The sequence below is a fragment of the Amia ocellicauda genome, chromosome 23, assembly GCF_036373705.1.
Source record: "Amia ocellicauda isolate fAmiCal2 chromosome 23, fAmiCal2.hap1, whole genome shotgun sequence".
NCBI classification, from domain to species: domain Eukaryota; kingdom Metazoa; phylum Chordata; class Actinopteri; order Amiiformes; family Amiidae; genus Amia; species Amia ocellicauda.
In genome coordinates, this window is record NC_089872.1 from 14693279 (window position 1) to 14837457 (window position 144179).

The window sequence follows — 144179 nt, forward strand, 5'->3', positions numbered from 1 at the left end:
AATCTAGTTTATTCTGATACCCCATGTCTCAATGCACAGTTATTGGTCATAATTGAAAGCACACGTAATCTGCTTTTTTGAAATTGATCAACACAACATGAACCGCAGGGACACAAACAGCACCGAAGAACTCAAGGGCCCGGATTGTGGCTCACCGACCGTGTGTGACGTGAAAGGCGGTTCGGGAGATTCCCAATTTGCTCGTCTTATCCGGGGATACACTCAGATGACCAACTCTGTCCTCGTGCTCATGAGAAAGCCACGGTGAGGTGAAGATGTCCTCCAAACTAGGGAGAGAAAAATTGAGCGTTACATCAATCTGAAAAGCTGATCTGACGGGATCATTGTTCAAATAACGTTCAGGCTCTTATCTAGGCATTACCAAAATAATTAAACCACATTAATGGAGTCTATGAAACACATTTTGTTTGTTTCGATGGGTGCATGGAGTGCAATAATCCCAGCTGAGTGATTCATAGTCAAACCCAGTGCAAAATCCTCCAAATATATTCTTGTCATTACAGAATCATTACCAAGGTCTTTTACTGGAATCAGGTAGTTAAAGATCGTCAAGTTAAATTGCACGCACTCAGAAAAGTCACGGATGCCTTACTTTGATAGATGTTAAAACCTCTTCTGGAAGTCCATTAACCTGAAACACACTTCTGCAGAATGCATGTATGGCACAACCTTTAAGCATTGCGTGAGTCCAGACATATTCTCCAATAACCTCAGTCATAAAAATACTTAGGAAATTATATGGCCATCGGCATCAAGGGGAAAGGAAATGAATAATGAGTCTTAAAATTTTGGTAATAGATTCATTTGAGAAGGAGTTCTGGTCTTGGTCTGCTTTTTAGCATATTTGCACGAATGGGCATAAATCAGTTTTCATATGTAGAGATTTTTCACAGCTGCTGTGCAGTATCTCGCCTGATACAAAGCAGGAGCTCTGAACACCTTGACAAGAAAGTAGGTAAATGGGGAACACGTTGCACGGCTATTTCTCTGACCATATTAAATGGCTTTGATTTGTGTAAAGGACTATTGGGACTCATTTGGAGGCTTCAGAGCATACATCTCATGCAGACTCCCTTTGATTCAATAGATGGAGAAGCCTATATTAAAAACATACCTTAAATACACTGGGCTGATTGGTGCTTAAGTAATCTAAATCATTTTAATGTCAGCCTTTTCAATTCCCACATAAATGTTTCTGGATGTATACAGTGACAGGATACTTTTAGCAGTTTTCCAAAGCACAGATAAGTTAATGTCAAGCAAAACCAGAAAGGTAAGTCATCATCTGACAGAAATCAGTGGCAGCTGAACGTTGTTCACTCTTTACAGTTGTAACTTTTGTAGTTATCGGAGAAAAATGATGAACTAGTAGATGTAGGGTTGAAACAAATCAAACACATCTATGGAAACGGGTATGTTTAAAATGCATCATCAGTAAAAACAGTCTAAAATGATTACAAATACAATGAGACGAAGATGCTGCAGTTTAAACAACAGCGTGGAGCTTATATGGGAACACGTGTTGACAAATGACGTCACTCGTAAACAAAAGGAAATCGATACTGTGTAGACAAATACAAATAGATAAGACTATAGTGTGATATTAAGTGCTTATATAGAAGTTTGATTTTCCTATACACAACTACTATCTAATAAACTGAGTATACAAAACATTGACTTTGAACCAATCTTGATGCCGGGAAGCAACCATTCGCCTGCAATGTTAAAACGCTGCACACTGAAGAAACGTGAAAAGCGTATTTACAGGTGAGGCTGTTGTCATGTACCTGCTGACGGGGGCGTCTTGTTGAATCTTTAGTTTTCATTATGAAGCCCGAACATGTTCAGCTACCTGCCCGTCTCCCGCCATGTCTCAGCCCAGGTGTCTCCATCAGGGTCGCGTTGGTGATGCGCAGCTGTGTGCAGTTCTGCGCAGCTCCACCAATGGGATCGGGGGGATTGTGCAGATCTGCGCAAAACCGCCGAAATCGAACCAGGGACTTCTGGTGTTGTACTGCAAGGTCAGCCGCTAGAGGGCAGCACATGCTGTCTATATTGCAATTCCTGCTTCGGCAAAGCAACTTGCAATGATATCTTGGGCATCATCACTAGAAGTGTATTGACATAAATACCCCCCCACGAAACAAATCATAATTTTCTTTCTTTCTTTCTTTCAGTTCTGTGAAAGTGTGTGAGATTATATTGGTTGCAGTGATGGACAGACTACTATTCCTTTCACAGTTACCAGCAAGAAATATACTTTAAAACAAATAGGCTTACATTTACACATCTACGCTTTGGCATTTCTATGCTTCCATTAATTTTGTAGCTATATTAAGCTATTGAAAATTTATCAAAAACATATATATATATTGCCTATTTCACACAAGAACAAAAGTCATATCTCCCCTGCATTGTAACTTTAGGGAGTGATATAATAGGCATAGGCACAACATTATAAGGCTATTTGAAGGCATTACTTCTCCACAATGATACATTTTAAATCCAAATGGTTATTTAATTGTGTTTTTTGTTTGCTGGTCATGCCGTTTCCTTGCTATAAATCAAAAATTGATTCCTCCTTCCTGAGAGATGCAGATAAGCATCTTCGAACAACATGTGCAGTTTCCTACTCCTAACAAATTCAATATTGTGTCTCCTGTACAGGCCAAAACCAGTAGCTGGATTAAATAGGTTGTGAGAGAGTGCTTTGATAGCTGCATATCCTTCAAAAAGGAGAGGGGAGTAAATCAGGCAGATATTTATACACACATATATGTCTACTGAAAACAAACACAGTTGTTCTTATTATTATTTACCCCCTCTCTCAAGATAATGATCCACAGAAAGAGGATTTGTGTGTTTAGAGGTTTCTAAGAGTGATCTGAAAACTTCCTGGTGTCATTAATATGCGTCTGATTGAACCGATACCAATAATACAAAGAGGTTAATGGATAAAATTGTCATTATATACATTACTTTTTATGTTTTTCAGGAAAAGTCATATCTTTAATGCCTATGTAAAGAGGTCAGTACATTTCAAAAACAAAGTATGGATATTACTATCTATTGCATATTACTATTTATAAATTATATTGTAAAAGTCATAAGTTGTATTCATGTGATAATTCAAATAGGTCAAGTTCAGCTTTAACAATAATATTTCTCTGTCTAAAACAATGAGAACCAGCATTTGCGAACCCAATCCAAATGAATCTTCTGGAAAATTGCAGGGGGAGAAAAAAAAACATTTCTCACGCTTACTATTACACTAATCACATGAGATCCCCCATCTCTCCTCCAGTAATGTTTATTTGTTTCTCTCAATTACACACGTACAATCTGTGCCCGAGCACGGCTGCTGAACAATGCTGTTGTGATGCCACAGTTGCACGTGGCCTCAAACCTCATTCCCATCACAGTTTACACTCTCTGCCACCATGTTGACCCCAAGCTAAACTCTGACCTGTGCCACTGAATGCATCAAAGAACATTTAAATGCAATCAATGCAATTCAATATTAACATCTATATATTGATTTCAGAATTTGGTAGAATTCCTTTATCCAAGGCAACGTCGATGCCGTGACATGTTCTACATATATTCAACATTAAATGGGTAAAACATTACCTTAGGTGTGAGACAAGTTTAGAATGGTCTACAGGTGTAGCTTCGACACGTGTCAGAAGGCATCCAAAAATGCTATGTCATTTTGCAGTGCTAATGCTCACAATATGGCCCAAGAATCTAGACTGAATGGTGTGTAACCCCTGATGTAAATTATCTGCAAAGTAGATCACATGCCCTGTTCTCACAGTTTCACAATGCAGAACATTATCTGAGTAAACATTTCTTTCCCAATGGCACTGAAAAGTGCGGTCTGCGTTGTAAATGACCTTTTCATTTCAATTTCGACCACAAATGACTAAATAGCAATGGGAAGATAAGACAAAACAACAACATTATGATAAAGGACTCATTTCATTCCACTCACTTGTGGAATCCACCAATTTGTGGGTCTTGTGGTTCAGTTTGGACCCATATTTATCCTCTTACAAGACACAGAGTAGAACTTCCAGTACTTTGTGTATTTCTAAAGTATTCCATAGAGCATAGCAACTATTATACAATCGCATGCTGGTTTATTATTATATATTTCTTAGCAGAAGTCCGTATCTAGGGCGACTTACAATTCACCACATTATTATTTACATACAATTACCCATTTATACAGCCGTTTATTGTTGTTGTTGTTTTACTGGAGCAATCTAGGTAAAGTACCTTGCTCAAGTGTACAACGGCACTGTCCTCCACCTGGGATTGAACCTGCGACCCAAAGTCCTGACCACAAGCATATCTTGACAAAAACTGAAGTCTTTTATACCTTCTTTTCATTTGTATTTTTCAGTACACACTCTGAAACACTTGCTTCAGCCTTTAATTTAATATAAAACAACCCACTACACCAAAATGTTCCTTTTCACACATCATTTCTGCAAACAAACACAATTAAATTGCATTTACATGGAAATGCAATCGAAAGAAAAATAAATGGTGGGAATTGTGGCATTCTTCATTTTGAAAGCAATTATTGTTCCAGTGCAATGGGGGAAATTACTGCAATTTTTTTTTTTTTTTTATTAAAATGTTTTCTCTTGTCCTTTAATATGTTGTGATTCAACTGAAAATATATTTTGAATTCTTGTTAGAGAGTGTTAATATTGTTTTTGATTTTCTTGCGCCTTTGGATACATTTAAAGACAGGTCAAGTGGTAATAATATGCAATTGGACCCAGCTAGGGAACATCTGTTGTGTTTTTGGGACTGGCATCCTATCCTTTTACACATAACACTTTTAAATCAAATACACTGGCAAGCATGTGCTAAAAACATTACTTTAAAACTGACATCAAAGCTAATAACAAAATTATTGCCACTGTTGTCATCTCAAAGTATGTATTTTTTCAAATACAGGCAAGAAGCATTGTACACCATCTGTCAACAAAATATTTTGATTGTTCTTTTATACTCCTTTATTACCATAAATAGAACCAATGCCATTTTCATTAAATATTGTTATGAAGAACAAATCAAAACTTTGACTTACCAGCCAATAGCAAACTATAATTACAATAGTTAATGGCAGAGTATTCTTTCTTCCACCTAATGCACACCAATCTAGTAAAATCAAGTACAGTTTTTTTATTTGTGATTGTAGTGATTTGTGCGTAAGGTTTGCCAGCTCTTTGGGAATGTCCTGGAGTCTGCAGGAATTTGAAAGTATTCTCCAGGACAGTGTTGGAAGCATCCCAGGACAAGAACAATTCAGAGGAGTAATCTGCAGTTTCATACATTGGTGTTTGCAATGCTAATCGAACATCATGATGATATTTCCAGCAAACTGATTTGAAAGTGATCTATTTATCGATCTATAAAATAGTTACAACTTCTATTTCTACTACCACAATAATAATTAATGAAGATGATTTAAATACACATGTACAGCATTCACAGTCTCATTCTTCAGTTCAGCAGCACGGACATCCCTTGAAAGCATTCTCACAATAAATTGCAGTGTCGAGGTCACATGACTGATCTTAACTGAACCAAAGTCTTGTGGACATCCCACAGTATCCTGTCTCAAACACAAGACAAATAACTTCCTTTCATGTTGATGCAAGATGCAATCAGTAGGGTCAGATATATCAGGATGGGTAAGTGGATAAAAATGTCCAAACAAATTTGGCAAAAATTTGGTCTCAGTGAAGTATTGATTTACTGTCTTATCTACACTCACATGATATTAAGTTTCAATTCCAAACTAAAGAAGCAAAACACTGGGACCAGGAGACAGATTTATATGGTGGAGGGGAAAAGTACCTTTATTACAGCCCTTACCTGAAATGCCACTCAGCTGGACTTGGTTTGGAGTCATATGATTTAACTAAGTAGTCAAAGGGACCACATGCCTATAAAACATTTGTATTTTATTTGATAAACATATACCAGGTGAGCCGAGCCAATTTACAGACTTCTCCAGGGCAAATAGCTAGCAGGCTCCTTTGATTTTCCTGTGGTTTTTTACTCTTACACATTTTCATCTTATTTTAGGAAAGGCAATCATTTCAAGGGAGCCATTACTACTGCATTGGCATATCAAAACCGGGCCTTGCAATATGACATTTAGTAAGCACCAAGATTAAAGAGTGTATTACTAGACTGCATAAAGTAGAACATATTATCATTCGAACATAAAATACCTAATAAAAGTGTTTCACAAAGATCGAAGACAGCAGCAGCAGCGAGGAAAGCAATTCTGTTCAGATGCATCAGTTTTATGGTAAAAAGGTGCCACGTATAATAATAATAATGAATATAATAATAATAATTTAAAAGTATACAACCTAGGACAATCACTTAAACAGGACATGTTCACTGAATTTCAAACACACTGACTAGTCACTGCAGTCTGGTGATTTAAATAAAATATGTAACTTTTTCAAACTCAATCTACATGATTTTTTCTTTTCTTTCACTATTATAATTATTTTTCCTCTAAACAACAGGGAGTTGAAGCCCAGGCCTCTATTAGGCCAGGATTTGCAGAATCGCATACGTCCAGTACAGAAGGTCTCTAAAGCAACACAAAGCAAACAAATTATAATGACTTACCCATCTGATCGCAGACCTGAATATAACAAAAACATTTAAAAAAAGTTTACAAATTGGTGCAAAGGCATGCAAACTAAACAGGATCCCTGGCCCTTGTAATGCAGTGTATCTGAATGGTTTTACTGTTAGTCAAACATACTGTAAATCATATTTTATTGATGTGATAAATATTGTGAAGGCATTCTATTGCAATCTCTTTTCCAATCCATCACATCCTTCCTTCAGCGAAACGTGCTGTGCCTCGACCTACTGCTGTCTGGTGTTTATGGATCATAATTCACAGAGGTCATCTCTGGGATTATCTCTTTGATCATTCTAAATATGTGTGTTTCCTTCCCACTCAATTGAAGGTTTCTGTGAATAAAAAATGTATATTACAACAATAATAATAGACAGCTACTCATGATACATTTGAGTCTAATCTTAAGTATCAATGGAATAAATTAACATCAGCATAAAGTAACAATTACATTTTATTTCATTTACATAGATGTACTCGTATGTATTCATACCCTACAAACTGTATTTGTCATCCCTTTAGTTTAATAGATATTGTTAATTAAACTATATGTTTTTATTAAGAAAAAATACAGGGAGTGCTTAAACCTTTGATTGTGACTCAACAGACGAAATCTGTCAACGTACTTGTGCTTAGGATTCAGTTTGCCTTTGACTATATATGCTGTCTTTGGGGGGCTGCATCTCGTCGATTAGTTTGTGCATCAATCTGTGAAAAGATGATACAAGGGGTAAGGTTTTAGCGTGAGGAAGGCACTTCCCAGCACCGAGTAGCAGAATAAAACAGACCCCAAATTATTGAGAATACTAGGAGCTACAGTAGAATGACATTGTAGAAAAGAAAAATAAACTTATAGAAGTTGCAGAAAATTAATTTTCTTCCACACAATCTTTATTTGTAAATAATAAAAATTAATTTTTTATATAAAACATACACGAGTCATTTCAGCCACATCTCTAATACAAACAAGAAATGCTGCGGTGAATACTTTGAGCTTCCTTTGTTTCAATGGAACAGATACTTGTAAACAATCAGCATTTTTATTTTTCAATAATACTGACAAAGTAAACCAATCAGCCTTACTTGACATGAAAAGTAAACTTTATTAAACATGTTTACATGACATGAGTTGGAAGTTCATTTAAAAGCACAGGGGAGTGTTCAGACAACTGCTTTGAATATAAAGAAAGCATCCAATTACCAGGAATTAAGTTTGGCCATTGTTCAACTAAAACAATAAAATCTAATAGCGCACCAATGCTACAGTTCCTCCTACTCAGCAGGTCCAGCAGTGATAAACCTTGATTGCCCTGTAGAAATATCGGCACATTTGTTCTGGCCTGTTTGTTAATAACAGACAATCACATGGTGCAGGCAGTACAATTTTATATATATATATATATATATATATATATATATATATATATATATATATATATATATATAGTTTGTGTGTGTCAGTGTGCGTGTGTGTGTGTGTGTGTGTGTGTATATATATATATTATATATAGAGAAAGAGAGAGCTATAGATATGTATGTGTGTGTGTGTGTGTGTGTGTGTGTGTGTAAATATATATATATATATATATACACACACACACATACATACACATATATATGTAGATAGATGTAGAGAGATAGATAGAAAGATAGAATAGATAAATTAAAATCTTGTTTGTACACAGTTTCTACATCTGTTACAGCCCCACAGTAGGAATCTACACCAAAATATTTATTAAGAAGGGGTTTGGTCAGTACTACATCACTTTTCCCATAGGGTAAAAAAAAAAAAAAAACAGATCTTTCTATAGACATTTAGCACCAGAATGAAGGACACAATCTGGATTGAAGTGTGCAAAATGTCTATAAGTGAAATGAATGGCTTCGGTTTCTTGCTTATCTCTTTATAATAAGTACGAGCAAACTGTACAAGTACATGCAACATACAAGCTGGCCTATGTGGAACTAACACACATTTATTTAAATAACTTTTTCTCATTTTGTTTTACAAAATATGCATGCAGCTTTGAACAGTTCCAGAGTCATGCTGCTCTACTTGATCATAAAATAAAATGGCCTGTTTAAGGATGAGAAGAAATGGTATCCTTGCACCTGCACAGTCTGCAGTCTTTTTGTCACATTTACAGAAATGCACAAAGGGATTTTATTTGATTAATTTATTTTTGAAAATCAAGGCAAAGAGGAAATGAAATGGACTTTTTTTTTTTCAAAAAGTTAAACTTTTTGCAGTAAAAAAATCAAGCTTTTGTGCTTGCATTAATTTCAAAATAATGTAAACTAAAATCTGATAAAAACACTAACATGTGCAGGGAGTCTCACCGAAACAGTCCGTGAAACCAAACAAATTGTACCATGCTCTAACCAGGGCAAACAGAGGTGTCTAAAGTGACACATATTCGAACAGCCTGGGTACAGCTCAAAGTGTCATATGCTAAACCCCTTTTATTGGTCAACATCCTGGGAAGTCAAATATACATTTATACACATAAGATCAACTTGTTTATGATTCGAGGAAGAAAACTGCATTACAAGTTAACATTTAACTGTAAAAATTAAGACTGAAGCTGCTTTTTTAACAGTCCCCAGAAATGTTTGAAGAGAGATTGCTTTAGAACTTTTTTTCCATGCAAAACAACAGAAAACATAAAAACCTTTATTCATAATGCAAACGTGTGTGCCTGTATACAAAAGAAAAAACGACGAAAGGAGCAGCGTGCGATTGCTGCCATAAAAACCGAGATTCAAAGGCTTTCAAGGGATACAAGAACCAGAACTGGGAACCAGGGGTGTCCAGACACTGGGGGGAGGTTTTGCTGACAGACTGAACGTCTGGGAATGTTCCTGTAGACTACGGCCCTTTTGAAGGGCTTCTGTCAGGAGTGTTAAAGAAGTGCAGGATAGGGGAGCGACTGCAGTGAAATAACACTGATTATAGCTTCAGTGGAATCATGGAAACATTTATTTTCTCTTTTGATAGGACTCAGAGATGTTCCAGTTTGATATTTTTTAGTATTAACTGTTTTTTTTTTTGATTGTTACAAATTAAAAGGGACTCACACTGGCCTACTAGCATCTACTTGGTGCTTTGTTCTGCCAATTAAAAGCAGCATTGTCATTTTGTTTTAATTGTGTTTTTGCAACAGCCCTCTTTCATAAAAAATTTACTATTGGCAAAAAACAAACAGGAGTGATTGTCTGGCTCCAACAAAGCTTTGATCATGTTCGTCTGGTTCTGATTGTTGTCCTGGTTTTTTGTTTCTTTTAGTTGTATGTCGGCTTGAGTCTCCTAAAAGTTCACTAGGATCTGATGCATGGGGGTCCGCTGGAACTTTCGAGAGATGACTGGGAAGCCCGTCGAGTTAGGGGTGCTAATGTTGGATCCACCAATGAAGAGGGTGGAAACAGTTTGTACCAGCCAATCACTGTGATGGAAAGGTCCAGCTCCTCCAATAGAATCTGTGCAACTCCCATGAAACACTTGTGGTCCATACGCCCATAATCTCCCCAAACTATTACCTGGAGATGAAGACAAAACATGACATGGGAATGATGCAAAGGTTAAGGGACATACACCATTAAACTCATTTAAATCCTTAATAGGCAACTTTGAACTTAAGTTTTTACACAACGAATTATATGGATGTACACCGATCAGCCATAACATTATGACGACCTGCCTAATATTGTGTAGGTCCCCCTTTTGCCACCAAAACAGCCCTGACCCGTCGAGGCATGGACTCCACTAGACCTCTGAAGGTGTGCTGTGGTATCTGGCACCAAGACGTTAACAGCAGATCCTTTAAGTCCTGTAAGTTGCGAGGTGGGGCCTCGATGGATCGGACTTGTTTGGCCAGCACATCCCACAGATGCTCGATTGGATTGACAGGGGTCAGCATGGGCACCCTGACTGGTCTGCAGCTACGCAGCCCCATACGCCACAAACTGCGATGCACTGTGTGTTCTGACACCTTTCTATCAGAACCAGCATTCACTTTTTCAGCAATTTGAGCTACAGTAGCTCGTCTGTTGGATCGGACCACACGGGCCAGCCTTCGCTCCCCACGTGCATCAATGAGCCTTGGCCGCCCATGACCCTGTCGTCGGTTCACCGCTTTTCCTTCCTTGGACCACTTTTGATAGGTACTGACCACTGCAGACCGGGAACACCCCACAAGAGCTGCAGTCGTCTAGCCATCACAATGTGGCCCTTGTCAAAGTCACTCAGATCCTTACGCATGCCCATTTTTCCTGCTTCTAATACATCAACTTTTAGGACAAAATGTTCACTTGCTGCCTAATATATCCCACCCACTGACAGGTGCCATGATAACGAGATTATCAGTGTTATTCACTTCACCCGTCAGTGGTCATAATGTTATGGCTGATCGGTGTATATATTGAATTATTATTCATGTATTAATTGCTATTTAATTGGTAAAATATTATACATTTAGTAGCTCTTTAAAAATAGAAACATTACAAAACACTGACACTGAACTGCACAAAGCACTGACCTGTAGGACTTTACCCTGTGGGCTCTCTTCGAAAAGCAGTGATTGCTGGTATAATGGATCAAGTGTTTTCCGTGCAATCTTTGTTTTTTTTTTGGCTATACATGCTCCATTCTCCAGAAGATAGACCTTAACATAGGGAGCTGGAAGAGAGCAACACAAATCACATTCACATCACACTACTGTCCTGGTGGTCCCAGCTGTTTCCATGACAAAATCAAGAAGAAAGGAAACACTTCTTTTGTTTAAGACTTCAATTGTATTTATTATGCCACAATGTGCCAGAAGCACTTTCAATACACAAATCATTAATAGTAATAATAATAATTTTACTTCATCAACAATTCAGGCATGCAGTGTTTCCAACAGAAATATTCACTTCATGTAAAACACTGTGCGTAACATCTGATCTGATTGCCAATCCAGAGCTTGATTCACAGAAAAATACCAGTTCTGAGTAAATCATATTCTTTCAGCACACATTCTCATAATTGATGTTGGTATAATGTCTTCATAACCCTGACGTGCAGCCAAGAGGATAAAAAGATAGTCTGCTGTCAGCCGACAAAGGTTCTCATGGCAACTGAAACCAATTACAAAAATCACCAACAAGAAATAAATTATACTAATAATTTGGCTGAAGAATTAGGTTTGAATGCATCTTATTTACTTAAAATGTCCCAATATAGATATCAGTCTCATCGGTCCATGGTACGTATCGGTGGTTTGTTCGGTGACTTACCGGGAAGAGATTTGGAACCTGGTTTTGGTGTTAGGCCACGTGCTCTGATGACTTCCACTTCTAACTGCCCCTTCTTGTCCATCATCCCAATCTGAATATCTCCTGAAGGACACAGAGGGCAACACAAGCGGGTTAACATGAGGTAGTGAACTTGCAGTGAGGGCTCAGGGGTGGGGGAGGTTAACAATAATATATTTCAGCTCAAGTTTTTAAAAGTAATTATGACTTCCCTCTGCCAATAAAGTAAAACGCTGCCAATACTTTTACAGAATTGGCAACACAAAGTACCAAGGAGAAACTCAAACACTTATATCACTCTCTTCATAGACAAGACTGAACTGAGAGTCAGGTGTGTGCTACCCATCTCCCTGTCGAACACCAGCTTTGCTACTTCTCTTCAGTCTGTCCCGATTGACTTGAGCTCATCCCCCGAGTATTCGGTGTTGAGGATGTGCCGCTGACGGCGTGAGCGGCCAGGCGGGGGGCGATGACTCTTACCCATGGCAGGCGTGGCAAGAGTCTGTCGACCGACCAGCTGTGCGGGACCCAATCCATCAAGGAAGTCACTGAACTGGCTGTCAGCTCCTAATCTCACCCCTGAGAATATCAAACTAGACATGGAAACATGGATTAATATCTTAAAACCTCAGCACAGAACACTGAAGATAACATCTGCTGTGAATCTATTTCATTTTAGCCCTGTAGCTCTCCATTCAAACTAAGTTTACAGTAGTGCATTGATATTTTTGTTGATTTCAGGGAATGCAATCTACCGGGGGTTTGTATCTACCATGTCCACCCAAGTTAAAAGGGTTAAAACCACTTGCATAAGTATATTAATCCATTTCACATTAAAGTACTTTGTTTTTTAATATCTTTATCATTGGTTCATTGGCATCACCTTATGTTTAAATTTACTGGTTACAGTTTTAGGCTTTCTGATAAACGTCTAGGTCTTCTGTTGTACCTTAGCTATCCAAAACGACTCATTGTGAAGTGTTTGGGCTGGTAGTCATTAGGGTGACTGATAAAACAAGCCAAACACATCTTCAAACTTTACAATATAAACTATGAAAAAACAGGAGAGCACTGGATATGTTTTCAGTATTTATGTCTTTTGTAAAACTCTTTGGAGCAATACATACTTTCCATGACCTAATCCCTTCAGGAATGCCAGATGGGGATGCCAACCATTTCAACAATTCAATACGAGAGTCCTTTTCTATTAATCAACCTGTAATTAGCTGAAATATTTATACAGTCCAGACCTTCTTTGCCATATATCATAAAAATAAATGTTGACTGACAAGGCTAATGTCAGCTTTGAGCAATTCTTTGATTAAAAACATTGATACTATTTCTGGATTGCTGCAGATTTTCTGAAAGTGCTGCATAGCTGTCGGCTGTAGCAAAGAAGGATGTTTTAATTATGTGGAGATAGGCGAGATTAGCTGGAATAAGGATTGTACCGACAATTGTATGAAACACCCTCAAAGCAGCAGTGTGGTGGGTCTTTGATTTTGTTGCTTTTAATAATAAAAACAGCATTTGAATGAATTAATAATCACAACTCTCAAACCCACAGGACAACAAACACCTGCAATATTTATTTTAGCCTTTCGAAAGACACTAGGTTTGAATGTTTACTTTCAATTTTGCTTAAAAAGGGGAGTCATTAATAAACCATATTATGGTACTGTGAAATCCCAGCTTTAAAGTTACATAAGCATACTTCAAAGGATTATTCTACTGTATAGTGGGTAATTAATTGCTGGCAATGCACAACTAAACTACTGACCGTTCATTTAAAAAGGTATCCATCAGGTTATTTTACCCTTCATCTCGCTGTACCTTGTCTAGGTGATGGTGAAACAGAATAAGAATATTTGACTGGATTTGTCCAAGATTTGTTAGAGATGTTTAACTATCTTAATAACTTAAATATGCAGCTTTTGTTAAATCAACTGATTGATGCAAAACCTCCAAGGCATAACTATATAGTGCATCTATAAACATAAAACATACTAAACCAATTGCTGTGTGAAAATGTTTAACCAGCAAAAGATCACTTTGGCTTTTGTTAAGTGCTAATGTAAGAAAAGCCAAAAAAAGGAACACTGCTATTTAAACACTTAGCATAATGATTCTGAACTTCTTAAAAGCAAATAGTAGAGAAACTGCCAAGAGACTATGGCTTCTTCAGTCTGTAATGGTGTGAGTGGGGGTGCAGAGGGGAACGTTTATACTCACTTCCCCTCTGAGCTGTAGCTGTTCATGCTGCCGTCTGTGGACTCCCGGCTGGGCTGGCGTGCCATGGCGTTCCTGGGGTACTCCACTGCCATGCCCGTCTCTTGGCTTCGTTGGATCTGACTTTTCAACTTCTTGTTGGCAGCTTCTGAAAACAGAGGCGTCTCAGAAAATAACCCAAGCTTGTATTCAGGAAGTAAATAAACGTGTGTGTGTGTGTGCGTGTGTGTGTGTGTCTACTCCACTTAAGACTCCATCCTTAAGAGATGTCTTTTACACAGAATTAATACAATAATAACTACAACAAAAACACTGATAGCCGCACTAGTGTAAACGTATCTTTGTTCATTGGGCAATTGTCACAGATTCAGCCGGGCTTCGTTCATTCAGAGCCCACCCCTCTGGTTTTGTTTCGATCACGCTCCCCACAGTTACAAAAATATTAGATGAGCCAGTATTCACGTGCGGCTCCCCTGGGTTCTCTCTCTATCAACCCATCTGCTTCTGCTGGATATATTACTGTGTTTACCCCAAGCCTCTCGGCTCGGAGCAATAAAACTATGAGGTTTTCTTTTGAACAGAGGATGGTATGTTCTTACAGTTCACGGCAATTTAACACTGCACAGTTATTTAAAAAGGCCCATGCAGGGATACGGATCAGGGTGCTAAAATGCCAGAGCGTTTAGGGCCAAAACGTAAAAGTCCAATCATCCAGTCAGTAACCGGGTAGTTCTGAAGAGGATGGGTGCAATATTCTCGCAGGACTACTGAGAATCAAGTCCAATGACAACATGAACAATATATACCCTCAAGTATCTGAAAGCATGAATACAAACTTTACTTTGAATATCATAGCATTGTATTGTCATTAAGACAAAGATGCCTGTATTGAGTATATAGTCAAATGGAAAGAAAAAGGTATTGAAGAGGAACGTTTGAGCTCACTAAAGCTCCCAACAGAAAGTATATTGGCACCAGAATGCCATGTTAAGAGGGCTACAAACATTATGAATAGTTATTTATCTTATGTATATCTATAAAGGAAATCTTCTCCCATAGTGATGTCCCTTGTGCTGACCGCACACACAGCTCAAAAGACTGCTTTGTTTGAAAACCACATATTTCCAATAAACCATGGCAAGATAATAATTTTTTCCATGACTCTACAAAGAGAACGCAAAAGTTGTGTTGGGTGCTTTCCACGTTAACATCTCTTTGATAACCTTGCAGCGGTTATAAACTGACTTGACAAAAAAAAAAAAAAAATGCTTATTAGCACGCCTTTTCGAGAGGAAAAGAGAACACTGCCGGAAGACCTTCCCTCTAAAAAAAAAAAAAAAAAAAAAAAAAAAAAACAGGAGGTTGAGCGGCAGTGGGAAATGTGTAGTCATGAGAAAGCATCATTTGTTATTTGGTCTCTGCGTTAATAAGACCATGTGAAGAACTGTTTAGTCATTATGTGGCGTACATCAAAGTTACAGGACTGACAGTTTTGAACCCCACCCCCCCCACCCCACCCCCAACTAGTTTATAGAGCCTCATCTGCACACAGCATAAAAAGACCACCTGCTAGGGAGCGCGGAGCTTTTGAGAAGGTGATTTATAGCAAAACACAGCTGTAGTCCCAGTTTGATTTATCACACGCTCACATTGAAAATATTATCCAGGGGCTTGGCTGGAAACGATGTATTTTTTTTCTAAAGTCAATTTATTAAAACATAAATAGGCTGAGCTTAAATATATGGTCCATTAAAGGGTACCAGGTACAACTTCAAAGGCTTTCGTTCACATTACATCTGATGCTGTCGAGAAGGTGATCACTATCTGACAGACTTGAGGTTCTCTCTTGCCAAGCAGATAATGGTTTCCCATCTTCTCGTTATTTTGCATCAGCAGACAATGCTTTAAAGTTAGTTTTATTTAATGTTTTAATGGAGCCAAGATAACATTTGTTCTGTTCAAATCATTCAAAAGTAAAAAAAATTGAAACCACAGCACCTATTAAACGATTAACACTTTTACTGCATTATTATTCTCTTATTTGTTGTTGTTTATTAACACTAAAGTATGTAATACAGGTAGCACTGAAGAATGAATTAAAAGTACTGGGAATTATAAGCACTGTCTTAATGATACCTAGATATTCTGAACGATCACCTTGCAGGTATTATTTGAAACAGATCAAAACTTAACTGCACAATCAGATTTATTGTGCCACTTCAAATCTACAACAAAAACACTACCACCATAAACAGCAGCAGCAACAACAACATTAATAAGAATAATAGTATCAGTAGACATATTTAAAAGAAAATCCATATAATACATATCATAAAGTCATTGCTAAGTGAAACCAACTAAACCTGTATGCATACAGTCCGATGTCAATGTATAGCAGTAGAAACTGGACATCCATCAATGTATTTCGTTGAATAATGTTTTCTTCTGGGCCATTAATCTATGTAATACTCCTGAAAGCAATGTTATTTATGGTCAATGATGCATTTCATTTTTCAGTTGAATATGATGATGCTTCATGACAGCTCTGTCAATAAGGCACATTACAGATAGAGCTCGGCAAACAACATTAGCACCACACCAGATCGGACTCTACGAGAGATGGATTCTTACCGTGGGGTCGTCCATTAAGAGTCTGAATGCTCTTCACTTAAATCAGATGTGAACAATTAACAACATACAGCTTCCTATTGTTCCTACCGTAATAATAATAACAAACGTTAACAGGATAGAGTACCTTTTCAGCAATTAAAAGTGTAGAAAATGTGCTTTATTTTGCCTGTGGGTAGAATATCCACTCTTAAGTAAAAATGCTCATACATACAATTCCCCGCCTTTTTTTTGTTTTTTTTTTTGTTTAATTTAAATAATGTACAAGCACTTGGCAATAGAAATGTATTGAGTTATTTTAATATCCTCTCTCTTCCTCCCCCACACTTGTTTATGGGATTTGTATGTATTCAAATATATTCATTAATTGCGAAAGTGTTTTGCTGGTCAAGGGTGCGCATGGAAACTGTGAGATTCAGTTTGAGATGAGAAGGAAAATACCTGAGGGCCACAAGATATCTTTTAAATATCTATTTGGATTAAGATTTTATAGTCAGACATTAACAAAATAAACACATTCTTAAATAATAGGTCTCCCACCATTAAAAAACAAAAACGTTTTATTTACCAAAGTCTTGAAAACCAAAGAGACAGATGTACGAGGGACTGGCGATTCATTCATATCTGTCTTTCATACAAACTGATCATGTTTTCTCCATAAATGTTTGATGGATCTCAACTACAACACTTCTTAGTTGCTCTGATTATATACAACACTAACATATTTGTATAACAAGACACGAGCTGTTTTACAATCACACCTATTATCATGTCAAAGCAGTTTTCCTTGACATTCTCCTTGATGTTTTCGTCACTTGTTAAAGCAGTGAAAATTATATTTCTTAGCTGACGCCCTTATCCAGGGTGACTTACAACTTTTTTTTTTATATATAACAATTACCCATTTATACAGCTGTTTTTCTATTGGAGCAATCTAGGTACAGAACCTTGCTCAAGGGTACAACAGCAGTGTCCCCCATCTGGGATTAGACCCATGTCCCTCCGCTCAGGAGTCCAGAGCCCTAATCAATAAGCTGTGTAAATTAATCAATTGATTTCAGAAATGTACACTGTACGCATTCTGAGATTTCAATAATATAGTCATATATAACCAGGAAGTACAAGACACCCAAAATGGCTTTCAGGATTCAGGATATTCTCTCTATATATTTTGAAATATATAATGAAATGATATATCCAACACATGCAAGTGTACATCCCTATTAAATAAACAATGAACACAATCTTTAGAGTTTGCTACTTACACCTCAGAAAATGTCCATGTTGATCTTCAAACCCCTTTTAAAGCAGAAGACAAAGCTGTCTCTTCACAGTTCTAGCAAGTTAGTTAATTTAGAACAAATATTTGAAGAAGTCCAAATGGAAGGAGATGTCAGGCAAAGGATTTTATTGGGTAAAAAAATGACCCCATATAAGGTATCTCTTATAAGAGAACAGTACTGGCATTTTAGTAACTGCTTATAGTAAATTCCTACTCTCAGCAGCTGTAGTAAATAAAAGAAAGCTTGCTTACATTAAATCTGGGAAATCATAACAGGGGGCCTCGTTTTATTAATAACCAGCTGTAAGCCAAGATATGTTTTGTTCAATTTTACCGAACCAGAACAGACCAGACATTTTGTGATTATTTGCTGAAGCTATACATTTGCATAGTACTTGACCAGCACTGAAGTGATCATCTTTCCGAGTTTTCATCTGCTAACTGATTTAGCCTCTAATCTTTACTCAATAAAAAGGTAATGAAGAAATTGGCAGATTAAGTCTGTTAGTTTGTTTACAACTGGATATTTCTTTGTCCTTAAAACCAACCAAATTATGTCTTTAAATATTACATCATAAAGTACCGCATAAGAAATAAAGTGCCAAATAAGAGAGAAAGTCCCAGAAAAGATAAGAAAGAAAATACACCATGACACATGACTGTGCCTATTCTTTTAAATATAAATCACACATGGAAAACAAGAGAAATATGATGAACACCAGCATCACAATGAAGAGGGGAACAATAGAAACTCAAGAGGAGAAAGGGCATTACCAAAACAAGACTTTCTTAAGCAGTTAGATAACATGCACTCTAAAAATACCACCTCTGGCTGGATTTCTTGACAGTTACCAAGCTCTGGGCAGCTCATTGGGAGCAGAGTAGAAGCAAAATGATTATTTTAAAATATTTAAACCATATGGGGTCCATATATCTCTATGAAACATAAAACCATTTCTTTTTGGGATCAATTTCCTCACTATTGATTAGAACATATAGCACTGTACAGTATACCCTTAACATAACAGTGACTGCTCTGGTAGAGAGAAAACACCTCTAGTTTCAGTAAATCCTTCTGCACAGCTCATCCTGTGAAGCTCCACACTCAATAAAGGCCAAAAGTGAATTTGCAAAAACAAATGTCTCCTTTAAATTATATGCTCAAGGGAGAAAATGTTTTTCTAAAAAGTTTTAAATCTTATTTGTTTTAAACTCAACAAGTTTCAATAACTAGACACATCCCACATACTGTGTCATATATTTATCTTTATACACAACCATTAATGCACAGGCATGGTTTGTTAGGAATGGACAATATATTTCTTATGACCTCATTATGTACGATAATGACACAAATGCAATTCCTAGCACTTCCCTGATAGAACATTGCTTATTTTGTCTCCAGTTAGATGTCCCATACATAAAAACCAATACAAATTATTAATGTGCATACCAGTTGACATTTAAACAATACACTGTAGATCACAAATATATATTCCCTTTCTTACTAATCATATTTAATAATAAAACATTGTTCTACTACATCAATTTATGCATGTATCATTAAACATGTACAGCTAAATTACATTCAAAAGCAGCAAAATCAATGACAGCGTTTGCTTACCTTTAATTCTCTAGTTGTCAGATTGCTTTTGATACCAAACAGAGTACAGAGTATGTTTTAATGTGAACTTCTTGCAAGCCTGAGCTCCTTGCACCTTCTTTTATCAAATCCGTACAAAGGAGAGTGTCCCTTTAGGCCCGGCACATCTAATAGGCTTTTATGTTGAATACAAAGAAAACCACAAGTCTGAGTGGAACAAGGATGTCTTTCTAACAGACTGCATTCCTGCTCCCAGTAATCTCTGAACCCTCCCCCATTTATTACCTTACAGAACAATATTCCTCTCCCCTGACGAATGAGGAAAGCAAGGTTAAGATTAGCATGTATATCTTGCTGGATGTTTGATAGTTTGCACTGCTATTCAAAGGAAGTGTCATTCTCTTTATTTGTCAGGGAACTTAATTCAGTAATTCAGATAAAACACAATGATGAGTTCCCCAATCCAACCCACGCCTTAACAGGGAGGTTTACCTGTTTGGCTGAGCTGTGATGTGCTTCTACTCCTCCGCGACGGCAGGCCCACGATGGCCACCACTCGGGCACTCAAACTGGAGCGCCGCTTCTTCCCCCCTGTCCCCACCGTCCCGATGGCCGTGTCCGACTGGCTGCCGTCGTTCCTCTCCAGGTTGTAGATCTCCCCGCTCACGCTTGTGCTCTTCAACATGCTCCTCCCTGACGACCGCATCTGTCTGCTGCACATTGTAGAAGTAAATGCACTGTTTTGCGTCAAAGTAAACAGAGATGAAGACGGACACAAAGACGCACACACACACGAGAAAAGACGAGACAATTTCAAAGCATTAATGGACTGAAGGCCTGGTTTGCTCCTTGGTGTGGTTATCAAGACTGATACCTTCCAGGGGTATCAGGGAAGTCAGGCTTCAGAGGGAGAAACAGCATGCACCTTGTATACTGAAGCAGGGAACACCATGGCCAGTCACACACTACTACTACACACTAAGGTTGTGGATCGTTCTTGGAGCACTTGCTGTCAGCAAGCACTGACTGAACACTGTCTTAAAGGTTAGTAGACAAATCACCAGAGAAAGAGAGAAAACAATCTAAATCCGCAAACAGCATACTTCCACACTACCAACAGCCATGCTGCCCACAGATGTAGTTTAGAACTGTCAAGCATCATGTTTCACAAGAAATATATGATTATTGTTTTTATTATTGATAAGATTTTGTCCTCAAAGACATGTAACTGCAACGTCTTTCTTTTATATCTATTAAACAACATCATTTCTAATTGAAATAGGTTTTCAGTACGTGTGTAACATGGTTGCTATGGCTCTATATTACATTATATACATCAATCTACTACATTGAAACCCAACTCAATTGTGTGAAACTGCTCATATCAGCATTCTGTCGAACAGAAACAGTTACGTGAAAAGACTGAAAAGAAAACTCACATCAAGATAATGTTCAGTATTTGGAACATTCCATGAACTAAAATTATAATCAGTAGAAACTGTGTTGATCTATTTAGCAGATACAATTAATTAATTTAAAGCAATCCCAAAAAAGGATGAATACATTGTGTAAATGAATAGCATGAACAGAGCAGACCACTACATAAACATTAAAAAAAATACAAAACCAAACTAAAACAAAACAAAAATTATAATCATAGATAATAAAAAGAAGGGAAATGTATGTATTGACCTTTTTAGCATATACTGTTACTGATGTCAGTGTCTGTGTAAGTAAAGAAAAAATCAACTTATGGAAATACTTTAATATTCCCTTCCTTAAAAGTCACACACTACTTTACTGAAAGCCATCCAGAGCCCCAATTTCCAACTGATGATGCTTTAAGTAATCTCCTTGCAATTAAATATTTCCATCCACCAAATGTATCGAAGAACAAAGCCTGAAAAAACTAACTTTATAAAATAGCAACCCTTAGACACGTGTGTGAATAGAAAATACAACACTGGCCGTTTTGGCATTTTTCCGCTAGATCCTCCGTGTCTGGAGTGGAGAAGCTCATTAACGCATAACAGCGGTTAAGAAAAAAACAACCTTTACTAGAGCAGAACCTTAAGACCTTGTTATCGATTCGGAAGCTGCACTGGGGGCTATTAAAAGGCTCGAACAAACCCGACGTTCAATAATCTGACACAGAAGATACCCATTTAGCAGAATACCTAGTTCACAGTAGAGATGCATTCTCTTTGAGTTCTATAATTGTATATTTTCATCAAAGAAGAATCTGTTTTCATGTTGATTTTTGTTTTTTGTTTGTTTCACGAATATACACAATTAAAAGCATTCATCAGCACTTTAAAAGAAAAGCATTTGATGTAAACAGCAGGAAGACTAAAAAAAAGGGATAATATACATACAATGTAGATTCCAACAATGAAGGTTGAAAATGAAATGTGGATGATGAATAAACCGTAGCGACTGCACACAGTGTAAAGCACGGGAGGCGCTGTCTATCAGCACCCCCACACAAAGCCAGACGGAGCCACACTGTAACCAATACAGCAACACGGCTTCCTCAATCTCAACAATGGATCAGAAAACACTTTTTTGGTAGTTTTTAAAGAATTAAATTAAATGACACCAACAGTCATTACAAGTAAACAACTTTTATATTTAATGAAAAATGCAATGAACACAAACAAATGAAGTGGATTACATAATAATCAGAATGGTTGATAGATTTAAAGACACATCATTAAAGTAAGATCTTAGAGTGGAAATACAAATAAAGTTTGTTGAAAAAAATGAGGCATGAGACACACACTTGGGGGGGAGGGGGAAGACCACTCACCAATTATGTTTCTGTATCCAAACCATCCACCGCAGTGAAAAAGAAGTCCAAATTGTATCTAATATATTATTTTCATTGACACATGAAACACCACAAGCAAGAGCGCTTCAAACCTGCTTTTCTCAGCAGGAGGGTCCCCGGTATCCTCGCGTTTCTCTCTCTTTCAGTGTAAACGGTGCTGTATGCTACAGTCACTGTGAGTTAGCATCTGCACAAAGACTTGGGCACCTAAAGCCTCTCATCACACAGCCACCGGCCTTTAGCTGCACTGTAGCTGTAACTGGTTAGGATGCCTTTCTCTGCTGGTGCTGCATGCAGAATCATGTCGTAGTTCTCAGCCCCTGTGGCACTCTGTTTTAACAAGGTATCTCATGAATACTAATCACTTGCAATGTAGTTTACACTTGTGCGGGAAGACAGTATCACAACTCTCCCTTTGTAGTGATTCAAACAGGAAATTGGGGTGTTGTTTAAAAGAGCAGCAACAACAAAAGAGGGTAAGATCATTTTCTAAAATCAAACATCCCAACAACAGCTATTTATCTGTTTATGGTCCACCATATTGTGCTTCCATATCACGGTTGATACTTTTCCTTTTTGGGAAGCAATGCCCTGTAAAAACATGGAAAGGGCACAATCTCCTCAATCGTGTAGATTCCCTCGCTGTGTGGATTAATTGTCGTGTGTCTTTTCTTTCAGAAAGCGTATGGGTGGTAGTGGATGTGCTGGAAACGCTGGCCGTGTCTGTTCTTCCAACTCGTTCCCAAGGAAGCCCTGTGACTTCAACATCATCCCAGCTGTGGCCACTGGCTGCCACTAGGCTAGGTTTGGGCAGCGCTCTCTGCTCTCTCACTACACCCTGCCGATCGTAGAGAATGTGAGTTCTCACAGATACAGCTGTGCGCCTGGAGTCCTCCACATTCTCTGGATCCGCACAGCAGGCACAGAGAAGGGATCGAATGAGGGATGAACTGTGACACACACACACACACACCAAAAAGGCAAAGGGAGGGAGACAAATAAATGAAAGCACACATGAAAACAGATAGGACATGCATTCAAATTAAGAGGTGATATTAAAAAGTGAAATAAACATCATGCAAGACCTGTTAAGCATGAATGAGGACTTTATTTACTAATTAGTAATATAAAAACAAGTTAGTAAGGTAATATTGTTAAAATGTATAAGAAATGGATTATGAATAACATTGATTATGCAGTGCTATTTCAAGACAAAATAGCTACATGTAACAAATTAAGTTGAAATATCTGTGCACAAAGTGAAAAGGCAATTTATAGATTAAAAGCTGTTTTTATCCACATTCTTGAGTTCTGAAACATCTATATCAAAGTGCAATCTGTTTATGATAGATCCTTATTCTTCACGCATTTCTGCGGGCAAATAGTATCACAATTTCAATAAAGGCGTCACTTAAATCCATTTCTGATGCATTACAACAAGTAAAACAACAACATAAGCAAAACTAAATGGGACAAAGGAAACAAATGTAGACCATCATGCATTGACTCTGTATGAGTTGCGTTAGTGAATACACAATTAAGTGAAAGTTTACTCTGCATTGAAACAGAAACTCATGTCTGACTCATGAGCCCAAATTGGATCATGACTGTGGCTAAATAATTGTTTTGCACACAAATTATGGACAATACATACCGAATTATGTAATGCGGCCTATTATAAAGAACAAAATAGGTCTAAAAATACACTTCCTGATATATCACATCACAATATATATGTGAAAATACTAAATAGAGTGCTGAGAAATGCCGTTACAACACCACTTCTTGCATTTCCAATAAGCTGCTTAATGTAGTGACCTAGAGATGCTATTATGTTCAGCACTTGTATATAATTACTGCTACATCAGAAACAAATGTGTAAAACAGATAGAGATAATACATTGTACACCACAGAGCCTATTTAATATGAACCGAGTGTCAGAACTGGGATGTGACATCGTATCTGTGGCAATACATTAACCTTGGAGTGTGCTGCTACAATGAATAATATTTTCAAAGGATTATGGTATATTTTCCTATTGTACTTCAACAAGATTGATATTTTTCTTTACAAAAAGCCACATAAGGCCGTTTGTTGCATGTCAAAACAACTAGCTTATGACAACCATGCGGGAAGATAAATTACATTCTGCCTTCTAATCCCAGCTAATTAATCACATTCTGTCACTTCGAACCTTTAAACAAGAGTTCGTAATGCAATAGCACTGAGACGCAAGCACCCAAACTGAAATGCAATGTTTCAATTACAGCTTGTAATAATAGTAGTAATCCTGTGTGTAAAGATTTCTTTTGTTTAAACTTGGCCGAAAAGGAAGATACAAAACAAAACCAGAAAACTGCACTGCAGGAAAAATAGCTTAACATGCAGTTTCTTAGATGAGATGGAAAGAAAGAAGGGAACTTTGCCAAAAAAACCTTGGCAGATACTTCCAGAAATATTCATGTTTGTAAAACAGTCAGATGCAATATAATTTAATTTAAGGTCTTCATCATCTGCACCCTAACAAGTTTAATACATTGATTTAAATTTTAATATAGATTTGACAAAGTATATTTGCCAGTGAGTTTTTATTCTCCACACAAATAACTTTACTAGATGTTACAAAATATTGAAACTGTAAATAAAATAGATACACCTATTCCTTAATTTAGAACATTGTTGTTTCATCAGTGAAAAACAAAATATAATAAAGACAACTATGCTTGTCAGAGCAATTAAGTCTGTACTAGAGAATTCACAGTATTTTTCTAAATATTAAAAAAAAAAAACAGACCCTTATCACTTGAGCAGTTTGGCAAAATATTTTAGATTAAAATGTAAAATCTGTCAATCAATACAAAATATAATCTGATTGGAATCTACAAATGAACCTGTCAGATACACAGTACAGGAATATGATTGCACCAGAACACATTACACAAATCTGTTTAAAATATCCATGTCCAGCTATAGCGCCTGAAGGGTTAATGATACACAAATATTTGATGCAGGCAGTTGCAACTACAAAAGCTGTCAATTCAAATTAAATTCAGTAAACTACCACTTGACATACAGTGTAGGCACAGGGTATATACTGTCATGACGCTTCAGTCAAGAAAACCTGTCAGAAACTCAATGCATTTGGTTTCTTGAAAACCTCTGCAAAGCCACTATAAATTAATGTAGATGTAAAAATACATCCAACATTGAAATTCTGCAGACACCAGGGGTGTAACTTACAAATATGTCTGTGGTGCATTCTAACTTTAAAAAACAAAAACAAAAGCTGACTCAGTCCATTAACTTTATTTGGCATGTCTTCCAAAGATGAGAAAGACATGATAAACAGTTGCCACTCTAGTTAAACTTATTCAAAATTTGTATACCATCTGCAGGATATCCAACAGTTAATTTTTAAAACAAATGGGGGGCTTTGTACTTAGACCCTGCATTAACAGACACCTACGATAAGAAAACAGGCTGAAACACATCTCTTACACTTCAGCTTTACATAAACATCTTCATATTTTTGCCAGATGTATGAAAGGCTCTGTGACTCACAATTATTATGAGTCTCTGCATTACAGAATTGTAAACTAAATGAATACCAGTAGAACAGCTGCTTTCAAAACAAAAATATGAGAAACAAACTTTATAGTTTCAACCTCCTTGAAGTCATTCTACCTACAAAAACTTAAAGGGACCACCAAAGCCTGTGCATCTCCACCAAAACAAATGTTTAATCTACAAAACTACACCTATAATGTATTGTAAGTTGCCTTTCTGTTACCAAAGTGTTCAGGAATAAAAAGAACATCCAGGATTAATATAGTTCAAGAGAAAATACAGTAAGTCACGAGTATATCAATGAGACCAGTGTACAGTCAAAAAAGAGGAGGATATACACGAGGCTACAGGACAGCAGGCCACACTTTCGTTAAATACAGGGAGGAAGACACTGGGGATGAAGGGACGGAAGATTCAGTACACATTTGAACCAAAGAACCTCATTAAGCACCTTGAAATTATTGCTTTGCAGATAAAAGGCTGACATTTGGTGAGAACTGCAATCATTTTCCATTCCTATCTTGACAGAACCCAAGTCAAGCTGCTCTCCACCACCTTGGGGCTGTTCTTGTCAAGCTGTAAATGGAAAGCAGCTAAAAGGGGCTCTGAAGTATTTCTAAATGTGGGGCGCTGAGAGCTGCTGCATTTCTGACAGCTAATAAGCACAAGGCGCTAATTAAAGGTCTTGGACAAACGCCCATCCTGAATCCGACCTCGGGAGGGGCTGACCTTTACCTCATGTCACCTGCCACCGTGTGCCGCCGTCTCCTCAGGTCTTCAGCACAGTGACTCCTCTCAGTGTGTTCAGCATTTTCCTCTCTGTCATTTAATTCCCATGATATCCTCCTCTCTCTTTTCTCCTCACCTTTGCAGCTTTCTAAGGACTTTGACCTTTTCACAGTACGGTGTACAGGCACGCAATGTTTAAGTAAAATCATTCACATGGAAAAAAATGAGTAAAATAAAGTAAACAGGTACTGGAGACTGGTTTATTCATACACTATAAACAATATTACCAGCTGATATAATGTTTTACTTGTGTTTATCACTTCCTGTTAAAGTAAGACAGCTAAAGCGACAAAAAGGTTACATACAGCTGTCACTGGTGTGAAAACTGTGAGGCCTATAGCATCTTATAATTATTGCATACTGCATACTGATATGTTTGTGAAGATTAATTGTGTGTATGGATATTCAGACATATACAGGTAATCTGACAACTTCCACAATCACACATAAACACTCTGTGATAGTCGATCTTCATTCCTCTGGTCTCTAGCACAAAGCCGCACAGCCAGTCTTACCTGATTCTGCCCCTGGGACGCTCGGATTGTATCGACATGTAGCTTGTGCTACTGAGGCGAGAGGCACTGCTGGTACGAGAAATGGCTGACACATCACTGATGTCACTGTCCGATGACCTGGTGGACACGTTGTCACAGCTTCGGTGCTGTTCTTTGTAAAGCTGGAACAGAAAGAAAAACAAACCAACTCAAATAGAAAGTCTTCACCCAAGTTAAAGTTGAAAAAAATTAGCACTCTTTTCATTTTCAGAGGATGGGAGAAAAAGATGCATCATGAATGTGATATCCATATACATCCCCACGTTACAGATGTTTCACTAACAATCCTGTGATAATGCTGACTTATATATTTGTACTGGGGTGTGTCTTCAAAGTGAATGCGTTTCTGAAGTCACTGCAGCTGCTTGAGATTCTCTACTGCAATACTGTGAGAGCAGCTATAGGTCCTGTGATCCTAGATTATTTATTAATAATAATATTTATTTATTGGTCGAGGCCCTTAAGTCAGAACAATGCGCTTTAAATGTTAACATATGTTTACCTCACGCTTTGTCTTCAGTTCTCGCTCCAGTTCTTGACTGGAGCTGGACATCGTGGATGTTTTGTAGGATTGTACTTTCATCTGCAGCTGTCGGGCACGATCTTCTACTGCAAGAGCTAAGATATAAGGACGAAGAGTTTCTGATATTTCCCTAATTTAATGTACATCTGAAGATGCGCACACACACACACACACACACACATACGTCAGGGGAAGAAGGGTGGGGGTGAAAATAAAATGAAAAAAATTGAAACAGATATTCGACTATGGTGCAGTCTATATTTAAACAGCATTAATGTAACATCGTTTTAAATACAGTGCTTATGCACATTTCTCATGCATGAACATGCATGAAGATAGACAATTGTAATGTTTAAAGATCTGTATTAGTTTGCTATCTTTAGGTAAAACATTATTCTGGATATCGAGATGGGGAAGTACAGTGTTCTGCTCAGCGTTTCTTGGTAAACAAAAGTATAAAACACAGACAATTAATCAAGACAATCAAGACAATTAATTAAGAGTGAGAGAAACAACTTTTGGTTTCAAACACAAATTTAACTGGGGAGAAGTTAGTATTACCTTGTTGATCAGACTGGCTATTTACTGGTCCTTCAATGAGATGGAATTGAGAGAATGAGGAATGCAATCAAAAGACAGAGAAGAAGAGCGATGAATGTCAAACACAGATGCCACTGTAAAGGAATAATGAATCTGCCTGGCAACTGCAGTCTGCCATGACTACTGTACATTTACAATGATTTACAATGAAGGAAAGCTATTCATGGGAATGTAGGGAATTGCCATAAATGCAAAGAATGTAATGCCACCTTCAAGCTAGACATGAATAACCCACATTCCCTGAGGTTGTTTCATTTTGTAACCTTTTCACAAGATCGGGCAACATGATATAAACATATTTTTAGCATAGGCAAGTATGTGCATAATTGTTTCCAAAATTAAAAAGAATAGTAAGGAGATGATATATGAGTTTGGGTTTGTATTTATGGTTTGACAGGACCAAGAAACTTAAACAAATGGTGAAGTGTAATAATATATATATATATATATATATATTATTACAGCGGAAAGTAACACTCTATACTCCATAAAAGAAAGCCTGAGGAATAATTGGCTGATGCTATTCACTATATTCCTAATTCCTGTCCAGTTGCATTGTTTGCATACTGTATTAACAACACATGTAATCAACCATAACCCTCTACAAAATACAGATAATATCACAACAATATGCATTTCTCAAAGATATGTCTCTAAATAATTGAAGAATCAAATTGGGCTGCTTTTTAACAGACAGAGAAACAGCTGGGGAATTTGTGGAAGGGAGTATTCCTAATAATGACACACAATAAGCATATTTCTCACAAAAAAGTAATTACATTTCAGGTTGGTTAAAACAAACAAAAACATAAAAGCATATGATCCTGGTTTATAATAGAGTCATCTTCAGCCACAATTTGAAAAATGGGAATGCCTAAAATTAGACACTGTAGACCATGGTGAATATCACAAAAATGTTAATTATGTAAAATATGCATCTCCACACAAACAAGCACAAACACAGAGACTACTGCATAATTTTTATAGCATTTTCATTTTTTCCCACTTCATCAACAAACCTAAGGCTGAAGCAAAACACATATTGACAGGTTCATAAACTTACTTTATACCAAGCTGGAAAACGTACATCTTTTTCCAGTGCTAAATATACTGATTCATTGGAAGAAATTAAAGATGATACAGTACCTTGCTCTATACTACTACTCTTCACTGGGACCTGCGGAAGCTGCCTCCCTCTGCGTCCTGACAAGGGCGTCCCAGTCGGGGATGATTGTGATGGGCTGCCGTGTTGATGTGCTCTGTGAATGATGGCGACGACAAAGACAAAAACACAACAACACTGGTAAGGAGCTGGTGACAGAATTCAACAGTACACAGGACTAAATGTCAACTACAAAAACTGCTTAAACCAGAACTGGTAAAACGTTCACGGTAGTGTACGTCTCTTATCGTGGTTATTATCATTGCTCTTCGCCGTAGATGTTTAAGAATTGTTCCAATATAAATAAGAGTGTTCCTATTTCTCTTCCCTTAGCAAATAAAGGATTTTGTTGTGGCTTTCCTTTCACTAATAGTGACTCAAGTTATGGTCAAAGCATTCTTTGTTTTAAAATGTTAAAAATAACATTTTTTTTGTGTCCAATGTCATCAGTACAGTTTTGTTTTGTGCCTTTTTTCCCCAGTAACAGCACACAAAGAAAAAAAACTAATTGGTTGTAGTGCTGCTTACAGTAACATCTACTGTAGCAGCAAAATGCTAAGGCCAAACTATAGAACAGTCAACAATAGTGAACAAAACCCTGAGGGGAGTCTACTGTACGTATCAGAAAGGAAATCACTGAACACTTGGAAATGAGGAGGTGGGGGTGAAGTTTCCAAAAGTTGTAATGGTCAAGATGGGGGATAGTTAGCAGGAAAGCAGGTGGCGGTGAAGGGTCTACACACAGTAAAGTGCACTCAGATGTCAGTGAGGCACAAGACCAAACAAGGGAGTCAGACACCAGTGCACAAGGAATACCACCTTTGCAGCAGGGGGGAGGCTGGCGCCGAGCCGCCAGGGCTGATCTGATAAACAGATCGAAACATTCGGACACTAGGCCGCTCGCTCGAATGGGAGCAACTGGGCTTCATCTCATTAATGCTAAGATGATCAGATGATCTCAAGGCGGAAGAGATCCCCCTTCTAATAGACGTTTGCAGCAGTCTACGAACAGAGTTGGGAAAGAACAAAAGAAAGGAAAAATAAAAGGGCAGTAATTCAACTTCAACAAAAACAGAACTGTATCTCATCCAGCCTTTTTTATGCCACCTTTCCAATTAAATAATGTGGGAAAAGATGCTGTGGCCCAGCGGAAGCCAGGAGGTTGAGTCTTTCCAAGCAGACCCAGCTGAATGACAATCCCACAAAACCCTTTCTTTCAATTTAGCAAGAAAATATTTTTCAACATGTCTACCATTTACACTCCCTCTAACTATTCATGGGCAGTTATTTACGGATAATATGTCTAACATTTCCACAATTGTGTCAGAAAAGATTCATACCTTCACAAACACCATTTAGAAAACAAAGGTTGAATCAATTAACAAATTGAAACTTTCAGCAACATCAATTTTGTAATTAACTGATTTGAATTCAGTTCTAGCTCTTGTGTGAGAGTAAAAGGCCAAAATATAGCCTTTGGATCATCCACCAATCTTCTGTTGCAACTTTTTTTTCCGCTCTAATGCCTATTTTATTTACACAACTTTTTTTGCCCCTTTAATGCTTTATTTATCAGTTTCTTCAAACATCAAACTATTTATTGGTCAGTAAAACACATAGTCAGATAAGGTTTATTCATCATTATTTAGTTCTACCAGCTCTCTCTTCACTGAAATAATACAAAGAGAAACAAACATTCTTTAAAAGCTCATTATGACATCAAAACAGGTGAGGAAAGATCAGCATATGGTTCCAACAGTTCAGGCAAATATACTGAGCAGACCAGAAAATACGACCAAAAGTAAAAATAATCCACATTTGTTTTCATAAATAATAAAAAGCCGTCTCAAAGTAGTAATCATACATTACCATAACGAACAGATAGTAATTTCAAACAGACATTAGGTAATTGTGTGTTTCTTGGTCAGACAATGATTCAGAGATGCAGTGGGCGATATACAGAAGGCCTTGAGAACGAAACTCCTGCACTCATAGCATGCTTATGCATTTGTGTCAAAATGAAATAATATTTGGAAATTTAATAAAATAAAGTGACGACCTGTCACTATTTTTCAAATACAGATGTGTTCTGAAGACTTCATATCTTCACAACACAGTCAACAGGATGGAGAGGTTTTGACTTTACTCTAGGAAACAGACATCAACCTATCTTACACAAACAAAATAAAAATTAAAAAATGGGACTTTACAAGTGGATACAGGATGCCCATGCGTCTGTTCACCTAGATATGATCTGGCCAGATTTTCTATCATACACTCCATTACGAATGTGTCCTGGCAGGCTGAGCAAATACAGTAAACAAGAACTGATTTAATATCCATCCGTTAGCCTGTATCCGCATTGCTAATGCTCATCTTAAACTGCAGATCATTCAGGGAGTGAAATCTGGTATTTGTATGTAAAGTATCTTGGTTTCAGTTCATAAGAGAGTAAATTCCAGGTACTTTGGATGAAATGAATCCACAATCTCAAAGCTACAAATCTGCTTAAAGGAAAACCCATTTCATTCCATGAACTTCTCATTTTCCCTCTGATCGTGACACGTGCTTTGCCATTCTGGAGAAGTTTGCTCTAAATCGTAAAAATAAAGGGATGAAGTGAACAATAAAGGTAATTCAAACTCAATGACCCTTCCACATATTGTAGTAATCCTCAAGTAAAACCAGCCGAACAATGAATTAAGCAACAAGATCTGCTTGTTTATCACTGAACTCAAACTGTTATTAATTGCCACACCAACCACACCGCACACACTTGGAACATATTGTGGAAAAGAAAAAAGCTGCAAAGAACGACCTCAATGAAGGTTAACCATTGGTTTTAATTCATGATAATAACTTCCACCATATGAAACTCTAATCCTGTCTCTGCTCCCCCAAAAGTGCAGAGGCTGTAGTTGGTAAGCATCCTACCTTTCATTGTCAGATGTAGCGTTTTTTCTACCATGTTTTTGACTGCTTTCCAGAGTCCTTGACTGCCTGTAACATGGGAAGTGAAATAAAAAAAGGAAAAACAAACACATGAAGAATGAGGAAATGGTTAAATGGAAAACAGCCATTATGCAAAACGAGAAATGGAGGGTAAATCAAAGAATGTTCATTTAAATCCACTTTTTTATGTTGTTGTTGATGCTTTTTGCCATTATTTACCTTTTTGCAATGAATGTAGTAAATGCACAGTCAAATGTTATGGATCTAAACAATGATGATTGTAAGCCAAAATAAATATCTAATTAATACCGGTTTCTTAACACAGGTGTAATCGGACATTTGAACTCTTGGACCCGTTTGTCTCGGGGGAATCACTTTGTGAAGCCTCTTCCCATCATGAACATCTGTCAATCCACCAGGCATCAGAAACTAAAGGCTTTTGCAAGAACACCCCATTCTGCAGACATCTTGCAATATTGAGGTTTTGTTTGTTGGAGAGCTGTTACAATATTTTCTCTACATTTACATTGTCAAGTGAAAAGATAAAAAAAAAAGGCTCTACAAATACTGGTTTCCAAAACACCAATATGTTTCTATACGTGAAAGCAATGAGACTCAACCTGTAGGTATAGCCTACCTTCAATTACAAATATCAACATCCTCTAGGAACTGTGGGGATTTCAAATTTCTATAGACACAATTTGATAAGCTCCTAGGTGAGCTAAGTTTATCAGTTTACCTGAATAACAAATAGAAAAACAAAAAAGGTTGGATAATTTTATACGCCATTTAAGAGCTATCTGTGTAGAAGCATACTAGGAGGTGTGTGTTTCTGCATGTTTCGGTCATTCACCCAGCAGTGGGTATGAAGGTACCTCTGGACTGGCCCTGGCTTAGCACTGAGGTGGTTTAGAGTCTCCTGTTGGGGAACAATAGGCTCCAACATCCAGCTTCGCCGTTTAAAAAGTAGAAACACAGAAGTGAATGGGAAAAGGGTGGAGAAAACAAAACAGACACAAGGATGGTTACACTTAATGGAGATGGAACTGTATGTCAATAGCACAACATCATAGCTTTCTAGCTTTGTGTTTATCTGTCGGGTGTATGCCAGGTTACGTGTGCTGCCATTCTGCAGCGTACAATGAAATATCTTTCTTGCTGTCATGCAGGAATGTAGTCTTAAAACTGGCTATGGCAATTTGCTACCATTATCAACCACACCCTTACTCCATTACAGGATTTAATTATTTTTATGATGGACATATCTGTCTCTTTTAATCTGGGCAAATTAAATGTTTTACTTGGTAATTATTAACTTTTTAACAATAAAGAATAAACATATTAATCAATATGTTTGGTCCTTCCATTTTGTATATACTTTAGGCTTAATCCAATATCCCTGTTGCATGAAGCAAGACAATTGGCCTTGGCTAACCCTGATCGTACTGCTGTACTATTAAAATACATTCATGAGAAACACATCTACCAACACAACAATACATTTTAACTAACAACGACTAAGACAATGGACCCCATGGAAATGACAAGACAAATGGTGGATTCTTATGTTGTACATAACCAGGGGAGGGTGGTTTCTAATATCTACATTGCTCTACTGCTAAGGAGCTCGGCCAGGGCTCTAGCTGACACCAGGGAGGACGGGAGGACTGGAGCGGTACCTGTCGTCCTCGGGGGAGGCATGCTGGATTAAAATCCGGGGACTTGTTGGCCGCCTCCTAGGCAGTGACTGAGAGAATCTATCCACGATTGCCCCATCGACAAGACAGGAAAGACAGAATGAGTTAGGCTGCAGAGGTCCACCGCACACAGAGTGGGACTGAAGGCGTGGAAATCTGCAGCAACAATCACTTCAAATGTCGAACTGCGCTCTCTTTTTTTTCAGGACTCAACAGTCAGAGAGCTTCAAAATCACTTTTCCTCCACATTGGCATGTTTGTACATGGCAGTGGCAGCCAGAGAGATGCTGAATGTCAGGATCTCCCCAATGCTGAAGCAGCTGAAGCAGTCTGTCAGCCAAGCAGAGACCACAGGCTCACTCAAAACTGAATCAGCATGTTTCATAAGAATCACATAAATCAAACATAAAGCCATCCAAATTGGATGGAATTTCATGAGGAAAATATTTAGGGTATCGACACTGTAAGCATCAAAGTAAGGAGAAAAGTATATATGTATATACACAGACACCATTTTCCCCTTACTCTAATACGATTACATATATATATATATATATATATATATATACATATATACATATACATACATATACATATATATATATATATATTATACATATACATATACATATACAATATATATATATATATATATACACACACACACAACTTAATGACTGGACATGTACACACTGATTTTTAGTTGTGTTTTATTTATGAATTTTTTTTACCTTAGAACCATAGGAAATAAATCAGATTGTGTGTTCAATATGTGTTCATATAGAACACAGTGCAGAAACACTCCCTCCCTCTTGACTTTTCCAAATTAGTGATGCATTTGGGGCAGAAACTTAATGGCGTTTTATAGGGACTGTGAATTGTGGATTACATCACTATACTACTGAAAAATACCTTTTCAAAATCAATTCACCAAGGGGGAAAAAAGGTTTAGTGGTTAATTGACAACGGTAATCCATTTTATAAATACAGTAATCAAAAATAAAAACATGCATTTATAATAAAATCAAAAGTAATTGAGAGCAACACCACAGTGAGCTTTCAAAATCTTATTCTAAAATCTAAAAGTAAAAATCAAAATTAAGAAGTGCTTTGACACTAATTTTAACCATTCAATGATACATCTAGAAAAATTACACACAACCAAGACAATAACATTACTTGTCGCTACATAGTATGTTAAGCTTTAATACCTTCATCATACCTTCTCAGCATAGATAACGTGTTTGTTTTCAATGTGGGAAATAGATTTAATTCTTACTATAAAATCATCATAATAAATATATTTTAAAAAGCACCTACAGACATCCTACAGCAACCTTCACAAAACACAGGCGGATTACAGCCCTCTCTACTCAAGTGGTTTGAGGATTTAATGGAAACCAAGGATATTATTTCTCAAACTAGTTCTCAAGTCTAACCCAATCCATGTGCAATGGACTTCTACTACAATAACTGATAAGATTATGGTTAATACTATGACTATACTTAGCAAATCTCCTGGCACAAATAGAATGTATGTTAACTTGTTTAGGGATTGATTTAGCTGGCAAAAAGTGTTTATTACAGTTATTACTGAATGTATTTATTTACGTACTTATTTTACATTTAGATCAGCCAGGTCATATTTCATTACTGTACACACACTAGTCTTAAGTTACCCAGTAACTACATAGGATCACAAAGAAAAAGACCAAAATCTGAGCAAGTTTATGACAAAAGTCTACAATAATCCTGCATCACACTCCATTCCTCCCTCTGTATTAAAATGGGGACTATTTTAAAACAAAAACATGCCTACAACTAGTTCACAGCTACTCCTCTTAAAGTATTATAAACAAAGAAATTAAGAAATTAAAATCACCAGCACAAATAAAAAATAAAATAAAAAGTCTTTTCTGTATACCTTTCTCGTTCTGGTGAATGGAAACTAGTATCTGGTCTCAAACAGTTGGTACTAGCACTTCTAACCCTGTCAAGAGAGGGCTGGAGATCACTAGCGCCAGTACATTGCATCCAAAGGTGGTAGAGAAAGAGGAAAAGAAAACAAAAAGGAAAACCATGTTAGATACGAAATCATAAAGGACATGTAATCTTAACACATGAGCAGAAGAAACAATCATGAGACCATTTAAGATGTTAAATGAAGCTGACATGAGAGTGTAAAGCTGTAAATAGGATTCTTTGTAACTCAAAATATGGAGTAGCAATACAAGCTCATGATATGGCATTTGAGAGAATTCAACCTATCTTTTAGATCCTCCCTGTGTTGTCCAAAATAATCTGAAAGTCATGTTACTCTCTCATAATAGAGAGACAATTCATTTGGGCATCGTTTGGGCAGAATATTTAATTTGAAGTGTATATTTTAGTAAGGTGCAGATAAACTCTAAACTATACTGCAAACTATCATTTCTTTAAATTGACAAACTACCCAAAGATACTGGGTGTCTCCCAAACTTTGCAGGGTCCAATCCAATGAGATCATTGGGATCTCTGGAAGGTAAAGTTCCAGTGCAAACGTTTCCTCAGACAGATACAGATAGATGAAGAAAATGTCCATCACCTCGGGACGGGACAATCAGAGTTCATTTTGTTTTAGTTTCTTACCTAATCATGATTTCATCTGTGAATCTTAGAACTCTTGGACTAAGAGATGTTCGAGGTTGGGGTGGATCCTGTCTTAGCAGGGACTTAGTCTTTAAACATGCAGGCAGAGTGGAGCTTAATAAATAAAATACAAAGCAACAACGGCCATGCAGAAGTGACAACATGTAAAAATAAAAACAATTTATATCGTACTGTTTCTTTAAAAAGGGGGGAGCATACAGCTTAAACGGTTTGTCTGTGGACAGACCTGGAGTCCAGAAATTAGGTCAATTGCAATTTTTTACCAATGAGCCAACAGAATTAATCTAATATGTTTGACTGTTAAATGGTGGAACTTTGTTGGTGTCTTGAAATACTATTTTTCAAATCCACAGAGAAACCATTTAAAAAATAGGAGGGATACATCTGCTTATAGCACCAAGCACACATTAGAAATAGTGCCTTTATCTACTGTACCTGACCAGGTTTATACAAAAGACCAAATTATAATAATATGCAAAATAAAACAGGAACAACTCCCCTTGGATGACACTGAAGCTTTTTGGAATCCCTGCAAATGTTGCTTTTCTCCTACAGTTTATTTTCCAGGACTAGTGCAAAAATATAATAACAGCATAAAGTAGCTACATGCTCAAACTTTGGATTCAATTTAACTTAACAATTTAATCTGCACAAAGTTCATTCTAAATTATCTTAAGACACCCTTGTTTTCTTAGTTCCTGTCTCATGAGTATCTCTGCTTTAATCACTTTTTTTCAATGACATATCTAGGATACAAGTCTGTGAAGCATTTTGTTCATTGTAGGTTTTCTGTTACGTTGCAGGTAGGAAACTTTAAGCGCATTAAACTCATATCTGCAAACTAAAGAATTAAAATAAAGACCACCACCAAATCATACCTCAGAGGCTTGAATTAATAACACTAAAGCAAAATAATAATCACTAAAATGTATCCAATGCAGCCACTCAATAATACTTCTCACAAGCAGTGCCTGGTCTAATTGCAAGAACCATTCTCTAATTATGGAAGCCATACAGATGAGGTGATTCATAAAATCCAAAAATTAAGAGGATATCCCAAACATGCTTAGGATATTTTCAAAGCCTTCACCTAAAATATTCTACGCATTTTCAGAAAAAAACAAATAAATCAGTGAAGAAACAAATTAGGTACATACAAAATATATAAACATTCAATCTTTTTTTAGGTTTTTGAGATATCCATCTGATTTGGTAACAAGCAGACAAAGGCTTGCACTGGAGCAAAAACTTTGAAAGTCATCTGGTATGTCTTATTATGAGCGTTATTTTAAAGTTTCTGTTGACCTCACTCTCCAATGTAATACAGAAGGCAAATGCCTTGATATGGCCCCTGAGGTACACTTCTGCTGGAAAGATCGTACATTTGTAAAGTGCTTCACAAAGCTTTTATCTGACATAAAAGGCTAGGTTGCAGGTTTACGTGATGGAGGGGCAGCTTTTGCCTCCATGAGGGATGTAATTTTGAAAGGTCTGCTCGGCCGCAGAATAAAAAAGTTATGAACATCAGTGAAACATCTGTAAAGTGTGGCGATTTCCTCGTCTGCATTGTTAGGAGATAAGAGTCAGGTAAACAATGCATTCATATAATTACCTAAATGGGTAGAAGAATACAGAGCCTTTATTATATTAATACCTATGAATAAAGGAATGATTTCCTCTTGATTAAAAATGCTCTATTATTACAGGAAATAACACATTTGTTCCCTGAAACAACTGATTCGAGATGGATTAGTTTGATCTCTACAACACAAATGCTGTTGTATGTTCCAGGACTAAGAAGTGTTCACTATCTGATGGGTACCTGGTGCCACAGCAAGATGAACAGTAAAAAAAAAAGCTTAAAAAAAGACAAACTGCAATTGTTGAATATCAGACCATACAAACAAGCTACATAAAGGAGTCAATGACAACAAGTGAACAACGAAGCAATGCAGAACAGATGTGTTGTGTAGGACAGAAAATAGGAATACTGTGGTGGGCAGGTCTTAGGAATCAAAACGCAACCAATAAAAACAAACACAATGACAACAGAATAATGTCAATGTACAAGGTAAAACAAGGAAGGCTTGTCAGGGGTGGACAACTCTTCTCCCACTATCTCATGGTGTACCTTACCTGTATATGTTCTTATGTATACCATTCACTAACAAAGGCATCTTGGGAGGTAACGTTTTACTGTACTTAACCGAACTCCTGATGTTGGTCAGGAAAACACACACATGCAATACAAAAATGAACAAAAAAGCATGCAAAATAAAACAGTCACCATGTCAAATGTAATTACATTTTCTTCGGGAATTGGACCTTTGACCAAAGCTATATTAGTTTGATACTGTGTATAGGATACAGAGAAGTTTGTGTTTTAACTCGATAAATATGTATTGGTAGTTATGTAAGTGTACTCTCTCATTCATGTTACTTAAATGGGACACATTATTTAAAAATGAATGGCATGAACAGCAGTAGTTAGCAGAACAGTAGTAGTTAAATAGTATTCCCACCCCTCAGCTGAAACAACATAATACAAATATTCATTAAACTATTTATTATCAATTATATTTTTTTCTGAGATTGCCGAACTGATTCAGAAGTATAGTTTAATGAAAATTATGTAACATTGTTCCAAATGAAGGGTGTAAATCGTTTAACTGCAGCTGTTTATTAGAAACAAATCACTAGAGAGTACAAATGAATTGAACAAGGCACAACTGAAATATCAGCACTGCACATCTGATGTGTCAAGGCCTTTCCCAAGCTACAATCTGCACCATGTTCTGTGAAAAGAAAATACACTACAATACAATAACTCAAAAGTTTGGTGAAAAAATAATATTCCCATTTCATTAACATGGTGCAAATTATATAGAAGGGGATATTTAATCATATGTGACATAATACTGACTTATTTAACATTGTATATTAAATGATACTGGGGCTGGGATTAAACCTAAAATTTGACCCACCTGCTAATAGAAAACTACAGAAATGTACTCAGTTGCGGGTTCATTTTTAGTAAAATGCCACTGTCTTCTAATCATGAGTGTAACCACTATGATGTACAGGTTTGTAGTTTTCTATTAGCAGGTGGGTTAAAGTTTAGATTTAATCCAGCCCTGGATCTGGATATCAAAAAGCACATTACATTTTTCAATTCAATTTGCAAGAATTGGCACTATTGTGTTGTCCATAATATGTATGTATAGATTTACGGTAGAAAAGAAAGGGTTAAATGTGCTTGCTAACCCTATAAAGTAAGAAAAGCGAATGAATAACAGGTACCACAAGAGCATTATAGGAAGAACAGAAGAATGTCTCGATGTCTCAGCCTCATGTGTACATCAATAGATCAGAAGCGGATTGGAAATATGTGCGTGAAATTCAAAAGGTACCATATGGACCAGAAGCAAGAAGAAAAAATAAAAACACTATTTAAAAAAGTGTTCTATTCCAGTTCACAAATATTAAGTACCATGTTTAATTCTGCTTTATAAATCAATCATTTTAATGGATTAATATGGTCTTAAATAAGCATGGCATTTCAAAACAAAAGGAAAGAAATCAAATAAAAAGACACGAGTTCTGAGACTCTCATTTACCTTTTGGTATGCAGGTTCTCTGCACTCCTTCCTCGCTTTGCTCTTGGCAGAATGAGGAACTCGCTGCGTTAATAATACGGATGGGTAACAAAGGAAAAAAACACATGATGTAATTTATAAAAAAAGAAAGAAGATGTATATTGGTGAGCAAGCGAAAATGAAAACAGAAAGCGCTAAATAAAAAATAAGCTAATGCATTTTTGTTAAGACAGTAAAAAAATATATACTACCTCAATCAGGCTAACTAACACATTAAATCAAATCACAAGGATTTGCATTTGACCTTCGACTGCACCGGACTTATTAATTTTTTTTTTTTGCAACAACCAGAAAACTACCAGGAAAACTACCAAGCTTTTTCCTTTGTCAGGCCTCTATTATACATTTCCAGATATGAGACTTCCTGTTCATCTATGTTAATAAGAGATCGTTTTTTTTTGCTTTTAAACCTTTCAAAATATTATTCATGGATAGACAAGGCATAAAGAACAACAGCACCTTCTAGTGGAGCAAAATGTATTTACAAAATACACGGTCAAAGCTAAAGCAAGCTCACATTATCTGCTATCTACAATCTCCCTTCCTTACACAGTACAAATAACTAAACAGCAGTGGAGTCTAATATAATAATATATATAAGATGAATGCAAGGTATTTTTTCAAAAATGTGAATTTATACGTAACAGTGAGTACTGAAAATAAAAAAGTATACTGTATACTTTTACAGCAACACTTGTGTATGAAGGCCTAAAATCAGTTTGTTGTTGCACAGCTCACAAAGAGAAAAACAAAATGAAAATGATCCCCAAACAAACGTTGCTGTGTGAGTTTCTATCTCAGAAAATCCCAAACTTAGCTCAGAAATGTAATAATAATAAAAGAAGAAGAATTACAGAATAGACAGATTTTAATTGTTTTACTGAGTGGCTTTTAACCACTGGACTGCTGTTATTGGTCAAATTCTATCTGTGGTCAAACTAACATATGAGGGAAGCAGGGAAACGGAGACAGATTAAGAGGACAATTATATAAAATACTGTATTAGCTTGTGTTGTCTATCAGAATCTTAGTTATAGTGGGTGTACTGCCATTATATTATTCCTTTATCATAGCATAAGTGATCTATTTTATATTTATAGCTTTTAATTCACGTTTATCAATGTTACAAATATTTTTTTTTTAATATTTACCTGAACAAGACACACACACATTTTAACTCTTGGGTGGATAACATCGAAACACTCAGGGGATAATGCACCCCACTCACAGACAGTAAAGGAGTAAATACAAGTACAACAATTATGTAAGGTTTATGTAACTGTTTTATGTTATGTAACAATCCTGACTAATGACGGTCCGGCATTTCCCAATACCTTTTAAGAAAATACATCAGAGAGGCGGGATTATTGACTGTGCAGAACTAGAGACAATATATATATATTTTTTTTTTTATTATTATTTTTTTTTTTTTTTGGGCACAAAATGTGAGAGATAAGAAGAGAGAATAAATAAGACACCACAACTGTAGACCTCTACCTGTAGAGTTGAGGGAGAACACAACTATGCATCTACACAATACAATCATTTAACTTGACATTAAGTTCCTATGTAAGTAATATAAAGTCCTATGGCACCTGACCTGTGCAGAAACGAGATGGTCAGATACTCGGTCCACCAGCATGTGGCCCTTTTTTTCTTTGTGAGGGAACAGGTTGGAATACATGTTTATCTTATCCCATAAAAATAGGTGTTTCACATCCTTTAAAATGTTGCAAAATCACCGTAAGTGTCCAGTTCCCCCTGCGGCACACAGTGGCTGGAAACCTAGTCTCCTGAAACAGAGTTACCAGCTCCGAGTGTTACCCAGGCCTTAAACACTACAGTCCTAATTAGTTACCTAAATGAATATATCAGAAACAGCATTTTTAAATATACTGATCACAAACTATGATATCATATTTCCTAATTACAGCACATGAGGATGGACCTGGAATAATGCAGTCTTAAGTTAGAGGGAAGAAGGCAAGACCATTGTAAAATAATCAAATTATATATTGCAGGGGAATGGCTGAAATGAAAAATAAAGAAATCATCTGCAAAGCACTGGAGTCAATTCTTTACCTTTCCTCTGAGAAATACTGACTGTCCATATCTCTAGACCTGCGATCATCCTGACCTCTGGAGGCATCGTGGGATCTTGTCGGAGAACGGGACTGCCTCGTGTGATGAATTTCATCTAAACTCCTGGAGAGAAAAAACAAAATCGATAAAGTGACACGAACATGCAGATATTCAAGAAAGAAAACGTCTACAGGGATTGGGCCCAAGGGAGGTTTTATGTAAAAAATATTGTCTAGGCAACCCTCTCATGATTGGTGTCTCACCTCTGTAGTGGCACACTTGGTATTCTGGACCGGGGCCTGCCCTGGTCGTCTCCGCGGTGAGGAGACACGGATCGTGAGCGGTGAGGTGCCATCCTCTGTTGTTCTGGTACGGTAAGGGTCGTGGATTTACTGTCTTTACTGTTAGACCTACATTCTGCGGCTACATGCCCACGAAAACAAAACACAAAACAGAAGAGAGACCAATGATCATTTCAAATCTGTTGTAGATCACAGCAGTAACAGCTGAATGATGCATCTTCAACTTTATCAGTTGAAGACTAGGCGACATTCACTGCAATGAGAGTACATTTCGTCATGCTGAAACTGTGTCGATCTAGGATTGGGGGAAAACACGTTGTAACATGCCAAATAAAAACTCATGTTAAGATGTTGTCCTTTCTACCAGATGCATGCAACTAAAACAAAGTAGATTAGTTATTTCGAATGGAGGTGGTCTCCTTCTAGATTTCATGCAAGAGCACATTTCCTACTTTTCTTATTTGGTTGTTTTGAGGGCTGAAGCAGGAAGGCAGAGAGGCTGAGAAAATAGTTATCGGTTTAGTCATTTTTCCAGTCTTGGTTAGGGACTGAAAAATAGGTTATTGAAATTAGATTAACCTGTCATGTGATTAAGGCCGTGAGTTTGTAATTTTACCTCAAGATGCGCACAATTTATTAGCGTGTTACATTTAATTCAGTCCCTCCCAGTGTGGCAACTTTATAGCATGTGCTCATGTACAGAAGAACATGTAAAGAAGGAAAGCAGACAACAAAATCTTAATAGGCATGCATACAGAAGTAAAATTGCCTTTTCCCAGCCTCTGATCTGTATTTATTTGTTTGTTTGTTTGTTTATTTACCATAACCAGGAAAAACAGAGTTTAATGCTTTAACAATAACAATTCCTTCAACTACATCCAGTGGCTACATCGTTTTTACCTCTGACCTCCTGCTCGAGTCCTATAAAGCAGTGTAAAATAACTGAATCATGCTCTACCACCCCACCCACCTGTTGAAACTACTCCAATACCATCATCAACATCATAATCTGAGATGTCACTATCAGTGATTCGCTGAGATCCTGTATAATGGTGGGACAAACACACAGCTGCAGGTTTGGGAGATCCAGCACACATTTCAAAAGCAAGACTTTCAAGCGGTCCAAACTTGTAGCCTTCAAAACCTAGACACCCAGGAAGCACTGTTTTACCTCTGTTGCCAACAGAACCCAGTCGCTGAGTCAAAAGAACAATTTTCTAAGGAGTGGCTTAGTTATTATTCAATTTGAAAACCTTAATTCACACTTTTCGTCTTCAACTTCACTTCTTTTATGTGAGCAAACAGACAGACAGCAGATTAACTGTGCAGCAAATCTTGCACACAGCTATATACTATACTATATGGAAGCACAATTACAAAATTAGTCCTTAAACCACAACAAGCATCCTACATGTGACAGAAGTTATTTACATATTTTTACATCAGGTGGGAGGGTGGGTTAATTAACCAATTAATTATATGTCAGAAAATTATATGGCTGATTTTCTTCAAACTTCTTTTAAAACATTTTTCGTGTTAAGCTTCTTTTCCTGTTGAAAAGTGAATTATTTAAACTTCTGGCGCAAATCACCTCAGAGTGGATATTGCCTCTGGAATCTAGAAAATGAAGTTTTCATTTCTCTGCTGCCTCTTCCTTACACACAAAGGCATCCTAGGGGAATACATTTAACTTGTTTCTTCATTGTACCCACATTTAACACCTTTTAACGTTACAGATTTTTTTATATATATATATATATATATATACACTCACCTAAAGGATTATTAGGAACACCATACTAATACTGTGTTTGACCCCCTTTCGCCTTCAGAACTGCCTTAATTCTACGTGGCATTGATTCAACAAGGTGCTGAAAGCATTCTTTAGAAATGTTGGCCCATATTGATAGGATAGCATCTTGCAGTTGATGGAGATTTGTGGGATGCACATCCAGGGCACGAAGCTCCCGTTCCACCACATCCCAAAGATGCTCTATTGGGTTGAGATCTGGTGACTGTGGGGGCCAGTTTAGTACAGTGAACTCATTGTCATGTTCAAGAAACCAATTTGAAATGATTCGACCTTTGTGACATGGTGCATTATCCTGCTGGAAGTAGCCATCAGAGGATGGGTACATGGTGGTCATAAAGGGATGGACATGGTCAGAAACAATGCTCAGGTAGGCCGTGGCATTTAAACGATGCCCAATTGGCACTAAGGGGCCTAAAGTGTGCCAAGAAAACATCCCTCACACCATTACACCACCACCACCAGCCTGCACAGTGGTAACAAGGCATGATGGATCCATGTTCTCATTCTGTTTACGCCAAATTCTGACTCTACCATCTGAATGTCTCAACAGAAATCGAGACTCATCAGACCAGGCAACATTTTTCCAGTCTTCAACTGTCCAATTTTGGTGAGCTTGTGCAAATTGTAGCCTCTTTTTCCTATTTGTAGTGGAGATGAGTGGTACCCGGTGGGGTCTTCTGCTGTTGTAGCCCATCCGCCTCAAGGTTGTACGTGTTGTGGCTTCACAAATGCTTTGCTGCATACCTCGGTTGTAACGAGTGGTTATTTCAGTCAAAGTTGCTCTTCTATCAGCTTGAATCAGTCGGCCCATTCTCCTCTGACCTCTAGCATCAACAAGGCATTTTGGCCCACAGGACTGCCGCATACTGGATGTTTTTCCCTTTTCACACCATTCTTTGTAAACCCTAGAAATGGTTGTGTGTGAAAATCCCAGTAACTGAGCAGATTGTGAAATACTCAGACCGGCCCGTCTGGCACCAACAACCATGCCACGCTCAAAATTGCTTAAATCACCTTTCTTTCCCATTCAGACATTCAGTTTGGAGTTCAGGAGATTGTCTTGACCAGGACCACACCCCTAAATGCATTGAAGCAACTGCCATGTGATTGGTTGGTTAGATAATTGCATTAATGAGAAATTGAACAGGTGTTCCTAATAATCCTTTAGGTGAGTGTATATATATAATGTTGACAACAGTTCAATAGGGATGGAGTGGAGCTTGATAAAGTTATTTCTTTTGAAACATACACATAAAATCACTTCTGAGGGACAATGTTTTGAGTATATTTGAAATGAAATACAGTGCGCTCGCATATTTACCACACCTCTATGCATCTGCTATTGTCTGAAACACAAAACAGTTTTCTATGGGTCACTTTGAATGTAACTGTGCTTCAAGAACCATGACAGGCACAACACGGCTCGCCAAACAATTGTCTTTTTCTTGCGCTCAAAATTGGCTGTGTGCAGGGGTTACCTTCCATGGTCAAATTTAAAGGGCAAGGGATTTTAAGCAACAGTAACCTACCTTACCTCTGTATCAACGGGCCTATAGGTGCCTGCTGCCACTTAAACTCGGTAAAATAACAGCCGCCAATGGAATATATTGAGAACGAGAGTCAACGAACACATGGAAGACTTACTTTGCAATTTTTTGCAGGGGCTTTCCCCATGCACATGTCTCCGTGGCATGTATGGAGATGGCTTTGGCAGAGGTAGTGAAGATACATCATGTGTCTGGAGTTTATACCAGTGCGGTTCATCATCCAAAAGAGCTGTCTCCAACTCTATTAGGATCTAAATCGAAAAAAGGATCAACTCATTACAGCAACATCAGTAGGGCCCGACACCACAGAGAGCTCACTATAGCAGTGTCACTCTGTCCAAGAATAGAGATGTACTTTCTGCTGTTGATTTTCCTAAGAGGTTTTAATTTAGACGTACATACATTCATACACAGACTATATAACAGTGCATTTTAATTAATAAATATGGTGAATAGAATAAGAGTGTTCATTTCAAGATGGGATCCCAGCCCAGTGTTGTTAGTGATGTAAATAAAATAAAAACAAATATGTCAAAACCACTCTTATGAAAGGAGTGAACCCTGAACTTTCAAAATACTTAAAACTTTGGGTGAATATCTCATTGGTACCTCGCCCAGGAATTCACTTTCTTCTTCTTGTACTCTAGGTTGGTCCCAGACAGTGATTTCCAGCATTCGCTCTCGGAAGTCCCTCCGGTGAACATGGGAATAGAGAAATGTTTGGTTCCACTTTGGCTCCAAGCTTTTCTTAACTGTTTTCGTCCTTCTTTTACTCTTGTCACTGAAAAAGCAAGGCACCGATTTACTGCATTCAGAGGTTTTCATCCTTTTCAGGTAGAACACTGCCACCTACTGCAGTTTGAAATAATAATTACTGGAATTGTGTAACAGAGTACACGGTACATAAATACTTCATAAGAGTAACCACTGAAGAGACTTATTTCAAGATCTTGACTTGTGTTTATAACATTAAATATAATATATACAAACACTTTAATACAAACAGGTATAACATTTTATATAAGACAATTATTACAGCGTACCTTCTGTCAGGGAGGAAATACATTTTAACATATGGGTTCCTTGGTCTCCCATCCATTCTTGCAGGCAGGTCAGTTGCTTGAAGCACATTAACGATTAGCTGGTGTCCCACTTTGTCGTACCACAACTTCACCTACAAAATATTTTCTTTTAATTAATGATATGGAAAAACAGATAAACAGAGCTGAAAATGCTTATTTTACAAAATGAAAGATATAACTGGAACAGTGTATATTTTAAACCACAAATTGTACAGAAATAAACACAATGGTTACTTCATATATCATATTTGTGTTATCTATACACTACTGGTCAAAAGTTTTAGGACACCTCAATCTTTCCAGTTTTAATTGAAATGTACGCAGTTTTATGTCTCAATGTACTCTGCAATTAAAGCACAGAACAAATAACAAATTGGAGATAAAAAATTAATCATGGAATCATTTTGTTTAACAAAATATAACCCCTTAAGCTGACAAACCCCTCTGGTACCCTTAAAAGGGCACCAAATCCGTGTGCTTCTCTATGTGTAGTCTTCATTGTTGTGTTGTTTGCCAAGTGTTTGGAGACTCTCAGCTTTCTAACGACTTGAAGCATTCTCTGATGTAAAAAATGTGGTATTTACGCCCCCACCTTTGCACTCTGAAATGGGGTGGTGGGGGGATACTTGGAAGCAGACAATCTACTGATAAAAACAAGACCATCCACGTTTTAGTAGAAGCAACACATACCCGTAGAGAGCTAAAAATGTCAAGATGGAAAACTGTTTACAGTGAACTAATACACACTGATTTTTACATAATTGGATCTGAACTTTTCCGTGTTTGATACAACATGAAATAATATATACTAAATCATTAGGTTGTTCTGAACAAAACAAGCCTATTTGCAAAGAAATCCGATTGAAACTGAGTGATCTGTGACCATCTGAATGAGAATCCCCCCCCCCCCGGAGCAGACTGCACATTTACCCCCTGGGCTCGGAAAATGACGGCGGGCAACGCGGAAACTGTGAATCAGATGCATTTGAGAATGAAACGCACTGGTAGCCAAGAGAAAAAGCTTTCAAACGATGTGTGCATTGTAGGAATACAGTGTAATTTCTATGCACAGGAGCTGCGTGTAACACTGACAAATAATGCTTAAGAGGGTGTAGTAACACAGTATATAACTCTGAAACGTACATTATTTTTCAGTTTTTGGTAAGCTAAACTTTTTTTGTTAACCTCTGGCAGTTTACTGCTTACCTTTGTACCTTTGTACCATATTCACTGGACTTAACTGCTTAAATTAAATAACAACTGGAAAAATGGGGGTGTTCTAAAACTTTTGACCAGTAGTGTATGTAGGAGCTCAATATGCTGGGGGGAATGAAAGAGATTGAATCTGATCTAAAAGTTATTCTTTACTTTCTGCAGCTCATTAGAAAATGAAAAGGTCAAAGTCAAATATACTTGGCTTGCTGAAATAAAATGAAAAACTAGCAAACTTTCTGACTTATGAAGCCATCCCTGAAGATGAAACATTTCTTCAGAGAATCTCTTACAGAAGGCACTCTTGAGTACCTAGTATAAACTGTCAAACAGAACAAAATAATAATGAATGCATTCAAAGAAAAACTGAAAGTCTGTCTGCTGCCTCCAGCTGTAGCAACACATTACAAAGCAAACTTCCGCATTTTCATCAACAAGTAAGGAGTCAGAACAAGACAGGAGAAACAGACTATCCACATCCATCTGATTGACACTTCAATGAGAACAGTTCATTCAGAGAGGCAGAGATTTTAAACTTGTTATTGTTCCGTGAGCCACCATAGCTAGAAGCATTACACAACAAGGCATAAAGGATTTCTTTGTGAAGAAAATGACACTTAAAAACAATTAAAAGAATGCAATAATTTTACAGAAGGCAAGAAGTTTTATTAAAAATAGCCTCTTAACACAGGTCATGCCAATTTCTGAGAACACGTTAAGTACACCAGCAGTAAACTACACTTTTAGGCCTCAGCTCTTAATCAGTATATACAATTTATAAGGCCACTACTGCGGAAAATGAGAATGACCCAGAACTCCCACTAGCTTAAAAGCATTTTGACCAGCCTAGCCAACAGCTAAAGAGGTGCATAGTGGTGCAAGGCTATAATATATCTTAATGAATATACTTACAGAGAGTTGTCCTGGTAGTACTTGGGGTGCGTCTCTAAGTGTACCTGGACTTGTTGGTGATATAACTGAAATAGAAGGTCTCTCCATTTTCTGAGACTCAAAAGAACTTGAACCTGGTCACAGAAAGGACAGTCAAACTAAAGTAATAGGACTTTGAACTGAATGCTTTCTTATAAACATTATACACATTCTACAAGAAGCATTTGAGGAGAGGTCACTCTTTATTGTGCAATGATCAGCAGATCACCAGAGCAAAACTTACTAGATTCTAGTGGAGGGTGTGACGTTTCTGGAATTCTTGGAATGTCTCTAAAAATAAAAATAAAAAGTTTGAAATATACCTACAACATCGAGTAACTGAAAATCAAGGAGGTTTAGACAGAACACTTTGAACACTTAAAGGGGATGTTGAGGATATTTAGTGAAGTCCAACACAGGTCATGTTAACCAGGGAGTGCAAGAAGGAGCCAACACATTGATCAGCACTCACAATGCATTGATGATTTCAGATCAATGCATTCAACGTTTTTCTCATACACGTATTATCAAACACAAGAGCAAACCTACAAATTGGTAACATGTTCATGAAAGGGATAATCATGAAAGGCAATGACCACATCAAACCAGAGGAGCTTTTCCAGATCAGCAGGGACACACGGACACAAATGGAAATTGGGCTTCAAGGCATTCAAGACAGAAAACAGGAGACACTTCTTCACACAGAGAGGCATCACAATCTGAACAAACTCCACAGCGATGTGGTTGAAGCGACAATTTGTGAACATTCAAAAACTGACTTAGTTATTAATGGACACCAAACAAGCACAATGGGTGGAATGGCCTCCTCTCGTTTGTAAACTTTCTTATGTTCTTATCTTACAAACACCAAATAGATTACAACAAGACTTGTAATGGGGCTGTATCTTTAAAGCCACATCTGAAGCTATACATAAAGCACTGTTCAACATTTCAAGAGTCACTGAACATCAAGACATCCTCACTGAGGAAGATCACAAAACCTTTGCTAGATGCTAATCCATCTTTCTTGGTTTAATGAACACACAACATCAAGACAAGTTGGGTCTGGTGTCAAGGAATAAAAAACAATGTTGACCTAACAAAGTTGATCTAAGCTTGTTAATACATGAAAGGATTCAAATTGGGTCTAGAGTGTGTCCTTCTCAACACTGTGAGGAAGGACTGCACAGTCGTGTCAAAGCAGTTTACTTAGAAGGGGGATAGGTTGAGGTTGAAGGGAGACCACAGCTATGCATTTTACTTACTGGTATGCTTTATACACCTTTCTCAAGAAGTTTTTGGAAAGAAATCGATGAATACATCTTATAACAAAAGAGGAAGACAAATCAGATATGAAAAAAGAAACGTTAAAGAGATCAAACTAATAATCAAATCATGTATAGAAAAGGAACATGATAATGATAGAAAACTTAGAACAAGGGGGAATTAACTAAAAGCACAGAAATATGATTAAAAGGCACGATTAAAAGCAGAGATCTTTCAAAATAAAAGAATGTTTAGATCAAAAAACTAGTCACGCTTTAGAACCCAATCAAGGGACAGGAGGGCATTTCACACGGATCTAAAATAGCAACATATTATCTTGAGACTGTTTGCAGTCTACTAAAAGGCAGATAATTATTTATGTTTTAACTATACTGCATTGCACTGCATCACTAAGAACCAACTTTTCCCATCATGAACATGTCTTATTGATGCAAAAAAAAAATGGAGAGTATATGTATATACACTCACCTAAAGGATTATTAGGAACACCATACTAATACTGTGTTTGACCCCCTTTCGCCTTCAGAACTGCCTTAATTCTACGTGGCATTGATTCAACAAGGTGCTGAAAGCATTCTTTAGAAATCTTGGCCATATTGATAGGATAGCATCTTGCAGTTGATGGAGATTTGTGGGATGCACATCCAGGGCACGAAGCTCCCTTTCCACCACATCCCAAAGATGCTCTATTGGGTTGAGATCTGGGGACTGTGGGGGCCAGTTTAGTACAGTGAACTCATTGTCATGTTCAAGATACCAATTTGAAATGATTCGACCTTTGTGACATGGTGCATTATCCTGCTGGAATTAGCCATCAGAGGATGGGTACATGGTGGTCATAAAGGGATGGACATGGTCAGAAACAATGCTCAGGTAGGCCGTGGCATTTAAACGATGCCCAATTGGCACTAAGGGGCCTAAAGTGTGCCAAGAAAACATCCCCCACACCATTACACCACCACCAGCAGCCTGCACAGTGGTAACAAGGCATGATGGATCCATGTTCTCATTCTGTTTACGCCAAATTCTGACTCTACCATCTGAATGTCTCAACAGAAATCGAGACTCATCAGACCAGGCAACATTTTTCCAGTCTTCAACTGTCCAATTTTGGTGAGCTTGTGCAAATTGTAGCCTCTTTTTCCTATTTGTAGTGGAGATGAGTGGTACCCGGTGGGATCTTCTGCTGTTGTAGCCCATCCGCCTCAAGGTTGTACGTGTAGTGGCTTCACAAATGCTTTGCTGCATACCTCGGTTGTAACGAGTGGTTATTTCAGTCAAAGTTGCTCTTCTATCAGCTTGAATCAGTCGGCCCATTCTCCTCTGACCTCTAGCATCAACAAGGCATTTTCTCCCACAGGACTGCCGCATACTGGATGTTTTTCCCTTTTCACACCATTCTTTGTAAACCCTAGAAATGGTTGTGCGTGAAAATCCCAGTAACTGAGCAGATTGTGAAATACTGAGACCGGCCCGTCTGGCACCAACAACCATGCCACGCTCAAAATTGCTTAAATCACCTTTCTTTCCCATTCAGACATTCAGTTTGGAGTTCAGGAGATTGTCTTGACCAGGACCACACCCCTAAATGCATTGAAGCAACTGCCATGTGATTGGTTGGTTAGATAATTGCATTAATGAGAAATTGAACAGGTGTTCCTAATAATCCTTTAGGTGAGTGTATATAAAATAATGTGATAGTCCATCTTCATATATTTTCAGTCTCAAATTATAAATGTTTTAAATTTATTAATTTTTAACAACAGCAAAAATACCTAAAATAATCCACCCACAAAAGCATCCACGTACTACCAGACCAGCTTCACTATGATACAATGTCCTGACCTAGTTTTCAACAGAACGCTCACTGCAACAGGCCGTCTCTATGGAAATCATAATACATGGTATGATTCTCTATCCAGTATAAATATTGTGAAAACTATGCACACATGGTATGTTGCACAAATACTGGTGTTTATACCAAATCTGCGCGATTGCAGGAGCAATGCTGGGATGTTTGGAAGGCCAGGCTGAGATGAAGGGCTCAGTTTCCCCCCTGACGGCAGCCTCTGTGCGGCTGTGGAGGCTGCTCGGCCATCTGTTAGATGTGTTTCTCAAACGGAGCATTAACACTGCAGATTAGCTTTTTGGCAGCTTCAGCTAATGCTATTTTACAAAATGTCCACATCTGAATGAGCAGCGTTGTTGTATCTCCCCCTTTTCCTCTAAAAGACTCAAATTCTGACAAACAATCGTACATCAACGGCAGCAAATTGAAAGGTCAGGTCAGCTCAATAATCAATACTGTCTTCCCAGAAGCCAAACCACTAGTATAATGGTTGGCATCTCTTGCAGCTTGAGAAGAATTAACTGCATGACTGATTCGTCAATGCAAATTGCATTACATGTCCCATCCAAGATGTATTTACCGCTGCATTATCACAGCAAAAGGTATTTTTAGGCCTAATATTCCAGCTGTTCTAGATATAAGAAAGAGACTTACCCAATTGGCCTTGAGACAACTATTTCTACTTGAGGTTCAGATTTGGATTCCAAAATAATATTATAAACTTCTTTCTTTGTAGCTCCAGGTAATGACTTTCCATTCCATTGCAACACCTCATCACCTTTCAAGACAAAAAGCCCAGTTAGGTGCTGTCACTAAATATAATCAATTTAAACAAGCAAGGGTAGAAAACATACAAGGGGACATTTAATTATGCCATAATATATATAATCATTCCAAGCATACATAAAACAAAATAGAAAAAATATAGAAAAAAAGATTAATGGAATCGAGAAAGAATGAAAATAAGTGACATAATTGAAAGAGTGAAAACGTTCCAATGGCAATGGGCTGGATCCCAAGAGATGGATCCCAAGAGATGAAAAAAGACCTAGAAGAGGACCACATAAAAGGTGAGCTGCAGATTGAAGCAATTAAAATATCTTGGGGAGGCCTTCGTCCAACAATGCATTAAAAAAACATAAGCTGGTTAATTGCAATGGCCATCAACACATTTAATCTAAAATTTTAGGAAAAATACAATACAGTTTTCCACTAGACATATGAATTCATACCTGCTCTTAAGTGACCCACAACGTCAGCTAAGCTCCCTTTCTTTACTTTGGTGATGAAGGCACCAAGTCTTCCCGTTTCTGTGATCTTTCCCCCGACAACCTAGATCAACCAATGAATACCATTCATTTAACAACATGGGTGACACTACATCAGAAAAAACATTGCACAAACCCACACTCTATTGTTGATTGAACTATTATTTGTCATATGCATTGCAACCTTGCTTAGATTTCTGGTAGCCTCTCATAAACCAACAGCACATTCATGGAATTGTTTAAATGTTGAATAGGTGTAAACTTTAACAATGCACACAATCATTGGAATAACTCTTCTAGCTAATTAGAAATCAATTGTTTTAACTGAGGACTAAAGGAAACTACAATCAGTGTTACTTTCACCGATTGCCTGGGCGATGAAACTAGAGCATAAGCTAGCATGAGCTTAGCATACTTACTTTTAACCCTAGTAATGCACCTGACTCTTTTGGCATAGTTGTTCTCTTGCTTAGAATAATGCGTCCAATTAAATGATCACCTTCCTTGGACGGCTGCCATGTAACAGGATGCTGTAAATAAGAAGGCATTGATTTAATCCTATTAAAGCAAGTCCGCTCCATCATTCACACAAGATGGCAAATACCTCTCCTCCCCCGGACAATGAATTACAGATCCGATAAGAGCGGAGCGATTGCGTCGACAAGTTTACTTTGCTCGGGTCCCTCTCTTCGCAGAGCTATTGTTTAATGTGCAGTTTTCGGCTAGACTGGTAAAGTAAGCAAGACTTTCCTCTGCCCTCGCTTCTCAGCTTGTCATCAGTGCCCGAGGTCGATGCTTGATGTACTATAAACTCAGTGATAATACCATTTATCAAGCTATGTGTATTTCATCTGCCTGGCAAGTCTGTACACTTTATGATGTTTAGTGGAACAATTCATAAAACAGTAACTTTAAAATCTAGACCCAGGATACGCTTAGAAAACACAGTTTACATCACATTTGACACACTGCATGACAGTTACCCCAAACAGGTAATATTTAGCATGTGCACACACACACATACACATTTTGGATTTGGATTTGGATTTTACAGCACACTATCTTTGAAGAAATCAATCTTCCTAAGATCCTGATAAGTTAAATAAACAAATTAATTTTAAAATTTGGACTTTTTGTTTATTGTTGCCCATATACATGTGTGCCTATGCCAAAATCACATTTAAAACCAGGAAATGTACAACAAAGTGGCTTTCTGTTCTTGCTAGTCATGACTGCCCAGGATACAGAGCAGCCATGAAGGTAGGCACCTGTAAATCCGTAAAGGGAAATATGAAAGCTCCAGGTTCTGTATCTTGTTAATAAGCAGGTGTCTTACCGAACTAATTGGGGAAGTCTCACTTACATGCCAGACGGCAGGGTCCAATGGAAAGCAGTCCCAGTCACCTGCGAATGAAGTGGAGAAAACTGAGCAACAGAACTGGAATCCACATCAATGGAAAAGGATTAAGTCAAGGGTACACAGCGCATAGTTTCTTTACAGTTTACATTAAATACAATTGTGAACACCCTGTCAGCAGCATTGTTTATAGCAAGAGTCCAAGGTTTATTGAACATTTTAAAATAACTTGCATTACAACTTGTTGGCCCTGCCTAGAGTGCTTTGAACTTTAAAAGAGACCTTTTTATCCTATTTAACTGTGTGTGTGTATATATGTAAAGAGACACACACACACACACACACAAAATCAAGGGTTATTCTGCAAATTCAGAATGTATGTAGGGGGTACATATCAATGTTGATCCCTAAACTAAGGATTATAATTATATTAGCAGTACAATGTCACATGTGAATAATAGCATCAGAGATTAGGCACCACCACAACATATTGATTTTTGGAGAGCAGCATTGATTATCACAACATAAATTACACGGACTCTAATTATCACTCTGACCCTCCTTCATTGACTCTCATTAGTAAACATCGAAACAGTTATTTGAAGCACAATCACTCTCGGACAAAAGCAGCCGCTACGTCGCCGCATGGAGAGATTGAGGAGGGCGTTTGTAGCCTTCTTGTTTCATTACTGCCGAGCATGACGGGATTAACTCTGCTGGAATAGGAAAAGGGAACGAGAAAAGCCTTCATTCCAACGTTTACAGTAAACCTATCACCTAAGAGGTCAAGGTTAATTCTATTTTTGACAAAGTTTTATTGCTCTCAGTCAGTTTTATAATCTGCTCCCAGATGCAATCGCTCTTTGAAAATGCTACATGAATAAGCCAGTACATTTTACCAGTTAAACAAGTCCGACAGCCAACAAATATGGTAGAAATGCACACGATATGTGCATTTCATAACATTAACTGACTTGCTTGATGGCATCTGCAATATTCTCAGTCATAATAGCATATTGCCGTAATATTATATGATCCAGTACAAGTCAACCTACAGCAGCCACGTTGAATGTTTTTTCAAACAGAACTAAAAAAGGTAACAGTTTTGCGCAGTGTTTGGGACCGCAGCGGCTCAGATTGGAGTTTGACAATGCACTGCTAAATCTCACCCTATTTGTCTTTTCAGCATCGTCAACAGAACAGCTTAATCTTGGCTTTAAACAGAAATGGAATTGAGAAGACAGATGAGTTTATGAACTCACAACTGCTATGAAGGCTTTATGGCTTACTTGCAATGAATAAAACAACTCTAATATTCTAACCTTAAATTAACACACTGCACATTCTTAAACCAGTTCCCAGATTGCAGTTCCAAAAAGTAACATTACAGATTACATTACAGACCTATTTCTGATGTATGGTGCATCTAAAAAAGAACCTTCCAGAAAGATGCATACACCACCAAGCAGTAGCATCAGCAATGAATTCAACAGAACACTAGCTTCAGAAGGCTGACATCAAATGCCAAGCGTATCCGGATTCCTTTGAATTCTGCAATTTGCAATCTATCAACAGTTTTTTGTTCCATTCTATAGCTGAAGGATGTTCATTTCAAAGCCATGGTAACAGTAACCTCAGATTAATTTCATAAAAGAAATAAAAAACAGAAACACCATAATTCTTATTACATAAACTGTTCCCCACATTAATAATCCATTTTAATTGTTAACATGAGAGAGGTGACAATACAGTTATTCTTAAGCAACTTTAAATCACCAATAAGTAAACCACAAAAAATATTATATATACTATTAAAGATTTACTGTAGCAGCTGTTGCAAAATCTTAGTTGATATGTGTGCACTAAATACATATACATGTTTGATAAATACAAAGAGCAAACAAATGCAGATTCTTGATTGTACTAACCACAGCATTGATCGGGAACAGAGCACCCCAACTGTCTTCTGCCAAAGACAGCAGCTGAAAACACCAGACAAAATAGGAACATTTTACCATCTTCCACTTCTAACAAATAACTTGCACTTCCAGAAGTGAAATACATTATTTGAAATGTTCTTCATTTGGTAATAAAACAGGAAAACATTTTAAAACTTGTTTTAAAATTACTGTTACATGTAATCCTTCACCTAAGCAAAGACTTTTGAAATTCTGTGCTATGCAATTCATGCTTCGGATTTTCTGAAGGAACAACTTAAAACTAGAAAGAAATCTCAAGACGGAACAAATAGAAGCAACAATTTTCCAGTCAAAAACACACAAGCGTTGCCAACAAAATCAGCCTAAAAGTCGCACTTGATTTACCTGTCCCTGAATGCAACGTGTTAAAGAGAAAATGAAGAAAGCCTGCAAACATTGTGGAAAAAGTTGAGGACTTCCACTGCCAAAACAGAACTGCAATCTCAGTATACTTAACCAACAGGGGCAGGACCGCAATGCCTTGTGAAGTCACACAAAATTCCCTTCTGTGCTTCTCCTCTATTTCACAGACAGTGTCAGCAATGTGCACAATTCACACACACACAAAAATATATATAACAAATTGCAGGGTTCACACCAGACAACAAGGTAGGAAATGGAACTGTCATCAAAACAAATCTCTGCAGATTAGAGCAGTCATTGATTAGTATAGTAATCCATAGGCACAGTCTGAGCTGCTAAACAGGTTTTCCATCAGGATATATAGTAGTATATCCACGAGTCCAACACAGAATGCTCAGCTAGATGTAAATTCTCACTTCTCTCCGCAGCTTAAGAGTCAATGAATTCAGTATACTGTTGGTGCAGAATGAGGAAAGTACAAACCCTAGGCATCAAAGCAATCAATACCTTTGCAGCAGCTAGTATTACCATTTAATATTGCCTTTCCCAATGGAGCAGGAATAAATCAGACTTCCCCTTACAGTAGCAAAATATCAGACCTTACTTTGGCAAAGTTTGCACGTTTTCTTTGTATACAAAAAGAAAAAGAAACTGTGCAGATCAGAAGCAATGAAGACCATGGCAAATGCAGTCCAATGTGGATTTTTAATGCACGGTTGAGTTTAGAAACCTTAAAATACCGTACTTGATATTCATTGCCAAAATCTACATTATTAACATGAAATGTTCCTGCTCTCGTTTAATACATAACTAAAATCTCAGAAAAGACATGTTCTTAAACTGTCTACCATTTTTTGTAGGTAACAGAGAAGGTAAATAATGTAGGTCACAAATACGTTAGGATCAAGTAGCTAATATACCCCTTTGTTAAAATAAATAGAGAAAACATTTCTGTCAAGGAAAACCACACCTATCTGTTAAAACATGTAGATGCCCATAACATTTACTTTAGTTATTATTGGCCTTAATTGTTACATCTAGATTAAACAGTTGAATTTCAATTACTCATAAGTTACTGCTATTATGTGAGACTTACCTATTTCTGAAATAAAACATTCACCCAGGTTCCACTTCCCAGCACTGCACTGTACTGAGACAATCAGTGCACCTCCTCTGCAGACCGTGGCCAAATATTTTACTAAGTTTACCAAGTTAAATATCTGCTGTTCTGCTTGACGTCCTACAGTACTGGTATTTACATTTAATGTCTAACACTGTTTAAATAATTTGCCCTTTTAAGTCCGTCTCTTTTTGTGTTGTGTTATTGCACTAAACAGGAACCATAGCAAGTATGACTGCCTGGTTAAATACCTTCAATGAATTTGGCGGTTTGTCATGGTATTTCTTTTATTTTATTGTATTTTTATTTTTTCAGCAAGAAGACTGGACAGAGAATGCACATTAATACAAAAAGAATATTATTATTATTATTATTATTATTATTATTATTATTATTATTATTATTATTATTATTAATTATTACTATTCTATTGCAGATTGGAATAACTCAACATATAAAATACAATAAAACATTATTCAAGACATGTTTCACGATACATTTGCAGGTTAATTTGCATAAATGACAATTCAAAGTTTTGCTTCAGGGATAGACCAAAGTAAGGATGGAAAAAATGATGCTCAAAATGAGGAAACTGTGACATAAGTGATGGTATTTAATATTCTGGGGGTGGGAGTGTTAGCTGTGGACATATTTGAGTTGTTACTCAACCTAGACCCTAATCCTGCTTTCTCAAACCAACAGAGGCACACAAAACTATGCTACCAATAAAATGTATCATACCATTTTTATAATATACAGAGCATGCATTATTAATTACTGTAGGATAAACAGCTTAAAGGACAGAGTAATTATAATGTACAAATAATGCTAAATACATGGTGAGTAACTTTCTTTCCAGATATACATAATTGAATTAATCTTTTTAATACCATGACACAAGAAGAAGAAGGAATGGATCCCTTTTTTAAAAGCACCCAAAAGAAAATTGGGTTTAAACAGCACAATTTCACACATCAGGGCGAACGCAGCTCAAAGCTCTTAAGCAAAGGAATTAAGAGTGCAAGTGCATTCCCTGTTAGTGCTATAAAAATCTCTGCTCTGTGCTGCAATTATTAGCATGCTCCTAGGATTTCATTCCTGAGAGTGTTAACTGATGTGTTTGCACTTATCTGACACTCTGCATACAGTAGCGCAGACAGCAAACTGAGTACCTGCAAATAACTTGGATGTTAAAACAATATTAATTCCTTGGTTATCTCAAGGACTTCATAAGTATGAAATTCCATGTGAACTTAGAAGCAAAGCATTAGTCAACAATGTGAAAAAGTCAAAACACTTACCTTTTTCACTGACACTTTCGCTTTCAATCTCGACGTCTTCACAGCTTGTGTACTCCGGCGTCGAGCCTCCTTCTTCTTCTGAACTGCTCACAGACATTTGTCTTTTGTTACCTCCTCGTTTTGGTTTGTAGGGTTTCGGAGGGGGCGGCCTAAGGGACTCCGACTGGTCCGAGCTGAGCGAGTCATTCCTCAACATGGATTCCATTTTCTCCCGCTTGGTTTTGCGAATAAGCGCTGCAGAACTAGGGTCTAGGTGGCACGGTTTCTTGCCCCAGTCTTGGTCCTTGAATTCCAAGTGTGGAGCAGGAACTGGACTGTGTCGTGCTGTGGGAGGGCTGTGATTTGCGATTTGTTTCGAAACAGCAATTTGTACATTTCCAGTTCTTTCCATGGAGTACGACCTGTGGTTCTCCATTGGCGACTTACGGTCCTCAGCCCCGGGAGGCAGCGATCGCCTTCCCAGACGGTTCTCTGGTACCTCTGACCCCTCCACCTCTGTGTTGGCCAAGGCCACATCGCTGTGCCTCCTTTCGTGACGCACTTTGGACACCTTCGCATGGATGCGCATCTCCTGTTCTTCCGGTTGAGGTTTGATGGGATACCTGGCTAGGTTAGGATCGCTCCGGTACCGCGTCTGGAACTCCTCCTCTTTCCTTTGCTTCTCCTCATCAGCTTTTTTGCTCTCCTCATCGGTGTAGTCCTGGGACCGGCCCTTCTCCAGGCGCCGGATGTCTCGCCGATCCTTGTGCTCTCTGTCCTCGGCTGGCCGCTCGCCGTGCTGAGTCGTGGACTTTGGTGTCCGCTTTCTCTCGTTTTTCACGCCAGCTTTTCCATTCTGCTCTGGAATTGGTGTGGGCTTTTTCCTGGGTGTCGGAGAAACAAAAGCATTGGAAATTATATTTGATCATATTAAAACACTGTGAGACCAAGGCTGGCACAGAGAGCTACAGAAAGCGTGCCAACAGGCCAAACTTACATTATTAAAGTAATGACTTTCTTAACTGAAGTAAGACTTACCCAAGGTTTAAGAAATTAATAAAACATTAAAAAAGCAAGAAGCACTATACATACAAATTGCCTGTGGTAAGTAAAACATCTACTACATCTACTAGACTACTAGAAAATAAAAATAATTGGTTTAGAATTTTTATTAAGTACAACATTAATCAGCACATGTATAATTACTGTTATTCTTTTTATCCAAGAGTAATTTGTTAAATGTACTGAAATTGTTCCATTTAAAAACAAACAATAATGCATTTGTACGGATAAAACATTTGACCCAGCTCCTGCCTCACGTAACCTAGAATAATAAGACACTTACCAAACAGGATCACGGGGGAAATAAAAAATCTAGAGCAGCAATTCACATAAAATGAAAAGTATCTCCACTAAAGAGGATTTTCATCCTCGGTGGAAACCATTTTACACACACACGCACATGCAAGAGAAAAAAAAATCTAAACACATAAACCATTATCAGCAGGATAAAATATTTTGTACAAGAAACAGAGAAACAAAAAAAAAATGAATTTGCAAAGCTGTGCAGTGGGTTTGTCATTTAAAGCACACAACCTTGATCTCAGAGAAGTCTAGTTGATGGGAGCACCCTGGGGACCAATGATTTAAACAGTAGTGATTTCTGCTGGAGATCGAGTTGGAGCAAGTTTCACAGTTCATTCACCATTTTATATGCGTTTTACAAAAGCAGCAAGGGTCTTGAATTGTTCTGGCAGTTAGAAGCAGTTTACAGACTCCAAAGATCATTGAAGAAGCCTGGATAATCTATGACAGCTCCAATATGTCAAATATTAGATCTGTTCCAAATGTTTAAACATTACGACAAACACACAAGATACTTATAATTAATATTAACCATCTAGCATATCTTTAGAAACACTGGAACAAACTAGGGTGTGACCAAAAGATAATTTTTTATGTATCGAGCATTATAATTCAGCTCTACTGCTTTATTTCTTTAAACAAAATCCTAAAATACGGACTAACAGCTGAGAGATGGCAGGCCTTCAAAGCAGGCATTATCTTCTGACATCACAATTCAGAAAGATGTTTTAGATACTTGTGTGATGACTCTGAGCTCGACCACAAACGTTGGGCGGGGAAGGTGTCACTGAAGATGCAAACCACCACACCACCTCCATGACGTACTGTAACTGAACACTAAACACATGACGAGAAAATGACTAAACATTTCATTCATGTCCTATACTTTATGAACTAAAAGATGATTCTGACCAACCACAACTAATAACAGCATGACGTTTACTTATTAATTAGTAGGCTCGGCAACTAAAGTGACTTCATCGGGAATCTGAACTTATTCTGGAGGAGACTGTTAATTAAACTGTGTCGTGTGTGTGACAATGAATATAATCAAATGGCACATGGTGGTGGAGGTACCTGTATTTGACGTGCTGTGGCTTGAATCTGACTGAGCAACGGAATATGACAAGCTGTGCGAGTTCAGAGCGACTGCCTTACCTGTCCCTTGGCGGTTCGCTTCTGGAGCGTGATGAAGGCATTGTTTGCTGTGCGGATTCTGGTCCCTTGCTCCTCTCGGAGACAAGAGTGGGCTCGGGGGCCTCCTGAGAGCCTGCGGCCGTACTTAGGGGAATCTGGGATCTCGAGCGCACTTTCTTTTCTCTGGGCACATCACCACACATGGCAGTGTCACTGAGAGCCCCATCCAAGCTGGATGCCTGAGGACCTCTTCCAAAAAACCATTCTCCCGATTTTGTTAGAATTTCCTGTTGCTTACGACATAGATTGCATACCCACATTACCTAGTTCAGAAACAAACACATAAAAGAGAAACAGTTTAAATGCTCTCTGCTTGTATATATTTACATTTAAAGACTGAATTAAAGTGTTTTCAGTGAATAACTCAAGAATAATACATTGTATTCAGTATATCAGGTTTTAAGGAAGATTCCATTTAAATGGCAAAGACTTGTTTTGCCATTTATCTTAAGCTATACGATATTCGTATTTTCTACAATAAATGAAATGGGGTTGTATTTGTTTCAATACATTCCTTTTTAAAATGTGTTTTAGACTATGTGGCTACAAATGAAAATTATCAATTATTTTGTCATTTCAAAGTTTGATAACATGAAATTGTACACTTAAATTATTTTTATTTCAAACATTACTGTGTATATACAATGTTATTCTGTGATCTATACATTTCTACAGGACAAACATGCAGATAGTTATTTAACTTTCAAATATTATTCAAAATATTATTTAAAACAGATTTATTTTTAAAATGGGAAAGACATCCACTGTTTTATACTTATATATATTTATATAAGTTACATTTTCACGTTTCACTCTGTTACTGGGTAGACACTTTTTAAGACAAATCTGACAGATACTTCTCTTATTCAATTATTTTGAAATATTTGCTTGAATGAAATATGAGACATTTTGCCAAGGCCAGAGAGAATTTGCTTGGGAAGGAAAGACCTGCCACCAGAGATCACAAAGTTACTTCAGCTCAAGTGTTGAAGCGTTTCCAAACATCAGAATTCTGCATTTTCTGTGCAATGTTTCCTTCCGTAATATCATAAATAGGGACAATAAATCCATATTTGTAGATTAATTACTTTGCAGCCGCAATACTGAATGTGTTCTAGGGCAGCATGAAAGCTCTGTCTGAACCCTGGTACAGACAGGTGTGGATCTATGCCAAGAGGCTGGCGGCACTTGGGGAATCAGGAAAAATGGTCACTAAGGAATTAGTGTCATTATTTTTCAATGTGATCTCTACTTCTGTCAGTATTTTTTCATTACTGTAATAGAAACCCTAATGGTTCATTTAACAGAAGCCGGAGAGTTTCCAAAAATACCCTCCTCTTTTCTCTCCTTTTTTTCCTCGTCTCACAGATCACTTTTGATTAAAAATGAAAACCCATGAACAGAACAGGGGAACGAGGCTCCATCAATGTTTCTATATTTAGCAGGGCAGTATGAGCACATTAAGAGCCTTAACTAATTCTTCTACCTCTGTTCCTCGCAGCCTCGCAGAGGTCTAGAGTGCAAGAGAGCCAACTAACATTGCATTGCACTCCTTCTGGTCCAATCGCAAAGATTGGCAAACGTTTTTGCTTGATTAACTTTCAGTGCATTAGCACTGCATATAGTGTTCTTGTGTACCAGATTGTACATTTATAGAAAAAATACATATGGTTGAATCAAAGGTTCTGAAGGAATCATAGACCTTAACAATATTTGTGAAGTCACATCTGGGGTTTGGGCGTTGCCAGGAAACGGTCTATTATTTAGATGAGGAGATTTTAGGTAGGCCATAATATAAAAGTTTTTTATTAGACCCTGAAATCAGGATTAATACCACTTGCTCTAAGATAAAAAAGCTTTGATTTTTAAAAATCTGATTTAGATGAATAGCATTCTTGTCAGTTAAAAAACAAAAGCATGAGAATGCAATGCAAAATACAGCTTTTGGTTTTGATGTTGGTAAAGAGTCAGTCAGCCTTAATTTACAAATATTAATATTATGATTACTATATTAATCATAGCAATCTCACTTTACTGTGTCTTGAGTTTGATTTGCTGAGTTTCTTTTCTGGGACCTTTCTATCTACACTACTTCCATGTCAAGCCCCCTCAATGTCCTCAACCCAAAAAAGCTTGAAAAAATAAATGGAAATGGACATTTGGAATGGAAATGTTAGCAACACTACTAATTAGCCATTCAAATAATCTGACAGCTAAAGCTAGGCTTTAAAAACAGAGCAGAAGAAAGAAGCAGTCTCCTCTGTCTATGTAATGAATCATGCAGAAGAAAGAATTTATTGTCATAGCTTTTTCAAACTAATCATAACACAGTCAATGGTTTCCTCAAAATTACAAACCTGATAACAAAAATTGCATTTTATGTACATATAAGGCTTTTCAGTGGATATTTTTAACATTCCCTCCTCTATATTAAAACAATGTCTCTAGAATGTAATATAAGTAGAAAATAATTAATAATAAGTACAATACTTACAGGTAGCCATCTCTACTCATAATTGATTCCCTCGCAGGAAAAGCTGCCTTTTTTCTTTTCCCCAATGAAGTTAGAATAAAAAGCCAAATTAATGAGTTTATAATGAAGCTTAAAGTGCAAAACCTTTGTAGTTATCTTGGCAATTCCAACAATGCAGCCTGCATTTTAAGCGACTACTGTGCAGAGTCTCAGCATAGCTACCACTCTGACAGAAAACAAGCATTATGCCCTGATTGAATGTACTTGGACTCTTTCCAAACTAATCTAAACTAAAGCAGGCCTGAGTAATGATTCAGCTTAACAATCCACAGATGTCAGGCAACCAACTAAACACTCTGATGAGGGATTAGTGGTCCCTAATTCGACTTCTTCACCATTATTTAATACACCAGGCAAATGCTGGATAATGGATGGTAACATTTTTCCAAAACAATAATCTATAGTTATTAATAACTGCACAACATATTTCAGGAATCTCTTTTGTGTACTTGCAGTACATCAGCAACATAAAAAGAAAAATGTATGACATTTAGGACTCTATATGCAAAAATAATATATATATAAATAAACTTCAGACTTCCAAAGAAAATCTTAAAACACATAGCTTTTGTGTTTAAACATAGTGGGCACAGTAAGTCTCTTATTTCCACAGACTGGTCCAGGAGGAACATGACTATACAACAAAATAAATCACCTTGAATAAGATCATTATAGGATGGCATTAAAACACATTCACTTATCATAAAGCTACTTCCATCATATCAATAGTAGGGACATACTAAAAGTGATGAGTCATGACAAAATAATTAAATGTCTGTTAATCTAAAGACAAATTATAAAATGTAGCACAAAAACCAAATGTGTATTATCATGAAAAAATAATCTAGGTAAAAAAATGAGCTGTTTATTTATTGTAATATTTATTCCTGGACAGGGGTTCAGAGTGTAAGAGCATCGGACCTAAAAACTCAATCATTCTGGAGCTAGTTCCAAATGGCAGGGATATTAAACAGAGCACCCTGTAACAACTTTAGCTGGGAAGTATAAAAGCACACGTATCTTACAAATAATCAGATATGAAGCCATTTAGAGCTTTGTGTGCACTTTTAAAGAGGATGCTTGGTTAGGCCTGAGCAAATATAGCTGCATGAGGAAGTTGGAAGTTGGGAATGGACTGATGAAACGATTCAGGACTTTGTCATCGATGTTTCATTAAAATCAATTCTAATGTGCAGAAGTGTCCATTAATCATTAATCATCTGTTTCTTTAACATGGTAAATACCTCAGTCAATTTTCATACATTTTTAAAATGTTTTTGTAAATGTATGTAGTATTTTGATATTTTCAAACCGACAGACTCCCTGAGCTTGAGTTGATTCCTCGATTTGTGGTTATATCGCAAACACGCTATTATACGATCTACATATTATTCTGTGTGTGTTGTTTATCCGATTACATGCGTTCTATATAAATGTGTAATAGGGTCTGTGTTGAATTATAAAGCTATCAAATTCTTTGTATATTTGTGCAAATGTATTTCTTAAAACATTAATTTTAGGGGAATAATTCACTTCTTAAATTAACATCTTAAAATCTGAACAAATTGAGTAGCCATCAGGAAGAGATCATTAAAAGTAATTAGAATCTGAAGGAAGATTAATAGATCACATATTGAGATATTAAGAATGTATGAGAAAAGATTAGCTGTTATAAGGCTGATTTTACATTGAAACAGTTCTGGATGAAGGCTTGCGCAAGATGTTTCTACTTGCTTCAACCTACAGCTTCTGTTTTCCATGTCTCACCTGCAAAGTTTATGATTTCATCTTCCCATTATCTTTGTGGTCGTCTTCTAGCTTTTTTTAATCTATTGATGTTAATCTCTGATCTGTTCTTCTTGCAGTGTGTCTGGCCCATTGCCATTTCTATTTCAATGATGTCACATATTTTGGTTTCATTCTTTTCATTTTCTCTCTCTTCTTGTTTTTCCAAAAATACAACTTCCCATGCTCATCTGTGTCTTCCTCAGTTTCTGTACCATTTTCATATTAAGTGACCAGGTTTCACAGCTGTAAGTGAGCACTGGTAGTATGCATTGATCAAATACTTTTCTCTTCAGGCAAATGGGTAGGTTTCTTACTTGCATCTGAGCATTCCTGAATTTGAAGCTGCAGGTCTTCAGGTGTTTTTGCAAATAGGACGATGTCATCCACAAATCGTAAGTTGTTCAAATAACATCCGTATAACTTGATTCCTTGATTCCAAAGTCTTGAACACTTCAACAGTTGCCATGAGGAGTTTTGGAGAGATTGAGTTCCTTTACAAATCTTTACAAAACATTGCAGGCTTGACATGGAAAAGAGAAGCTATATGTCGAAGAAAGTGGAAACATCACCCGTTTGGTGAGTGTCTGTTTAGCTAGGACAAACAGGTGTCACTCAGGATGTACTGGTGTACTGACTAAGGTAATATACCTTTCATGGGAGTCATCTCATCCAGATTTGTGCATTTTCCCCTGCAGCAGCTGTGTGAGCCGATTTAGTATTTTTTTTTTTAATTGTAGGCAAGCCAGTAATGCTGTTATCTTATCTGCAGTATCAGATGACGCACAGCATGCAGCCAGGTTTAGGCAATTAGTACGAGCTGATTACCCTCGTGTTGAACTTGAACTGTGAACACTATCAGGCAGCGCTGTGTTCTTGCTCGGGAGAATTGCGTTCTAAAGAATCTCCGTATTTTCACAATAGCAATCTTTGGTGAAACAGAAATGTCTATCGATCACGCCTGGTCTCCAAACTGACCTACTTTACAGATGCGGCAACATAGCCTTTTCATATAAATTGCAGCAGCGAGCAAAGGCATCCGAAAGATGTCACACTGTCGCGCTGTCGTTCATCATTTGGGATTTTTCACTTCATCTTTATAATCTGTTGCGTCTCTTGCCTGAAAAGACCAGCATTTAACATAAATATCGCTGATTTCAGTTTTCACAAACAGGTAAAATAAATTAAATACCAGAAAGGCACTCTAGGCGGCCATTACATAAGGCATGTTTTACTGCCAGTTTGATATATAGGGCAAAGCACTACCAATAATTCACTGAATTATAAATCCTGGATAAGGATTAAAGACTGTCATAAAACAGATTATAGTCCATTCCTTATAATGAGCTTGTATATCAACTCTTCAAGAATATAGTTGTTCATGGTATTTATAAAAACAGATTCACATTTTCTAATATTTTATAGAAAACTATAGGATCAGTATTATTAAAAATCTATTATGGATCCTTGCTGATATTACAAGATTCATACTTCAGTCATAAGGTGTTCTAATGTCAAATGCCAAGACAGACACATTTACCTTGGCCGAGGAATATAATGATCAATAACATTAAATATGACAAAATATCTTGTTTTTTCCTACAGGTGGAAGTTGTGTCTGAAGAACATTAATCCCTAATGAAAATATGAGATGCAAATGCTGCAAGAAGGCCATCACAGATTGAAAAAGAACCTACATATATGTTTATTTTTATATATGTCACCTAAGTGAGATAGCAAACAAAAGAAGACATGCTTTTCTCTTAGATAGTTAAATAATGGAAATATATATATATATATTTAAAAATCACTGAAAACTGTGTGTTTCTATTACCTATAAAAGGACACTTATTATTTAGCTTTAGTAGGAGACTGCACCAGAGTATCAAGTGTTACGCTCTTTACATTTTTACATTTTTTATAACGTATCCGTCAAGCAATTCCTTCAGTTTATCTTAAGAGAGTAACAGGGGTTGACTCCTTCCTAGAATAAACCAAAATATGGGCACACACTGAGGTCTGGGGTGTATTTCTGCAGGAGAACTCGTTACTGAAACCCACAATGAATTTGACTTCATCATGAAAATATTTTCAGGAATTTCCACTGGGTGGCATCAAAACTAAGCTTCTATCTAAACACAGAGACTACACTACACCCCGTATCTAACACCATGTTATCTTTAAGGATGTATCCTGCTGGAAAGTCCATTTGTGCATCAGAGGGGCGTGGCTTCAATCCCAGGTGGGGGGCACTGCTGTTGTACCCTTCAGCAAGCTTTACATAGACTGCTCCAGAAAAAAAAAGCTATTGTATGTAAAAAATAATGTGATATATTTTAACAATTATATGGATAAGGGCGTCTGCTAACAACAACAACTAGGACACCAGAAACCAATGAAATTAAACAGATCTGATATTTTTGTGAAAAAACCTGGTAAAGATGACAGTACAATAACGATCATAAGCACAAAATCTATGACCAAATGGTTTAGGGAGAACAAAATCAACTAATTGGCCAATCCCAATTGGCCACCCTCCTGCTAAAGAGCTTCTTTCTTCAATCAAGCTGTTTAAAAAATAAAATAATATAATGAACTCCGTGTGGAATCAATTGTTATAATGACTGTTTGTTACTTTGGTTCCCATATGGTTTATGTTCCTTTAAAAATATGTTTTTATGATTAATATTAATATTGAAGTACTGTGGTATACCAAATGTCCAAAAGCACTGTTAATATTGGTAAAGCACAGCCAAGCAGGAACATGTAGTAACATGGTAAGCATAACAAAGCGCCATAAAAGCATATTGTATAGGAATGATTATAGCTTGATAAAGGATGTGAAATTAACACCGGGAAGCATGCAGATATACCACAGTAGCCATGATAATAGTAACATCTTATTCAGAATACAAAATATATTTTTATCATTTTAAATGCCCACTTAAAAGGGGGGAAAAGACCTCTTCAAAAATAACTGCCATGGAGAGAAAATAAATGTGGTGCCAGGATGAGAAGCACATTGAATCAGCACTTGGTGTAACTCTTTATATCTGTATATTTTTCAGCAATTCATATTTAAAATATGTAACATTCATCCATTACTCAAACATTAAATCTGCAAAAAACTAAACAAAAACTAAGCTCCACTCGTGAAAAGCAGCAGCAAATATATGCAGTGCTGCCAGCTTTCAATCAAGGTGATTTTCTCTCGATATTGAAGAAATTCAGAGCTATCAAAGCAAAAGGATGAATCTGCCACATCCTTGCCAAAAAAATTAAATAATAATTTTTGCAAGCTTCCTACATTACATTTACACCCAACTTTTGTTAGTAGAACATAAAGTGAATTAAACATAAAGGCAACAAGCCATGTACACCATTTGTAGAAAAGGAAATGTCTTGTATATCTGGCCACACTGCAAACCAGATGTCATGCAGAATTTAACCATTGTAAGAGTTTTAATGGAGCATAATCCATTAAATGCAGCCAAAGATTAGAGGAATTTCAGTTTCGGAAATGTATTTTTAGATCCCAGGTATGGTAAAATACCAATAATCAAGTGTCAACTAAGTGACGATGTCTTGTTCCTGTGATGGAAAACTTTTCAATTCTTAGGTGACATCTGTCTTTATATCAGGGACTGTATAACAACAATGCACTCCCTGTAAATTGACTAGTATAAACAATAAATATATAGCATCCATTCAGTAGATTTGCGGTGGGGTGGCAGCCCCAGGGTGGGGGTGGAAATGAGAAAAAAATGAGAAAAAAAAAGAAAAGAAAAGAAAGGCCTTTTGGACATGTTTATTTTTTCCTTTCAATTTCAGGAGGTCTTTCAATGTGAGAGCAGTTATTCAGAGGTTGTTAAAGCTGAATATTATTTGGAATTTGCATCAAGTCAAAACTGAAACAACCAAAATTCTCAGGAACAGTAGCGTCATTCCTCTCCCAAGCAATATCTTGGCTCACATGCCTTTCATGGTTCTAGACATCAACAGGAGCATGCACTGAAACACATTACCATTAGGACATAAGATAAGGTTAGCCGTTTTGCATTGGAACCCTTGCATCGAGTGGTGCCACTAGCTTTTGAATAGACCTACTGAGGTACATGCCACAGAAGGCCTTCCCATGCCCATCGACGGACATTGCACACTAAAGACATTCTAGGCAGGTTTTATTTTGCAAAGAGTGATCATGCTTTTGGGAGGAGGAGATAAGATGGCTGCCACTCAAAAGTGAAAGTGCTTGGGTGAGAACACTAACTGTGATTCATGCAGAATCGTTTCATTGTCTCTTACCCTGTCTTTCAATATGTGAAACTTAACAGAAAGAATAAACATGTATGCATGTTACAATCATTGTTCCAGAAAAAATAAAAAGTCTATGTGCTCGTAGTTGAGCATGTCTGAGCTCTAGGATATCTGATCTCTTGAGGAAGTAATCAAAGCGTAATAGATTAAATGTCACAGAACAGATTTATTATTATTCAGATTTCTGGAAGTTCATTTTTAAACCTTCTTGTGGCCATTTTGAGTCATTTCTTTTTTTATCCACATTTGCAGTCATTTCAGTGGAGAGGTTGTCAAAATCATTGGTCAAAATCATGGGCGGTATGTTTATAACTTCGAACTGAGACAATCACCTAAGGTTTAAGTTACAATGATCAAGGCATACAAAGAATATGCAGAAGGGTTGTACAATTAGAATTCTACAAATACAAAAAACAAAGTCATTATTATCACGTTTGAGTAAAGCTCAACCAGATGATCAAAAAGACAAAACAACTGAGCATGTGGATACAAAAAGAGAGATTTCAGTTATATAAACCCTACAGGGTGCCACACTATTTATGTACCACCTAATCATATTTGAGACCAAACACCAAGTTAAAAAAAAAAAAAGATGCTAACCACTTTGTCCTCCTTGTGCAGTGCAGTCCAGGTAGCAGTGAAAACAAACAAATAAACACAAAGAGAGAAGTGGGGTCAGTGAGAATCAACAGAACAGACACAGTGGGGGTAGCAGCGTTCTAGCTTTCCATCTTTTACCAAAAGTGATATTATAGGATTAAAACAAGGTACAGACATGTATTAAAAAGGTGTATGCTATTTAACCATGTATGAGACAAGTGCAATTACACCCTGAAGTGTAACTGCTATGTGAATTTACTGTGACATACACCATACAATAGTTCCATACCAGCTAGGTGAACTCAAGTAAGAAATACATCTTACTTGCAAAAGCCAAGACAATATGAAGTTTACAGTCTTAAAAAAAAAAAAAAATCATTTTGCAAGAAAGGATACATGTTGGATAATGTTCTCATGTGATAGTAGGTGACATTAAAATTGTTCAAACATTGCCACCCTAAGGACATGACTGTGCACTGCGGGCCTGTGCGTTCTGCACAATATCAATATAGGTCAATGAGAACTACAAGGATTGGACATTGTATCATAGTTTAGAATTGTATTTCCCAATACAGACATTTAATTATTCATTAGCTGATATGAAATTTTCATTACATACAAATCACTCAATCAAAGGAACTAAAACTGAAATGTCAGTTAAATCACAACACAAAGGCATTCATAGGTCATTTATTTATATCCTAAACCTAGACAAGAAACACTGTCAGCACCTAGTGTCTTTCTTTAAAGAAAGTTACAGTATCCAAAGTAAAAAGAGAAAAATAATATCTGTTATATAACTGTAAAAGAGAATATCTGGGCATTGGAGTAGCAGAGTGGGCGAACAATATACATATATATATATATATACATACATACATATACATATATATATATATATATATATATATACATACACATACACACACACAAATACATATACACATACACAAACACACATATATAATGAGATATATATATATACATCTCTCTCAATTGAACTGCACACATTCTAATCCAATTATTACTCTTCCCACCAGCATTACTACAAGGATTTTCACTTCTAGAACCCAAATGGAAGACAGTCAACACATATTTCAGAAACCGATTGAAAATAGCACAATTTACAAACTAATTATACAAAAAATATGATACTTTGTTGTTGTTGTGGGATTGCACAAACCTCCACCCCCCAACTTAATCCTTTTACCACTCCAAATCTAAATGCTTAACAAGGAAAAGCTTCTTTCGGTGAATCACTGCTTTTTGAGCCCCCACTGCAGAGCGCTCTCCCCTGAATGTGCATCCGTGTATGCAGTGGTCTTTTACTTTTTTTAATGGGTGGACATTTGTGGTTTTCTCTTCTTTTTTAAATGATTTGTTCCATCATGAATGTGGTGTGTGGTGTCAAAGCACCCATTGCGGGGCTCCGGCTGCCCCACGGTTCAGAAATGGGCACGGCTGGGCGCAACGGAACTGGAGCAGCTTGCGGAACAGCATGCAGGGGCTGCGCCAGCGCGGGACAACTCCAGAGCCTGTTAAACTCTCCCGGGGGGGCGAGGCTGCTGCCCAGGGAGCAAGAAAGACAACCTCGGGAGCAGAGCAGCCCAGGCCTGGCCTCTGCTCTCTCATTACGACCCAGCAGGGAGACCGGCTCACCGCATGGAAGCGCTGCTCACTGTGCCGAACAGCTGCCAACCTCTGCATTTCACACACCGAGATTACAGTGTGGCAGACCCTCCTTAAGGAACAGGGAAGTCCAAATTGTAGAAGGCTGCACAGAAAGGCCATTTGCCATCTCTTTATATGTAGGAATACAGGAGAAAGGGAAATATAACCCTTGATTACAGGTGAGAAGATTTTAGCATTCCGCAGTTTAGGTTGAACTCATTCATTGAAAGTGACCGGATTGTGTTTACTAATTTCACTGTCCAAATAGCTGAAATGTTTACCCATTTAGTGAATTAATACCCAGACATTCTTTGATGGGGAGTGGCCTGGCATTGTCTCACACTTATGTATGTTTCTGTATGTATTTTATTATTTCACACCAAAATGTACAACAATGTTCCATAGTCATCAAAAGACTGAAGTGCTAAATTCAAAATAATAATAATAACAAATAGAAGTATGTGGGAAAGTGTAAAGAAAAAAAAAAATATTATCACAAAATGCATGTGCCAAACATTCTGTTCAAAATGATTAATAGGTTGATGTATTTTTCATTACGTAAGCGTTTGACCATTCAAGTACTGTATTCTATTGCATAAGGCCATGCTTAATAAAAAAGTTCAATTGACAGTTCATTTTCCCCCTTTGATGTCTCTTACCCTTTTCAATAATGAACACTTCAATGGTTTTCAGGCTGTTGACTTTACCTTTCTAGACTCATTACGAATAAATACTAATTAAACCAACAGGTTCCACAGCAGCAATCTCCGAGGGGAGCAATTAAATATTGAGCACGAAGTGGGGGTCAACTTTTGAGGTATTTACCTACATGACATGTATGCTGCACTGTTTAAAAAAGTTACCCTCAACACAGGGATGTGTTTTGCTCTCATAATTCCTCATTACCCTTTGCTAATCAAGGATTGATTCTAATCAGTAATTCTAAATATATATATATAGGTCTAGTAATATATATATATATATATATATATATATATATATATATATATATCTGTCACCTATATGTGAATATGTGCTTTATAAATGTTAACTTGGTGACAGCATCTAAGAACTTACTTTAAGGATGTTTATTTCTTTTCCATGAAGAAAATCTCCTTTTAAGTGAAGTTTGCATTTGCAGGGAAGCGAGGACAAAATGAGGCTTTTACTGAAATCTATTTTGGCAGCAGTATTTCAGACAACTAAGCAAGCAAGCAGGGCATAAAAAAAATCCCAAACTGTCATGATTGTCTAGCTAAAGTGTATTGTACACAGGACATTAAAAAAAAGTTAGTTGAATTTAAAATCGCTTGGCACAAACAACAAAAGACAGTAATTGTTGGTTGCAAATCCGATTTTGTTCATGTTTTCAATCAGAATTAAATGTTACAGAAGATGACAATGGGAAAACTGAAGAAGGATATTTGCGACATCTTATTAAAAACAGGTTTCTTCTGTGACACACCTACAGTACTGTATCCTGTATCGCCATCAAATCCATGTTCTTGTATTATTTGTATGTCATGATTTTAAAGTTAACACACGATAGGATAAAAATTGCATGTCTGCAAACTATCTTTACATGCCCTACTTTTAATATATCTACCACCTAAAGCTGTACAATTAGTGCTTGGACTGTAACAATGTGTAACACACACACACACACACACACACACACACACACACATATATAAACATATACATATATATACACATACATATATATACACATATACATATACATATATATATATGTATATATATATACACATACACACACACACACACCACTCATGATGTGCAACGATAGATATAATGTGACAGCATTGGTCTTAACAGCCAACTCCCTGGAGACGTGCCTTGTCTTTATCAAACACTTTTTAAATACCCTCGATTAGCACCAACTATATCCTTCTTTTCTTCTCAAGCTCCCTGTCACATCCCTTTGGCCTGCCATGACCTCCCCATCACACCACGAGCTGACTACCCCAATTACCACCACTCGTACTCCCACAGAACAGCCCTGTCTTGACATTAGGCACCCGGCACCGCGGCCCAGCGCCCTCTATCAATTATCTCTTGAAAAGAAAACGTTAGCCTGGGAGGCCCAGCTTCCCTGTGAAGTCTCCCGTAAACAATCCGAAATTACACGTGGCAAATAAATAAATAAATAAATAAATACATTAAAATGCAGGTCCACTTTTTTCCCAAAAGTGAAATATGCAGAAGCATTCTTCAGAGCGAGACAGACTTTGGGAAAATCAGGTGATGTTTAAGAAATTATGTTTTTTTTCTAGTCAACCAATTTAATGGAGTCAGAGGACGTCTGCCTGTTCTGGTTTACTTTAGCAGATACCTTGCATCCATTCTGCTCAGCTATCTCAGCTATGTTCTGAATATGTTTTCCAATGCTGTTAAGAGCATTTTGTCATGGACCTATGCAGCTGATGAAAACCTGCAGGAAACCAAAGGAGGGAGGGACCAGTACACTGTCACATCATATCATTTACAAATCATTACACCTGTAGGTTGTGTAATGTGACCTAATAACAACTAAGTTGTTGAAAGTTATTAATGTTTACTGTATACACCCCATTTTATAACTACATCCAAGAATACATTGTAACATGTTATGAGGCACTTTTTCCCCACTGTACAGCAAACACGCAGAGAAAATCACGCAACATAACTCATTACACATGGGTCTGAGAAACAAGAAGAGTGAATTAGGCGCTGAAGTAGCAGAGATACTCACGTTGTTGGAGCGCAGGGAGACACGGCCTCCACAGCGGGCACAGAATTTGGTCTGGCAGTAGGAGCATATGTGGCCGCAGCCGTCGGCAAACTTGGTTTTGCGGCAGATTCCACAGGTGGGAGCATCATCCTTGTGCTCTCCTTGGTACCTCCGGGCATCTTCTCCAATCTTGCGCACTTGTTCTTTATAGCTTTCAAATTGTTGGTGCAATCTTCTAATAGGAAGTGGGAGAGATTTGCTTGTAAGTGATCAGTTGTGGTATTCCTCAACACACACACACACATCTTTTAATCAGTCACACCTGTTAGTTTAATCATATTTCAAGTTCAAATTATCATCTTATAACACTTTCAGATACACTAAATGGCCACTTGTATAACCAACAAAGTATTATAACCATAAAAGCATTACAACATTACTCAAGGCGATTGTTATACCCCTCAAAAGATGCATCTTAGTTAATAAAATACTTTTGAAATGAAAAATGGAGTAGCAAGGGTGGGGAGAACAATAAGATAAATTAGGCTAATTAAATTATTATGACAATTCCCTTCCAAAAAGTATACATGATACATGGTAAGGTGGTGTAACTGAGCTGTTTGTTCCATCTCCTGACAAAAAACAATCATAAAAACAGGCCAGAGCCAATTTCTTCACTAATTTACTTATCTGCTGCTGACAGTGACATAATCTAATTTAAAGTTGATACAGTGTTAACAGGTGCTCCATTCAAAGTAATATCAGTTAGCTATCATTGTGTAATAGAGGTCCACCGTAAAAACAGATGTTATTTGGAAAAGTGTTAAAGCTGAAAAAAATAATTAGGCTTGGTGGTTAACCTCCACCAACAGAAATAAAAGATTTGTACGCAGTCTGCAGACATGGGGGAAAGAAAATTTTTAAGACACTGAGAAGAATCATTATTACCCCTGTAGGTTTTCCTTGTGTAAAAATAACCTTTTGTGAAATGCAAATTAACTGCAGTGTCTACTCAAACTGGCATCTGATCATTTCGAATGAAGACGAAACATTCACAAAGGAATAAAGCATTAGCATAAAATTTCTCACAATTAAGGTAGGCTGCAGTTTTAATTACCACTGGAAGGAGGATATCGAAAATGTCTTACAAACAGACTACCGTCTGTGTATGCACACCATGCCCTCCACTGTTCAATGTGCTTCAAAAAGGTCTGGTACCCAAAGAAAACTAACACTTTGTTATGATAGCAGGTACTTGTTTAAGAGGTGTCCATTTTAGACTGTTAAGAAGCTAGACATACGCTTGTAAGTTTCTGAATTCCTATGCAACTGAAAAGAGAATTAACAGTATAATACTCTATAATCTACGAGCTGTATCAATTACCGTCATGATTTTCAAGTATAAAAGGAAATGACCGCAGATGAAAACTACATTTGAGGCATAACTGAGAACCTAGTACTGAAAGAGGGGGAAACTGGAGCTCAAAAACAGTTTAGCAGATATACTGTACAAGAAGAAAATGTTCATGCTATATTTTCCTCAGTACTAAAAGCAGTATTGTCATGCAGTTCCGAAAGGAAAGGGTGCACATGCTGCTGATAAAATATAGTCCATCTGGATGTAAATTCTCAAATGGATTTATTAATGTTCTGCCTTCATAAACGCAAGAGGGTAATTTAACCTGGAAATGTCAGAATTCATTATTATCTAAGCGAGCCTAAGTAAACTAGTCTCACAACACATTCAAAAAAAGTATTTTCCAAGTTAAAAGCCCACTCAACGATACCTGCCAAGTTTCTGTGATAAAAAAGCCCATTAGCAAATAATTCTAACAGTCAAGTTCCTTTAAAGCTGTGGACACAGTTCCTGCCCTTACTTGGAGAGGTGACACTGCCTTGGGAATGTTCAACAGCAATAATATATTCTCAACAAAAGCAATGAAATATAACAAGCCACATGACCAATTATTAAGAGGAAACTAGATATACTGTCATATATATATTTGTTTGGTGTGACACTAAGCTGTTGACGCGTCGACCATTTCCTGTTTAATGTGAGCATTGAAAAGTGATCCTGAAGTTTACATTACAAAAATTGATGGATCAATATAATTTACACAACAATACATAAAATAAACTATGTAAATTAACAGCTGCTGCAAATTTAAGATGCACATAGTACTAGTTTAATGTAAAATCTGGAATAATTAACCGAGTTATAGTGTTATTTATTACATTCATAAACATTATTTTAATTGCCATTTGGAATTCCAAATATTTTAATATCAGGGGAAAAAAGGAGATGCAAAACAAATATAAACATGGTACAGTTGAAGAGCCTTCGGTGCATAATTAAAAACTAGCCGACTGTCTATTTAAAAGAAATCAAGAAGCACTTTCATGTAACCATTAAGAGTTCTGCATTTTTTTTTTTCTTATTTGGTGTTCCTCAACCTGCCTTTAAAATGTTTATGGGCCAATGTGGTATCATAATTAAATGTACAACAAAGCTATTAATTGTAGTCAAGTTCAATAGTTTTTTCTCCATAGCTTAATGAGTCTTTTACTGATAATGATGCCCACAAAAAGGCATCCAAATCAGGTGTTGAGAAGGAAATTATGCCTTGTGTTTTAAACAAAGCCATTCCTGCTCAGATTTTACCAGTATGTAATCTCCCATGTTTTAAACTGATAAACCTGCCAATCACAGCTTCAAATACAGGTATACCAGCAAGAATTAAAATCAGGACATTTTAAAACTACATATAAAGCACATAAGGATAATGAATACTGCAATTAAATGGTCTTAAGAGACCGCACAAGGGTCTTAAAATGTAACCAACTCCATTCTTCAACAGATGTGTTAAAGGAAATTATTAAAAAATAATAACTGGGAAATAAAAATAAAACATGAGCATTTCTTCATTGTGTATTTATTTAAACTATCAGATAGATGGAGAGAAAGCTCTCTTGCACATATGCACATGTTCAACAACTACTTAGAAAGCAATGTCTAGGAAATGTATTAGCACAGCATCAATGCATCAACCAATGTCCTTCATTCACAAGCCAACAAAAATTAAAAAGGCCAAACCTTGATAAACAAGTCATCTTCAGAACTCAATTAACCTCTGATATCTGCACGATTGACTCTATTCATCAATTCTAATTCGCCATTAAGGACCTCCCTGTTTAAATCTTCCTAGGTTGACATTTATGAACCTGTTTCAGACTATTCATATTTCTTGTTTAGTTGTTGTTAAGTGCTTCTGTTTAATGAGATTCACTCCATAAATTCACATAATAAAATATAATCTATGCTATCATACACACCATTAGTTAATAGAGTACAGTAAACCCTCCGTTTAACAGACCACCTATTCAATGGATCTCAGAGTTAACGGACTGAATGTATCAATTTATTATTAATGTACAGGTATTAATCACTATTATTATTATGGTTTGACTTTTTATTATGAAAAGCTTGACAATATTTTATAGTTATCATTATTGAATCAGAAGGGTAGTTGGCATGTGGTAACTGTTGTCAATGGCTCTGGTATAGGCCTACATTGTTCTTGCTGCACCTGTCTTGTTCTATACACACACATGCATACAAAGTGTATTTTACGTGACAAGTTTAATGACAGGAGATGGTAAAAAGTTGTCCAAGCCCTTGCGGGGTTGGATGGGTTGCAGTTGACTAAGCCAATCAGTTGTCAGCTGCCTGCAACGCCTGGCTTTTATCAGTAATGACTGTCAGTCCTCCATCTGACATGAAAGCAATGCTCTCTGCAAAAAGAAAAGATTTGCTTGACAATGCGCATTTCAGAGCACATGTGTATATTGTCTTAATCTCTCCCAGGCGGATGTGGGGATTGTAGCAGTGAATTAGGTAGCACATTAATTACCTATTGTACTTTGATGGGTAAAAAATGGGAGCGATAATTGGCCAAGTCGAAATGCAACAGAACAAAAAAGAGAAAATTGAGATTTTTCCCAGAATTTTAAAATTGAAGTCAGAAACAGTTAAAGAAGTGTCACTTAAGTGCTTCGCTGAAAGATCAAAATAATAGACAAATGGAAAAGATGCCAGGAGTATCTTTTGCATGCAATAAAGTGATACCAACAAAAGCAGAGAATGCCATATGGTACCCTTGATATCAGCTGTGAAGATATTTTCTCTTAGCATTGTTATTGAACCCCTGTATATAATATTTACAGCACCTAAAGGAAATGCAGCAAATTTTTGCTCAATCATTTACTTTTCCAGTCATGGTGAATTTAACGATATAGAAAATACTTCAAGGTACATCGGTTTCAACTGTAGATTTATCATGTGCAATGCAAACCTAAAACAACTAGTATGCAATCTAGCTGCTGAAAATGGAAGTATGGCATTGTAACTCTGTGGCATTGAGCTTATAGCCTATATGTTAAACTGTCGCTGTCACAATACAATTACAAGCCCACTTTTTGTTAAAATTGAGGATCTATAGAATGATAGCATGATAATCTAAAATTTGATGTCCTAATGACTAAACCCCTTGATTGGATTTCATCGTGACCCCAATAACTTACGCACTGACATCAGTCCACTTGTATGGTTTCTTCTAATTAACTTTCAGCTGAATACCACCACATTCTGTATAATCACATTTTTCTTATTAGATATGTTTTTTAAAGGGTTCCAGTCTGGTATGCTCAGATGTGCTCATTGCAGTAATTAAAAAGATTTGCCCTGTACTCATACTAAATGTCTGGGAAAGCTTTGATGATCAACAACCAAACTTATCTAGGTAAACACGATCTGGAACTGTTTGCAAGAGAATTTATCACCGTAAAGCACATGACATCAGTTATAACAGCTGTGGCCTTCCCACTCCAAGTTTATATTTTTTCCTTTAAGCTATATAAAAATGCATCCTAAACCACAGTACTCCTAATGGGAAATGTAAAGAATGTTATCATTTTTTTTGCATTAACCTCACAATCTCATACAGAGAATTGCATCAGGTCAGACAAATTAATTGTCCTAAAATATAAACCATTTCACTAACAAATAAATTGTGAGCCATATGGGTCTTCATTGGCCAAGCCAGATAAACTGCAATGCAGCGATGTGTAGCCAGGTGAGTCAGGTGTCTCGGAGACTGTTGATTCAAGCCCAGATCTACAGAAAAGGCAAGATCTCAGCCAAACCACGTTTCCTCAGGTTGTCTGCCTGCTAGCAGTCACTGGAATGATTGCACACAGTTTAAAAACTAAAAGCTTTTGCAGTTTACGTGCCAGGCACAATGGATCCAGATGCCAGTTTCTATATTTTTAATTTTACTTTCTTCACTGGTCTTTTGTTCTGCACAGCAGCAGTTTAATAAAGATAACTATACTGTCAGTAGCTGCGGGGAAATAAATAAATAAATTGTCAAGCAATGTCACAATCTTAATATTTTAGTGTACCGAGTTCAATTTGAAAAATAAGTCTAATTTGTTTTACATTCCCGCCTGCCAACATCGGCCAGCCGCTCCAGAATATAATGAACTACAGCGTCAAACTGGAGGTTTACGGTCCTCCTTGTATCCCTTCCACTAAATACACCAGTAGCACTGCCCTAAAATGAACAATTCTGTCCAGAAGGGCTCTAGGTCAAGGGATAAACACATTCCCGGTCCTTACTATCAGCGCCATGCTTGTCCAACCTGGTCTGCTTTGGAGGCTTCTTCCACTTACATAAGCACTTCCCTTCTCTCGGCCTCTGTTCATACTGTGTGGTGGCATATGGTAGCAGCAGCAGTCTGAAAACTGAGCCTCTCTTGGCTACTAACTGCTGGCAAGCCCTGTGCCTTTCCTTCAGTAGGAATTTAGCCTCACTGAGATCACCTCCTGATATCCCTCCTCTGTGCCCAAGCATGTGGTAATGCTCTGACACTCAATAGCTGTCACAAGCCTTGTTCATTCTGTACACTAAAGACACAGCAGCCACCTTAGAGAATCAGTTCATCAAGACCGCGTTACACAACACAGCATAGTGCTGATACAGGCTTAAAGCATTAGAAAGGATCATGTACATTAATAAAGTATTATGTAAATAAAATAGTAATTATTTGTAAAAGGATGCACCAATTCCAGTAAGGAGTTGCAAAATGAATCAGCAAAATTATAGCTGTGCTCGTTTGCTAACAATGATCAGGGAAGGCCATCACGAAGTGGTGGGACAGCAGGCAGTCACATTTGAAAACAAAACACCCTTCGTGAGAATGGGTGACTACATTGGGGCCCACATATGTTTCCCACATTCTCTATTGACTGCTAATACATAGGGAGATGAAACTCTAGTTACTTGGAGTGTAATGGAACAGGCTCTCTGAGGGAGGGGTGTCCTACAAAATGTTTACATCTCATCAGAAAAACATTTATTAGGAGTCTGCCAGGACAGTCCCCAATTATAGCTGTCCTTTTGGGATATCTCCAAAAACCTAATACTGCTTCCTGTTTGAAAAAATGGCAGCTCATTAATCACGTTTCAAAACAAGCCGTCTGAACTCAGCCACGAGACTGCAGACTTCTACTGAAGACCAATGATTTTAGTCTCTAGATGATTTTAATCCAAAATCGCAAAGGAACATTACAGCCCAGTTTTAAATGGACAGGACTATACATATCTTTAACCTGATTATGAAACTATAATGTCTAAACAGTTGGTTGCGGTCACTATTCAGACTGTTGTCATAAGATTATGAAAATGAATTGCTTTGCTGGTCAGATGTGCACACATTCTGCACAACGTGAACACACCCATGTATTAATGTATCAGAAGTAGTCAAATGTATTAGACTGTATGTAGTAACGTTATTGCCGTCATTATTATTTATTTATTGGCAGACGCCCTAATCCAGGGCAATTTACAAATAAGAGCAATACAAAGTGCAAAACAGTACAGTTCAAAGCATAATGCAATTTACAATTTACACACATGTATAGGAAATATACAGTAAACAATACAATGTAGTCATATGTATTTGTTATTGTTCGCATTATGCTACCATTTCTTATATGCATTAATCATGAAAAATGTAAATATCTGGTGTTTTATTAATACAAAAGGAACCAAGCTCACTTGATTATTGCAATATGATCCGAGTCCTGAGAAAACACAGAGTGAATCACAAAAACAAACCCGAGTTACGAACTGAGCACACAAGGCAAATGTGAATGGCGAGTACACTGATACATTGTTTCCAAGAAAACAAACTGAACTGATTTAATTTGAAACAAACCCAGTGTGAGGGAGTAACACGTTTCCCAGTATAGAGATAATTTTGTATTATTTATTGGTACATAACTTCTGACGTGTGACAATAGTTAGCATTACATACAACAATCTGTTGAATCAATCAATAACACTGCTGCGACTAAATTATTTTCAACCTCCACCATTTCTAACAACCCGGTCCCTTTCTCGTTACGGTCACAAGTTCTTGTTCAAAGGTGGCTTAATCTTGTCGTGCTGTGGTCGCACAAATGCGCCCCTATTCTGATTGGTTACGGCAGTTAGCTGACGCACTGCGTCGACACGCAAGGACTTGACGCTGAATTTGCCGGCAATAATTTTCCTGCTCCATTCATACAGACACGTTGACGGCAAATTGACAGCAATTAGACTAGGACCCTTGCCTTGACCCATTCAAACAGACCTTGCCGGCAACAAAATGCCGGCAAAATGCTGGCAATAGTTTCAGTGTGAATGGGGTTTATGTGAAGTAGCTCCTGAAATTATCTTCATTTTGTCCTTAGGTGAGAATTTAGTGTCTTGGAAAAAGACCCACAGACATCACATTTTTATAAGGCCCTTCTTATGATGTCATAAAATCACAGCACCAGATTCATTTAAATAAATTAAAGGATGCTATGCTTCTAAATTCTCAGGCTGTGCTTCATATCCAAGAATTAAAAACCCAATTGAAAACAAAAATAACACAATCACTCCCATCCCCTGCCCAAAATAAAAGATTGTAAAATTAGATTAAGGAAAAACTTCCTTCTGTCAAAACGTCTTACACTGTCCTTGACAGCCATAGCCCTAATTAATGCATTGGCATCTCTGAATGAAATGGGAGAAGCACGTGTACCAAGCAAAATCACAAAATTTAAAGCTATTTAGAAGTGAAAATTGGAGTCTAAATATGTTTTTCTGCAGTGAACACGACGCTAGATCTAAAATTGCATCGTGTTCCTGTTACTTTTTAAATGTTGTTTTTTTTTTGGTTCACGACATCCGAAGATGATCCTCCAGTGAAACGCGTCTCATAGGAGAATACCTTATTAAGATGTTGCTTCAGAAATCCCAGAAAACTCTTTGGAATTCAACACTAAGTACGTCATGCGACACCCACATCCTTCCCACGGGACAGGTACAGAATACAGAATACCAAGAAATGCCCCTATTATGCCACGAACAAAAACCCTACATGAGAATGCGGCTGGCTTTTACCATCAGTCTCAGGGGCTCATTATAAACAGGATTACACTAACCCAACATCATCTTTGACGCCATTTGAGATTCAATTAGACCAAACATGCGTGTTGAATGTGTGTGACTGTCTAGCAGAGATCCATGAGAATTGAAAAACACAAATACCTCTGTAAACTACACCCTCCTGTGCACCGAGATGACATTTACAATACAGCACCGTGGGTGCCATTGGTGACTTTTCGTAAAAGTAGAGGGTTATTCTAAGTTATGGATAGAAAAAAAAAGAACTTTAATTAAAATTCTCTCAGATCTTTAATGTACAGTATCTACATGAGAAATCCCAGCTCCTGATGTACACACCTCGCTGCAGCTCGATTCAGAACTGTCAGAAGACACGGTGCAACCCTGCATAGTGTGTGCTTTTAATTAACACCTCCATAAATATGCCACAATGAGGGATTACTATTTCTGTTCATCAGCTGACTTCCCGTTACCACAATTCTGTGCAGCAGTGTAAGAATGCATACAAAACTTTTATTTTAACCTTCAAATATCCATCTGCAGGAACAAAGACACACCACTGCGTCCCTAGCGCCCTGCACACAAGGGATGGTCAATGCAGTCCAGCCTAATTCACATAAGGTAACAAACAAGGAATGCTTACATTGTTTCAAATGTACATTAACCTGAATTTTGGTGCAGTAGTTGCACATTTTTTACTTCTTGGTTATCTTCAAACACCATCTTGGAAGGATTGCCACTTTTGCAAAAATCCAGATCCCATTGCTGTAATTTGGAAGCAGTGACATTTTCAAAGAAGCTACTGACCTGTTTTTTTTAAAAGCTTCCAGATTTCTACAAAAGCATAAGAAACAATTCAAATTAAGACAGCAATTTATTTATTTATTTGTGAAGGTTTTTTTTTTTTAGAAAAGTTTATCGAGATTCAAAACACAACTTTTGCAAAGCAGTTCTTTCATGTGGCTCGATAGAGAACAGTGTGATTTCACCAGTGACATCCACTGATCTCAGACTAGTTATTGAAGTAGCAATGCAAAACCACCGAATTCTGAAAGCAAGCATGAACAACAGAGAGAGGGAGAGAGAGAGGAACAATTCCATAACCAAAACAAGCTCTATATTATGCTAATTGTGTCAAGAGCTCTTGGTGGCTTTCCAGTGTAATGTCTGAATTAGAGTAGGCAAGTGAACAACTAGTTTGTGACTTTATATAATATAACTTTATAAATAATTTCAAAAACACTGTAAACAACTAGCCACCTATTAAGTATCGCATTAAGGATGGAAAGTTTGCTCTCAACAGACACTGCCTAATGCATTCTTCCATTCTTGTTCTTCATTAGCATCACTGCTTTTAAATTCTGCCAGAAAAATAATACAAAAACTGACAAATCCTAGCAGGGAAAAACAATTACTCTCAGTTGGGATATGAGAGATAGGTCCATAAGAGTTGTGTAGTATTTCTTATCTTTAAACTGTGAATCCACTGTAAAAGGAAGACTGAAGGGAAACTGCTACTGGATAGCTGCAGATTAAAGTAGATTAGAGAAGAAGAGACCTACTTTATCCTCTGAGGAATAACAGTAGTGAACACAATTTCTAGGTCACCAAGACTCAGGGCAGTGGCCAAGCTCTGAAGTTGTAAACAAAGCATTGTGTGGATGAACAAGTGTACGAAGTGTCTTTTAAAAACAACTAATGTATAATTCAGGCCAATATTCATGTATTTAAATGAAATGAATCCTCAGTCCTAGTAAGATGCATGCAAGCTCTTTCCATTGAGAAATACTTGTTTCTTTTATCATAACTCGCTTTAAATGAAAACACCTAATCTATTAATAATGAAACTGATACACAGCCGAAATTGTTGACTCAATGTTTTGAATATTTTTAATGAAACACTGTCTCTTTCCCTATTTCTACCAGTGATGGATGAGGCAAGTTGTTTGTTCTTTTTACAGACATGTTACGTAAAACTGCTGTGGCCTCGATTTGCTGATAGCAGGAGAAAATAAAGACATTAGAATATGTAAGGTTAATAAAAGATTGAGATCGGCATCTTTAAGTAAGAGCAACTCAATTTCCACAGGAAAAAGTGTTCAAGACGTCTTGGTGCAGTGATAAATATGACAAACTACAACTACAGTCGCATTTCACAGAAACACTCTACAATCTGTGACAGATAAAAATGAATGATGTTCAACTTTAAATCAGTGAGAGATACTGCAGACAGGTAAATAGCTACAAGTTCCAGTGGTTTTAAGACCTGAAAGGCCCTATACCTCATGAAAAATTACTCCTCTATTCAAACAGTGATGCTTAAAGGTCTAATTTATAGATTTGTCAGAAATAAAAGTGCTTTTATTTCCATTATGTTTGAATATACATGTACACTTCATACTTAAAGTTTGTGTGAAATCCTCAGCACAACAGAAATATTCATAATACAATGAAACACTCCTTAGAATGATATATATGCTATAAAATCAGTGCCGAAAAAAGTAAAATCGTGACATTAGTTAAAAATAATTCCCCGGTGTTGTCAGTACTTGCAAAAAAAGAAAAAAGTCAGATGAACACAACGTGTTACACTGGAAAAAATGTGTGAATGACAGTTCCACATTTCGAGATAAAATCAAGTTCAGTCATCTGTAGTGACCAGTTGGAATACAGCAGATACATACTGTGCTGTTGCTGAGAGCAACCAAAGGTCTGTAAAATTCCTATTTATTATCTTTTACTATCAGTCTGTTTCTTGGTCTCTCTGTCCCCTTATAGGTTTCTATAGAATTTTAGATATTTACTTTCTATCTATATTTATTCCAAATACGCATTGCATAATCTTATTAAATATTATCCGTCCAAAACCAGGATACCAATGACAGCTGCCATGCAAAGCTATCCCGTGGCAAAAAAAAGAAATATGCATAATGATTCTGATGATGATTGCTCACCCTGGGTAGGACTTGACTTCATACACATTTATACATGGAATAAGAGTGTATTGACATATATAAATGTGATGGTTATTATTATTATTCGTTTTGCAAGGTGCAAGCTCTAACTATTCTTGGAATATATCGGGGGTATCCGTGGCAACACAGACACTGTGTTGGGATAGCAAATGTGATGCTCAAACCCTAAAACATTTATTAAATATGGCATCAAAAACTGAGCAAACAGGGAAAAAAAAAACTTACACGTCCACAGAAACTAACTGTGACATCATAACTCAGAATCAAATCAGAATCAAAGGGTAAAAAGGCTACATGCGGGCTAGACAGCGTGTGTTTGTTGGCTCAAATAAATCAGATAGTGTTATTCTGAACAGCACCATTTCTCCTACAAAGGAAATATGACACAAATACATTTTGTAAATCAATCAATCGATCAAGAAATAATGTGTGCGTGTATACACTGTCAGAATCCAGGATATGGCTTGCAGCTATTTATTTTTTTACATACTACTGGGTGCATGAGTTATATGTGTGAATTAATATTTGAACTGTCACCTTCATGTTGTCATTATCAATACAAACAGTCAATTCTGTTCATGTGACAAAAATTAAAACAAAGTATACACTCACCTAAAGGATTATTAGGAACACCATACTAATGCTGTGTTTGACCCCCTTTTGCCTTCAGAACTGCCTTAATTCTACGTGGCATTGATTCAACAAGGTGCTGAAAGCATTCTTTAGAAATGTTGGCCCATATTGATAGGATAGCATCTTGCAGTTGATGGAGATTTGTGGGATGCACATCCAGGGCACGAAGCTCCCGTTCCACCACTTCCCAAAGATGCTCTATTGGGTTGAGATCTGGTGACTGTGGGGGCCAGTTTAGTACAGTGAACTCATTGTCATGTTCAAGAAACCAATTTGAAATGATTGGACCTTTGTGACATGGTGCATTATCCTGCTGGAAGTAGCCATCAGAGGATGGGTACATGGTGGTCATAAAGGGATGGACATGGTCAGAAACAATGCTCAGGTAGGCCGTGGCATTTAAACGATGCCCAATTGGCACTAAGGGGCCTAAAGTGTGCCAAGAAAACATCCCCCACACCATTACACCACCACCACCAGCCTGCACAGTGGTAACAAGGCATGATGGATCCATGTTCTCATTCTGTTTACGCCAAGTTCTGACTCAACAGAAATTGAGACTCATCAGACCAGGCAACATTTTTCCAGTCTTCAACTGTCCAATTTTGGTGAGCTTGTGCAAATTGTAGCCTCTTTTTCCTATTTGTAGTGGAGATGAGTGGTACCCGGTGGGGTCTTCTGCTGTTGTAGCCCATCCGCCTCAAGGTTGTACGTGTTGTGGCTTCACAAATGCTTTGCTGCATACCTCGGTTGTAACGAGTGGTTATTTCAGTCAAAGTTGCTCTTCTATCAGCTTGAATCAGTCGGCCCATTCTCCTCTGACCTCTAGCATCAACAAGGCATTTTCGCCCACAGGACTGCCGCATACTGGATGTTTTTCCCTTTTCACACCATTCTTTGTAAACCCTAGAAATGGTTGTGCATGAAAATCCCAGTAACTGAGCAGATTGTGAAATACTCAGACCGGCCCGTCTGGCACCAACAACCATGCCACGCTCAAAATTGCTTAAATCACCTTTCTTTCCCATTCAGACATTCAGTTTGGAGTTCAGGAGATTGTCTTGACCAGGACCTAAATGCATTGAAGCAACTGCCATGTGATTGGTTGGTTAGATAATTGCATTCATGAGAAATTGAACAGGTGTTCCTAATAATCCTTTAGGTGAGTGTATATCCAAACAGATAACGTGGAGGATCTCCTCAAAGAGCTTAATTCGAAACGAGAATCCTAAGGGTTGTTTTTCTGAGCCGAGAATGTTACAGCTGTGAGATGTCAAGTTTCAGATTCATCCAATATTACATAATTCAAGAGCCATTCAAAATAGCGACATATGTGTTTGTACATCCATTACTTAAGTTTTCTATCTCTATATTCATATAAATATATATATACACGATTCAGAAACTGCGGACGACACAAAGGAGCATGTAAAGATGTCTGCGTGGACTAACAGATAGAAAAATAAATGAATGGATCCAAGAACAAACCAAAATCTGTGACATTATTGAAAGAGTGAAAATGATAAAATGGCAAATGGACACACTACAAGCAGAACAGATCAAAGATGGACAAAGGAAGCTATTGAATGGATACCAAGAGATGAAAAAATACCTAGAAGACGAGCACATAAAATATGGGAAGATGAAATCATATTCGAGAAAATCATTTTATTTGCAGGCGTGACATGGAAAAGAGAAGCTTAGATCGAAGCAAGTGGGAACATGTTGGGGAGGTCTTCATCCAGCAGTGGATCAATACAGACTGATGGTGATATATATATATATATATATATATATATATATATATATATATATATATATATATACACACACACTCACACACACTACCCATCTATCTATCTATATATAGATATAGAACCCTGAACCCAAACTGTAGGTTATTGAACTATACCTTTTAGACAGTGGATAAGCAAACACCACCCGACAGGAGAAGATGGTTAGAGTCTGGTTTAAACAAAACATGTCACTAATAATAATAATTTCACACAGAAAATTAGTATCACATTAAAAAAAGCTGTTAAAAAAGCTGTTCATGAGACAGGACTCTTTTTCCAATTTGATATGAAAAAGGCGGACAGATGGAAAGTCAGCTCAAGCCCAGAGATTGATGAAGTGCCAGCAGGCCAAACGCAGGGAATCTGAAATTCCCTCACCGCCTGCTTCCATATGGCTGTACAGTAGACTGGTGTTTTTCTTTACATTAAAAAAAATAATAATTATCTCTCTTTGTTTTTTGATTAAAGAGCAGAACTGTCTTCAACCCGACTTGCTTTTTAAACTTGAAGGGCAGTCATGAATCAAAAATAAAAATAAAATGCCCTGAAAATACTCAACACTTACTAATAAGAGTGGGCAGAACAAAAGGCTAAACTGAGCCCGAGGGTAGAACACTCATTTTAAGACTTTATGTAACTACCATGCCCACCTATATAAAAAAGCTGATAGTCACTATTTTTTGTTTTTAGTTCTATACTTCAGTCTCTATCTTTAGTCTCCCAGCCATAACTGCAGAAACTGTGAATTTGCTGCTTTCTTCCTCTCATTTATAGTTTCATAACCAGTGCATAATTAAAATTCACGTCTCGGCCTGACACAACGTCTACCCTTTAGGAGTCTCAGCTCCTTTGTAGGTGAATCTTTTCCAGAATCTCTCCATCTTCCAGCAATCTATAGAATCGGAGCCTGTGACAATATTATGGCATTTAAAAGCTTCACTTCCGGATCCCTTGATCCCCAGAGAGACGGTATTACAACAAAGACAAAAAGGAATTGAAAAAAAATATTAGATATAAAATAGACCCAGGTTTATAATATAAGGGATGTGTTTTTGACAGCTGAAATCATTCAAGGTTATATGCAGAAATTGGATCCATTACAGCTGCTTATTAGATTTTTCTGCAAATATAAAATGAATTTGGTTTTGCATCATAACCATCTACAAGAGTAAATAAATACATTTCGGTACACATTTATTAGGGCTACTAGTACAAACTCATAAAAAGTCCAGCACAACTTTACATTTTTAAGGAGTTTCTATAGTGTCTCAGGTATTCAGCAGAGAATTAATAAATATACAAAATTAAATGGCATAGGTTTCCAGAGCCGGACCCGTCCAGTCAGAGGATAAAGTTCAGGGCAGGAAACCAGTAGTGTGCTGTACCCAGAACAGAGTGCATCATAACATGTGGATACGGCACTGCATATAATACTTAAATCTCACCCTTAACAGTGACTTACACCGGCACCTTAACAACTGAATAACTAGTTGATGATCGGCCAATAAGTACTAAAGTGCACGTACTTCTGTTCTTCAGAGCCAGGAAACAGAATGTCAAGTGCAAAAGGTTGATAACATATCAATGTTCATTAACATTTAGCACAATTCGCTCAATTGCTTTTTATTCATGGGCAACTCTGTAAATGTATTACTTTAAAAAAAACTCCTGTTCTGAAGCACAATAACCTTCAGCTGGGAATCCTCCATGTAAGATCTTCAGGGTCACAGTCAAGGTATTGGACGGTACTTTGCTCATCCACATACCGATTGAGAATTCTCAAAAAAAAAAAAAAAAGGGTTTCTTCTTGCATCCAGTGTGAACACCCTGTTGGGTTGCTTTTAGCTTATTTTACATCAGTGTTTGATGTATACATGTAAAAAACTACATAAATTAAAAAATACATTTGAAAAGCTGAAGTTAAGAATGGCATTATGGTTAAATAGATTTATGATTCATAATTCTCTTGGTGCTGTCCTCAGTTCTCCCCCACCCCCAAACTGGATCTATCTTTTTGTCAAAGTTAGAGCTAATTATGTAGCTTGTTGTCCTATTTTCCAATGTCTTCATTAATACTGTGTCCTTTCCCTTCACACTCCCCTCTACCGGTCTCTTACCAGCAAAACAGGGTGCAGGACAGCCAAACTGTGAACCTCACGGATGCTTAGTGGTAGGGTTATCTCCTGCCACCCCATCACAATCTCACATGGCACACAGGCACAAGACTTCAGTGCTGCTGTTTTAAGGACCCTTAGAGAGACTACACAGTTAATATACATATGTTTATATCTATCTAGCATCCAACAAACATTGTCTAACTGCTTATGTTATTTGATTAAATCAGACAAGAGAAAATGTTTGTGGTTACATAATATTAAGCAAAACAATAAATAATTTATCTGACTAAATAAATACCTCACTGTACACTGGTGTCTTTAATATGTGATAACAATAAATATATATATATATATATATATATATATATATATATATATATATATATATATATATATATAATATTATAAAATGGTTTTGCTATATTGTTAATTGTTAATGTTAATGGACTCCCACTTTTGCAGCAGAAAAGTTTAATTAAAATCCATCACCCTAATTAGGGTGTTTGCCACAGGTTCTCCTGTCAGCATATTGCCAGCTAAAATTATTTAGCTTTTAGATACATCTGGAATTGGTCATTCTGGAAATATCATTATTGGTATAATATTTGTAGTTATACAAGAACTTCAGTCCTAACTCCAGACTGGGCTTGAGCTCAGTTACTCACTAAAATTACTGTAAAGGGCTCGAGCAAGCAGACAGCTCATAAATCTGCCCATTGCCTATCATTACCAACATATGAATTAAAAATAAAACAAGTAGCTTCAACCATCAAATCCTATTCTTACCCTTTGGAAAGATCTGTTTAAATCAATATGATTCAATAAACACATTAATGAGCATCTCCCTGGAATGTGGAATTCCCTCACATCCGCGACTGGAGCCGCCGTTGCCAAATTTAAATCCCGCAACTATTTGCGAATGGCTTACGGTTCACAATCACCTCAGGTAAAAAAAAAAAAAAAAAAAAAAAAGCCCCATCACAAACACTTGGCACAGAGACCTCCACAGAAATGTGCAGAGGCATTGTTTGGACAAGACAGGCGGTGTAGGTTTGAACCCCACATGCTCAACTACCAAGAGGCTTTTATTTGGCAATGAATGTGCAGAGGCAAGTCCTGTAGGATGTAAAGCCAACAGAAAGCAAGAGGATTCTCTGCAGTTCTTTTGTCTGCGCGTGGATCGGGAGAAGGTGCCTGCAGGAAGTGCCGCCTCTGCTTGCATGGATCTCTGTGAAGAGCAGTCAGCTTCAACTGGAAGGTACACTGCTAACCAGAGCTCATCTGACTCTGGTCAATCTCTCAGAGTCGGAGGTTTGTTCATGACAATTTGATGCACTGTTCCCATACACACACATTTTTTCAGAACCTGAGAATCTTAAAACAAAGCAACTTACTATCTTTGTTTTGTTAGTAAAGGTCGATGCTTATACAGACTTTCTCGTTATATAAAAGGGGTCCATGTAGTCGATGTTGCTATACGATTCTCCGGTGTACAACAAGGAGGATGGGAGGGGAGGAAAAACAACAAAATGATCATCAAAATACAGGATAAGATCGTCCTACCTCACCCCCTCAACCCTCGGCTGCACTTAAAATAAATCAGTAGGCTGCTGGGCTTCCTTTTTTCCCGAGCAGAGTGCTTCCATCACTCATGTCTTACGCATGGGATGCACCGCCATTAGCGGCTGCATATAAAAACGTTGTTGGCTTTCCCAAAGGGCCTGGCTCTCCTCGTAATCACAGCACTTGAGAAAACTGCACAAGACGGGCAGCTGGCAGACTACATTGCTTGGAAGGAGAGACGGAGACACAGATTGATATACAGCCTCCCCCGTACCCACCCACCCGCTCTCTGCCACCTCCTTGCCACCCCTAGAATAGCAGCATCATGTATTTTAAGAACAGCATTGTTACTCGCTCTGTGACATGTATCCACTGTTCTGTATAATATTTTAAAAAGAAAAAGAATTCACCATTCCAAATTTGGTTCTATAGCTCTGCAGTATATTACACTACATAGAGCAACACATATTCAGTTTGAGAAACCATTGAATAATTAGCAGACAACTGAATGGCATCCTGAGCAGAAGCTACACTGCCTTTCCTCTTCCCATGCTAAGCATCAATGAATTACTTTTCAGGGTTACACTGAAGGGCGAAGCCATGGATTAAAGCATGCAATGGAGAAATCATGCAATCTAATAGGCCCGGTCTTCGTAGTCCACTGTTTAAAGTTCAACTATCGCAGTTTCCCCCCCCTCTGTGTTTCTCTATCTAGGAATCTCGCCAACCCGAATATCGCACTCCCACACACAGCAGCAGTTTTTGGGTGAGGTTTAAACTTTGAAGTTGCTAGTGTTACAGAATTGAACAGAAACCAATCATTGCATCGATACAAACAACACATGGATGTATATTTTTAGAGACTGCAATAGGTGTCTTTAAAGTGCTGATATATGAATCAGCCATGTTTCTATTTACATTATTTATTTTTAAAATATTTCTTGGTAACCGTGGACCAATCAAAAAGTAAAAAAAAAAAAAAAAAAAAATCCAAGCCGAGGGGTTGAGAGCTCTGACATTAAACTTTCATGCTGTTCCGGTCTCAAAGTGCTTCACAATTCTCTCTGTACAGTGCTACCAATGCTGACAGACTATCATTTTTCTCATATAGATGCTTTCCTCATTAATATACTGCCTGACTGCTCATCTTTCAAGATTGTTTTATAACCTCCCCTTCTCCTCAACCTCTGCTTTGTAGCTCATTCTGTTTTATTGCATTATTTAAGTTAAAAACAAAAAACAAATAAACAATGCATTTGTAGTCATTAATATCCCCGTGTTTGGATATATAAATATGAAGAACCAGATACTGTCCACCTCTCAGCCAGTGATGGATGCCTCCTGCCTTATAGAGGTTATAGTGATAGTACCTTTAAATAAGCAACTAATTAATCAGTTGCAGGAACATGGTTAAAATGACCTGGTCAATTAAGTAATAAAGATCTAAGATGGAAAGGAAAGTAGGGGACTGTGTCTGGAAGACTGGAGCTTTCCGTCCCTGCTTGGCATCCCTGTTTTTCCGTGTCTGAGTTTCTGTAGATCTGGGAGTTTAGAACGACACCACATGGTCTGATCTTTCCTCTCTCCCCTCCAGGCATATAAATTATACACGCAACTGCTTGACCAGCAGGATGATTACGGCATCAAATGGCAGCATGAATAATAAGATGGTTTGAAGGTTTTCTGCCACAACTGACTGAATAACAATGGCTCTGAACAGATAGCTCAATGTGAATATGCCATACACACATTGCCTAAAGAAATTCAATGTTAAGCAGGGTGTCTACAATTTGTGAGAACAATCTACACACAAGACCCCTTTTGTAGTTTAAAAAAATAGGTTTCCACCATTTTATAATTGTGCCTCCACATCAAAACTATTCAAATCAAATTCAAATTATATACATCACCACATTAGTTTAGTTTACTCTAGGTATCCGGACAAATCCTACTCTCAGGGCAACATTTTTTCTGAATCACTTCTGATCAATGACAATCAATGAACTCCACTTTCCCTCTTAATTATTTATTTTCTGAACGATTAATGCCACAGACAACTAATTAACGTCAGGAAAAATACATCAATTTTCCATTACATGAACGCTCTCTCATTTTAAATATCCCATACCATTTGATTCACTGCAAACTCATAATGTAGCTATTGCTTATCTTTACTTCTAAAAAGATGGTTATTTTTTAATATTCATTGTAAAGATGAGAAATACTGTTCCTCAGAGAGAGTGACCTAGTTATCTCCCTCTTCTTAAAAGGGTTATTTTTAGGTGATGCAAGTTAGATACAGAATTGAGAGAGATTGGATTTGATGGTGTGAATTCACTCCCTTGCATTACCATTTTGTTTATGAAGTTCTGTTTATGTTAACCGTAGTGATATGTTAAGGCAAACTTTACAAAATCCATGGCTATATAATGAAGGAAGAAAGAAAGAACATTCGCTTAATTTGGTATAAAAAAAATGTAATTGGCTAAATAAACAATAAGATCCTTTCTTCTCGATCCAGACAGAGAAGTCATCATTGTGGAGTACAGACTTAAAATAATTAAGCTGTGTTTTCATTTCCCAGGACATCCATTTACCGGAATGCAATAATTGTTTGCAGATATTCTTAACTAGTGAGGCATTAAGTCACCTTTAGCAGAAGGATAGGGCCTCATAAAACCCATCATAAATTACTGAATGTATATGCTATGATTGTTAATTAGATTAGTTAGCCCTTAACCGATGTTCTTAGTGTATACTTCATGGGCAGCATAGTTTTCAATTTCATCAGTTAAATTGTGATCAAGACTAATGTGACTTGGGTCACTGAATTGATTAAATCAAAGGTGTGCCATATGTTATTAATATATACTTTTTTACCAGAGTTAGAATAGACATATTTTATAGAATAACTGCACTGCAACAATTATTTTGCAGTATTCAAATAAACGAATAATAAGAATAGTTGAGTGTAAAATATATTAGTTGAGTATTTGCTGGATTGTCAAAATGGCGGATGGCGAACAAGCAACAAGTTGTAGAACAAGTCTAGAATTACTTCAAAAAGGATCAAATAGAAGAAATAATCAATCTGACCATTTTAAAAGTTGCAGCACTATAACATTACTGTGTAACTGCTATGCTTTTGGAGTTACCTTAGTTCTGATGTTCACTCATAAGTCACAACTCAGTCTAGTTACACTCTACAACATTAAAACAACATACTTAGCTTTTGATAACTATACAGCAGGTGAGAACTACAGATGTTAACTGATGTTGTCTGTTTTTGCACCACTGCATTAACGGGCACTGTCACCAACAATAAATCTTTTAAATAAGATTGGAAAAAACAGTTTGTATGAAGTGGACTGTATGTACACCAAGTGTTAAGAAAAATCTGTTATTTTACACAACCCATATTCAGCCCTTATGTCCATCTGTCAGGGGCAACACTTGTTACACGGCTTAACTTCATATGAAATAACAGCTGAATGTTAATATTTTTAGATTTTTCCTAATTCTCTTCCATTAAGCGATTTCAAAATCTGCGCTGATTAGATGTGACTACTGGCTCACCAGATGTGGAATGACCCATATTGAACATGCTTTCTTATAAAGAAGATTGTGTAATGATACTGAAATATATCGTTTATTTAGAATATACTTTTACATAAAATTGGTACAACTAAACATAAGGAATGTAGTTTTTCAAAACTTAATTATTATCCATGTTGTATTGGACTTGGCCAGTGAGATTTGATTTCTCATTCATAATAAGAACAAAGGTAAATTGGTGTAACTAGACATAATAAAATAATAATATAATGGCAATCAGTAGTAACTGATTAAAGAATAAGGATTAAAGGTTAAAAAGATGTCTTCCAATTTTAAAGAAAAAAATTACAGGTTTCTAAATAACAAAAATAACATGCTGTACAGATAAGGAATGATTCCACTAAGACTAGATAGTTGCTTAAAATAAGAGAAACTGAACTTGCTAACAACGTGAACTTTTAAATACTAAATCTAAACCTTATATGTAAATTGTAGTAGGTAAGATAGGCAAGGGTTTCACAGAAAGGACACCGGGGAATAATTAACTACAATTCAAGGTAGTCTGGGCACAACTTCACATCAGCTCCAAGCTGCAGATGCCCACTTTCCCACAAGTAGGCTATATAAAAAAATATTCAACAAAAACAAATGTCCCCAAATACCTTTTGTGCTAAGCTTGGATTCTCAGAAATACACCTGTTCTAAAGAATTGCAGGGAAAGAAAACAAAGCTTCTACTGCACTGCAAAAATATTTCGAATATAGCACATTGTGACATATTTAGAACTTGTTTAATGCTGCTTGCAGTATGACACCTTGCAGTAAAAAGTGATTGATTTACATGAAAAGAAATAAAGTAAATCATAAAAGGTAAAGGGATGAGATTGGTTGAATAGTATCAAAACCATGAGACAAGACCACCAAAAAATGTGATTATGAATGACTGACTAAAAAAAAAAAAAAAAAAAAGAATGAGAGTGCTTAACCAAAGAAAAACTCTGAACAACTGTCCTGGCATCACAGTGACACAAAAAGCTACGTTATAGAATTGTACAAAAGTCACACACTGATCCAAAAAGTAAACTGTAGTAATTAACAATGAAACACATATAGAGCTCTCATATTCATCACATTTTTGAGCACCAGTCTAGGCCTCACATACTGAAAATGGAAAAATGGTCTCACTAGGTGTGTATCATCAACAGCTTGAATAGTTTCACAAAACAAAAACATAGATACAGAAGAACCTACCAGACCAAATACTCCCTGTCCCCAACATCTAATATGCACATTACCCTCATAGGATTGGAGAGGATGGGGGAAGGTGGGGGGTTGGTGTTTGTTTCTATAACATTTTTAGCTATGTAGCACATTTATAAGAAACAACATCTTCATCTGAATGTTTTGGTTTTTTCTCCAAGACAGTGCTCTAAGGAAGAGCCACAATCCAAATACAATCCAAATCAGATGCAGCACTCATTAGCAGATTGCACCTCCTTAAAAGAAAAAACTAAATGGAGCATCAACAGAAGCCAGCAAACAGAATATTTAAATATTTCACAAGCCGCTCCAAGTGAGATGCTATTTTCAGCGTTGATCTATAATTCAGCGTTACCTTCTTCTGAAACCTTGAAACCTTTGGCTCAGTTTGAACATTTTATTAGTGAAATATGATCCTTGCAAATATTTAGATATGCACTGAGTTATCTATCTGAAAATGATCACATTTCAATCCTCTCATCGCTACAATAACAGTTAAACACAAACAGCGAACAAAAAGCCCCTGTCACAAATGGGTGGTTAGCAACGCAAAGGTCTCTTTTGAGAATTATTTATCAAAAATATCAAAGTACTCAAGATTAGGAATTATTCTAATGATAATATTTCTGAGAAGGATAACAAATTGCGGTATTGATGCACTCAACGTCCCAAATGTAAATTATTAAAAAGCTTTTCCACAGTTTCTTTTGCAAATCTTCAGACCAGACCACAATCCGCAAATATTAAATAATTTATATATATTTTTTGTATCTTCAGATATCACCAAGGGGGATATCAAAAGTTACTCAAAAGTTGACCAAAATATTTGTTTGCTTTCTTGTCCGCTTCATTCACCTATAGCTGTCTTTGTCAAAGCAGAAACTAATTCTGCAAGTATTGAGTAAAAATGGCAAGACATGGGTTACCGTCACTGTTGAACTAAAGGAACAGTTTTGTTGATTTTAGTCTTCGGATTGTATATTTTCAGTCGAGTTTGATTCCCCTGCCCTTCATGACTTTGCTATGACTCTCTACAGCTGAGCAGTGGTTAGAACCAGAGCCAACTGTGATTTATTTTCCCCAGTTTTGTTTTTCTTTTTAAATGAACCTTCAGGAAGATGCAGATATGTCCAAACTGGCTTTAATTTACAATTCTTCAGTGATCTGGATTCTGCCTACAGTGAAATTCATGTAATAGATCTAATTGCTCTAAATCAAAGTAACCAGCCAGAAACATGTAAATATATATCCAGGTCCTTAGGACGACTAGTTACCAGAAATGTGGATACAGAACATTTTCCAGTTTGGGTATTCTCTGCTTTGTGGATCCTCCATGTTATTTAATCTTTATGGCATGCGTTTTAACCACTAATCGTTCCCCTGCAGCCAAAGACACTGATGCCAAACTGCTGCTTTGCGCATGGTAAACAACCACATATGTTGTATACATTGATTGACCGAATCAAAATGACAATGTCTGCTAATTTGAGATGACATGCCGAGTACAGTGCGTTTGGGTTGGCTGCAAAAACCCAGAAGTCATAAAGTGTCAGCTTCTGGAAATCTGTGCTCTTGCAGGGGAGTGACAGCTGCATTGGGGTTTTCTCTTTTCTTTTTTGTTTGTAGGCATGCTCCAAGTTCATAAGCTAACAGTGCGTAATATTTGACTGTCATATTAACCCAGATACCCACTTTTTAAAATACCCAGTGGCACTGACTAGATCATGGTAAAAGAGCACTGTATGCTTCACCGACCACACTGCGGCTTTATACCTTGTTGTGGGGAAAAGCTCATGGAATGGATTGGGGGGTAAAGGGTAACCGGCAGATGTTTTTCTCGAGACTAAAATAAAAAAAGCAATACAGAAGGTGCTCAGAACAGACCCCAACCCCCAAAAAGAAAATACTCACATTTTTATCTTCTTTCCCTACAAAAACTTGACTTCCCCTTCTTTGAAGTACGTACATTAAGGTCCAGTCACCACGGGGAGAGTTTCCGAGTGTGTTTTACTCTTCCCAAGACAATTAGCGCGAGTCGAGCAAAAATGGGCCTACAGTACATCTTTTCAGATTGCCATTGAAAGAGTTTATTGTACTCTGATTGATGGCAGTAGAAGTGTGGCATTTACTTTGGGACAATTATCCACTGCATATTACACGTCCCTTCTCTTGCTAATCCAAAGGCTTAAGAAAGAACCCCTTGGAGGGACTGAGTAAAAGCCAGAACAAGACTAAACTTGCTGGACGAGACACAAAAACAGCTTGATTAGCATAAAAATACCAAAATGTCACTCCTGCTCCATTGCTTATATAACAACAAGAACTATTATTAAAGTACTTTGCAAAAAAAAACTTGGACAGGACACAAAACTAGCTCGGGTTTCAAGTTTTTTTTTTAGCACCATATGTCCCAGAGTTTTTTTTTCTACCTTGGTCTGATGCAAGCATTTTAGTTAATTAAAGAAAACTGCAAAGTGCTAAAATAACTTTTCTTGTCCTTATGTAAAGTATAGAGTTTGCCAATGGAGAAAAGCGGGCTGATGTCACTCTGTCAGCTGGCATCCACAGCCAAGCACAAGGCACTTGGCAAGGTATCCAGGGTGCATAAAACAACGTCTCATCAATACAAGTTTTTGTCAACTTACTTGGTCAAAACATATCGAACCATGCCAGAAAGCAAGAAAATGTACTCTGATTCTTCAAGGTCTCGGTTGCTCTTTGCATTTCACTTATATAGCCGTAGCTCAATGCAAATTAGTTTTTATATATTTTTAATTGTTAATACGGACCCAGCCTTTACATTACAATGTGCAGCATGTCATGGGTATTGAGAAAGTGCAGGACTGACACGCACCAGCATTTAAAAAATAAGCCGACGGCATTATCATTACAATACAGCACGCCACTGTCAACCATTAAACCGCCCCTCAGCCACTTATTTTCTCTCATTGTGGAGTTCATAGTAAGGAGTCTATTCGGTCTTCCCGAATTTGCATGGGCATCTCCTAACAAAAAGCACATCAAAACTCCCCATTTGTACACCTTGCTGAGGCAGCTACAATGCAGTCATTGTCCTGCTTAGAATGATGAAATTCAGAGTAATAGCTGCTTCATTAAATGTCTAATAAAAAAAACATGAACCACCTATACATTTCAATATATTTATATGAAATCTGCTGCATGGATGCATAGAGCTCTGAACAAAAGCACCATGACACTTTACCACAACATCGATGGACAAGCATGAGTAACAACCAATTTTAAAGATTTCAACTAGTTTAGAAGAGAATAGAGACAGATTTTTTTAAAGACAAAAACAGGTTGACAAATCAACTTGAACTTCAGTATTTATATAACACATCCCACTGCCAAAAGATACAGTTGTCTCATACATCAAAAAAACCTATATCACGCATAGTTACACTTGTGGCAACGTTACAGCAGGTCTTGCCAAAGTGTACCTCACAATGACAACCAAATACTCCACGGCTCTCCCTCCAACACAGCTTAGACGTAATACAATGCCAAGAAAGAGTAATTCCAGCAAAGGCTGAATAAATATTTTCATATTTAAAATTTTTCATGTTTTAAAAATGATACTTATACCTACAAACATAAATGCATACATAGGTATTACATTTTATCCATATACATGTTCAATTTTAATTGGACACTGACTTGCTGCACAATTTTGTTAAGCAATGTCATCTGCCTATGCTTTTTAAACTCTCTGCAGCACAGAGGGACCGGTTTATATAAGATCTGCTCTGACACGCTAGGTGTGTCTGCTGTGGAAGTTACACTGACAGTGGTTACTGATGGATTTTCTAAAGTGCCAGAGATCAATATGGTAGTTCTTCTAATTTTTGACACGTTGCTTGCCAGACTGAACAAATCTGTGGCCTATTTATTTATTTTGTAAGAATTTTAAATGTCAGATCTCATTTTAGGTCTTCACACTTACACTCACCTAAAGGATTATTAGGAACACCATACTAATACTGTGTTTGACCCCCTTTCGCCTTCAGAACTGCCTTAATTCTACGTGGCATTGATTCAACAAGGTGCTGAAAGCATTCTTTAGAAATGTTGGCCCATATTGATAGGATAGCATCTTGCAGTTGATGGAGATTTGTGGGATGCACATCCAGGGCACGAAGCTCCCGTTCCACCACATCCCAAAGATGCTCTATTGGGTTGAGATCTGGTGACTGTGGGGGCCAGTTTAGTACAGTGAACTCATTGTCATGTTCAAGAAACCAATTTGAAATGATTCGACCTTTGTGACATGGTGCATTATCCTGCTGGAAGTAGCCATCAGAGGATGGGTACATGGTGGTCATAAAGGGATGGACATGGTCAGAAACAATGCTCAGGTAGGCCGTGGCATTTAAACGATGCCCAATTGGCACTAAGGGGCCTAAAGTGTGCCAAGAAAACATCCCCCACACCATTACACCACCACCACCAGCCTGCACAGTGGTAACAAGGCATGATGGATCCATGTTCTCATTCTGTTTACGCCAAATTCTGACTCCATCTGACTCTACCATCTGAATGTCTCAACAGAAATCGAGACTCATCAGACCAGGCAACATTTTTCCAGTCTTCAACTGTCCAATTTTGGTGAGCTTGTGCAAATTGTAGCCTCTTTTTCCTATTTGTAGTGGAGATGAGTGGTACCCGGTGGGGTCTTCTGCTGTTGTAGCACATCCGCCTCAAGGTTGTACGTGTTGTGGCTTCACAAATGCTTTGGTGCATACCTCGGTTGTAACGAGTGGTTATTTCAGTCAAAGTTGCTCTTCTATCAGCTTGAATCAGTCGGCCCATTCTCCTCTGACCTCTAGCATCAACAAGGCATTTTTGCCCACAGGACTGCCGCATACTGGATGTTTTTCCCTTTTCACACCATTCTTTGTAAACCCTAGAAATGGTTGTGCGTGAAAATCCCAGTAACTGAGCAGATTGTGAAATACTGAGACCGGCCCGTCTGGCACCAACAACCATGCCACGCTCAAAATTGCTTAAATCACCTTTCTTTCCCATTCAGACATTCAGTTTGGAGTTCAGGAGATTGTCTTGACCAAGACCACACCCCTAGATGCATTGAAGCAACTGCCATGTGATTGGTTGGTTAGATAATTGCATTAATGAGAAATTGAACATGTGTTCCTAATAATCCTTTAGGTGAGTGTATTTCAGTCAATAACACCATTGAGGAAGCATGGTGAAAGCATGGATGAAGTCGACCCAAACTTGGTCTCAAGCCAGGTTTCATTGCGAATAAAAACTCTTAAAAATCTGCATAAATAAATACATCACTTTTTCTACTTTTGTGCGTTTATCTGTAAAATGCTCTGTGGCTACCCTGCGAGCGGCGCTATACTAAATTAAAACTGATTCACTGATTGACTGAACAGTATTTTTTAAATAATATTCTGACATTTATATATGAAAATAACTGAATCCACTGAAATAATTAAGTAAATTTGGAGATATTTTGGTAAATTTGGTAAATTATCCAGGGTGACTTACAAAATATAAGTGCAATTCAAAGTGCAAAAATACAGTTGACCTATGACAGTGTACATTAACTCCTTGGACAACCAGATGTTCTATAATCCTAAAAAAATGTAGAATCCAAGCTCATCTCTTATTAGAAAAAAAATTACATTTCTCTGTATGTTACATAGTTCATTTAATTGTCATATGTCAATCTCAAGCACATACATCTTATTAACATTTTCAGAAATCTCAAAGCATTACAAGATATACATAATCTAATTTATAAAGCTGTGAATTGGTTCTCAGTGGTTCAACATTGGGCCCGGAGATCAGAATATACATATTTTAAAATAACATCTTTACAGCCATCAAAGCTATATAAAAGCATTTCAATTGACCTTAGTCCGTTGGTCACAAGGTTGAAGATTTCACTGATGATACACTTGAATACTAAAAGCACAGAGTAAACCACAGCTGGAGTCGGAAGCCATGGATACTGAGACAAACCCAGGTCAGATATAGACAGATGCTCCTCACGTTGGAAGGGGCAAATTTCCACAAACCTTCAAAGAGAATGAAACCCAGGCTGAGTCATTTGTCTTCTCTTTACTATAAACCCCCTACTACACTTAATTACCGGGACACACTGTGAAAAGAATGACCCCTATGGAATTGTCCTCTATGTGGTACAGACCAAACAAACACGTACAGAAAAAATATTAAATATAACACCTGTCTGATATTCATTCACAGCACTGGAACTAAAAGACAGCTAGCAGCTAAACCTCAGACTGGGAACTCAGAGGGAAAGCAGGAATTGCCTTGTTGGCTAACAGGAAGTCTCCCTAGCAGCCAAAATGCAACTACTCCAAGGCCACAAGGCACAGCTGGGTTGCAGGAAATGCTGTGATGCTGCCCTGCTGATAAGCTGCAAACACACAATGCACATATGTGTATTATCTATGTCTATATTATCTCTCTCTCTATATATATATATATATATATATATATATATTCAAAGAGCTTTATGTCGCACTGTGTCACACTCATGTATGAAAAAACAAGAAGCATGATCCTTAAAATGCAGCTAGTAAATACCAGTTCATGTAAACTTTTTAAATACATCATAGCTCAAAAGGCTGAGGTTAAAATCCTTACGGGAGAGAAAATATGACCACCAATATGAAAATATGAAAACATTATGAAATTCACTTATTTTTAGATACAGATAAAAGCTAACACTCACAAAATAACAAACAGCAAATCAGTTTGAAACTCAATTTGTTTAAAGCCTTCAATAAACCAATTAACCAAAATAATTATGCAATCCGATACTATGATCTCAGCAGCATTCAAAAAAAAAAAAACATTTCTTAAACTACACGAAAATTCGACTGACAGCAGCAGCAGCAGCAATGAAGTAGCAGAATCCATACACATGGGTAAGTGCACTATGAATGTGTTATTGTTAATCCAAATGCAAGAAACTCACTTATTAAAGCACTAGAGTATACTGTTTTGTAGAAGAACAAATGTTTTTCATGAATGATTATTATTGTTATAATTTGACTGTTTTTTTATGTCTAAAGATTAAGTGAATTTTGCTATTCTTTTACAGGGTGTTCCTGCAATAAGATAAGACAATAAGACTATGTAAAAAAAGACAGAGAAAGGCAGGACAAAACAACATACTAAGAAGCACATCGGCCACTGACTGACACTTTCACAAACCAAACAGCACATTGCATTTTTGCTTCCAAGCCCGCAAAAAAAAATTATGTTCTCTCTATACACAGGCCAGCCCAACCCATGGATATTTCTTCTGATGCTGGGAAGTGTACAAAGATTATTTTTTTTATGAATATTATTGCTTTTTTAATTCCCACACAAGATTAAAATCAAAAGCAGAAATTACAAGCAGTTACCTGATTTCATTTTGTTCAGGAAGTTTCTTCCCAATAAGGTGTACAGTTCTTGCTTCTATTGGATTTTCATCTCTATAATACATGGCAGAGCATTATAACAGAGAACTACATTTAAAAATTCTTATTTAAATTAAGATAACTTTCAAGACCTTAAACTATAATAATACATGATGTATTCTTTAAAGGAGTCCCTGTTCAGGAAATGTATGACTGCACACTTAAAATGTACTCTACACAGTTTTTATAGAGATAAGGTGTGTTGGTGTTAAGGTGGATAGTGCTTATTTAGAGCTGAGACTGCCGTTTGTGAACCGCCCTTTTCTTGATATTAAACTGATGTCATGTTATGTAAGAATGATATAATCAAAGATTTCGTTTTTCGGCATGGGTATTCATCCTGCAACAGGCAATATTGTTTTTTAGGAAACAATGTTCAAATGTGTTGTTCTGCAGTCTGTTAAAAGTATACTCCATTATATGTTTATGTTATTATTGATACCAAGATGTGAAAATGATATAGCCTGCTTAAGTAATAAAGGCACAGACTACTTCGTCCTGAGTGTTAATGCTTTGAATGGAAGAATACCAGTGCTTTCTTTTAACAGCATGGCATTGTTCTCCAGGTTTAACAAAGAAATGGAAGAAACGGAAGGAGTGGCCTGCTTTTTCAATACATTTTCAATACACATTGCACTTTGCTTTACTTTTGCGGTTGATGATTCAGCATTTTTTACCATTCTGAAGAAAAAGATTCACATATCCTCAGTTTCATACTACTGCTCGTCTCTGGCTTTATGCTCCAATTTTCAACTGTCCTTCTTTGCAATGTCTTAAGCGACATCTAAAAATTTAAAATAAACATTTGAGATTATGTTATGTATGCACACACATACAGTAGCCTCCAATTTGTTCAAGACCCTTAAGAGAGTTTATCTAAAAGTTGAGTAAAAGTCACGAATGAGTCACAAGTAGACTGTCTAGCGCAATGACAATCCAACGCACACACATCCGAGTTTACAACCCAATGGTTAAGTGAGCACAAAATCAATGTTCTTCAATGGCCATCACAATCTCAAGGCCTCAGTCCAACAGCAACGTTTTGTTATGAACTGAAAAAAGCAGTCCATAAGCAAACCAGTTTTTCCAGCTCGTTTTACAGGCACAGGGAAATCCTGCAACGATTCAAACTTACTCATCTTGTGTATTGTTAGTCCAATGGGAATCAACCAAGTCAATGTTATGTTAGAATTAATATCAGTATTTCTGGGTAATAGTGCTTGACTCGTTTAAAAATGGATGCTTTCGGTGTGGCAGACAAAAGCTTTTGTGGGTGTGAATCAAGAGGACAAACATTTGTTCAACAAACAATTTAGAAAAGAAGAAAAATTAAGACAAAAGGATTGATAATATCAATAATAATCTTGGTAAGTTTTGATTGTTTATTTGCAATTATATTTTTTCATAGTCTCGTAAAGGAAAAATAGGGAAAAAGTACCTATAAAAAAGTAAAATCGAGCCTGACATTACATTACATTTTGAGACTGCTGTATATACATACACAATATCATGCCAGACAATTAAGCAGAGTAAAAAAAGAAAGAAAAAAAAGGCCATCTGTTCCAGTATTCCAACATGCGAACCCTTACATAATACAGGACTTGTACACACAAATGGGCATTTCTGTATAGACAGTGATGGAAACATCTGGCTTAGTATAACCTTTACTAGTCTGCTCTGAACCAGATTAATATGCCTCTAATTCTCTGGTTAACTCACCTAACAAGCAGAAGACACGCATGTATTTATACACCCTACATCAAGGAAACAGCTGACTCCTCAGAGCAGCGCTGTACAATCAAGGCCACTGATTAAAAGTGTGTCTTGGGAATTTCATTCCTCATGGGCACATGCAAACTTTGAACTTGTGATATTTAACTAGGAGATTAAACACACATATTGAGCACTGGCACCTGACCATTTGTCTGCTTCCTTTCATGTGTGTACATTAGAGAGTTATCAACAACAACAGAAATCACTCAATATATAATGTGTACATTTACTGTATTTTTCAACATGAAGGTTAAATCAAGCAATTTCAGAATTAACCACATAAAAGGACTACCCAATTATTCTGTTATGATATAATGTGGTATATTTATGTGATTTGTAAATGTATAGGTATCCTTGTATCATTTCCTCAAATCCATAAATGGCTTCAAATTAATCTGTGCACGATTTCTCCTGAAGCTCATTTCTAAGTGTGTTTAAGCGATGGCTTCAGACAGTACATCAGACTTCATCAGATCTCTGTTGTACGCTGGACGATGCAGTAATGATATCTCTATGATGCAACAGAGTTCAGCAGATAATAAATCTCTTCGTTCTCAGAGCGGCCTGGACTCCAGGTAAAGAACGGCCGTGATTGGCATTCATCACCACGAAAAACATACGTTGTCTCCCATGGGGCCATAAAGACAGTCTCTGCTCTCCTAAAATCCTGTGTTTCTAAAACAAGTGTTTACAAAAAAGCAGCATTATCTGAAGCCCTTTCCGTTGGACTTTATTCCTAACCTCATTGATGGACGTTCAAGTATAACTCAAACACTACACTCAGAGCGCTTGTGAGAGCTGCTTCACCTGCTCAACTCGAACGGCTGCTATTCCTCACACAATTGGCCTCAACTCAGTGGTTTAGCAGCCGATGCTGTCTTGAGGTATATACAATGTGCTTACAACATCTCTAGACATCTCAGCTATTAATTAATGTTAAATTAATTTTGTGCACCTTTCAAATGATCCACATCAGCAACAGAATTATGTAATTCACGATCAACAGCTACGAAGACAGCCGCAATGAGACAAAGCACTGACAAGATGAGGAAATAAATGATCAGAACATTAGCTGATCTCTGAATACCAGCCACACCCCTGGCCGAATCATAGAATATGGATTAAAAATACATTTATAGAACAGATGTCATAATGTTGAAATTACATGAATTTCTACCCAATGTACTCTCATGAGTAAGACTGGCATTGCTATACTTCAGTGAAACTGGTTTGTATGCATTTAATGACTACGTTAAATTAAAATAAAAGTATATATGGGGCATGAGTGAAACTGCATTTTGAGCATGTATTTCAAGCTACTGTGTCATCAATTTGCTCTTAAAACTGAATCATATGCTTTTTTATCATTTAAACAAGCAGAAAAAGGCTTGGCAATACTTTAACTGGTCCGATGTCTAATTAAAATTAAAAATTAAAAATGTATATGAGGTAAAAATCATAGAAATGTTATATATTTTTAGGTAAAATATAATTAAAGCGTTTTCAGAAAACAGTTTTAAAAACAAAAAAAGTGTTTTCACAAAGTATTTGTTTTTTTATCTGGCACTAAGAAATATAAAATACATTTATTATCAGGAGGCTTCAGCAGTTTGATATAATTGGTTACTGAAGTCATTGAGGAAAGTATTAGCAAACCAGCTACAGTAAAATATGCCTTTTAATCTTTCTTTGCCACACAGTAAATTATAATCATTAAACAATTCAAAATGAAAGCATAATTTAAAACACAAATTAAGAAAAATACATGATTTGGGGGGGAGTTTTACTACACTATCAGATATTTAAATTCATTATTTCTACAATTATATTAGTATTCAATTTAAAAAGAAAAGTGCAAATTTTGACAATATTCATGCTTTTATGTCTTTTCCAGGTTTTGCCAACATTGTTTGGTATTCTTGTGTTAATTTCTTATTTTTTTCTGCATGTATAATTATTTTCCTTTTTGTTCATTTTGTAGACATCCGAGAGCTCTGCATTCATTCACTACCCAATATTTACAGTAGGCAATTAATGTGGAACTGTTGTGTAAATCAAATTTGTTTTACTCACCAACATCTCTAACCAAGTTAATCATTAATATGAGTTCCTAAGCCAAAAGGAGACTGCTAACTATTAAGATATATAAAGATTAAAGAACATGTGAAGTCTGAAACTTTTAAAGTGCCTTTTTTAAATAAAACAACATATGAGTGTTGATTGTTCTGTTCCAATTTTCATTGAAGGCTTATAATTTAATGAATCCTAAACACAAAAAGAGACCATTCTACTCAATGAACCTGCATAATTCCGTTAAGTTCACAAACTCTTATTTAGTGGAGAAACAAAAAGATCCAGGGAGTCAAATTTGAGTCCAATAATTCACATAATGAAAAATAAAAGATTCCCTAATGGTAAGAAAAAAAATGAATAAAGTACGCATCTGACACACATAATACATCTGACAGATAAAACAAGTCACCTAAGAAATTCACAAAAACTATGAATTTTAGAACCAAAACGATTGAATAGATACTATAAATATGAGTGTTACATTACACATATATTTAGGCTACTAAATCTAATTTTAAAGATAAATTCTTCTTTAAGTATTTTATCATGCAGGATAATTGCATGTACGGAACACATAAACATTGGAGAACAGTTAGCAAGTTATTCAATGGAGCACTGCTAAACAGAGCTAAATAATTGTATTTTTATTTAATTTCAACAAGACTCTAGGTCCATGAAAAGTAACATTTGAACAACAGGATGTCGATATTAGATGCCAATAGTGACCAGATTTTAGTGTCTCTTCATAACTTTGAAACCTGAATTACAAACGTAGAGCTAACTAAAAAGAAAACGGGTATCTTTAGAACAAAGTTGAAGTTGGAAAAGTAAGAGTGAAACCAAAATGTTGGCTTACCGGTCACTGAAACAAAAATGGAAGCCACTAGTAATATGGCCAGCACTTTGGATTTTGCTTAAGAGTTTCAAGTTTAAGGAGATTAGTGGATTAATTAATTGGTCTTCATCTCCAAGTGTATTCCAGACATCCAGTAAAGCACCATTAATGTCCAATGACCATGCAGATTATAAAGTACACTATGTGTATGTAATCTTTTTAATAGAGAAATCCCTGATTATTTTTTTTTAAATCTGGTTTAAATGTATTGTTGTTGTAGTGGTGGTTGTTATTGTTGTTAACACGGGTTAACCAGTTTAAAATATTCTACATAATACAGCTGTTGTACACTATGGGGGAGCTTTTATAACACTGGGAAATTACAGAATTGTTTTTTGAATTCCTTACCTATTTTAATGTATAAAGGTCTATCCTGTCATGAAACAAATAATTGAATTCAATCTGCTCAAGTAAAAAAACATAACTCCATAATAAGAAGCAAATGTGTCAACAAATGTGTAACAAATTTGTTACATCAGAAAACAGGTGAACAGCAAAGAATAGCAAATTTGAGAATTTAAAGAATAAAAAGAGAAGGCAACTTCAAGACGAACAAAACTGCACAATTGCAAATACATACAATTCAAATTTTAGTATAATATAAATTGAAATGAAAGAAGAATGAAATATTGGAGAATTTTATTATATATATATATATGTGTGCGTGGGGGGGAGAGAATACTGGGAAGAGATACAATAAAAAATCTTAAATTGAAGAAGGATTTTTTTTTTTAAGTTTACTTCAAGGTGGTCTTACTAAACAGGTAGCATTCTTGACAATATGAACTTTTATAAATTAACAATTCACGTTTCTAACAGTAAGGTAATCTTTATAACTATATTTGATAGAAGTGCAACATTATTGTGAAATAAACTTAATTTATTTGAAGGAAAGTGTTCCTCCATGTGTACATACACTATTGGCGTGATTATTAAATTAACCTCAAAAGAATAATGAATAAACACAAAACAAATAAATAAACCATCAAATAGTACTGCTGCCAGCTCTACCGTTTTCTATATTGTACATTGTATAACGTAATTTAAACCCATTTTGTTCTCAGCGCTCATTTATAACAGTTTTGTGCTGCATTGATCCAAAAACAATGGGATTGTAAAATTCAGTCAGGGTGACTATATTATTTAAATATATTTTCATGTTAATAGAGACACTAGGGATTTGCTCACACCAGAAGGAAAACCGTGCACTGTGTACAACATCCTATAAAACAGGAAACGACATGAGCTGCAAGTCAATCTAAAACGAGATTAAATATACTGACATGTATTTGTCACACACAAATCAAAAGTCTATTGTCTCATAGCATTGTCTTTTAACCGTTAGCTTTGCATGTACAGGTCCAAGAAATGTATTGAAAAAGTGCTGGCCTACACCAATGTCTAAAATTGTTAACCACACCCCGCATGCTGAAAAACGAATATGGAATCCACTCCGGGAGAAATTGTTGGCCATAGAAATACGAGAATACATAGTAACGATTCAGACATTTGTTTCTCCTGATGGATCAAAGCTTCCCTGTCGGAGGTGATGCATTTGTTGCAAGACAGCATTTACGATAGATTGTGTGTGTATTGAATGCTATTCACATGTATGACCTGCTGATTTGCAAACAACTAAAATGCAATGAGGTGTGCAGTAGCAAACTGGTCAGCGCCCCATTTCTAAGAGGGTAAAGGGGTGAAGCTAATATATATAGGGAGGGAAATATGGTATGGCTGAAATAATTATGTTGTATGTGTTTTTTTGTTTTGTTTTGTATGTTTTTTGTTATTTGTGATTGTTTTTTTTTTCTTAGCTGATCACACCCCCTCTATCACCCAAAACACCTGTAATAAGGTTCATCCCTTTCTTTCCTGATGACTATTTTCCAGCATGTTTTTTAATGTCCACGGGGTTTCCTAATTAACATGCTTAACCATTCTTTTTTAGCAAAAAAAAAAAAAAACAAAAAGGTCATTTGTGAACACCTAATACCTACCTTGGTAGCAATGCATTTCCTTCACATAATCCTGAACACTACATTGACATGTATAAGACACACACACAATACGGCTCTCATATTTCGTGTTATTTCATTGTAACCAGTGTAAGAAGTACATTCATTAGTTACAACAAACAGAGCTGCTACCAAAGGTATGCTTCTCCTCGCCTTTGCACATACAAACACAAATACTGACATGTAGCCTGCTCACTAATGTGATGCATCTGACCATCAATGGAGAGAATCAGGTAATTGATCATGTGTATTAAATACCAAATGATGGCGGACTGGAATCCAGTATCTCAGTACATCTCCGCTGACCACAACCACCTGACGTGAATGGGAGTGCAACGCGAAAGCAAGAAAGGAGGGGGGGGGGAAGCACACAATCTCGCTTACTTTAGCATGGCTTCTTCTTTTTCCTCCTCTTCCTTCTGTCTGACCATCACAGCCATGATAATGGTCCTCTCCTCCTCCGTCAGATGGCTCAGGTCCGGCAGGTCTTCCATGGAAGGAGGCGCGGTGGGTGGGCGAGGGCCGCGGGGCCCCAGAGAAGCAGACATGTTTTCCCCCTCCTCGGCGTGCCGGTTGTTGTTTTTTCCTCTCAAGACAACCCGAGTGAAAGCCCACCTCTCACAGGACAGCCCCCGGGCAGAGCAGCGGCTCCCGCGGACAGTGCAAGCCTGGCATGGTGGCGTGCGGACGGGCACCCACGGTTGTGCTTTTTGTTCCTCGCTTTCCCCCCACCTCCCCGTTATTGGTTCCCCATCGCGGACCGGGGGGGAACACGTCCAGTGATGCTCGGGCTGGGCTGCTGTGAGATGTGCCCGCCGCTAGGCTGGGGTCTGCCGGCTGGCTGGGCGAGGCGGAGTCCGGGCGGCTGCGCTCGGCTGCTGATGCTGCTGTCAGGGAGACGGAGCAGTCAATGGGACCGCAGCCCCCGCCTGTGCGCCTGCGCCGACCCTCCGCCTGCCTCGCGCTTGTGCGTGCGATCCATCCCTGCTATAAAAGAGGCGCGCGCGTGCAGCGCCTGCATGCTCCGCTTCGTCACCCCAGTCCGGCCTATGCTGAACCCATGTCCGTAACCTGCGGAAGAATCAAGTCGAGTTTGCAAAGTGTCATATGGTGTAGCCACACAGGCCCGTGCAATACTCTTGACTCTTTTTTTCCTTCTTTTTTTTAGCACCACAAAACGAGAATAGGCATCACGTCTGTTTCACATCCTGGCAGAAGAACGTGTTGCTTCGCACACGCCTACCTCCTCCACCTCCACCCTGTCTGCGAAAAGAGCGAGAGATATTGAATCTGATCGGGAGCAAATCTACGGCTAATAGGATCATTCATCGATTAAGCATCAGCATTGCCTCCGACAGAAAGCGTTGGGGGGGTGGGGGGGGGGGGGGAATCAGTCGAGGTAAATGACGAATGTAAATCAAGAGAGAGAAATCGTCTGGCAGGGGACGTGATTTTTCCTTCATTACAACATAAGTTGCATACAGTGATGCTGCTATCTTAAAATAGATCTGTCATAAAGAGAGCCCTGTTATATATATATATATATATATATAAAAGCTTAATAATATATAGACTACACCCAAGTAAGTAGACATCCACGTTGTAAGATGGTCTGTTTATTCTGCAAACATAGACCTTGAAAAATATGATCACGTTAATAGGCTATTCTGCTGCACTCTGTATTGTATGGACAAGACCGGTAATCTTGGTCTGTGTTAGTGTAGACAAATTCACAGATCAATAGGGCTCATTTCCTGTGATTGACTAGGCCTTGGCAGAGCTGTGAAATCCTCTCCTACTTGGAAAGGAGTGGGGGGACCACTGGACTGTGACAGCTGGTGGTGCCGTGGAGTCTTGTGAAGTCTCCCCGGTACATCAAGGTTCTTCGAAAGGGATTTCAAGCTGTGTATACCAATGGCCATCTGTCCAGAGCACAATATTTGTGTTGAATAGGGCCGCTTCAACTCTCACGAGAAGGATAATCGTGACGCCGCCATGTTCTGCCTGTGCAGTTCCAGAAATGAACCCCATTGAGAATTTGTGGACAAGCGTCGACCAATCCAGACGTCATTTCTATTTAGAATCTGTGTATTTAGGCTACTGTTTAATCACACTGGATTGACTGGCTGAACTAAAGCCTTTTTATACAACAGATTTTTTTTAAATGCCAATATTAGTTGCTATCCTAGTTTCTAAGCAGATAAGATCAATCAAGAGAATAATGTTTTAATTGTATAAGAGTTTTGAAATGTACAAACTCAGTACAAATTAATTAATTAATTAAGTAACTCCCAGTATAGACTGATGCAAGATTACATGTATGCATCCCTTTTTTCTCTCACAGAGTTGCAGCTTGGACTAGATAATTGGTAGTATGTCGTCATCGGATGCAGAAATCATCACCTTTGACCCCCTACCTCAGGGCTGCTTTAACTTTTTTTGTCTGCCCTTCCATAAACTCCCTGCTTATGCAATTTCCTGCTGCACACGCCTATGGCCAAGGTACAGCAGGGTTCTGTCAGCTCCAATATATGTGCTATACTGGCAGGATCTGTCAGAGTTGTGGATTGCCCCTGGCAAATACTACAAATACCCTCTACATAGTACCTGGCCTTTCTGTACAATCCATTACTGTTACAGAGATTTAACCTGCCTTCGTATAATTTCCTTAGACTCCATCTTATTTATATAATATTAAACCTTTTAGGGGTTTTATCACACATATTTAGCAATTGACAATGTTGTATATGAGGATTCTGTTACGACATAATTTGCTTTAATAAAACAGCATCTCTCTTCACTCCCTCGTTAAATAATACACGATTCATCCAAAAGTCCTGCAAATCCTAATTTTGTTGAGGCATAACCTGTATTGCTTCCTAAAGGAATTCTACAGGTTAGTCCTGAAGGATTTTCTGTGTTGGAGCCTTGCAGGACAGTTATCTAGGCTTGCTCAAAACCACTTGCCAGTCAAAGTAATAATACAAATAATAATACCAATATATCAATACATATTTTATCAGTGGTTATAATACATGATGAAATAGTACCACCTATAATATCTTTAGCACTACAGTCTTTCTAGGCAGCTACCTTTCAGTGCCTGTACTATATTTCTTAATTTCACAGACTAAGTTAGACACCACAGTCTAGGCTGTAGTTCATAACATCGATAATAATACTAATAATAACTAATTATTCAAGCTATTTCTGTCTTCCTGGAGCAATGCGAGCGGGACGTTCGGTAGATGGCACTCAAAGCTCCAGTGACGTCACTCAGCGCTGCTTAAGGCCTCAACTGTTGCGCAGATGTCCGCAGTTCTGCGAGGATCTGCGCTGCTCCGCCAATGGATCGCTGGGATTCTGCAGCTCAGCGGAAATCTGCGCAACAAAAAACGCGTTCACGACACGCATACTCTGCGACGAAACTGTCCAGGTTACCCGTCTGCATGAACTCACCCGGAAAACACGTCACAATGCGACGCATCTACAGGCTGCAAAGTCTGCACAGCCGCGCAGCTGCTCAAGAGGGACTGCGCTGGTGCAGCCGCGGCTTCAAAACAACAAACGAGTGAGAAAGACATGTGTATGAGCCAGAGACAGACTCGCTCCATGTGCAGCGCCACCTAGTCAGGGGGTGTGAATCACCCTTGAGTCAAGTCAGGAAGGATCTAATTAATTTCATGCTAGATATGGGTAAGTACAACAGAAATAATATATTTTAAAGATTGACAGTTCAACAATAAAACAATATGCATGTGTAGTGGTGTACGTATACATTATAACCAAATTTCCACGTATTATGTGAATTTGTAAGGAAATCCATAATAATACATACAAAATATTGTACATGTGTATTTCTCTGAATGCACAGGTTTAATGTAGACTCGAAAGCAGTATTTATATAATATTGTACACACACAAACAAAATCTGTTCTAATTAATTTGATCAGTATGTGAGTATGTAACCCTTAAGTGTCCCAACAATGAGTACGAATAAAGATTTCTACTAATTAAAGATTATTAACGGATCGTAAAGCTACTTAATCTGATATGAACTGATTAAATGGCCCATTTTCTGATTACACTGTAAAGTATGAAGCTGGTGGAGCACGAAGGCAACTTTGATTGCATTAACTTCTGTGACCAGGACTGATTTCTCTCAACAGCGACTCCATGTTTGCTCTGCTGAGTCTGCAGCTCCAGGGCCAAAGCTGTCCACGCTGCGTCTGCACAGACCGTGACGTCACACGCAGACTCCCGTCTGCAATCTAGCGGCAGTGAAGTGTCGTGGACGCCGCCTGCGTGTTATGGTTCCGTACATCGATGAGCACCGTGCTAGTATTTAATGTTTAAAGCTGAATCCCCTGATAAACGAGGAGCCGTTTTTGTTAAGTAAAGTCACACGTAAGACCAGAGATGAGCCGATTACTTGTCATTTGCTTCAATACAAGAACCTCTTGTCTGCTATTGCTACACTTAACTTGAGAGTAAATTGAAAGAAAATGTCAATACTACACTATAGTAGGAGATTTTATTTGCATTGTCTTAATGTCATGTTGTTCTTTTCTTTTTGTGTATTAAAGCCATCAGTAGTTTGAAGATCTTTATAAGGGGGATATTTTAATTATTAGTTTCTTGGAGATGTCTATAGCTTTTGTCTGAGTTCTTTCAGTCGGCACAAACAGTATAAAGGTTGTGTGTTTTGGGGCTTGTAAACAGGATTTTGGCTAAGGGCTTAAACAAGCTTTAATGATAACATTTGCTGCCTGGAGTATGCTCACCAGCAGTAAAGGCTGATATCCTTTTGACCGGTGCCACATTTAATTTTCACTTCAACACATCACACTACAACAGTAATACATAATCTCAGGCATGTTAATTATTATGCATATGGTAAACTATTGGTACAATTGGATAATAAGGTGTAATCTAGTCTTATGCAAATCTTCAAAGATACAAAAAGTCTTCTCCAACTCATGTCCTTAGTTCTTTTCTCCACTTCACATGAGAGAAGAGCTCCCGGTTAACCTGGTAATAAATGTTTTACTTTTGACATGCATCTGCTGAGAATTCCTGAAACCTCTTCAACACACACCCAAGTGTAGACCGACCGACGGGAGGAACAGATTTTTATTCCTGCTGTAACGTAGACGTGTAAAGCTCTAGTGGACTGTACGCGTCGTATTTATAACTCAAATCTTCCAATCTGCATTCTTTTACCAGGCTAACTGAAGACATGTTGCCAGTTATTGTGGCTCACGGTGGTGCCGGGTACATTCTCCCAGATAGGGAAGCGTCGGCCATCGCTGGAGTGCGTGAAGCTGTTCTTCATGGGTACAGCATCCTTCAACGTGGTGGGACCGCGCTGGACGCTGTGGAAGAGACCGTAGTGCTTTTAGAGAATAACCCAAAGTTTAATGCTGGTAATGTCTGGTCTGTATTTGGTGTTTTTTTTTAATCATTGCCTTTTTAATTTGTATTTCCTTCCTTGTATTATCCATAGGTGTATCAATTTGGTCTGTTTAAAACGATAATCAAAGCACTGCTAAACAATGTTAAGGTGGGCAAGATTAGTGAGGAATGTGCACATTTTTGACTTCCTAATGATTTGGGGGCCAGGGGTTTAAGTGTTTTTGTTCTCATGGTTGCATTTTGGGTTCAAAGGCTGTGGATCTGTCCTGAATGAATTGGGAGAGGTTGAAATGGATGCTATCATCATGGATGGAAAAACTCTGAATAGTGGAGCAGTGTCTGCTATCAGAAGAATTGCAAACCCGATTAAACTATCGAGACTTGTTATGGAAAAGGTATGGGAATACATCAGTTGTGCCTTGTTTGACAAGTGAAATTAAATGTTTGAGCATGTTTGAAAGGCTTTTTTAGTCAAACAGAACGATTTACTCTATATTCAAGCTTCTATTAATCAGAAGGGAAATACTTTGTGTCGAGTCATAAATCCACCAACAAAAATGAAGTTTTAAGTAACGATGTATGCTGTAAAACCCTGAATCTCATGGAAGAGTGTGAAACAAGGAAACTAGTTTAGGGAAAACTGATCCAAACACAGCTGTTACGGCAATTGCCTGTAATTTCCCATTCAAGTGATGATCTATGTGCAAGGACTTGCTAGGACTGTCTGGTCTTATTAGAGTTACAAATCCAAGGTTCTACGACTTACATCTCTAGAAAGAATGCAGCTGCTTTCTGTGGTGCAAAAAAATCACAGAAGCAAGTAACACTTGCCTTCTTTACATTTCCATGTTAAACTACAACTGCCACTGAATGAAAGTTATTGATTTTCCTGTGAGTAGTTTCCCAATTACATACTTAGCACTTCTGCACCCTGGGACCACCTGGAAAAGCTCTGGTTTGACTATAAAACTCAAGTAAAGGCTGCAGGGGGAGTAATGCATTATAGTGAAGGTGTATGCCTTTGTTTTTCAGACGAGTCATCTATGTCTGACTGACCAAGGTGCTTCTAGGTTCGCCAAAGAAATGGGCATCCCTGAAGTGCCAGAGGAGTCCTTGATAACAGAGTACTCCCGGATGAGGTGGCAAAAGCTCAAGGAGTCTGGATTGGACCCAGTGGAAACTCAGATGTATGCAGCATCCTTTGACCTGACCTGTCCTGTCCTGTTAGTGAACTGTAGGTGAACATTTATTGTGTTGATGACAGTAATTGAGCATCAGTTTTTCAGGACTGTGTGGCTTCATTTAGGGGGAAAACGGGCACAGTTGGTGCTGTGGCGATCGACTCTGAAGGGAACATAGCCAGCGCTACTTCTACTGGAGGAATGTTGAATAAGATGGTGGGACGGGTTGGTGATACACCTTGTATTGGTGAGTAAACAGACAGTTGAGTTATATGAAATTCAATACTGTAAATACACTTACGCAGTTTTAGAATGAGCATTTGCAGCTTTGATACACTGTTAAGATGTTTTTATTTCAGTTTCAGTGTTTGTATACCCCGTGTCTGTCATGGAAAATATTGTGTTCAAGGTCAGTGCCAGACTAGAACTGCCAAATTGGCGCTTGCTGACAGGCTAGAGCAGATGTATTCCAGGTCACTTAAGGTTGCACATTTAGGTACAAGAAATGGTACATGCATACACAAGTCAACAAATTATAGAAAAAACATGGAATTTAAAATGTATTTACATAAACTTTCCATAGGGTAACCACTTGATAGTACTGGCTTTTCCTCTTTCTGCCCGAAGACTCGGCGTTAACCCATTTAAAAACAATATTGCATTATTTGCCTTCCGGAACACTCGGATTACACCTCAAGACATTCTGCACAATAATACAGATGAGTTTAACTCTTGACATTGCTGTAGATATCCAACGTTCATTGCAACTTTTACAGTAGGGGTATACGTGCTTATTGCATTCTCAGAAATGGCTGAAGCAGGTCGACCTTTGACTTCTAGCCGAGAGCACAGTAGAGAGAGAAAAAGCTAATGTTCAGTCAGCTCTGGGAAATCATTAGCTTCCTGGATAATATTTAGACTTTAGGTTCTAATTAAGTGATTTGAGTTTCTCATCAACCCCAATCCACGTGATTGCAGAATTACCACTGGGCACGTACACAGCAGGACAGTTTTTGTGAATTAATGCAGCCATGGGATAGTTACTGAAAATGCCACGATTAGACTCATAAACGGACTGAGAGTCAATGAGTGATTTTCAAACCCAGTTCATTAGTTTAACAAGGTCTGTATACTAGTGCCTTTAAAAAGCAACATTTAGCCCGAAGTTGTGCAAGGCCACCTCAAACCAACAGGTGGAGCTGAGTTTATAGGTTATTTAAAATGTAAAATGTTTCCTTACTGGTGACGTTTTAATAGGTGAGAGTCCAACCAACAAAAGACAAAATCCTTAAATGAATGAAATTATATAAACAACAAAACTAGTTCTTTAACCTGCATGTTTGAACACAGATGCAGACATATCTACTGAAATACACATAAGAAGCATAGATTTCAAGGTGTTACAGTGACTCAGTGGACATTATTCATATTCTATATTTATTTGCACAAATCTTCAGATGTGTGCTAGAAAAATGTGAACGTTCACGTCCCATAAACCACTGCCCAGCATTACTGTTAGGATTGCCATCAAAATTCCCTGGTATCTATAGAAATCATTATCTGCCCTGAAGGTCAGTATACATTCCAAACACGCGTCAGCACAAACCATCGCTGTCTTCATGACTGGAAACTCTCGTGTCCGTTTTCATCGTCTCACTTTAAAGGGCACATTAACCAGGGTGGTTATCTGAGGTTAAGCCACTGACCTTTTGAAAGCCTTTCCCCTCAACCTCAACTGCAATGTGTCCCAGACTTTCAGCATGGTGGCAGGTGTCAGTGGACTTGTGCGTGCATGCATGAAAAGAGGAGGGAAACCAAAAGGAAAAGCATTTAGCCCGAATTTGGTTCCCTGATGTGTCACACGAATGAAGATCAGGGGGATGGGGGACACGTTTTGACCATAGGTTCTGTTCTTCTGTCTCTTTTTGGGAGCAGTGCATGTGTAAGTGCGCATATTTTTTGAGAATCACTGAAAGAAAGAAAGAAACCATTCATCTACTTAAGTGCTTCTTGCACCACCTAGTGGCTTAAAAACATGTTAGTTAACAATTCTTCTGCAGTTTTCATGGTTCTCTGCTATCCTAATTTCGGTGCACCTGTACATGTTGGCCTTTATGGAGGCCCAAGTCACAGTTGTTTGGCAAGTTCTCCGCCTTTACTTAGCTATTTTTGAGCTGGCATTCGCTCTGGACACCATGCCAGAGCCCTCAGTCCACGTGCTGAAAGACTGCGTGTTTGTTTTCCAAAGGGTGTGGTGCTTATGCAGATAACCAGGTGGGTGCAGTATCCCCGACTGGGCACGGCGAGGCCATCATGAAGGTGACATTGAGCAGACTCATCCTGTTTCACATGGAGCAAGGTAAACCGACAACAAGTTTGTTTGTTGTGTATATACTTTGGAAACCGCAGGATGCCACAGCAGCAGTGCTGGAGGGTGCATGGCCCGAAAAGAGCAAGTGTTTTGTGCAAATAAGGCTAACCTCTCGAGAAGCCCCCTCAGGCAATGGTGTGTTAGGTGTTATGCTGTGACCTTTTCCTTTCTGATGCTGAATAAGTTAAGAGCTTCATAAACCCCCTTGTGTTTTACGTTGCCTTCGAAAAAGGCGACAAAGAGGATCGATATGGGGAAGGGGAAATGAGCAGCTGTTCTGAGATGGTTTTAGAAGTTAGCTTTGGAAAATGAGAGGCTCTTGATTCTTACATCAAAACTCAAAGATTGTAAACAATTATCAACCGTTCATATAATTGGTCAGATGCTTTAACAGTAAATGTATTGCAGTTAAATTTTGCATAGTTAAAATTCCAAGGTAGGGCAGGGCACACAGTCAGACAAGGTACATTTAAAGGCGTTAACAGACATTGAATGGTAAAATACAACCACTTAGCATGGTATGTAACAATTGTGAAAAAGGCAAATGTTGGTCTCTTCACAAAATAAACGTAGAGTTATTAAAGAGATCAATAAAACACTTGAGAATTTTCCAAAAAGAATGTTCCTATAAAATCCTATAAAATACATTTTTCAGAATGCCCTTCTGTGGAAGTTATTGCATCTCAGTCTGTTGGTTTTTGACCATTTCTCAAGGTCATTCTGATCTTGTTTGTTGGTTAAACATTAACCTCATCGGTGAAGTGCAAGGCGCAGAAAATGTCAACAGACTGCATTTGCTCTGTCTGCATTAGTTGTATTCTCACAGTAAAGCATACAGTATGGTGTTGAAAGGTCACCAACACATTAGGGTTAACTGAGGAACTCATTTTGAAATATTAAATGTTAATAAAGTCTCTCTCTTTCCCCCCTCCTCAGGAAAGTCACCTAAGGAGGCTGCTGATGCTGCTTTGGGATACATGTATGAAAGAGTTCAGGGTCTTGCAGGTGTCGTGGTAGTTGACAAGACCGGTGACTGGTCCGCCCGTTTCAACAGCAGGCAAATGTCATGGGCAGCGGCCAAGAACAACCAGCTTCACTATGGCATTTACAAGGATCAGATCAATACTGAGCCCATTCCTAAAACTTAGTGCATCCTTCATGGAGCGTCTATCCAGGTTTATATGTTTCTACACAATAAAAATGTATTAATACGTAGAACTACAGTTCTACAGTTCACTACAAAATGGGAATGATTTATATATACAGTACAAACACCAGTAACAAGATTTACTACCCTAAGTTTACTTCTCCTGATTGATAATGCAAGAATATCCTTACAAATTCTGTAAAAAAAATAATAAAAGATTCAAGCAGGAACCTCATCTAATCACACACAGAAGGTATAAGCCCATTGTCTACAACAGAAAATTAATTGTAAAAACTACAGTATTAAAACAAATGGAAAACAGTAATGCCCTGGGTACATTTTATTTTCCAGGAGTATTGTCTTACGGTCTCCCTTAAAATCCAAACACATAGTTAAATTGGGATCTGAGCTGAGCAACTTATTTATTTATTAAATTAATGGCATGCTGGAGGACTGTTACAATTTATATTCTTGAGGAATTGACAGCTTTGGGAAGTCCAGTGGTTCTCATTGATGAGCAGAGACAGTTGCATGCATCTTTGGTCAATGTGTCCATGAGATATTTATCTTTAGGTGGTGACACTACATAGTTTTCTTTCATTTTGAGCATTTTCTAATCCATCTATTGTAGAATGGCTATAATTGTCCCTCAGTATAAGTCAAAGCTTTGTTGTATTTAACATACAATATACTTGGTTAACTTCAGATTCAAAATGGTTTCTTTTGAGGGGCACGATTGACCTGTGAATCTCGCAGAACCTCATCTTAGAGCCACAATCAGCTGAGATTCAGAACACAACAGATACAGATACAGAAATGCATTTATTACAAAGATTAATTTCTCCATTACAGGAGAATCTAATTTTATACAAACCCAAATGTGTTCCAACATAATAAGTGAAGAATGTCCACTGAGCCCTCTCATAATGCAAAGTAAAGATAAGAATCGGCTCTGGTTTGAATCACGGGCTATCAAAATAAATCACTGCTGAACATGTGCTTAAATCTATGACAATGTGGACTAATTTGAAGCATTGTCTCAGTCGAACAAGAAAGCTACTGCGCAAATTGATAAAAACGTATGCAAGGGAAGTGCTGGTGAAATTAAATTATACCAATGTATCATTAGACCATTACAGTACAAATAAAGTAAAATGACTCCATTGTACATTTATGGTGAGGGAAAGAATTTTCAGAAAGAAATCTCCTATACTGCAGATTTGTACAGCTCCAATTATCATAATATGATCAAGCTTAATGGAGTGATGGACTTCTGTCTTCTACAACTATAGAGTTTGTTTTTATGTTCAAAGACATTTAATCTATAACAGCACAATATTCTTTGCATAAACACTGTGCAATAAGTAGTATATTGAGCAGCAAAGGTAGTAGCAGTTGTGCAGTTACACAAGTACCAAATAAACAGGTTGATGTGTGTATATAGTGAATAAAGAGGTATATTTTGAAGCTGTTATTAGTAACAAAAGTATAATGCAATGAATTTAAATATTCTTACATCAGAATTCTTGATATATAGTGACTAATCACAAAGTTGTTAAAGTCTTGATTTGGACCATCTATGGGCATCTTTGCTCCATTGTTTACAGTAATAACATTACATTTTTTTGTTTACACTAATAATATTACACAGTTCCTTCAACTGGTTGCTTGCTTTTATACAGTAAACAACAATACAATAATGGATTTTCCCAATGGGCCACATTTGCAAAATGTTTATTAATTATATTATTTCGGGAGCCATGTTGTATCCTGTTTTGTCATACATTATTAAAAGCCTAATCATTCCAGTTATATTTAACTTAAAAAAAAAACAATGTACCTCATGTAAATACATTTAAGCTAGTGATTTGAGCCTAAGGTGTAGTTTCACAGAAAAGTTTAGTAGCTGTGGCCCCAGGGATTTGTTTAATTACTGAAGTCCTTGTCAAGGTCAACAGTTTCCGGGAACACAAATGTGCTGTTTGGAGATTAAGATAAAATTAAGTTTGCTACTGTAGTTACACTCAAGGTGAAAGGATAGGATGTATTGATACAGTGAGTACAACAGTGAGAAACCTGTGCTATGAATTTAAAATGACTCAATGCTGTCGCTGCTTGATAGATGCCATATGTGATCCTGGGTTAGAGAGAAAAACAAGTTCTTAAACTCCAACCCAGGTGATTTATTCCAGCAGGATTGTTTGTATTCAAAATATGCTGGTCAATAACGCTTGAGTTGCAGTGAGAAATGCTTGTGCAATACTCCCATCCTGTACCCTGCCCTGCCCTACACCCTCCCACATCCACACACACACACACACACACACACACACTATTTCATGCATTGAATTCATGTTTGGGATCATGTTCCAGATGACATTTTTCAACATAGTGCTGTATTACAATTTCCTTTCTTTAAATTATATTTTTTTTATTGGGATTTAATCAAATGCCCTCTGACAAAAGATACACACAGAATACTGAAACAGTCTCTTTAACACAAATGTATAAGACGGCAAATTATATATTTTGTAAGTCACCCTGGATAAGGGCGTCTGATAAGAAATTCATAATAATAATAATGTTCATTGGTTTTGGTTTAATTTAAAATAGAGGAAGCCTGCAAAGAGACTGTTAAAATGCTCTGTCTAAATGAGGTTTGTTAATGGAACAATGTATTCTTTGTATGACTTGTCTTGCATGTGTTTTCATACAGTATAGAGTCACATGACGTCACTCTTGCCTGATCGTGCTCAAAGCTATTTTATTTTGAATGGAGTCTCTTATTTTGCAGTAAACATTTGAGGACCGTCTCTTTAGTCCCTGAAACCAAGCATAACTGCATAATGGCATATTATTGTAGTCCACCTTATAATTAGAGTATTATCCTTAACTTTCAAAATAAAAATAATGCCAAGCATACCACCAAAAGCCACTTCACATCTGGTCTTCATTTTAAAAGGCACCAAAAATCAAGATGCCTTCATCCAATGATAAATTATTGTGTACAACATGTAAAAGTTGTCTGACGAAAATGTCCTTATGTTATTTACCCCCCCCAAAAAAATAATAATAATCAGTGTTCAGAGATGTCCTGCTCTGCACAGCAATCTTCATATCGGTTTGCAGAGTCCCTGTTGAAACTGTGGACAAAAGTCTGGCTTAGAGAAACTACAGATTCCCTGGAGACCTGACCTAGCACAACTTTGCCCAATCAGTTGTTCAGTCATGGAATGCTGTCATTTCCTGTTTGTTCCCACGGGCTTTGCGATGTGATCCACGATACAGAAAAGTCTACACAGGCCTTTGACAGAAATAGAGCTGCAGTTCAGACTTATTAATGAATCTCTGGTTTTCTCCCCCTGCAAAACGAAAAAAAAAAAAAAAAAAAAACGGATATTGTAATAACTAACTGTCTCTATCCATCAGAACAGTTGTTTGGAAACAACAACAAAAAACATATCATATATCATCCTCGTAATTTGATGCATCTACCAAGCCCTGGCACAATAAGCCCCCCAGCCTGTGAAATGTGTAGTTTATAAACAACACTTCTATACCTGTGGTTTAAATACCAGCCTTTTGCATAGGTGTCTCCATCAGCATCCAGTAAGACACTGTGTACTGCTGTGGGTTTATGAAAAATAATTTAAGATAAAATAAAATGTTGAAGATGCACTCTGTCCCCTTCTCTAAAGAGGCTTGAATGTTTTGTCTTTGTGTGTGTTTTACATTAAAATAATGCAATCAGAGCATTTCAGAGTGGCACACAGACTTCATGGGAGTTACTCCGGAACAGATACAATCACAGATTCATCTTCCCATGTCAGTATAATTTTAAAGGTGTAAAATCACAAGCATCCAACCAGAGCAAACTGCAAGCAGCAGCAGAACGCACACCAGATTTAAGTAATGAGAACATTCCAGGTTTGCTCAGCGATGCCCTGGAAAGTTTATGGAAACAATAGTAGAGAGATCAAGGGCACTGGAAGAAACCTTTCAGATCTCTACAGTTCTGATCACCATAGGACACCATGAGTATTTACACATGGTTCTTTCACATCCAACAGATGAAAAGGGGATCAAATGGTTTTCTAATTATTACATGCATTTACTACATATTGGTTCTGGTTTTGCTGCCACGGATCAAATGGTTTTCTAATTATTACATGCATTTACTACATATTGGTTCTGGTTTTGCTGCCACTGCACAGTCCACTAATAGTATTGGGGACATCTCCACACATTCCCATCTGTTTAATCCAGCCAGTCAAAAACAGAGTGTTCACAGAATAAATCCCAGCCAAGGATAGAGAGAGACTTTTCTAATCTTGCAATCTCTTTCATACAGTAAATTCACCACACAGAAGGGGAGAAGAGAGAAATGGACAGAAACAGATTCAGGACTTCATATAGAGACTTTTTTTGTTTAAAACAACAAAGAAGGTTGACATCCTACATTTAAAGTGCATTTGGACACTTTTGTTTCAATATATATAGACATAAGTCTATTTCTATAGAGCCTTTACACATATACATTTTTTGTAGATCCACAAACTATGTTATACCTTTTTATATATCACACACACACACACACACACACACACACACAAAGTATAGTTGGAAGCACAGTTCTTAGATATTCCTTTTAGAATTTGCACTTCACACTTCCAAAAATAAATTACTGCATTTATTCTTTTTTTTTTTTTTTTTTTTACTTATGCTATCAGGATTGCTTAAACTTTAATTTCTTATCAGCTAATAATTCATCAATCAATAAATTGGACCACTCTGACAGTACACAGTATCAGGGAAGAAATATGAATGCAGATTGTTGGTGACCTTCCCCCCCCCCCAAATGTGACGGTCTCATTTGAAGGGAAAATGCGTGCAAGGGAAACCAATTGGTCATCTGTGCCTATGCTTCTCCCGTGCTGTATACCAGGATTGGTCCTTCAGCGGTGTGTGCACAGCCTGCTGGGGCTGATTGGCCGGCTGTGTGACAGTATCAACGGTGGGAGGTCAGTGTGTGGTGTGTGTGAGATTGTCCTTCTCCCATTGATGGGAAAGCAGCGGCCGGCCATTGGTCAGCGCTGGCTGCGAGGGGCCGGCCCCATTCAAAGAGCCTTCATAGAAAAAGTCAAGACTTAAGAGCGTCCAGTGTGGGGCACAGATAACGAGTGCAAGCACAGCTGGAAATACAGAGCCTCAGAGTTCGTGCTGGTCGGGTTAAGTAGACTTTTATTATATGACCAATATGTGCACACACGTATGGCATGGCAAATCTGCGCAGTGCAACTGGACTGATTTCCAGGGAGAGAAGCAAGACAGAGCCCCCAGCTGTCAGACACGGAACATGGTCAAACAAAGAACATGGCGAGAGAGAGAGAGACAGTGGCCAGCGGTGGAGAGGAAGCTGAAATGAATACCATTGCCTGCATGCAGACTGGATGAGAAGATGTGAAGCCTGATTTTGAGGAGCTTCTCACCAAAGTGTCTCCTGCTCAGAGGGGGTATAGAAGTTGGGGAGGCTCTGGCTGCAGGGGTCACACACTTTACCCTTCACTTGTCTGCACACAGCAGTCCTGCTGGTGAGTAGCGCTGCAGCAAAACTTGCATTTCTAGTGAAACGGAGTAGCAGATCAGCGAGTAACTTAATTGGTTTTTATTTCAAAAACAAGTCTGTCCGAGCTCTGAGAGACTGTGCTTGCATATTATAATGACGGGCATTTTTGTTTGTTTTAGTGTTTGACAAAGGCTGGAAACCTTTGTCCAGCAATAAGAGTTCATGATATTTGTAAAGGAGAGAGAGGGAGGGGGTTCTGCAAAAAGATCAGGCCGGGAATAAAGTACTGTATAAAACTTTTGAACATCATGTAGGCACTTCACATTTTGTGCAAGGCTTGTTTGAGCGTTGAAATAATAATTATAATCAACCCTAATGTTCATTTTAAAGATGCACCGACAGAAGACTAGAGAAATACAAAAATTAAATGTAAAAAAAATGTAAAAGGGAATGTTTAACAGCAGGAGCTATGGAATACATCTGTACAGATGTTCAGTTCCTAGATTGCAGGATGTAATGTCTATGCCTTTAGAGTAACTTAATCGTAAAATAAGCCTCGGCCCAATACAAAATCTTCTGGTAATTTAGTTGCACTTCTTTCAGTCTAATCCTCCTGTTTTTATTTGTACTTTTGATGCGGTGGCCTTAACTAACCTAGGATATAGAGTTATGGTTCCTTCCGTTTAAGTGTCCTTAAGAGATTTGACTTTTGTCACAAAATACTTAAGGTTTTTAATGTTTTTTAGATAATTTAGTGGTAACAACAGTTTCAAATTAAATTGAACCTTGTACTGGGCAATGTAGGATTCACAATTCTGAATCATATTTAGAGCATGTTTCCAACTTAACCCCTTTGGATGCAAACATCCATTTTCACTTGATGTTGCTTTACTTGATCTCTGTTCTGTTCTGAGTAAGTATTGTCCTCTTGCCTGACACTCAGTGACCAAAAAGTCTCCATCTCATTTCGTCTGCCAGTCCACCCTTTTAATTACCATTCTACCAGATACAAAATACTTTATGAAAGTTTAAGAAGTCATTGATTAGTTGGGTTTTTGTAGGAAGAGGTCTTTTGAACTGCTTCAACCTTTTAGTCGACCTTTGAAAGTTGGTCTTGTTAATCAGTGTCCTAAACGCCATGGTTGACTAGTTCAGGTGGTTTGGTTTTAAATCGTGCTCTGAATATCATTTGCTGTTTAGTTACTACCCAAGTGTGCAAAAGTCTCTCCTGGACAAGGTCAGGACGTTTTTGTTTCAACTAATTAGTGCCTAAAGGCGCTTTGCATGGCTGAATGGAAATGCTTTCCTTCCACCAGTTAGGGTATAGGGGTGTGTCCCATCAGATAAAGAGTGGAAACACATACGACTAAATAGCTGTTATTTTCCAAAATAAATCAGACTTGTAAAGGACAAGGAGTTCTGAAGGTTACAGGCTACTTGGTAACTAATTTTGATTGCAATGGGGCCGACTGACCATTGCACTACACAGCTTCACGAGTACTAAACAAAACTTGCAGGCCTACATTTTTTTTTAACAGTTATGTCAAACAAACTATAACAAACAGGGAAGTTTTAAAGTGGAATGGAAACTTGCTTTGCTTTTACTCTAATTTTATGTTCTGCTTACTTAATTTCCCAAAGTGACTCAAATCTGCATCAGACACGTTTGCCAAGACTGTCAGTGATATCATGCTTGCAATTGTTGATGATCAATCAGTTGGCAAAACAGTTGCTTTGTGATTTTTAATAAAAATAAATGTCTGTATGTAAAGGAAGAGTTTCAATTTCCAGATGTCATTAGTTTATGCATTTTCAGGAATGGTTACTCCACAGTGTCACTGTAGATACAATTCTGTAATTGTATATCCTAACGCCATAAAAGGAGCCAAAAATGTTTGTAGGGTTTATCATTAAACTGTTGGTGCAAGGAAGAAAGCAGAACATATTTTCAGATTGATTATTTAATAGATAACTATTCATCCCATATTTATGCTGTGTTGTGTAATGCAAAGATGTATTAGTTTAGCTATTAAGGAAGAATGGCAAATTGTTGGCTTATTCAGGAAAAACTTATATTAATGCAGTGAAAACTCTGTATAGAAAAATGTCCTTCAAGAGGTAAAATAGTTATGCTGTGGTATCACTAAAGACCAGAATTTTTAATCAAACACATGAAAGTGAGTGGCAGAAACCAATGATAACTATTGAAATATCCTGAGGTGGTAATAAAAGGATTGCTAGGCACCAATTATTTCACAGTACAAAACAAAAGGGTACCTACTTCACAAAATGAAATAGCACATGAGTCATTCTTTTAATTTATAAAGTATAACCAGGATATTTATTATGCATTTATAAGTCTTTGGCAAAGGGAACTCGGTGCCCTCAATAACAGGCTATTTTAACAGCGATGGTTTACAGAAAAGAACCCGAGGAAAGAAAAGAGGAATGCTTTTGAAGCTGGAAGGTTTTTTGGAGACGGTTCTGACATGTGCACCTCAAACTGAACGATTGGATGCGTTTCTTCACAGTCTGCTGTTTGATTATACCCTAAACTCATATTCGGTTTGGTTTTCTTTGAGGAGGGGGTGAGATCTACAAATCAAAGTCGTTTTGTTTTCCTGGAATTAGCCCTTCAATGCAGGCCTGAACTGCATACAAAACATCAACACCATAAAGACCGTAAAGTTATGAAAATATCTACTCTGAAGCTTTATTGTGCTCCTGTGTGCTGTGCAAATACTGTACAATCAAGCTCTAGAAGGAAAAAAAATGTAATATGCAATATATTTAAGCTCCTGCATTCCTCAAAGTAACTTGCTTTGAATTGGCACACTTTCTTCCTCACTATACACACATTTCAAAATAGCGTAAACATTACACTTCACTTCCTCGTCAGTGTAGCCATTAACAACGTTTTGCGTTTTGTTTTGTACAGCTATGACCTTGCTATGACTTATTTTATGAGGAAATCTGATTGTTCTCTTGGATTTCTGTGAGTGTAAGAGGTATAAATACACATGAAGCAACAGCATATTTTGAAAGGCATGTAATCTGCCGTACACTATATTTGTCCTGCAACTTCTAATTTTAGTTTCAGTTACAGTACTTTTTTTTTTTTTTTTCCGAAGTCTGAACTTATGAAGAGTGACTTATCATTTTGAAGTTTTTGTCTAGAGGTTTCAATGTGCTTTACAATTTTACAATACGTGGATATCCTTCTTGATTGTGCACACATGCTTTGATTAGTATTAGGTCTGTAGTCCACACTCTTGTAAAATTGATCTGCCATATTCTTGATTTCCAGTGCTTTTTTTTTTTAATTGAGCTCAGTGATCACAGCTAATAGAAAGAGTATTGCTCCTGACAGCTCTGAAGAACAGCTTTGTAACTTGCATGTCCGATTATGCAGAACTCCCCTCCCCCTTTTGCTTAACAGTGCTATATGGTTGCCAAGTGTTAAGAATTCCCGGAATGCCGAATTGCAGTGTTCTGATAAAGTTTGCTTTGTTCCCTCGATGGCTTGACCCACTGAGAAAAATATGGAACCCTGGGAATTTGTACTGCAGAGCGCCAGCATTTATGAAATATAGTGCCATACAGCTTCAACCTGCTGACTCCTGGGAGATCTTTGGGATTAAATTTCACCAGTATTTATTGGAACACTTTCCTAAATTAAACTGAAGGTCTACCACTGAAAGATAAACGGAATACTACAGAACCCAAATGAGTAATGACCATATCCTAAAGAATTGCCAAACTAAGGTGTACAGGCCACATTACAGACCGCTTAAAGTTAGCTATGTTTCCATACAGATTAAAAAATATATTATTTATTGAAGGGATAACACATTCATATTTCTGTTAAACAGCCTCAAACCATAATTGGTTTTACATCTTCTAAATTATTTACCAGTTCTGTTTCTGTGCCTTCACAGGGCATGCTCAAGTGCACATCATCCGATCAATATGAATTGCCAAGCTTCTCAAATCTTCAGCTTTAGAACAAATGAAGTTTTAAAAATAATCACACATGGATATTCACTAAAAGTAACTTTCTTTTTTATTCAAACCTTTTCAGCCATGAATCCATGAGACATATGGACCGGAGGACATACCTGGAAGATTTAGAGGATGTACTATAAGGATTGAAAACAGAGCTGAAGGAATCTGGAACCCAGCTGCACGTTTGAAGCATATTCCCTGGAATCGTTCAAGAAAAAGCTGGATAATACCTTCAGAAGTAAGGTGGGCAGCATGCTTTCCTCTCTTTGGTAACCTTTATGTTCTTCTTTTCAGGGGGATTTTAGAGTTTTAAAATTTCATGTAGTGTACCTGATACAGGATATAAGTTTCCTACCAGGCTGTTTAAAGCACCTCTGCTACTTCATTGGTAAACCTTGACTCCTCTGGCTCATGAATGCTTGAGCAGTTGCTTGGCAATAGATGTTTTCTGTGTTTGGGCAAAAGGTAACACACACATTCACCTGATTAGAGTAAAAGGAAAAGTGAAAACTTAGTTTAGAATAAATTAGACATTTTCATTTTCTGGAGGCTGCATTATTCAATAGGGGTCTTGATGGGTTTCTAGTATTAGAATGATTAATTTTATGTGCTGGCCAACATTAGATTAAATCTACCTTTCTGGGTTTGCATTTTGATTTAAAAGAAAATGAATATGCACATTATTTCTGTGATCTAATCCAAAGGTACAAAGTTTCACACCAACAGTGGAGTGAAGTCTTCGTATCATACTTTCAAACATAGGTAGAGGTTTAGGAGAAAGGGATTCAAAGTGGCACCATTCCATGTGGAAACAATGACATTTTGAATGAACTGTCAGAGGTTATGTATCCACTATAATCATTTTGTTACAGTTGGCTGACTCAAGCAGTTTACAAACTTCAAAAATAAATAAAGCACCTGCAGTGCAATCAGACGATGCAGTTTTAGGGTAAACAGAGAGATGTGCCAGTTTGATTGCACAGGAAGGGTGAATATAAACAAAAGCAGCCCTGTGGGATCAGATTATGGTTTGCTTGGTTGTGCCGGGGTTGACCTGTATGTCCTTTCCAAACGGGACAGCAAATATACTCATGTGCAAGTCCTGCGCATCGGTCTCTGCCCAACAGTCAATGTGTTTTCTGATGGATAGATGCATGTGTGAATGTAGGATGCCATTTGTTTTAACTGGACATCACTGGTGTGAAGATCGACACAGAATCCAGCTGTGAGCGAGCCGGAAAATGTGTCCCCGCCATACCAGTGTCAGACATCCTCGACAGGTGCTCTTAGCGCTGCTGTTGGTTCCGGCCTTATAGAGAAAGCTGGCAGTACGGGCAACTGTAAACATCCTTGACTGGAAGCTGGTGCAGACGATGGAGCTTTCAGTCGGATGTTTGCAGCCGCCAACTGCCATTACCTTCAAGTTCCCCTTTCACTCCTGTTAATAGCTTTGTGGAATCGGATTATACGCTAACAAGAGCTGTGATTCTGAAGGGGAGCCGGGCTTGTGCTTGAGAAACGCTATACACGCTGAGTACTGCTCCTTGGACCGCTGCCCCAGTGACGCAATCCTCGATTTTACAAAGGCTTTTAATTATTTAAAATGTACTTAGGAATTCAGTATAGAAGTCAGGATGTCAACGTAATGCAATTTGTCACCGTGAATGCAGCTGCATAAAGGAGTAGCTGCCTGTAGTAATGGTTTTAGAGAAGTTTAATCTTTATTTGAACCCTTCTTTATAGGGTTTGTTTTCTTTTCATATGTCAGTGCAGTGTGGTGCAGGTTTCGGGGTCGGTCACGGTTGGGCTTATTTGTAATGTATTGTAAAGTGAATGTGCAAAAACTAATTACAACCTCACAACAGTGCGTACTGTAATTGGTATAATGGATAAATAACTCGTTATATGTTTTTGGCACACACCATCAAGAGCTCAGATGTTAATGGTTAATATTAAATTTAGACCATAGTAGGTAGTCTTGATGCATGAAAACTGTATTCCAGTTTATGAAAAAAGAACAAGCAAATCTCAAGACAAGCATGTCTGCATATTAATTCATAATTCATAATTAATGCAAAAGTGTTATGGAATATGAGAAAAGGGATCGTAAAAGGAACAGTATTCAATATTTTATTACTTTATTTATTAAGTCAAGTGACTTTGATGTAGAAATTGTATTGTAGTAAACAATTGGATTGAAACAGAGAAACCATTAGCAGTGTGAATGTGCTCTTTTTTTTTTGTGCTTTTGGGTTTGCCTCTCCTGGGGTGTCAGCTTTAAAACGGGATCTTAGAAAGTGCTGATTAGCGGTTAAATGTCAACCCTAGGACGCTTAGTCTGGCATTTCTTCCAGATTAGCTCCTGTGATCATACAAGAAACATTCCTTTCAAGCAACTGCAGCACCATAACTACCAGATTAATGCAGCACACAATTCCTCGAAGTCTTAGCCTAAGCTTTCCATTGGCATTTCTTTCACTGTGGATCACAATAACTTCCACTGCAATAGTTCCTTCAGTGGATTTCATATTGATCTTTCTAACTGAAATCAAAGTGTAAAAGACCACGAAGAAAGCCATTTTGGAGACTGCGTTTTGTGGGTTTCATTCAGAACAAACTTTTCCAAAGGCCTTCTCCCTCTTGCGAGTGCAGAATCGACTTAATATTTTACAGCAGCATTAGTTTGCCATTAAATAACTGATTTAACTTTTCTCTTTAATAATACGTAACCACCCCAACAAGGGTTCAAACTTCACAATTGTTTAGATGGTTGTGATAATGCTTTAATCTCACTTCAGTCATAGTTAGACTGTTTGAACTGTGACCAGAAGCATTATGGTCAAACTAACAGACTGACTGAGCTGTATTTCACACCTTGCAAGGCTGGACCTTTTGCTCTAACGGATGACAGTATTGTCTAGCCATTTTGTACCTTCGATACCTTTTGCAATGATTGAAAGAAATTCAAATTGATGTTCAACAACAAAACCAATAAGGAAGCGCTAGTATATGTCATTTTACAATTCACCAATAATACAGTACTGCTAATGCACATTCCAATAAATGATCTTGAGGTCAGCACCACGGACAGTTCTCAGACGCACGTTGATCAAGAGTACCATGGAGGGCATTTAAAGCGCCCTTCACTCATTCCCTAAGCAACTGGGACACCCCTTAAAGCATAACATGCATGGTTCCTAAAATGATGGTTTTATGCATCTTTACGTGTTGCTATAGTGTATAGTTAAGATGTTAAGAACAACCTAGGTACAAAAATGTTAGAATTTTTGTGGTTATGAACGCCATTAAATATAAACCTGAAAAATGTAATATTGCTGTGTCCCAACAACATTAGAGAGCGCTCATTGGGTGTCAGTCTAAAAAAAAAAATGTCACAGTCTACTTTAAAATGGGTATTCTTTTGACAAAGTGGTTTTCCTGCTTCGTTCGTTTCCAGATTCGTATTTACTTAACTATCACTTTTGGAACCGTGCGTGTTCCCCTTTAAGATGGCAACCATTCTACTTCCACCCTGCAGGGGAACGCAAGGAGGAAGCGAGGGAGTGGTTTGGGACACAGCCAATTTTCAGTTCTAGTTTTCCACATCCTGAAATTAGCATGTTTTTTGATAGTCATGCTGAAATATAATGAGAGAATTTTAAATTTAGTCTTGGAATCCTCAACATGAATGACACACACACACACACACACACACAGGTTGCAAGCTGACCTACTTCTTGAGATGCTTATGTCTGTATTTGGGCTTTTCCTCAGTAACTGTATTAGTCAGGCCTAGAAAAGCATGGCACATTTTTTTCTTCTTACTGATTTTTTCCCCAGAATCAAAAAGAGCAGCTTTGAGACTCTTCAATGTCCCTGAACTCACTGTGTAGTTTGGTAAAATTAAGAGTGTTTTTTTCCCTCCCCGACTAGGTTGTCTTTTGTTTCTGAAGTGTATAATGTGGTTAAAAGGGAGTATCTCTAGAAACGTAGTTCAATTAGTGAAGCGGTCTCTTGTGAGGAGGTGTTTTTTTTTATTCCTGCTCCCACATATCAAGTACCGGGAGACACCTCTTCCAGACGATCACATTAGTGCGGAGGCTGTTCTGTAAACAGTGAACGTGGACTGACTCCATGTCTCTGTTTGCTCATGGGATTACTCGGGAGACTCCCTTCCAATAGAGGAAATTGGGCTGTTGAATGCAAAAGTGCTCATTCAAGATCATTCACATTCACAGGGATCGCCACATCCTCTGCGCACAGAAAAGAGAGGGGAGTTATTTTGAGCTCTTGCCAACTTCTAACAATGACGTTAATCAGTGGGAGCAAGCGCCTCGGAGGGCATTTTGCCTCAATCGTGCCGGTCTGTTAATTTATTTTTATGTGGATGTGTACATAAAGGCAGGTGTATTATATATCCATATATTATAAAGCTGTTGTGTATAGCCCAACCAGAAACATTTTACTTACAATAAATAGTAATTGGCAAGGAATGACAATGTTCTGAAGTAATTATTTCTTAAACACTGTTCAGTCTGTGCACTTTCTATACTGTACATGCAAAATAGATCGGTTTGGAATTTCATACTTAAATAAATAAATCGGTGCCGAATACCCTGCTTAGTTATCTGCTACTCCGAATGTGCGGTCCTTTAAAGAGATCCCCCGTGGTGCTTCACAGGGTTGACTAATCTTTCTCTAAGGAAAGCACCTTGCAGTGTCTCTTGCCTGAAAGCTTAGAATAAAGTAGTTTTTATCCCCAAAATAAAATCTGATGGTGTGGAGGACATGCACGTCACTGGCTTAATTCTCCTGGAGTCTAGCCCTGTAAATACTATGAAGGGGCTGTTGGTGTGCCAGCACACATCAGAGAGTCCTGGCTGGGCTTTAGCAAACAGTTTTTCTTTAAAGCAACGATTAGTTTTAAAGGGATACTTAACAGACACTTAGCTGTATCAAAACATAGCCCCATACAAGTTCTTTATCCTTTTTGACGCCTTAAGATTTGACTTTTAAATAGTGGTATAACTACAATCATAGTAACAGACATGATCCTGAGGCTAGACATGTACACAATATACATTTACTTTTTGAGTTATTTTCTTACTACTAAAATGGTTCGTAACTTAGTGACTATGAAGGAAAACTAGTTTTAAAGTTGAAGAATATATTTTTAAGGTAGTTTTAACTCTACCTTTTAAAACCTGAAAACGTTGAACCTATTCTAGGTCTGAGCAACAGGGAGTGTAAACATCCTACACTCTCAGCTTTAAAAGTAAAGAGGCTGGGAGAAGGGTGTTTACGCTCTCTAACTCGGAAAAGCAGCGGGCGAGGAAATCAGGTGGGATGCGCTAATCTGTTTTTCCTACTTTTCTGCACTGACCACGTTTGAACTCTGTAGGAACGTGGTGCCAACATTCATGAACAGACCAATGTAAATGAGCTGGTTTTAATCAAAGATGTATTGATTTATAGTACATAAACTATAAAGATTTGTTGTAACATGCCATTAGTCATATTCTAGCATTGTCTAATCAAATATTTGAAAATGGTTCAGAGAAACACTTTCAAAATCTTTAACATACCGTTCCTAGATTTGAAACATCCCTCCTACCGCTTTGAAATCAACATGGATCCCTTTTAAAACCCTGCATTCCTGACATGTCATGCCATAAGTTCTTGGAGAAGATGCTGTATATGAGATAAATGATCTAATTAAAAGAACATGAGATGCAAAATAAAATTCTAATATGTATAGAGTGTTGTATAGTTTAAAAAAACCTGGACATACATGTTCATACTTTCACATAATATCACTGCATGCAGAGGTGAGGCACTAAAACATGAACTTGTCTTTTCAGCTTTTTTATACAGAGTAATGGTCAGTAAAACAGAAAGATGCTTACTGTGCATCTGTCATTCCCTCAACTTAAGTGTCAGAATTGTGTGACCTGGAAAACCTATAACTGTGACAGAAGAAAGTTTTTAGGATTTTCCTTTGTCAATGTGAGGGTGAAAATCTCAGTTTTCCCAACCAGGATCTCTCTTCAGTTAATGAAAGGAAGTATCGTCCGGCACTCCCATACCGCCAGACAAGGCCACCGGCTCCCGCCCCACTGGCCTCTATAAACTCGTGACCCTCCCTGGCTTTGTTGACGGCTATTCCATTTCTTTGTCATCTCTCTAGCGGACGCCTTTCTTCCCTGTGTCGGTTTATGCATTTTCCTTGACTTAAGCACAGTTCAAATGTAGATACACGCAGACTACAATTTGAGGAGACTATTTGACCGTTAACATTACACAAGTAAATGACGATTTTTAACTATGTGGTCTTAATATTCATACACTAGTTTCTGCAGAAAAAATATGACCGATTCCACTGGAAGCCACATGTATAACATGTTTAATTCTTCTCTTTCTTGCCATCTCTTTTACAGGTCTCGGACATCTCTGCATATTCTGAGGGATATTGGATTTTACCTACAGGAATGTTTCTTCTCTGCTTTTGCTAGAGCTGGAAAATCCAAGCTGTGAATGTATTCCAGTCATGCTAAAGTATTTGCACTTCAGTGTTGGAAGTGACTTTGATCTTCCTGGAGAATAAAGATGTGCAAACTCGCCTACATTCTGTCTTTTTTATGAGCCAAAAAAATGTTTAGAATTATACAAGAACTTACACTTTTTAGATGTAGAATCTGAAGCATCAAAATGCAATATGTTTGTGCTTTTTTGCCACTGGTCCCTTTGTAGAAACATAAAAAAAAACGAACAATAAATGCCTATATATATATATATATATATATATATATATATATATATATATATATATATATATATATATATAATGTTACTCTCATTGTTCATTTTAAGTTATTACAATTTAGAAACAAATATGTAGTTCTGCTAGTTTACGCTCACTGATATATGTTAACCCATGGATTGACCAGAAAGCAGATTCTTAAAATACACAATCACTTGAAACAAACAATAACAGTAGTGTAGTGAGGAATGCGGAATAGAAAATGCAGAAAACGTTTACAAAGTCCTATTATGCGACAGGAAGGATATTGTCAGGGTAGGCATCCACCCAATAAAATGACTATAAAGGAATATCTTGGTAAGGAAAGGCCTGACTTGGGTGTGGGTTTAAAGTACCATCCGCTCCTGCATTCAAGACTTCAGGAAAAAATCCACGCCCAGAGAGCAGACGCAAGGTACCACCGCTTATTACAGGAAATTGTCAACTTCAAATTGTGAATTCAGATGTCTGGATCATGTTGACTGAAATTTATTGTTAATGCATTCATCAGAAAAAGCATTGTTAGAAATAAACTTCTTCACTGAGTGTTTTATTCAAGCTTACCTGGACAGAGACTGTGCTAGGAGGGAGAAATTCCTCTCTGCTATAAAGAAATGGAAGGCTTTTACATTTCAATTTTAATAACCTGGAATTATAGCAAGGCCAAGGAAGAATACTGTTCCTTTGAAGTTCAGGCCACAAATATTGTGTTCTGGTCTGATAGACATTGAACCTGTATTCATGAACTGAATTATAATGAAGTTTATATATCACTATGGAATGGAATGGGTCTATTTTTATAGTCCCACATGTGGACTTGGTGAAAAGTGGAATTCTCCTTCATGTGCCATCTACTAAAGTGGAAAATATTGAATCATTGAAAACCTGAGCCTTTGTAAACAAACAGTGCAATATTACCCAGGTCTGACCTGTGGTTAGTGGAAAAAACATGGTGAATGTTCAACATATTAAGAAAAATACAAAGTGAATATTTTACTGGTAGATTGAATATTAAACAACCAATTGTCTCGTATTTTCCAAATGTCATAAGTAGCAGCAACAAATTCTGTTTTTTTGCAACATCTAAATGCTGACAGAATTAAGTTCTGCCCGAAAGTACTGTAAACTGTGTGTTTTTTGGCCTTTGTGCCTTTTTTTTTTTTTGGCATAATGACACAATATTTAACTGGAATTAAATGTCACACTTTTTAATGTTTAGACATCTGTCCTGAAACTAAGATAGCTAGGATGACTAAATTTGTCTAAGCCTTAGCAAATGTTATAAAATGTGTGCGTCTGTCTGTGGGTGGGTAAAAGGATTCAACAAAATACAGTTTGACTTTCAATAAAATGCCCATCCCCCCCAAAAAAAAGATAATAGTATGAAACAGTTAAATACAATTGCATTTCTTTATTGTTCATCCTAAGAGTTACTGTATTCTCCCTGTATGTGTTTAAACTTGATGGAAAAGCAGGCTCCTGTGATCAGCACAAGATGGCAGCACACTAATGTACAAATGAAAATCGGTTTGTGCAGTAATGCTAAATGCCACCTAGTGGGCTATTCTTTTATAAATCTAGAGTGCAGCAGCCTACTGACACCCAACAAGCACAATGTTTGAGGTGGGAAGAATCACCAATACATATTTAAAAACAATTAAAATGCATGCACACAAAGTAAACCGTTTAATTTTGAACCTGGGTGTCTATATTCAAGAGATTTCAAACATTGTTTGTATAATGACATACAGAAAAGTTAGAAAACCCATGCAGGAGAATCTTGATCATCTCGTTATAAACATCAGCAAGCTGAGCTGAGGACAACCTGACAATATGTAATTAATTACTTTTATTAAGCAAACTGAACATTCAGAGATCTTTCATAGGAGTCCACCAGATGGCAGCAAAGCTCCCTTTACTAAAAAAAGACTAATCCTGGCAGTTTTCTAAGCATGTGATTAAGGCAATAAACACACCATAAAGAATTGTCAATTTGCAGACAGCTGTATAATCATTTCATTTATTGCAGACACATCAAGTGAAATTGGTTATTTTTTGTACATCTTTAAATTGGATTTGTTTATATGCAACAGTAATGTTCTACTTCTATAAAATGTAATAACTAGTACATTGAATATGTACGTGTATGAGAATGTTGGCTTTGAAAGTATAGTGTTCTGAAAAAATTTCACACCTGAAACCCAAAACTGTGTGTGCACTGGGTGGTTAAATATTGCACCACTCCGTCAGAGTGCTCAGTCTTCACATAATCTGAGCCCCCAAATAACAACACTGGCTACAATATAAAACCCAGCAATTTCAGGTAATTCACTACAGGACGGATTACCCAGGTTAAAGATAGATAATAATGCCATTAAACTTGTGAGACTGAATGCTGCTTTCTAAAATGGAAACAGAAATGGAGCACCCTGTCAGTCTTTCAAAGACGACACACTCTCCATTTGTGGAGTTAATGCTCTAGCAACAAGATTCATTTAAAAACTCCATGGCAGTGTCACCTGGGAAGAACTAAACTTGTGCTATTGTGAGAGGTAATAAGATTGATTTATTGCTCAAAGACTACAGCTTTGTGCTTATAAATGTTGGAATTATTTCCCAGATAATCATCTGACGTTAAACAGGGAAAGCCACAGTTCTGTTGCCTTCTGCGATTGTGTAACACGCTTGCTTTCTAAAAAGTGCAAAGATAATTCTATTATTGGTCTTATGTCAGCTATAAATGATTATACTACCAGAGGCTGTCTTGCCACCGTTTCACCATGAACTGGAAAATATCCTACTTTGTCAATGCTTACGATTACATTTAGTTTATAAGAATGCTATATCAAAATTTAATAAAAGCCTTAAAAAGATTAGGGAAATACAGTTTGTAAGTGTGTTAAGAAACCACATAACTAATAGCATTATATAGAGGGTGAAGGTAAATTACAATAGGAGCTGATATTTAGTCAATGGAAATTATAACCCCAACCAACATTTGATATTCTCAGAGTGGACACAATAACAGTGGACACTGAGTAGACACTGCTTTATACTTCAGCAAACTGAAAAAGGTTTCCAGACTTTCCAATGTCATCCCAGCAATAATCTTTAACACAGAAACAATACATTTTTATTACAGTTCTATAAATAGACTGCAATGTTATTATACTTGTGAGCTCTTGGAATTATTTTTTTTATGAAGAATGCAGGAATTCAAATCATCTTGCAAACCTTTGTGAGCTCAGCACTTCACTAGCTGTTTGACATTATATATAATAACCCTCACCAGTTACAGTGTTGTGTATTTTGATGGGAAAAAGGGAGCTTTTTCAATATCACATACCACAAACTGGAGCACAGCAATATAGAGCACATACCTTTTCCTTATGTCACTAGAGCACCTCAAACACATCCTTTATCTCCCTGCTCTACTGACCTAGCTGCGCTACTAAATCCATTCTTAGATCAGTAAGTGATTTGCACCTTTACAGTTAACAGATTTCTACTCAGACCCTTTTTTTTTTTAATCTTCAGACTAAAGTACATAATTTCTGTGTAGCTGTATAATCAAACCCACTCACAAAAATATATTTCCAACTTAACAATAATTGTTATATATTTTTTTTCTCTAGTGAATATGAATGTACAGGCTCTCCCAGTGTTTCCTCTAGGCCATTTAAAATGATCTAATTGATCTCACCTGTGCCCAGTTATCAGGCGAGCTTCCCAACCTTAGTCTAAAGCAGAATTAGGTTTCTGTAGAATGAGGCCCCCTATAGGTCAATGCATAAGTACTGCAGATAATACAGAGCCTGATATGGGAATTAGGCATTGATGTCTGGAGACTGACAAAGCTCCCCTCTCTCTCTGTACCACACTGTGCAAACAACCATTGTTTCCTTTGTAATGATCTGCAATACAAAGCTGTTTTTTTAACGTAGGGTACATATAAATAGATTACCCATAGAGAATGGAATGCAAATTACATTTGTGTGTGTGTGGGAGGTATGGGGGCTGCACCGGGGGAATTTGTCTGATTCTACATCTCCCAGGGTGACTCACAAACGCACCTTGTGATAATGAAGATATGTGGGGAGTGTGGTGCCATGATGGAGTTTGTCAGGGAGCATTTGCAAGGCAGTGCAACGCTGGAGGATTTGACTAAGGAGTGGGGGGTTATAATTGCTGAGCGCAGTGGAGCTTTAACAACACTCGCTCGGGGTAAAGATTATTAGCGAGGTAGTGAAAATCGTTAGTGTGGCAAAAGACAGACTTCAATCAGCAGGCACTAATGGTTTTTATTTGATTTGCTAAATGAGTCCTGAAACTAGAGCTACAAGCAGCATTTATCCTCAAGGGCTGCATCAATGTCTTCAGTTTGACCAAAGGGGTCCCCTTTTAATGAGGAGAATCTCATGGTGGTGTTTCCCGCATGCTATTTTCTCTCTCTCTCTCTCTCCAGAGGGGCGGCGCTATGGAAGAACCAGGTGTGTGAAGAGAAGAAGGCCGTGGAAAAGAAAGGGTAGTTTGTGAATGGAAAGACTTCAACAAAAGCAATTTGGACTATCTATTGTACTCTTTAACAAGTCTAATTAAAAACACAGTGGTTTTGGATAGTTGTTGTGGTAGAATTTCCTGTTTGAAAACCACAACA

General features: G+C 37.5%; 2 protein-coding genes and 1 long non-coding RNA gene across 8 annotated transcripts; 2 read left to right on the forward strand and 1 right to left on the reverse strand.

The window, feature by feature from the left end:
- Positions 1–7585: 7585 nt before the first annotated feature.
- Positions 7586–113872, reverse strand: LOC136719360 (regulating synaptic membrane exocytosis protein 1). Of its 5 annotated transcripts, XM_066697278.1 has the most exons (32): positions 113423–113872; positions 76421–76634; positions 62721–63022; positions 60219–61081; positions 55435–55502; positions 54518–54628; positions 54063–54162; positions 53485–53608; positions 50960–51016; positions 49939–49985; positions 49677–49789; positions 47514–47644; positions 47080–47251; positions 46568–46721; positions 43072–43231; positions 42809–42931; positions 40688–40750; positions 36346–36435; positions 34404–34481; positions 33600–33674; positions 32707–32772; positions 29757–29869; positions 28572–28601; positions 27990–28105; positions 27449–27609; positions 26880–27035; positions 20239–20459; positions 14237–14381; positions 12485–12597; positions 11987–12088; positions 11248–11387; positions 7586–10249 (listed from the first exon to the last, which is right to left on the reverse strand). In XM_066697278.1, exons 1-32 carry the CDS (start codon positions 113584–113586, stop codon positions 10031–10033), a joined length of 4791 nt encoding a protein of 1596 aa, XP_066553375.1. In that variant the 5' UTR covers positions 113587–113872; the 3' UTR covers positions 7586–10030. The 5 variants fall into 5 exon arrangements, with proteins under 5 accessions (XP_066553375.1, XP_066553376.1, XP_066553377.1 ...); XM_066697279.1 differs by lacking the exon at positions 33600–33674; XM_066697280.1 differs by lacking the exons at positions 33600–33674; positions 34404–34481.
- A 4097-nt stretch (positions 113873–117969) lies between these two features.
- Positions 117970–123473, forward strand: asrgl1 (asparaginase and isoaspartyl peptidase 1). Of its 2 annotated transcripts, XM_066696713.1 has the most exons (7): positions 117971–118072; positions 118265–118464; positions 118706–118848; positions 119486–119640; positions 119760–119881; positions 121883–121993; positions 122942–123473. In XM_066696713.1, exons 2-7 carry the CDS (start codon positions 118278–118280, stop codon positions 123151–123153), a joined length of 930 nt encoding a protein of 309 aa, XP_066552810.1. In that variant the 5' UTR covers positions 117971–118072; positions 118265–118277; the 3' UTR covers positions 123154–123473. The 2 variants fall into 2 exon arrangements, with proteins under 2 accessions (XP_066552811.1, XP_066552810.1); XM_066696714.1 differs by lacking the exon at positions 119760–119881 and having other exon boundaries at positions 117970–118072; positions 119486–119687.
- A 4741-nt stretch (positions 123474–128214) lies between these two features.
- LOC136719137 (uncharacterized) lies at positions 128215–139346 on the forward strand. The gene is made up of 3 exons (XR_010805361.1): positions 128215–128743; positions 132800–132966; positions 139161–139346. It is a non-coding gene; the product is annotated as an uncharacterized LOC136719137 (long non-coding RNA).
- Positions 139347–144179: the final 4833 nt, after the last annotated feature.

What these genes read in the sequence shown, in the direction of transcription:
- asrgl1 (XM_066696713.1), top strand. Translation starts at nt 118,278, where the DNA reads ATGTTGCCAGTTATTGTGGCTCACGGTGGTGCCGGGTACATTCTCCCA. An exon ending in CGAGACTTGTTATGGAAAAG is followed by an intron (nt 118,849 to 119,485) that starts GTATGGGAATAC and finishes TTTGTTTTTCAG; the next exon opens with ACGAGTCATCTATGTCTGAC. An exon ending in CCTGTTTCACATGGAGCAAG is followed by an intron (nt 121,994 to 122,941) that starts GTAAACCGACAA and finishes CCCCCTCCTCAG; the next exon opens with GAAAGTCACCTAAGGAGGCT.
- LOC136719360 (XM_066697278.1), bottom strand. Translation starts at nt 113,586, where the DNA reads ATGTCTGCTTCTCTGGGGCCCCGCGGCCCTCGCCCACCCACCGCGCCT. An exon ending in GCCTCCCCCGAGGACGACAG is followed by an intron (nt 33,675 to 34,403) that starts GTACCGCTCCAG and finishes TAAACGGCGAAG; the next exon opens with CTGGATGTTGGAGCCTATTG. An exon ending in CGTCCCAGGGGCAGAATCAG is followed by an intron (nt 27,036 to 27,448) that starts GTAAGACTGGCT and finishes TACTGTGAAAAG; the next exon opens with GTCAAAGTCCTTAGAAAGCT.